Source organism: Genypterus blacodes, unplaced genomic scaffold (assembly GCF_046128005.1).
Source record: "Genypterus blacodes isolate CSIRO-AG114 ecotype Tasmania unplaced genomic scaffold, CSIRO-AGI_Gbla_v1 ptg000045l_1, whole genome shotgun sequence".
Classification (NCBI taxonomy): Eukaryota; Metazoa; Chordata; class Actinopteri; order Ophidiiformes; family Ophidiidae; genus Genypterus; species Genypterus blacodes.
This window is the reverse complement of record NW_027466858.1, coordinates 3135414-3267101: the sequence shown is the minus strand read 5'-3', so window position 1 is coordinate 3267101 and position 131688 is coordinate 3135414. Positions and strand designations below refer to the sequence as shown.

General features: G+C 46.4%; 9 protein-coding genes across 14 annotated transcripts in view; 3 read left to right on the top strand and 6 right to left on the bottom strand.

The window, feature by feature from the left end:
• Positions 1 to 20016: 20016 nt before the first annotated feature.
• pi4kab (phosphatidylinositol 4-kinase, catalytic, alpha b) lies at positions 20017 to 44288 on the bottom strand. Of its 3 annotated transcripts, XM_076149571.1 has the most exons (54): positions 43365 to 43516; positions 41991 to 42107; positions 41379 to 41472; positions 41043 to 41131; positions 40883 to 40955; positions 40544 to 40806; positions 40334 to 40400; positions 39981 to 40129; positions 39729 to 39794; positions 39513 to 39609; positions 39100 to 39291; positions 38874 to 38974; positions 38292 to 38421; positions 37749 to 37872; positions 37565 to 37660; positions 37294 to 37477; positions 36906 to 37009; positions 36627 to 36795; positions 36497 to 36547; positions 32842 to 32950; positions 32565 to 32701; positions 32328 to 32461; positions 32154 to 32236; positions 31995 to 32065; positions 31747 to 31871; positions 31584 to 31665; positions 31233 to 31316; positions 30934 to 31023; positions 30620 to 30739; positions 29525 to 29617; positions 29254 to 29410; positions 29046 to 29173; positions 28789 to 28947; positions 28505 to 28656; positions 28296 to 28403; positions 28040 to 28167; positions 27839 to 27943; positions 27670 to 27749; positions 27385 to 27584; positions 26602 to 26692; positions 25810 to 25977; positions 25481 to 25534; positions 25264 to 25384; positions 25044 to 25173; positions 23171 to 23314; positions 22996 to 23066; positions 22795 to 22901; positions 22544 to 22648; positions 22298 to 22423; positions 22051 to 22171; positions 21604 to 21763; positions 21429 to 21518; positions 21185 to 21268; positions 20017 to 21092 (listed from the first exon to the last, which is right to left on the bottom strand). In XM_076149571.1, the coding sequence occupies exons 1-54, from the start codon at positions 43461 to 43463 to the stop codon at positions 21041 to 21043; spliced, it is 6234 nt and encodes a 2077-aa protein (XP_076005686.1). In that variant the 5' UTR covers positions 43464 to 43516; the 3' UTR covers positions 20017 to 21040. The 3 variants fall into 3 exon arrangements, with proteins under 3 accessions (XP_076005686.1, XP_076005687.1, XP_076005685.1); XM_076149572.1 differs by lacking the exon at positions 43365 to 43516 and adding an exon at positions 44197 to 44288 and having other exon boundaries at positions 27839 to 28167; XM_076149570.1 differs by having other exon boundaries at positions 27839 to 28167; positions 43365 to 43517.
• Positions 33247 to 36249, top strand: serpind1 (serpin peptidase inhibitor, clade D (heparin cofactor), member 1). The gene is made up of 7 exons (XM_076149574.1): positions 33247 to 33354; positions 33609 to 33869; positions 34056 to 34699; positions 34804 to 34952; positions 35101 to 35225; positions 35353 to 35497; positions 35643 to 36249. Exons 2-7 carry the CDS (start codon positions 33610 to 33612, stop codon positions 35832 to 35834), a joined length of 1515 nt encoding a protein of 504 aa, XP_076005689.1. The 5' UTR covers positions 33247 to 33354; position 33609; the 3' UTR covers positions 35835 to 36249.
• On the top strand, positions 43776 to 47186 carry snap29 (synaptosome associated protein 29). The gene is made up of 6 exons (XM_076149577.1): positions 43776 to 43852; positions 44639 to 44863; positions 44961 to 45160; positions 45266 to 45351; positions 45503 to 45607; positions 45688 to 47186. The coding sequence occupies exons 2-6, from the start codon at positions 44639 to 44641 to the stop codon at positions 45846 to 45848; spliced, it is 777 nt and encodes a 258-aa protein (XP_076005692.1). The 5' UTR covers positions 43776 to 43852; the 3' UTR covers positions 45849 to 47186.
• A 2823-nt stretch (positions 47187 to 50009) lies between these two features.
• On the bottom strand, positions 50010 to 62459 carry LOC143000128 (somatomedin-B and thrombospondin type-1 domain-containing protein). Of its 2 annotated transcripts, XM_076149335.1 has the most exons (6): positions 62376 to 62450; positions 61908 to 62280; positions 53939 to 54124; positions 53373 to 53463; positions 51324 to 51482; positions 50010 to 51037 (listed from the first exon to the last, which is right to left on the bottom strand). In XM_076149335.1, the coding sequence occupies exons 2-6, from the start codon at positions 62134 to 62136 to the stop codon at positions 50932 to 50934; spliced, it is 771 nt and encodes a 256-aa protein (XP_076005450.1). In that variant the 5' UTR covers positions 62137 to 62280; positions 62376 to 62450; the 3' UTR covers positions 50010 to 50931. The 2 variants fall into 2 exon arrangements, with proteins under 2 accessions (XP_076005450.1, XP_076005451.1); XM_076149336.1 differs by having other exon boundaries at positions 50011 to 51037; positions 53939 to 54121; positions 61908 to 62459.
• A 1702-nt stretch (positions 62460 to 64161) lies between these two features.
• On the bottom strand, positions 64162 to 78191 carry LOC143000272 (tricarboxylate transport protein B, mitochondrial). The gene is made up of 9 exons (XM_076149528.1): positions 77697 to 78191; positions 70855 to 70962; positions 69414 to 69513; positions 67214 to 67352; positions 67032 to 67116; positions 66808 to 66912; positions 66197 to 66312; positions 66039 to 66112; positions 64162 to 65692 (listed from the first exon to the last, which is right to left on the bottom strand). The coding sequence occupies exons 1-9, from the start codon at positions 77806 to 77808 to the stop codon at positions 65578 to 65580; spliced, it is 954 nt and encodes a 317-aa protein (XP_076005643.1). The 5' UTR covers positions 77809 to 78191; the 3' UTR covers positions 64162 to 65577.
• A 1205-nt stretch (positions 78192 to 79396) lies between these two features.
• Positions 79397 to 99248, bottom strand: cltcl1 (clathrin, heavy chain-like 1). The gene is made up of 31 exons (XM_076149475.1): positions 98804 to 99248; positions 93961 to 94168; positions 92222 to 92490; positions 91884 to 92045; positions 91583 to 91696; positions 91317 to 91490; positions 91019 to 91216; positions 90667 to 90867; positions 90382 to 90534; positions 89832 to 89954; positions 89212 to 89349; positions 88844 to 89008; positions 88541 to 88721; positions 88261 to 88424; positions 88043 to 88168; positions 87809 to 87951; positions 87246 to 87480; positions 87039 to 87161; positions 86789 to 86934; positions 86511 to 86694; positions 85843 to 86035; positions 85593 to 85750; positions 85055 to 85219; positions 84670 to 84945; positions 84338 to 84487; positions 84117 to 84248; positions 83902 to 84012; positions 83592 to 83762; positions 83250 to 83471; positions 80906 to 80978; positions 79397 to 80683 (listed from the first exon to the last, which is right to left on the bottom strand). The coding sequence occupies exons 1-31, from the start codon at positions 98843 to 98845 to the stop codon at positions 80559 to 80561; spliced, it is 5025 nt and encodes a 1674-aa protein (XP_076005590.1). The 5' UTR covers positions 98846 to 99248; the 3' UTR covers positions 79397 to 80558.
• A 1163-nt stretch (positions 99249 to 100411) lies between these two features.
• On the bottom strand, positions 100412 to 108310 carry LOC143000277 (B-cell linker protein). The gene is made up of 19 exons (XM_076149534.1): positions 107968 to 108310; positions 105984 to 106009; positions 105839 to 105873; positions 105702 to 105745; positions 105288 to 105381; positions 105020 to 105108; positions 104827 to 104884; positions 104640 to 104732; positions 104079 to 104101; positions 103949 to 103985; positions 103783 to 103855; positions 103670 to 103700; positions 103516 to 103552; positions 103350 to 103431; positions 103140 to 103174; positions 102883 to 102926; positions 102722 to 102790; positions 102151 to 102309; positions 100412 to 102000 (listed from the first exon to the last, which is right to left on the bottom strand). The coding sequence occupies exons 1-19, from the start codon at positions 108073 to 108075 to the stop codon at positions 101890 to 101892; spliced, it is 1248 nt and encodes a 415-aa protein (XP_076005649.1). The 5' UTR covers positions 108076 to 108310; the 3' UTR covers positions 100412 to 101889.
• Positions 108311 to 108539: 229 nt separating this feature from the next.
• plat (plasminogen activator, tissue) lies at positions 108540 to 119592 on the bottom strand. Of its 3 annotated transcripts, none has more exons than XM_076149558.1 (15): positions 119437 to 119592; positions 114683 to 114770; positions 114416 to 114539; positions 114072 to 114206; positions 113224 to 113334; positions 112350 to 112524; positions 112002 to 112093; positions 111727 to 111901; positions 111548 to 111633; positions 111381 to 111443; positions 111052 to 111256; positions 110828 to 110964; positions 110574 to 110714; positions 109926 to 110074; positions 108540 to 109795 (listed from the first exon to the last, which is right to left on the bottom strand). In XM_076149558.1, exons 2-15 carry the CDS (start codon positions 114743 to 114745, stop codon positions 109625 to 109627), a joined length of 1827 nt encoding a protein of 608 aa, XP_076005673.1. In that variant the 5' UTR covers positions 114746 to 114770; positions 119437 to 119592; the 3' UTR covers positions 108540 to 109624. The 3 variants fall into 3 exon arrangements, with proteins under 3 accessions (XP_076005673.1, XP_076005674.1, XP_076005675.1); XM_076149559.1 differs by having other exon boundaries at positions 114497 to 114539; positions 119437 to 119590; XM_076149560.1 differs by lacking the exon at positions 114072 to 114206 and having other exon boundaries at positions 114497 to 114539; positions 119437 to 119591.
• A 3530-nt stretch (positions 119593 to 123122) lies between these two features.
• Positions 123123 to 131688, top strand: part of ikbkb (inhibitor of nuclear factor kappa B kinase subunit beta) — a 13606-nt gene continuing 5040 nt past the window's right edge. Inside the window, exons 1-7 of the mRNA XM_076149573.1 lie at positions 123123 to 123285; positions 123810 to 123932; positions 126402 to 126496; positions 128893 to 129013; positions 129914 to 129983; positions 130854 to 130942; positions 131679 to 131688. The exon at positions 131679 to 131688 is cut by the window's right edge and continues 80 nt beyond it. Of these exons, the coding sequence (XP_076005688.1) occupies positions 123828 to 123932; positions 126402 to 126496; positions 128893 to 129013; positions 129914 to 129983; positions 130854 to 130942; positions 131679 to 131688 (490 nt within the window). The 5' untranslated portion in view covers positions 123123 to 123285; positions 123810 to 123827. The remainder of the gene's footprint in view (positions 123286 to 123809; positions 123933 to 126401; positions 126497 to 128892; positions 129014 to 129913; positions 129984 to 130853; positions 130943 to 131678) is intronic.

Sequence of the window (131688 nt, the reverse complement as noted above, 5' to 3'; positions counted from 1 at the left end):
TCTCCTCATCCTCGGCTTGCGGTGATTGGTCGGGGGAAGGAGGAGAGGATGTTATAGCGTATGAATAATTGAAGAGTCAGAGAAAGAGAGCGAGAGAGGGAGAGATGTGTAAACTGACCCTGAGCCGTCCTCACCCTGCATCTCTGCTCAGGAATCCATTCAGCACCGCTCCCAAAATATCCCACAGCTCGGCCTTCTGATCGCCGCTATAGGTGCAGGGCTGGATCTACCTTTAGAAAGCGTGGCACTTCAGGCCTTCCTTACTGTGTGTGTTGCACGTGTGTGTGTGTGTGCCTTCACTCAAGCAAGGGGTCAGTCTAAGGTTGTATTGCACTTACTCGTCCTTTCCCATGAGACCACCATGTTCTGCTGCTTTATGTGTCTGAGGAAGAAATAGAAAGACTGTGTGTGCCTCTGTGTGTGTGTGTGTGTGCGTGTGCGTGTGTGTGTGCAACTGAGTGGGTGAGTCGATGAATGAGTTTTATGCCCTCCTGGTTTCTTTTAAGGATTCCAGGGAGCCACAAAGGAAGAGGAGATTGTTGCCATGCAGGCTTGACCCTATTCAGCTCCTGAAAGATGTGGAGTGGTTGCAGAGAGGGCCTGTGCAGTCAGACTGTGTGGCTGATGGGCACTGGAGACCCTTAAAGGCAAGTAAACACACACACACACACACATACACGCACGCACACGCACACAATCCCTCTCTCTCGCTATACCTTGCTAGGTTGCCATGGTTTCTAGGGAATGTGGTTAGGCAAGTTGAAGCACATCTCTGGTAATTCCACCCTGCCTGGCAGCAATATTGTGTGTGTGTCTGTGTGCCTGTGTGCGTGTGTGTGTCTCAGTGGGTCTGTGAGCAGCATGGTAGGTAGGGAGATAAATATGCTGCGGCTTGCAACCTGTGAGTGGATTTGAGAAAGACGAGGAGCTTATCTGTTTGGTGTTAATATGTGCTTCCGCAGCAATATCAATTTTCCCCCGATGAGCACAAAAGAGGCACAGATGATATATCTATAAAAGAATTAGCACAGTGAGTCATAGCGAGGGCCCGGCTCAATCGATTAGCACAAAAACATCTCAGCTTATCCTTTGTGTGACTCAGTGAGGTGCTTTCAGAACCTAATGTATGTGATTACCATGACAGAGCCGCAGCAGTAATGATTATTGATTTGGCGTGGCAGTGAGGCTGCCGGTCACGAGACGGCCACGCTCACGCTGCTGCAGCATTCCGTCGCGTCATGGTGACCTCGCTGTCCACGGCTCCTCTCCGCTGTTGTTCCCTCTCTTGCTTTTTTGACGGTGACCTTTTTCGCTCGGCTCATCACTTCGCGATGATCTGATAATGCGATTTTCCAGAGAGATGAGGCCGGTTCAGAGCTTTAGAGGCTTCAGATGGCTGAGTGTACGTGTGGAGCTCTGCCTGCCAGCCTGTAAACTTACTTCAGATAATAAATATAAGAAAGGGAAAGATGTGTCTCTCTCCCACACCTACACACACACCTATAGACACACACACACACCCACGCATACGTATTTACAAATGCTGTGTCCTGAAGCAGGGAAGTGGCCTCTTGACTTTGACTGTTAAACCAATAAAAGGCAACTTCATTATGGTCTCACCCCCAGCAATTGGAACGGCTACACTGTGGCAATAAGTCGACGAGCAATAAAATCATGAGCTACCCAAGGGGGACAGACGAACACGCACCCACAGCACACACACACACACACACACACAGTACTCAAATACATTCAATAATCATCACTGTAATTCAAGTCTCTGCACACACATGCAGCTTGGATTAAAGGTAAACTCAGCATTTTCCAGTGTTTCCTCTACGAAAGCACTTTTTTTTTTTTTTTTACGCGTCTCGGCGAGTCTGAGGAGCCGCCTCCCCTGAAGGCCAGACTCCATGACCCCCACACGTGTGCTCACTCCTCTTCCTCCAATGTTTTAAAGGGGTCAAACACCTGACTGACACTGTTAATGCCGACTGTGTGTGTGTGTGTGTGTGTGTGTGTGTGTGTGTGTGTGTGTGTGTATTCCAGAGTCATAATACTTCTGCAGGATTTTGGGATGCAGTTAAGCGGAGGTAGGAGATGTTTCTGCTGGTGATGGCTCCACCTCAGCTGTTCTTTCTCCTGGTGGGGTCTCTCTCTCTCTCTCCCTGTCTCCTGCTGAGACCCCGTCCCCTCCTTCGCTCTCCCACCCACATCTTCCCCCAACCTCCTCTTAATCATAGTGACCCAGCCCACCTTGAGCCTATGTTCTTTAGCATACTCAGCAGTCCTGTGGTAATCAGTAATCAGCCTATGGGTCTAAGCCGGCCTCTCCCCACACCAACATCCTGGTCTCATCCCAGTCAGAGGGCTGATGTGGGCTCGAGCATCATCACCGCACCCGCTGCTCACTCACACACACACACACACACACACACACACACACACACACACACACACACACACACACATTTATCTCTGGATCTGTGATGGTGTTCAGTCATGTCATGTTAAGATGGCGGTGAAAGTGAAGCCCACCTCTCTGGTCCTCTGGTGTCTCTGTGTAGGCAGAACACACACATGCAAACAGCCAGACAGAGTTTGCACATTGGCAGGAGGATGACTCTGTGCTTTAGTCAGCTGACACATCTGCACATTCATGCATACGTATGTACACACACACACACACACACGTTCAGCGAAAACAAGGAACAAACACAAAGGACCTGAAGCAATCCTACGTAGTGCAAACACGCCTGTGTGTGTGTGTGTGTGTGTGTGTGTGTGTGTGTGTGTGTGTGTGTTTGTGTGTCATATGTAAACGTTACAGTTTCAGTTCCGCTGGTTTATTTACTTAATGTCTTGTGCTTGATGACATGATCAGTGTGAGCTTCTGTGAGGCTTTGGACCACACACACACACACACACACACACACACACACACACACACACACACACACACACACACACACACACACACACACACACACACACACACGCACACACACACACACACACATACACACACTCAGCAGAAGAAAACATATAAGTGGTTTGCTTGACTTAATAATTCCATACTATCTTGGCTCATTGTGTTTCCTGACGAACAGGTTTTGTGAAAGCTTCACAAACATCAAATCCTCCATCTCTGCAGGCTCACCTCAAGCTTTTAGCACAGACATGTTCACCATCACAAATCTTTAACTGTCAGGAGAAAGAAAAGTGAACTGCATGGGCGGAAATATTCTTATAAGAGGCCAGACACACACACACACACACACACACACACACACACACACACACATCTCAGGTTAAATCGAAGCCTTTTTCTCCCTCTAAGCATTTGCACTATACCCATCTCAGCAGCAGATGCAATTACATACTATCTTGAGGAAACGGCCAACACATATAGACTGAGGGGGTGGGTGTCATGAGCGTTGCCACAGCAACCTCCACCCCCTGCTTCCCCCCCCCAACCCTTACCTACCTACCCCAACCCACCCCCCTCATTTTTTATGAATTTCCCCAGCTAATCTCGTCCAGATACCAAGCAGGACGTGGCAGAAAATGATTTATTAACAAGCTGATGGAATTATTCCTGATTATCATTCATGAGCATTGAGTCTTAGCAAATGCTCAAATACGGCCTCGTACATGCATTCATTCATTTACTGCAGCAGTACTGGGTTAGGGGTCATCGCTGTGATCATATTGTCCTGGGTCATCTTCAATTTAACACAGAATACAAGATCACAACACGTCCAGTGATGTGAGATCCACTGATCCTGCCTCACTGTGTCGCTCATGAGGGAGACTCAAGTGTGTGCTGATGGAAACGGCCAGAGGAGGAAATAATGATAAAAAGGCATTGACTGAATTTCCTTTGCAGTAAGACTCCATCACACTCTCACAGGACACACACGCTTGATTTGTTTCATTAAGATTCCTGTGTTACTTTTGAGGAAATGGACAAACAGATGTAAAATGTTCTTCCCTTGAGTCGTCATTCTGTCTTTATGAGCACCGGGGCTCCAAAGCGAATGGGGAAACTGAAGCTCAGCGCAGATTTCTTCTTTTATTTCTACATTTAAGGATGAAACAATGTTATAATTCATAAAAAAATCAGCGATTCTAATGGATGTTGTCGCTCTGTACGGTGGAGGCTCGGAGCTGCAGTGTGTGTGCGTGTGTGTGTGTGTGTGTGTTGTGCGGGGTGCTGCGTCTTGTGCTGTGCTGCGTGTGCCGTCACCTCTCACCCCTCTGACGTGTGTGTCGTGCCCTCTCCATACAGTGTGTGGGTTTGTTCCCCCCTGCTGTCTCAGAAAAACACGCTCGCAACAAGATCTGATGGCCGACTGCACAACCTGACATCCCCTCTGATGGCTCCTTTCTTCTGCAGCCTCCTCTCTCTCTCCGTCCCCTCTCACTTCATTTCCTCATTAATTTCCCGTCTCTATCTCGCCATCGCCGCCTTCTCACTTTGCCTCTCTCACAACGGCCCCCTCTCTCTCTTTCTCCCGCGCTTTTCTTCCTCTGTGTTTTCTGCCGTGTTCATTAGCCTGACAGGACGGCGTTGTTAATCGTGCCGGGGCCGAGGAGGAGGGAGGTGAGAGAGCCTGATGTCCATAATGGGAACCAGCATGGTGCAGATGGAACATAAACACATCTGTGCTGCAACCACAGACACCCTGCACCACCAGAATGAAGGACAGTGTGTGTGTGTGTGTGTGTGTGTGTCTGTGTGTGTGTGTGTGTGTGTGTGTGTGTGAGCATCATTATCACAACTTGAACAGGTACAAATTCATACGGGAACAACAACAAAACAATACACACATCCCTACACTGTACATGGCTGTTACACTCAGGTTTACTCTCCTGTACCTCCAGCTGCTCCTCGCTCCAGTGTTGTACTTCTCCTGCTTGCTAATCAGCATAAACGCTGGCTGTGGCCACCCAAGGGTGCTTTTATGATTCTCCATCTCCCTTTTGTCCCTCAGGCTACAAATATAAACATTTCATGGATCCTTTAAAACTGAAGGTCCGATGTGGCAATCCTGTAACGGCTCAACCGTCAAAACACACCTCCACACACACACACACACACACACACACACACACACACACACACACACACACACACACACAGATACTGTAGCTGGTGTGGTTTAGTTTAGTTTTAGTGCAGTAAGTATAAAATAAGCAAATATATATAATTATAAATTCATAATATAAGATCCATGAATAGCTCAGTTTGGATCACATGTTGAGGGTTTGGACACACACACACACACGCTGGTTCATCCCTGTGTTGTTTATGATGACCATGAATGAGCGCACCAGCTCATTCTATCTTTAATCAGACCCTGAGCCTAAAAAGGCCTAAGGCTGATCCGGCACTGGTGTGTGTGTGTGTGTGTGTGTGTGTGTGTGTGTGTGTGTGTGTGTGTGTGTGTTTGTGTGTGTGTGTGTGTGTGTGTGAGAGAGAGAAATCACAAGTGACCCTTCTTACGGTCCTTGATTAGAATCTGTCAGGCTGTTTGATTATCATTAATGGGACCAGTTCCCTTTTCTCAAGCCTTCCTCCTCTCCTCTCCTCCCAGTCTTCCCCTTTTGTCCGTGTGCACCTTAGGCCTCCTCTTCTCTCCTTGGCTCTGTTTTTTCCTTGCTCTTCTCTGTGTTCGCCATCCTCTTACTTTCTTCATCTCCTTCATCCCCATGCCCAGTGCCTGCGTGTGTGTGTCCCCCCCCCCTCCTGGCACAGCCTGTCCCAGCCCATTACCTGCAGCCCCCCCACACACCCCTCTCTCCTGCAATCTTTCCTCTGCTGTGTCCTCACCTACGTGTTCTCCATTTCCCCTCTCTTTCCCTTTTTATGCAGATAAGTCCCTCTGCTAGAAGCTAGAAGCTCTCTGGACCCCTCATTGCTCAAACCGTGTGGTCCAGCTCCATTCATCTCTGTCAGACTGCATTAGTGCCACGAGGAGCACATACACACACATTCATATACACACTCGTACATGAGTGCCGCGGTCTGCTCTGCCATGGGGGGTGGGGAGGCCATGACAGCAGGCCTCTCCAAAGCTGGCCAATGAATATAGATCACCTAGCTATTCTCAACCACGGGGGCCCTGAGACCCTTGCTGGCCCTCTGGGACTCCAAACCCTTAGACTGGGTCAGACCTGCTGTATCTGGACACACAGATAGAGCTTTCACAGGTACAGCGCCAGCAAGCTATGTGTGTGTGTGTGTGTGTGTGCGCGTGTGTGTGTGTGTGTGTACGTGACGTGTGAATGTTTTGCAATCAATAAGTGGCGGGTTGTTGTGAAATACACATGTGGTGTAACTCAACAGCAGCCCCTCCTCCCTTTTTAATAGGAAATTGTAGCGTTATAAGTGTGTCAGGAAACAACAGTCTTGGGAATAATGGAGGGAAACACGGCCAACAGCTCTGGGTTCACTTTTCCCTCAGCAGGGCAGAGAGATGGATCACATGACAACATTGCAGTGGCCGGTGTTTACCGCTCTATTCCATATAGTTCACAACAATGCTCCCTTTTGTGTTATAGATTGAGGTCAGATGAAAATCTCATGTTACTCTTTGTTGTTAGCATTAATTGCAGGTGTGTGCCTGTTATTATCAAGTGTCTGTTTGGCTGTTTGTACATATAAAACAGAAGAAATTATGAAAATGAAGCTTCTTTAGGGTTCTGTTATTGTTGAATGACAACGTTTCAAATTTTACTGTGCTATTTTATTTTATTTTTATTTTTATTTTTATTTTTATTTTTATTTTTATTTTTATTTTTATTTTTATTTTTATTTCTATTTTTATTTTCATTTCCTTTATTTTCCTGATCAAGGCTTAGGACAACATATACATACAGTCCATCCAGTTAATACAGATGATGCCTGCTCTTTATATATGATATATTCATATGTATAAATATATATATATATATATATATATATGTACACTGACATGTCATTAGTGTAACTAATGCCATTCCAGGCCTGCATGCTACACCCACACACTTATTCCGGCTCTCAGGGTTGTGTGTGGATGTACTGCAGAGTATCCTTGATTGATACCTCTTTATGATTTTGAAATAGAATTTGATGACCTCAGCATGTTCCTACCATAACCCCGCCCACCTTCAGCCTGAACAGAGGTCTGATGTGCTAGAATAACTAAAAACACCTAAATGGATGTGCAGGTTGTTTATTAATGGCTCTGTTCCATTTAGCTGAGCAAGTGAGCACAGACGCAGGACCCTGGCACTAACACGCCTAATAGCTGCCATTATTAATGTTAGAGTAGAGTAAAGAGTCACAGTGTGAGATTGTGATGTGTCCTCTGTTTCTGGTCACATGTATTTTTGGGGTAGTTACAATACGACCCAGTGGAACAGGATGCGATGTCCTCTGTTACTCTGATGGTTCATTTTGCTTCAGCTGGAAATAGTCTCACGCTTGTGCTTTTACTATTGCTCACCCTCTCTCCTCCCACACGTAGTGTAGTGCTCTGCTCAGTACAAATGTGGAGAAATACAGCAGGCGCGTTAGAGAGCCTGTTTGTGCCAAAACTTTACTCTAATCAAGAATAACTTGTGAAATGTACTTTTTTTTTCACATTAATAATACATCCAGCATGCACACACACCAGCAGAATTCTTCAATTAATAAATAATGTATGAATAAATGCATTAAAAAAATATCTATTATCGTAACTCCAGCATGTGGTATTTTTACGTTCTTCTTCTTTTTCTTAGTTGTGTTATACATAATGTAATACACATTTCTCTAATAATAATCCTGACAAATTTGGTATCATTACAAACTTTACAATCTGCATTACAATTTCAAATGAAGTTATGTGATTTGAAACAGGGTTTGGCGTTATGGAGGCACTGTCGGAGCCTTAGAGCTTTAATTTAGTGTCCCGTAAAACAATCCCTGTGCGCATGTAGATAATAATACATCTTGTTATGAAAGTATGAATGTAAAATGACCTCTGTACATACAGAAGAGATCAACACCAGATGATCAGGCTCAAGTGCTTGGCCCCTGGTGTGTGTGCGTGCAGAATGTGTGTGTGTTTCTGTGGGCATGTGTTGCAGTGTGTACTGTGTGTTTTAATGTGTGTTTGTGTACATGTGCTGCATATCTTATAAGAGTTACATCATGGGGTTTTCATTTCTGCACATGTGTGTGTACTGTATGTAAGGAATGTAAAGAGTTGCCTGTAGCTGTGGTTAGCCGTGTGCCACTGTGCGTTGGTAATCTGTCTTGCTGTGTTGTTGGACTCTGTGCTTGTGTGCCCAATCCCCTGCAAGCATGCAGTAGGCATCCTAATCTGCTTGGAGAATTAGAAAACCAGCTCTAAGCTCAACGCCGCCGTTTCCTTGAAAACACAGGAAGAACAACGGGTTTCAAACTAAAAACCTCCGGCTCACTATCTGCTGGCTGTTTGTCCAAAGCAAACATTGAGTCTTTTTGTGAGTCCACTCTGCCCTCACAGTAATATTACATAAATTAAACAAATGAATGATGAGAAAGGACATAATATAAGGAAATGAAAGATGTATTTGTATTTAAATATATAAGAAAAGGGATGAAACAGTGCTGTTGGTGATCTCCAGCCCACAGGATTGGATCGCTGACCCCTGATCTTGTTTCCTCATTAGTTACAGTTGGTGACCCAGTTGGTATAAGCTGATTGCTGATGAGTGGGAACCTGTGAGGGTTAAATGCCATCAGTGTGATAAGATGTGAGCTACAGGAGGATTTAGGCAGATTATATGAGGAATTACACAATCATAAATATAACTGAACCAACATCTACACAACTACAACACATTTAGAAAGACACAGCCAGCAGCTCCTTTGGTAACACAGCTTACTGACCTGAGTTCACCTGATAGACCAAATGTCTCCAACCTATACAGAAAGAAAATGAGCAACTCTTAATGCGTAAATCAAATCTGAACAAAAAAAAAGCAAATCCTTTTCCATAATCACTTTTATTCCTCTGCAGCATTCAATTTACAATCTCTCCTATTTATTCCTCCTATTCACCACACCTCCACTTTCCTCCGTCTCTCCCCCTGCTCTGGGACATCCTACTCCTTATCATGCAAGGCTGCTGGCTAGTTGCCATGGCAATCTGGTGGAGTAAAACATACTGGTGTAATAGGGCCTGTGCACGAGGAGGGGCCACCTTTATGCTGCCCTGTGCCTACACAACGCTGTCTGTTTCTATTTATACCTGCAACACCGGGCCTCTCCATTCCTTTTTTTTTCTCTTTCTATTTCTAACATGTACACAGACACACTTGCAACCAGCCACACACAAACACGCTGCTACAGTACAGTAGATGTGCCAATAGAGAACATGAAACTATAGTCAGTTGCAGGATGATGAATATTGAAGTGGTAGAATGTTAATTGTGTTTGGACAGCCCCAAAGGCCTCACAGTTGAAGCTATCTCATCATTTTTGTTGTCCAAGAGGCAGGATGGCGATGCACTGATGGCTGGTGTATCCCTGGGCTATTTGAGATTCAAACAGACAGTTCAACTGCTCACACACCCACTGCTAACATGCAAATATAAAGGGAATGGCCCCTGGGCCCTGAGGGAGCGGTGCAGAGGGTAGCTATTAGAGAGGGGAAAAAGCATAACAGATTACAGAGAGGTAAAGAAAACAGACAGAAGGAACGAAAGAGAGAACGAGCCGCATTCCTCTGTGCCAGGGGAATCTTTACTGCGCTGAATCAACCCCCTACAAACGCTGCTGACGTGAGCGGAGCAAACCTGCAGCACAGGTCACCCGCCTGCATCCTGCTAGTCTACATGTCTCATTACAACACTCTGGCACCGTCGCTTTATTGAGCTCCCTGCTAAAGTTTCCATCTTATGAAGGATTTATTGTTGAGCTGAGAGTTGAAAGTTGGATCATCTGACAGAGAGACAGGGGGAAAATAAGCTCCAGAAAAGGGACATCGTTCAGAGAATGACTGTGTAAGACTGAACACAGATTAAAGTAAATACTTAGGGTTTGTTTGATTCATGATAATAATGTTCTCCATATAAATGTTTGGGCTCTTACAGAAATGAGGAACAGTTTGTTTTCACTCAAAAACATTTTGTCTATTAATAACATAAACTTGTTGTATACTGCTAATTTCTTGCTGCTAAACACCTTGACCTCTGTGTGTGTGTGTGTGTGTGTGTGTGTGTGTGTGTGTGTGCATGGGCGTGTGTGTGCGCGTGTGTGTTGTGTGTGTGCATGCGTGTGTGTGTATGTGTGTGTGAGCGTGTGTGTGTGTGTGAGTGTGTGTGTGTGTGTGTGTGTGTGTGTGTGTGTGCGTGCATGCGTGCGTGTGTCTGATGTTTGAAGGAGTGAAAGAGGGAGAGTTGTTGCCTGCTCCCTGACCCCTCTCGTGTAAACACGGACACACTCTGGCGAGGTGCTGAATGGCAGTGATTATGAGAGAGCTCTGTGCCCCACACAAACAAACACACACTCACACACAGTGACACACACACTGGGAGCTCTGCCAAGGAGGGAAGACCTACCAAGCAAGGCTTCCCTTGGCTCACTGCCAACACTCCATTAGACTGCAGAGGAGAGGCGGGATGAGGGAGGGGAAGGAAACAGGGAAACCAGGAGGAGGAGGAAGAGGAGGAGGAGGAGGAGGAGGAGGAGGAGATCTGCTACAGAACTATGTTTTGATTCCCTCCCAAATTTTCCAGAGAGGCCAAATACATCAGAAATAAGTGTATGAAAGGACATTTGAACTCATTTAAACCTGCTTTTAAGAAGAAATCCCTCTTGTTGTAAATATCTTGTACAAAGTTTTTGGACTTTTGCCTCACATTTATCCAGAACTTTTGGAAAATCTCATAGAATTTTGTTGCTAGAGGTGAAATGTCTCAGCACAGCAGTGACACTACTACTAGGTTACTAGGTGAGTCAACGTCTGAGGCAGTGAGGAAGAGTTCAACGAATTCAGAAGGACGTTCCATTGTTAGAACACCAAAGAGCTGTTTTCTGTTTCTACTTGGAGATTTTTAGAGAAGCACTTGGACTCTCTAACGTCTCTAATCAATGATTGAGTCTGAAAGCTCATAACAGAGGTCATGTGATGGATGTAAAACACTTTGAAGGTGGGTGGCATGTGGAGGGCCTGAGAGGAAACAGTGACTAACAAGGACACACACAGGCAGAGATCCTTGGAGAGGTCACGTGTTTGTTTGTCAGGTCACGCTTCTCCTGTCCTTTGCCCGTCTGCCTCCTTATCAATTGTTGGGCCGGGGCTGTCAGCTGACCACAGACGGCCGCGTGTTGACCCCTTTGACATCCAGCCGGATCATGTGATGGCTCCATTTACCCGTCAGCCAGGCACCCTCACCTCCAACACCACAGGGATCTCCTAAAAAACAGCTGAGAGCCTGAATCACAGCGTCTGATCAGCAGGCGCATCAGGTCATCTGCTTATCAACGCACGGTGAATAATTGACAGAGAATGCGAGCGTTGTTGAGTTTTTACACTCATCTCTATCTTGGTTCAGCTACTTCAGAGCCGCGTTAAAACTGTTGTAAATGCAAACACTGCAGCAGGGGATACACACTCCAAACACTCAGCCTGTGATGGCATCATATTAGGTTTCACACTCCTGATGTCTCATTGACTGGAGTCGTGTTCAGTCTGAAGTCATCTTCTGTCAATAATAGCAGCCGAGCCATGTCTATACTATTCTTAGACGTGGTTCATTACTCTACATACTGAGAGTAATGCAGCTCATTTACTAAACAAACGCTCTGCAGACGGTCATCACAACACAAACACATCAACCTGGCTGTATTTTCATGTAAACACGCCTGTATTTTAGGTTCAGATCCACAACAGTGAAGCGACACACACACACACCATGGAGACGGCGGGGACTCTCTGCTCACAGCAAGCTGCCAAATTCGATCTTAATCTTCAGGTTTGTATTGAGTATCCACAGCGCGCTCAGCAAGGCACTTCATCAGGCTGCTGTGTGGAGAAAGAAAGATGAAACAAAGATCTGCCTTGTGTTCAGAGACAAAGACACACACACCTCCACCTCTAACCCTGCTTCTGATCACGTTTGTCTAAGTGATTTGATAGTTGTAGCTTGTTGTGTGTCCCCATTTGAGGACATCCAGCTTAGTAAAGTCCAGGTAACAGGGCGCAATGTTCAGAACGTGAGCTACCACATCACATCCAGGCTGGGTCCATTGTGTTCCACCTTTAGGTTCTCAAAGTCGACCCACTTTAAACTTTGATTGTAGCCTGAGCTGAAGATTTGTTCATCTGCTGTCTCCCCTAAACTGCAGGGTCTTTATTTGCCACTTGAGACAAAGACAAGCAAGATTGACCTCATTTCTCTTTTCCGAAACTAGAGAAACGATCGGCCACTCGCGGGTCCACTGCACTTCTCCTCCCTCCGTGCGTGTGTGAATGGACTCACAGCTCCATTTTCTGTGATGCTGAGCTGCACATGCAGAGTGTAAAATTGAGTTTGACCTCTATAATGGCCTTTTTAATCAGAGGTTGAGGACACAGACTGCCTCTGCCCTTTTTGTAATCGTGCTGGGAGCCCTGCAGTGATCCTCCCACACGGGTTAAATGCATTTCTACCATCCAAAGCTGCGGCGCCACCGTTACTAAAGAATTGCATTTCTCACAAAATAGCTCACATTTCTGATATGACTTCCAGAGAAGGAACACCGTCTCTGTCTGACATGATATCAACTCTATAACACCACCACCCAATTAAACCTCTGTAGCTCCACTGCCTTGATTTGCTCATTTAAAAGGCTCCTTCCTCCTCCTCTTCCTTCTCCTCCCCCCCTCCCCCTTCCTGTTTGCCTTGCACAGTTATGCCAGAACTTTGTGGCACTGGACAGGGTTCAATTAATATACAGTAACCGATTTCTCTAACACTCTATTCTCCTCCCTCCCCTGCTGAGGGGAAAATGTGTCTCATTCCAATTTAATGCATGGCCAATTCCCACCTCGACGGAGCAGTAATTAAAATCCACATGCAAAGGCCCATTCATCAGAGGAGATGACAGAGGAGGAGGAGCAGGGGAACGCGTGCTCGCCCTGCGTACGCTTCAACTTAGGAATCCAAAGTCCACCCAATGAGGCTGATTCCTGCAGACGGACGCAGACGCACGTGCTTATTAAACCGGGTTTGGTTTGTGCAAATCAGGAGTTGGAGTGTTGTGGTGTCATTAATTAAGCCTGAGCTCCTGCTGCACTCAGCGGCACCTGCAGAGCTCCAGCTCATCAGCATAACGCCCCCTCCGCTTCAGGCCCCGCCCTTCATATTAGTCATTTCCCCCTCCCTTATTACAGATCCCCCACCTTTAGCACCCCATGGCAGATTTTCTGTTTTGACAGCAGTCCCGCTGTGCTCACTTGGCTTTATACACACACACGCACACACACGTTGCATGACCATGACCCTCAGAGAGCCCTGTGCACATCCACAATGTCCTTCAGGGGCACAGCCACACCAGAGGGGTCCTGGGGGGCTGTGGGGTGTGTGTTCCATTGTTTGCGGTCTGTGATTACCCGTGTTGCCACCCGGCAGCTGTTTGCATGTTTTATCCCGCTGTCCGTCTACACACGCATGGGGCCAGATCTGGCGCCGTGGTGACAACACATCGCTCTCCATCTCAGTCGCTCCTCTCACTTAAAGACACAAAAAGAAGACATCAAAACAAAATGGATGTGCTGCCATTCACAGGGGGGACAGGAGGGCCGCTAAGAACACAAGACACACACGTTAGACTCTCAAGTATTGATAATCAAAGTATTGTCTTTTCTTCACTCAGCTCATTCTAGGATCTAAACCTTTGGAACAAGACTGCACACGTTGGATGTAAACAACAAACCATGCCTTTGACGTTGCTCCACTGTTCAGCATTATTTGTTGCTTACTGAGCGTGAGGGTTGAGAATGGAGGGTCAGTTTCTGGATTGTAGTGCAGTGATCTGTCTTGATTAATGGTTTTTTCGTTTACGTTTTCAAACTCCAAATGCTAAATAGGCTGAATACTTTTCTACGACAAACCATGGCTGTTTGTTTACTACTGTACTTAAAAAGAACTCAAGATGGTTATGGATGGTGCTCAATAAGAAGAAAAGCCTCCCTGGATTCGTACATGTGCACACACACACACACACACACACACACACGCATCTGTGTCACGTTTTACCTGCAAAAGTACAAAAGAGAGATTTTCAAAGACGGCAGCACAGAGATGTCTTTCATACTGCAGCCTCCTCCTCGGCCCCAGTGGTGGTGGCATATGTCCAAGGCCACTTATCCCACTCTCTCTCTCTCTCTCTCTCTCTCTCTCTCTCTCTCTCTCTCTGCACTTGAGCTTGAATGGCTGGAGCAGGACAGGCAGCTGCCCAGGCGCTGTGTGGGGGGAGAGAGAGGGGGCGAGAGAGGAGGAGGGAGGGGGGCAGAGCACAGATTTTTAATGAGATGCACAGTGTCAATGGCCACTCTCTCTGAAGAGGGCAAGAAGAAAAGGGTGCTCCCTCTCTCTCTCTCTCTCTCTTTTTCTTCGCTCCCCTCTCCTCTCCTCTGTGCCCCTCTCTCTCTCTCTCCCTCTCTTGCCCTCCTCCCCAGCTGGCGAGGGGCTTTGTTAGGCGCCAGATGATACCCCAGATGCCCCGGCCTAGCCGCCCCTTTCAGCTACATTCACCAGCCTCCCCTCGGGTCATAGGTCACCACCGGGCATCTGAATGGGTCTCCGTGGCAACAGCGGTGATGGCGGTTAAGAGAGTGGCAGAGGTTTTTTTCTTCTTCTTCTTCGTCGTTGTTGTTGTTTGGTTGCCATGGATAAGTGCTTCATTAGTTTGATTCAGCTGAGGAGAGGACAGGAGTGGGATTTAGAAGAAGAACATTTCTAGGCTTTTTTCCACCTTTTCTTGGTTTAGTTTAGTTTAAAAGCAAAAATTGAATGAAAACGAGAGCGAGTGAGCCTGAAGAAAATGTTTTGGAGAAGGTCTGACCGTTTCATATGGAGCTTTTTGAATTTGGGGTTTGTGCGCTGATGTTTCTGTAGTTTGCTGCTGCTTCAGACCCCTACTGGAAAAATACGGTACTGCACGCCATCAGCCCAACTCCTTACAGGGAGCGATGAGAGAACTACACTCCTACAGCTGTGTGTTCATAGTTGTGTGTTAGATTGGCCGATTGATCTATTAAATTCTGCCCACATCGTTCTTGTTTTGGGATCAAATTAAATATTTATTGTGAAATTGCGATGATGATATATAAAGAAAACACAAAATTCATAAAACTCAACTTTACACATAACAGCGATTAAAGGGGGAAAACTCAAGAAAAGGTGAAAGGTCATAGTTAGTGTATGATTAGATAAATTAGCAAACAAACAACAAAAATGGGCTTTCAAGTGATCTAATCTCTAACTAACTGGGATTGACAGATTATTTGAAAATCCCTTATCTCACCGGCCATCACTGTAAAATCCAATATGATCCGCACAATAAATGATATGAACACAGTGAGGCAGCATAAGTGGTTATAAAGTTTATCTAGAAATCCATTATCTATTAGATTCCCTTTGTAGGAAGCAGTAATAGTGGACTGGTAGGTGAGCAGGGTGCAGAGTGGTGATGGATTTATAGGACACCTGTGAACCATGTGGGTCAGTTAGGCAGGTAAGCAGCACAGTGGCACAGTAATGGAGCATCAGGAGACAGGAAGCTGCCTCCCTCCCTCAATCTGAGAGTTAGAAGTCAGTTTTTGTTCTTCCAGTTGAGTAATATTGCCAGATTATTGCGTTGTTGCGTTGTGTATGTTTAATGGGCTGATAGTTCACACCACGCTATAATGTGTGTGTCCTATAAGACGTTTCCCTTCAGTCTGCAGACTGTAAAAGAGATTTACGACGTCATTCACAATCCTGCTTAGGGCCACAAATGTATTTTTTTTGTGTATTTCCGTGTTGTTCTGTCTTGACTTGTGTGTGTGTGTGTGTGTGTGTGTGTGCGCGTGTGCGTGTGTGTGTGTGTCTCCTTGCCCTCTTCTGCCTGCAGACTTTGCCGGTCACGCTGTCCAAACAGATCAAAGGTCACACGATAAGGAGAGGGCGAACACAGGGGCCCATTCAGCCGCCCAGACCAATAGTGTATAACACGTGGGCACAAAGAGAGAGAGAGAGGGAGGGAGAGAGAGAGAGAGAGAGAGAGAGAGAGAGAGAGAGAGAGAGAGAGAGAGAGAGAGGGAGAAGGAGAGAGAGAGAGAGAGAGAGAGAGAGAGAGAGAGAGAGAGAGAGAGGGACTCCTATATGTACCCTGACGAGCCCTTGGAGTGTTGGAGTGTGTGTTTTGCCCATAATGGAGCTTTGGAACAGATTTGTGATGCTAATACAGCATATTGTCTTGCATACAGTGAGATTCCCCTATTGAAAGCTTTTAGTGTGGCTGTCAGGAGAGGAAGACTGTGTGTGTGCGAGTCCTGTGTGTGTTCACCTGCACTTGTGCGTGTATTTGTGTTTGTTACCCGGTGGCCTTTAGCTGGCAGGTAAACAGTGTGTGTGTGTGTCTGTTAGTTGAGCCTGTGACACCCGCCCCTCCCTTAAGTCATCAGGGCGTCAGATAGCACAACAGATCAACAGTGGAGAGGAAAGGTTGAGCCACTGCTGCCCAACCAAATGTCATCATTTAAAGGGACAGTTACACACTTTATCCAGCGCTCAGCAACCAATAAGATGGTTCATAAACACACTGTGGGCTTTTATCACTTACAAACACTTACAGTTATAAAAGGCATTCAGGCAGTAATAACAGATTATTATCTTATAAAGATCAGATTCCTTCATTCATGATTGATCCTTCCACTGCGTTAATACTGGTACATAAATATCATAGATCTATAGATTTCCCCCAGATGTTCTGCAGATGTTATTTATAGTGACAGTCATGACTTTACATGCACACAAATCACTGTGGCTGTTAAACATGCATGCAGGGATGGAGAGGGGCAGGCAGACACACACACACACACACACACACACACAGAGAGAGAGAGAGAGAGAGTCTGAAACAGCTGATGTATGTCTCTATACTCTGAGTGACACTATTAGTTGTGGCTCCATTACAAACGTCAGCGCAGCTCTGAAGTAGGAAACCTCACACAGCTCAGCCCCAGAGTGCAGCGCTGCAAAGCCACTGCTCAGATTTATTCCATGTGAAAATAAACCGCTCTAACTATGGCAGCGGTGACCAAGGGGGGGGGGGGACACAGCCGGACGTTTGTGTGCCACTGCTTCCCCCCCCCCCCCCCCCCCCCCCACTCCGTCTGCCACAAAAAAACACATCAACGCTGCTATTCAGGGCACAGCAGCCTCTATTCCTGATTAGCTCCAGCGTCTCATCAATAGGCCTGACTGTCTGCACAAGCCCATGGACAAATAAGCCTTTCTCCACGACTTCACTGCTCACAGCTTTAATGGCTAGAACGGCCCGGAGAGGAGTTAATTATTGCGCAGCACATGGCTGGCACAGTGCGCCGCCGCCGCTCCAGTTCACAAGCAAGAATGTGTCACAAGACGCACAGCAATTGCAACGCATGTGATGAGAAAAGGAGCTATGGAGACGCAGTGTGTGTTGGGTTATGCACAGAGAGGGGTTTCACTTCATAGATAAGGTGGATTCACCCAATTAAAGGACTCATACACGAGCTAATGCAAAGAGAAACACTTCAGTGGGTGATCGCTCACATGCGCTGACAATGCAGCAATAATAGCTCAACTTTGTCAGCCGCCATTTCCAGCAGCCACATGTGAGCACTTTCATGTTTCAATCCCAAACCACCACCCGCACTCAAGCAAACACCACCCAACAGCAGCCACACACACCTCCCCACATCAGCCCACACGGCACTACACACAGGCTGGTTATTTTACTACGATATCCATGACAACAACCAGGCTTTAGCATCGCTGTCGCATTGTTTTATTACGTTGCATATTAATTCAAATCTGTCATCTGTTATCAAATCGTAAAGCACACTGTTGGGTACGCTCACAGGTTTCTGCCTTATTCTGTCTGTGCCACACACACACACAAGATAGTCACTTGCATTATGTCACCATGGTCTTCACCCACATGATTATGATGTGCGTTGTTGTTGTTTGTGTTCAGAGACCTCGTCCAGATAAAGCTGCTGCACCTGAGCACTGACCGAGTTTGTGATGGATCAACCAACAGACACAGGAGCCGATCAGAGCTTTGAAGTTGGATTTGTCACTTCATTCACAAAGTAGAGCCGGAGCTGCTTTTCTATCTGTACGGACACATTTCTACATTTGAAACTGTGCGTGGGCCTATCGGGGATCTGATCAGAAGCCCTGCTGGACCACGGGGAGTAGCCATGACTGAGTGATCTGGTCTCATCAAAAATAGATCAAGGTGTTTCCCCCTCTGGACATCTGTATGCAATGAAATATTCACCAAATGTAGCATTGTGAATCCATGTATTAACAGCTACCCACTTCATCTTTTTTAAAAGACCAAATCTGTACAATTATATAACCAGAGCCACGGGTGTGCGTGTGAGTGTGTGTGCAAAGCGAAGGCGTGCTATCATGAGACTTGTGTGTGTGTTTCTCGCTCCTCTTCATACTCACAGGTTTAGGCCTCCAGCGTGTTGACTCCAGCCGTCTTTAGCTCTTTCCCTGTGTCCTCGGGGCTTTGGCCTGCTGATCCACCCAACAGTCCATCTCACATAAACACACACATGGATACTGCATTAAAGTTACTCATTCTACAGCTGAATAAATAATTTATCCATGTAAGGGAAATCTGAGAGGATTGAATTTAATAGAAGGGGGGGGAAATGAAACAATATAGAATGCCTACAAATCTAATTTTACAGTGTTGAACTATTTTCTAGTAGATGACTTACAAGTCTGGGTCCACTGCCTCAGTTTATCTGTCTGTAATCTTAGTTAAACAGGCATAAAGGCTTCAAGGAGTTACATCACTGCAAGAGCTAATAATGTTCAGTTGAGGTTGTATAAATGTGTGTGAGCTGTTGTTGTATTTGAGGCTGTTGTTGGTTGTTAGTTAAGTATCTGATTGCAAGAGGCATTCTAAAGCCACGGTGTATGTAAACACATTTTAATATAATGCAGATTCATGACAGTGAATCATTGTATATACTCATGAATCATCTTGACCGAATGAGTCAGAAGTTGTAGATCCATGTAATCTGCCTCTGTGCTGCCCTCTGGTGGACATACACTATGTGGACGCTTCTTCGTTGCTGCTTGTCAATAACCCAACGTTTCCTTTAATTCTCAACATTAAACTACATTTACCCACTTTACATTCACAAACAAATGCATCTTGATTTCAAGTCCACTATTTATGGACTATACTAATTACCATTGCAGTGGTTCTAATACATAAAGTATTCCACCGGTGGAGAATTAAATCTATGGTTCAGTCGTGTTATTTTGCTCATTTCATCTCAGATGTTTTTGAGTGTAACCCCCTTTCGTTTTTTGAAACCTTTGACCAAGGTTTAAACTTGCTCCAAACTCACACTTCATGCCCAAAGGAGGCTGTGTGCGAAATTTAAGCTGTCTAGCGGCTTCTTTTCCGTGTCTTCAAAAACAATTTAAATTTGGTCAAAATTGTCCAACCGGCTCCAAACCCACACCAATGGACACTAGTGCCATGTGGATGTTGTGTAAGACTTTTTTTTTATATTTTATGTCTTTCTGAGGCCAAGATATGAGTCGTCCAAAAAAAGTGTAAAATTTGATAAGGGTTTTTTAAAAATTTCAACAAAATTTAAATATACTCCTTACTCACAACAACAGATCCTCCTGCCCTCTGGAGGCTGTGTGAGAAAGTTTAGAACTCTCGCTCTTTCCTTATCCAACACACACCCCTCGTCAATAAAAAACGAGGCGCACCATGACTCATTTATTTACGTAATATATCTTTATTTGATTTCATAGACTGTGCATTCTCATTCAAAAGGCGTGAAGATAGAAAAAGAGACAGAAAATGGATTATGGGTATAAATGTACAAAGAGGCAAATTCTTTACAATCAGTAACGTTACATAAAGGCAAACCGTACGGACGCGGGCACAGTACTTTGGAATACTCCAGTAACTTTCACTACAAGCTACATTGCACACAGACTACACGGTAGTTAACACTTGACGTCATGCCCCTGCTTGTCACTCAAATCTGTGCCTTATACGTATCCATGGTTGCTAGGCGCCTTACACCCCCCCACCCTCCCTTTGCCAATGCAAAATATAGAAAACTCAGCCCGAGCGTCTCTCGGTTTGTGAGCACCGGATCGCCCGTGGTAACTGCAAATATGAAGGCAGAAAACAGCGCAGCCTGTGTCTGTACAGTGAGAAATACAGGCGGAGAAGGACCAGGCCGCCTGTCAATCAACTCTGACTGGTCCATTAGAAAGAGAAGCACAGATGTACAGTACAAGAAGACAGCATAGGCCACCCTGGTCAAACTGGAACCACGTCACAGCACATCTGCTACTTCAAGTTTCCAAATCAAAGTTTTTAAAACACACGGTACATTTTCCAAACCCAGATAAAGTTACAGCTTTTTGAAATCCACATTCACAAAAAGGACAAATCATTTCTCATTGGCACAAAGTAGAATGACGGAACGTGCAGATTTTTTTAAGAGTGCACAGAAGTCGAGATGCGAGTGCAATAGAACAGTAACATGAACAAGAATAAAAACATTGATTTCAACAGAATAAATATAGGAATAGTAAATCAATACCCGGAGAGAAATAAGACTGAAAGTGAAACGCGAGGCGAAAGCAAACACAAGAGACAACAGCCAACAATCAGCAGTAATAATGCGCCACAATGTCCAACGCTGAACACCCACACACACACACACACACACGCACGCACGCACAGTGTACCAGCCAATAGAAAGGCATGCTTCGGCACAGATGCTCAGTACGGGATCTGGTTTTGGTAATACTGGAGGATGTCATAGGTTCTACTCCTGTAAATCAAGAAGAGAGACACAGGAAGTGAGAAGGTGAAGTTAGACGCAATCTGTTTGACTCTGAGTGTGACTCTGACTCTGAGTCTTACCTGTTGCTGAGGAAGCAGTTCTGGATCACTTTGATGATGAAGGCGGCTGCCTCCTTCTCACTCATGCTCGGGTTGAATCGTTGCCTAGAGAGGAGTGAGAATGAGCAATCTGGAAACACACACACACACACACACACACACACACACACACACACACACACACACACACACACACACACACACACACACACACACACACACACACACACACACACACACACACACACACACACACGTGACTCACTTGAGCAGTTTGATGGTCTGTCCTCTGAAGCAGGGCAGGCCAGTGTCCAGCATGAGGTTCACCAAGGAGACCACTCCGTCCATGTACGGCCTAAATCAGAGGAACACGTCTAAATAAAGACGTCCTAACTGCGGCGTGAACACTGACAGATCATTTCCGTGTGTGTGTGACTCACCTGACAGCCAGGTAACCCCTCACACACATTTCCATGAACCACTTGAAAGGCGTCGCCTCCATCTTGCCCCCCATGATCATCACCATCTCATCAGACAGCTTGATGTCCGGCTCCCAGCCCAGGTTCCTCCCAGGGGAACTCTCAAACATGAACCCAAAGTCTGGTGGCACACACACACACACACACACACACACACACACACACACAGACAGTCTTGAAATCACCATTTGATGCATTGAAAGAAATTATAAAAACTAATAATGTAGTTTACAAACTGAAACACACACACACACACACACACACACACACACACACACACACACACACACACACACACACACACACACACACACACACACACACACACACACACACACACACACACACACACACACACACACACACACACACACACACACACACACACACACACACACACACACACACCGATGTGGATGATGTGGCCCTGGCTGTCCAGCATGATGTTTCCGTTGTGTCGATCTTTAATCTGCAGCAGGAAGAGCAGCAGGCTGTATGCTGCCATGCTGCGGATGAAGTTGTACCGCGCCTGCCAGGAGGAGAGCCAGTCAGCGATGAGACACACACACCAGCTAATCACCAGTATCACACACATTTGTCTCAAAATGATGAACGATGAAACGGCCTGACGATGAAGAGGGATTGAGGCCTTTACCTTCTGGAAGGCTAAAGTGGATTCATCTCCATACTGGTTCCTGAAGTAGTCGTACATGCCGAAGTCCGTCTGCCTCCCCAGCTGGTCACGTGACTTACAGTCTGGGATGCACTCGATCACGCCGCACTGTGGAGGGACATGATGAAGAGGGGAGGTCATCTTCAGAGGAAAATGTGTTTTGGATGTATGATAGCTTGTATAAGGAAGTAAAGGCAGCAGGTAGGCGTGGCCTCTGTAGGAACGTACTCCTGGAGCTGTGGCCACCACTCTGTAGGGGAAGACGTAGAGGTCCAGGCCCACCAGCTGGAAGATGTTCTTAAACAGGCTGATGATCTGAAGGGCCAGCATGTCCTGGGATCAGAAAGGAGGAAATGGAATAAGTTTATGAAAATATGAAGAACAATAAAGAAGGCCAGAGGAAGAGTCAGGTGGTTTGAGTGAAGATGCAGAGATCAGATTAGACAACAAAAGCTCTGAGACATCTTATGAAGCCACACCTGTCTGCAGTCGTCTCCCACTTTAAAGATGGCCGCCTGCCAGCAGATCCTCTTGGCCTCCTCTTCGCTTTTTGCCTCGTCCAGAGAATCGGAGCGGCACCGCATACCTGAGAGGAAGAATCACATCACACCGTTAGCAGGCATGCAGTTGTAAGAGCTCGGTCAGTGTGTGTGTGTGTGTGCCTTCATCGTGGCTGTTACCTTCTTTTTCCAGCTCCATGACTCCACACCTCTTCACCTTGAACTTGGCCAGGTACGGAGCTTTAGCAGCACTGAACAGAGACACAGACGGATTCAAACCTTCAGAGAGATCACTCTTATTATTATTATTATTATTATTATTATCTGTGATTTGTGGGAACAGAAGAGTGCTGACCTCTGCATGGGGGTTCCAGATTTGTAGTCTATATCCAGAACTACGGCCTCAGGGTTACTGGGCAGATAGCATCCCGGCTGGACTTTGATCTCTGACATGGCTTGCAGGCAGGCCCTCTTCCTCTCCTCACCTTTGGGATACGGCCTGATGAAGAAGAACAAACAGATTGATAACAGAAAGGTTTCACCCTCGCTTCTCTTCTCTCCCTGTTTCCCCAGCGCGGCCTGCATGGGTATGTCACCCAATGATTCCAGACCACAAGTGACAGTTGGGCTCTGTTGTTATTCACAGAGGGGAGTCGCTGGGGGGGAGAGAGAGAGAGAGAGAGAGAGAGAGAGAGGGGGGAGAAGGGACGGGAGCTTTGTTTAAGGACGCGTGTCCTCTGATAGTTGCAATTAGTATCCTAATGAGGCAGGAGGGGAATTTCCTCCCCCTTAACCGGCTGACTGAACTCCCTGTAAGGCCCCGACACACACCGGACCTGTCACAGGCTCGCTCATCAGCAGCACAGCAAACACACACAGGTGGACGGGCACTCAGGGAGAGGAGACGCAACAGGACGTCTCATGTCTCCCAGACTAATCGGAGCGACGTGAGAGAAACCAAACGGCCAAATAAATGAACAACAAAGGGATTCGGGGACTAAACCACTGGAGATGTGAGTCAGAGGAAGAAAGTAAATATCCTGACTCAGGGGGGGGAGGATTATCACTTCATAAACACCTTGATGACCTGTGAGGCCTCTGTTATTCATTATGTTTGCTTGCTTAGTCACAGAAAAAGTTGTTCTGTTCTGCTACTTTCAGGCCTCTGACCAGGATCCACATCTGAGTTTAGGGCTTCTTGTTCTCTTTCTGTTTGTCCCTTTATAATTCTATGAAATTGTGACTTGGCAGGACAATCAGAAGGGAACAAAGATGTGGTTTTGCATGGATTTCAGGAATGCAAGTCTAAATACAGAACGAATCCCCATCTTTCACACATTTCCTCTCCTTTCTTTTCCCAGACGGGCGTGCGATGAAACCTGGCTCGTGATCCTTTTGTTCTCCATCACACTGAACATTTACCCGCCTTTGTTTATTGTGCGCTTGGTTTGCGAGCAGAGACTCTTCTTTAACGGCACATTAACACAATCTCTCTACCAGATCTGTGACTGGAGTCGTCTTCTGAGGATGGTTTAATGAGCTTATGTGCGCGGAGAATCACAAGCCGATACAAAGAAGAGGCCAGAGTGGAGATCACAAGACTCTCCACACGCAGGGAAAGCATTGTTTCAGCCGTCAGTCACGGGAATCTGAGTTTCACCAGAATAGAGCAGCACATTACTGACATTATCACTGGAGTTATTATTGCCTAAGACAGTGGCCTGAGCCTGATAAGCCAGGAACTTTCTGCTGGGAATGGAAGCAAATGACAGCATGGAGCATTTTGTGGCAATTGGGTCAAATTTTAATTCTCCTTTTTGTTGGACGCACGCACACACACACACACACACACACACACACACACACACACACACACACACACACACACACACACACACACACACACACACACACACACACACACACACACACACACACACACACACACACACACACACACACACACACACACACACACTTTGTGCTTTCATTCTATGTGGGTTGTCAGAAACCTTTGATGCCGGTCATGTAAACCTTTTGAATCAGCATTACAGAGCACACACACACACGACTTCTTAGAAATGCTGACTTGCTGCTAAATAGATACTCTTTAGAGGTTTAGAGGTTTTAGTTTACTCAAAGGTTGCACTTGTTTCAAAGGGAAATGATGGCCTAAAGGTGCTAAGCTAACTGGCAGTATGGTTGCTTTATGTGAAGTGTGTTCATACTTGATGAGGGCAGACACGTTGGTGATCTTGTTGAAGAAGTCGAACTCTCTCTGGTAGAAGTCCTTAGCTGGTCCAGACAGCGAGCCGGTGATCTCCTCCACCATCTGCTCCAACAGCTCACCGATGTCAGCTGAGAGAGAGAGAAAGAAGATGCTGTATCCACCTGTGTGTGTGTGTGTGTGATAGTTGCATGAGGATACCAAGCATGGGCCAAACTCACGGTCTTTCTGGTTTCCCTCCTCATCCAGGAATATGTTGGTCTTCATGTTCCAGATGAACTGGTGAGCCAGGAGCTGAGACTTCTGAGCGGCCCACAGGATGTACTCTCTCACGTAGCCCATCTACAGCAACACACACAACACCACACAATCACACATGCTTCATCTGAGGACATCTGACCTTTCAAACGCTCTGCGCCCGACTGTGATCACAGTTACCTTGTCGTAACGGAGTGCTTGGACGATCTGAGGAATGTAAAACAAAATGGCATCCTGGAAAACAGAAGGGGAGGAAGAAAGATGCTTTACTGGGAAGAAGAGGAAGAAGAGCAGAGCACAATCACACACAGTCTAACCCCAGATTGCTGCCATATGAAATCTGCTGTGTTTGGTTCAGATGTGTTAGTGATCACTCGATTGATCACTTTATTAAAATGGAAAGTTTTGTTATGATCTCGCTGTTGCATTCACAAAATGTCCGCTTCTTCCGCCCCCCCCCCCCGCCACGACCCCATAACACTCTTTATACTGTATGTGTGTATACGTACGGGTGGAAAGGAGCGCAGCACTTTGACCCCATACTGTGCTGTGAGGGGGTGAGGAGGGTACATGGAGGAGAAGTAGGAGAGTCCAGTTGGGGGGTCAACAGGGGCCCAGCACAGGATATGACTCAGCTCTGGAGAGTCGGCATCGATGGTGTGCCACGTCACCAAGAACTACAGAAACAACAGAAGAAGAAGAAGAAGAAGAAGAAATCCAGAGAGATATGAGTCATCTTATGAAGCGTTTGGATCTGTGCTCAGCCAGGATCGATTGTGACAGCGACCTCACGCGAGGTTTTGACCCCCCGAGTTAACTAGCTCCCTGAGGAACCCTGTAAGTAAAGTGACGGGGATAAACAACAACGACATGTCAGAGTGGATCACGGGCTGAAGGGCGGCGGCCTTTGGGGAGGAGCATGCTAAGCCTCCCCTGCTTCCTCCTCAGACAGCCTCATTAAGAGTCCTGTCAGGTAGAAGTTAACGAGGAAGACCAAAGAGAGCTGCAGGGAGACAGAGATCTTTATTATTCAAGTCACAATGACAAGGCCTGTTTTCATCTCTTTAGGTTTACTTGTTGAAACACAAACAAGTCAGGAAATTTAGTCAAATCAATGAAACGAGATGAGTTTTGGAGAATTTGGCCCCAACACACACACTGCCTGCACCGTTTCTTTGTTTATGTTTCATTACTTCACTGAATCTGTTATCTGAAAAAGTGTCCAATCGAATTTAACACTTTCACTTCCGGGTGGTCCTCACACACACACACACACACACACACACACACAGGCCTCTCACCTTGACCGCCTCGGGGATGTCGCACACCGCAGCCGGATCCATGCGCACCAGGCGAGTCACCTCCGCCACAATGGCCTCCGTGTTCTTAAATCTGAAAGGTAAATAAAGCCGCGAGGTTACGTAACGATCCACAGACGTATACACATTTACAAAAACACAACATTACGTCTCCATGAGGGCGGTACGGGCTTCATCAACTTGAATAATGGAGCAGATCTTAGAACGTTAAGGCAATAAAGGCAAAGTAAGCGTCTCATTTGTCCGGTTGAGCCTCTACAGTGGAGCGTTCAGTGTGTGTTCCATATTTATTTGGTGTAATATCCCTGCCGACCCCTTCTCTGGCAGCATGTACAGGTTGGGATATTGAACAGTCTCTCACATGTACATCTGTTCAATCACCTGATCCATTTATATCGATGCACCAGATGTTACAGTTCACTCCTCAGTAATGTCTTTCCAATATGTCTGCACCTTCAGCTAAGACTGTGTGATTATCTCCTTCTGTTCTGGAGTTTAAAGGGTTTAAACCGTAATCGATGACTGATCTTAAACTGAGTAGAGTCGTGTTTGCTGTGTTTTGTTTGTGTTCTATCTATTTCTGTGGAATCATCAATCTCTACTTCCTGTTCCCAGGCCTGCTTCATGGATTGAGAGGACATGGATGGGTTTGAAATATGAGCGTTATAAAAACAATAATTGCTTTCTTGGACAACTTAGAAGAAATGACTTTTTCTCCTGGGGTGTGTTATGTGTTTGACTCGACTTAAAACACAAACCCTGTACCTGGTGGTCAGCTGCAGGGCGAGGTAAGGCGCTATGCTCCACGCCAGGTTGACGTTGTCCTTCCACTGTTTCTCCGTCAGACTGATGTATTTGGACCTCCAGTTGGCGATGCTGGTTTCCACCGACTGCTCTGTGGAGATGGCGAGCTCCTGGGTGGATAACGGGTTGTACCACGTTGTCAGCCGCTCGATTTCACTCGCCTGCAGAGGGGGATGATGAAACATGAAACAACAGAACAGCAATACTACAGCAGAAATATAGAAAGTGTTGCGTAAGGTAAAATACCAGAAGGGCGAGTAAGAGCGTCCTGCGTTTCATGTAGTACTTGTGCAGCTGAGAGCCTCTGTTGCTTTTCTTCGACAGTCCTGAAACAACACAACATTAATGCATCAGCCAAAATGGTTCCTTCTGGAATGATGTACTTAGAAGTGTTGGCAGCGGGTTTATGTTCAACCTGATTTCTTGGATATGGTGGACATCCCAGAGGACCAGGGGCCGGTGTTCATCCACCCCTGAGCCACAACCACTGACAGACTGTTCACAGACATGTCCTGAGGATCTACACACACACACACACACACAACAAGACGCCCGTGTTTACCGAAATAATAAGTCTGACTGGGCTGAAATACTGAATGTTGGTTCCTTGCTGTACCTGGGGGAACCAGCTGGCTGGCAGCCAAATACTTCTTATCCGACAGCAGGCTGGCATAGAACTTGATCATTATGCTGATGTCTTCTCTCAGACTCTTCTCCGTCTGAGTGGGAAATTTGGGATTGATGCTACAGAAGGAGAGAGGAGAGAGGAGAGAGGCATCAACAGAGAGCTGAAAGAGCAGAGAAAGCTTTGATTCAGAAAGATATAGAGAGATTTCTTCTCTGGTAAGAAGATGGGAGATGAACTGAATTACCTGAAGTAATCAAAAGCTGTGGAATAGATCTTTTCTCGCAGCACATTTCTGATGGTGGCGTTTGTCACGACATCAGCATGCAGGAGAGTCAGACCCAGAGTCAGCAGTCTGTAAGAAGGCAGGAAGTGGACAGATTGGTTTACATAGAGACATTCCCCCCCCCCCCCCCCCGTTAGTCTCACTCCGGTGGAGATAAGCAGATGCTGTACCTGAATCTTGGTCCTATGGCAGCGACGTGCCTGTTCAGGCTACTTTTGGCTCCTCCCACACTCAGGGACAGAGACCTCTGCAGAATGGCGGTGAAGATCTCCACCTGGTCAGCACTGCTGTACTTAGCGATCTCAAACCTCTGCACCAGAAACTGTGGAAAAGTGGACAAAAGGCCTTAACTTATCTCGCCTTAACTTAATTAGGCACATCTAACTGACTGAAGTACACTTTTAAACCAAGACAGTAAATTAGCAGTAGAAAGGAGAAGCAGCAGTTTCCTGACCTCTATCCAGAGGAAGTGAGGCGTGACATCAGGAGGACAGGGTGCAGGCTGGCTCTCCTCTGACACCGCCAACGGGCCGGCGTCTACTTTGTCTTCTGAGAACAAGCCCATCTTCAGCTCCACCGCCATTTGCCAAGCCCCGGCCATCTCACGCATGAACTAGACAAGAGAGGCAGAATACGCATTTAGCCAGCAAGACGCAAACTCTCCTCACTACTAGATCAGGTGATTCTATCAGAAGTGGTAAAACTACACACCGGCACTTCCACGCCATTGTGTGCGGCGAGGAGCCACTCCCAGCAGGCGATGGCCGTCTCCATGCCGTGCTCTGTGAACATCTTCAGCACAGACCAGCACAGGTGGTGCAGCAGCAGAGGATCACAGTCTGCAGGGAGAGACAGACAGAGATAAGGACCACAATGCCTTTTTACTTCAATCCGTGCTCAAAAAGGCAAGCGTACTCACTTTTAGTGTTTATAAGGAGGGCGGCCATCTTGAACATGATCTGGGTGAAGGCCTCTGGGTCTTTTTTGTCTAAAGCCTCCGTCATCTGCAGGATCATGAGCTTGTTGAGATCTGATTGGCTGTGGGTCGCCTCTGCAAACTGGATCATGCCGGCCACCTACACGTCACACAGACATATACAGTGATGTCACAGATGCGACACACACATGTGACGGTACTGAATCCATGTTCCTTCCCGCCATTCTGAATGAAATCCAAAAACAGACTTCACCTCTCCGGTGTAGCGATTGCGCAAGTTGAGGGATGCCATGAAGTTGGAGTAGTCCTTCTTCACACACGCTGGTCTCTCTGTCAGCTGGGTGGACTAAAGAAGAACACAGGTTAGAGGCTTCTTAGGGTTACGGAGTCACAAGCTGGGGTAGCAACATACGAGAGTGAACAGAGGGAGGAATCATGTCTGAGGCCTGTCTCGCTGTATTCATTGATCAGACCAACCTGAGGGAAAGCGGCCTAGGGTGGAGGACAGCACCATCATAACCAGTTAGCCAAATGGGCAACCAGCCAAACAAACCACCCGTCCATTGCAAGTCGGTTACCGGGTAACCAGCACATCCACAAACGCGCCAAGCAACCGGGCAGGTAGTTCGTTGCAGTTAAATGAAGACAAAATGCAACAAATGAAGCAAATGAAAAGACGGATACTGCAGGAGGCAAAGCACAGATCACAGAATCAAAGCATAGCAAGCAAAACAACGTCACACAGAGCAGAATGCATGCACACACACACACACACACACACACAGGGACACACACACACAGGGACATACAGAGCTGTAAGCAACTAGAGGACTGGACTCCTGGTGTTTACCAAGGATACGAGGTAAACCACTAAATGGCTCATTTGTTGTTGTGTTAAAAACCTTTTAATGTTGGACAAACGTGAATGTGGACAGATGTTAATAGGGACGTCCTGGATGCAACTAGGAAACAGACAAACTACTAAAACTATTGATCTTAAATCTTTGGTGCAACAATGGATACTGTGATTGATTTCAAAAACAACTAACCAAAGATTTTATAATTCATTATTTAGTGGTATTAAGTGCATGTTCATACTGTCAAATCTTTAAATCATTTTCCTTCAGGTTAATAATATTGGTAGTTAGGATTGCGGTGATTTGGTCTCAGGGTTTTAATCTGGGCGCTGTCGTTTCATTCTTCTTCCATCTAACTGCGGCCCTACTCTTACCTTAATCTGGTGTTGGATAGTCTCTGCAATCTAGGTGACAACAACGCTGTGGTGGTCAGAAAGAGTTTGTGTGCAGAGAGGTATGAAGTGTGCGGCTGTGTGGCCGTGCCAACTCACGCCCAGTGTGGTGCTCTGCCTGTTGTAGCCGGCAAAGTGCAGTATGCTCTCTGTGGCCATGGCCAGGCCCGTGTGCTGGGACAGCCCGGACACCCAGTTCTGATGCTTGTTCAGGTACTCCTGACATGAGAGAGGGCCCGGAAGAGAGAGGGAGAGAGGAAGAGAGAGGGATTACTATTATTGATGCACATTATAATTTAGAATTTCATCACAGCTCACTCTACAGTTGTGTTTCCCCAGGTTGGTCTTCTCCCACACCGCTGCAGTTCCATTCACTCTAATGTTAAGTTGATCATCAGGTTTCCCTCACTGACCTGTAGGTGGGACTTTGTAACAGACGGCGCCCATTTCATCGCTTCTTTGAGGATCTCACCACAGCGAGCAGCAAAGTCCTTCACTATGCTCTGAGGGGAGAGGAGAACATGTCTGACACATCTTTAAGGAGTTAAACATGAAATCTATCCTTGTACCAATGGGTCACATGAAGTCAAATCTTTCCTGGACTCTTTCTTGTTTTCTATGAATATGGCTTTCTTCTTACGAGTTCTGTTTGTGAAAATAAATACTGTGGCTCCCTCTGGTGGTCATGTATGTAATCACAGCCCAGACTCACCTCTCGGGCCTCGTACGTGTCGGGGACAGTGATCCTGTACGGAGTGTCTGGGATGTCATAATAAGGCTGGTCCTTGTGGATGTCCTGGGAGGAATTTGTAGACAGATTACAGTTTAGACTAGAATAAATTACACATGCTCATAAGCCTGTCTCACTTTATCTAATATAAAGATAAACAAGATACAGCAGGCAGTGTGGTCGCTGCAGCTTCCAAAACATTCCCCATCGCTCCAAATCTCCTTACAGGGATTTAAACCAGCACCCTCCTCTCTACAATTCATGTACAAATTCTAGAAAGACAGTGATCTTCAACTGCAGAGCAGTTAGCACCTCCATTTATCAGGCACTTACAGCACTCAGTGACAGAGAGAGCGTCTGCAGGATGTCCAGCATGGTCTTCAACACGCGACCACTCCACAGCAGGTGAGGGAAGCTGGTGGAGATGTAGGAAGATGAAAAATAGAACATACATGTGTAAAGAAGACAGGATCAAGGCTGTATAATTCATACTCACGTCTCAGCCAAACTGGACAGGTATTTATCTGCAACCCTGCGAATCCTCTTGTGGGTGTGATTGAAGTTGATCAATAAGAATTGGGCATGTCGCTCCAACTCCTCCTCGTGCTCTTTGGTCTTTGGCTAAAAAGACAACAAACATGTTTAGATTTTTAGTCGCCTAATAAGAAGAATAAAAGCCAAAGTCAACCAGCTGAGCAAACATCTGTACAACCAAACCAGGCCATAGCAGGGACACCTACGTACCTTCTCAGCCATCATTTGGAGGAAGACATCAAACACCTTATCGCCAACACAAATAATGCACTGTATCATGCCTGAGAAGATAGAATAAAGGATGATTAAACACACGTTTTAAAAACAAAGACAAACTGACAGGTGACCATTTCAGAGTAAAGCTCTCACCTGATTTGTCTTTCTGGATGGCTTTGTCCTCAAAGTATCGAAACATGACCTGGAACCTGTCAGGGTCATTGGATCGCAGCATCCTAGAACATCACAGAGGAGGAAGCAACATGAAGCTTTAAGGGGGATTGTTTAATTAATCACTGATGATGTAATGAGTGGTGTGCAGCCAACCTCATGTATTCTAATCTGTAGACTGAGAGCAGATACGTCGACATGGCGAAGTCCAGTTTGTTAATGACGGCAGCGACTTCGGTGGCCACGTTGAGAAGATTGATGATGGTTGACCGCAGCTCGCCCAACTCCCCCTGCAGGGCAGAGAGTGAAAACATGTGTGAGTGTTTGAATGGAGCTTTCTGAGAACATCCAGAGTCAGAATGTGAGAAAAACAAAGATGGCAGGGTTGTGTACCGGTGTGACTGTGTCATTTTTCAGGGCAGAGTTGTACTGAAGCTCGGAACGAAGAGGTTCTCCACTGGGGAAGGTGAGGAGAGGAGAGGTGGTGGCGATCTCACACACACCTTCATACCACTCCTTTGGCCAAAGCCCTGAGCAGGAGAGAGACAGAAAGCATCGTCAATTCTCTTATTTGACTTTAAAATCGGGGACTACACCTTTAAATCTCCACTTCCTGTCATTTCTAACCTGTTGCATACTAGAAAATGGCCAAGAAAAAGAGACTGTTTACCTGATCCTTCCACCGCAAACCCCATGACCACCGAGTACAACCAGAAGTCACGGAACAGCTTCTGGAGGCGGGGCTTAGCCTCTTTGATTGGCGGAAGCCGTCTAGTCAACTGTGGAGAAAACACAAGACGAGAAGGCGAACAATGTAAACAACACAAGCTTACATGAAACAAAGGAGCAGATCCTGTCTCATTTGATTCTAAAGGGATCTAAAGGTTAAATGGAATTCTTTTAAAGGTCATTATAGCTGCTCGGTGTGAAATAAAGATCAGAATACTGTTTGATAAAGAATTTTGGGATTACAGCAACTTTTTAAAGATAGATCCCATTGAATATTGTTGACAGATAGCTGAATTGTGAAGAGTTAAAGATTTCAGTGTCACAGCACTTTTTGTTCTGTTTGATCTGGTCTATTTGTTCAGGAGGAGCCTGCATCAAAGTTCACTTTTGCAATTTAACTCCTCGCTCTGAGTCCCAAACACAGAGGCAACACAGCACAGAGTGACCAGCAAAGGTAAGACAGCTCTCACACACACACACACACACACACACACACACACACACACACACACACACACACACACACACACACACACACTAGGGAAGAGAAACAGAAAAGATTTGAAATCGGAACCAGAACCAATCTATGTACTTAATTCTACAAAACATTACAGTACAAATCAATCTAATCTAGTCAGTGTTGCTGAGATGGATGATTGAGCTCAGCGGCTCCACTGTGTCTCTGATTCCACCCCGCTCTCCCGTCAGGATGTTGCTCGTCACAGTGATCGCTGCAGCGTGTCTGCTCCTCGGCCCGGCCCAGGCTGGGATCAAAGAGCTGGACTCTCACTTTGAGGCGACCCCAGAGCCCACAGGGTCGAGCCGGGGCGGGGCGGCCGACATGGAGGAGATCCCTCTGGACTTCCACAAAGAAAACACCGTCACCAACGACCTGATCTTTGATGGCCATGAAGATGAAGATTACATTGATTTTGACAAGATCCTGTCCGAGGGAAGTGACGACTACAAGTGAGTCTCAGCTTTGATAATAATACTTTTGGGGAAATGCCTCTGTAGTTTAGGTTGGAGTCTAAAAATAATAAAGACTCTATAACAAATGCTGAGTTCTGATCCAACTGCAGGTCTGTGAAGCCACTCCACACCAAAACAAACTGAATGATTGACAGCTTTGTGACGCGCTTGTGATGTTTTCAGTGAAGGCGATGAGATCGACGAGATCGCCACACCGGCGCCGGACATCGACATCTTCGCCGAGCCCTCCGACCCAAAGATCCGCCGGGCCAGACTCCTGCGACTGTTCCACGGTCGGTCTCGCCTCAGACGTCTCAACATTGTTAACGCCCACTTTGGCTTTAACCTCTACCGGAGCCTTCGCAACGACGTCAACCAGAGCGACAACATCCTGCTGGCACCTGCTGGGATCTCCATCGCCATGGGGATGATGGCATTAGGAGCTGGGCCTGGAACCCATGACCAGATCTACAATGCTCTGGGATTCGCCGAGTTTGTCAACGCTAGCCATCACTATGACAACACAACAGTGCACAAGCTCTTCAGGAAGCTGACCCACAGGCTCTTCAGGAGGAACTTCGGCTACACGCTTCGCTCTGTGAACGATCTGTTCGTGAAGAAGAACGTCTCTGTGAACGACGACTTTCGTAAAAAGTCAAAGGCGTTTTATTTTGCAGAGCCTCAGTCGGTGGATTTCAGGGATCCGGCCTTTCGGGCCAAGGCCAACCGCCGCATAATGAAGCTGACCAAAGGACTGATCAGAGAGCCGCTGAAGAGTGTGGACCCCAACATGGTCCTGATGCTGCTGAACTACCTGTACTTCAAAGGTAAAAGCGCACACACACACAATCTGTTCTCTACCTTTCCAGTGCCATGACACCAGGTGAGTTAAAGTCTCAGTCACTTTAACCTTATGTGTGAACACAAACAGGAACGTGGGAGCAGAAATTCCCCAAAGAGACGACTCACTACCGCAACTTTCGCATTAACGAAAAAACAAATGTCCGCGTGCCGATGATGTCCAACAAAGGGAACTTCCTGGCTGCTGCCGACCATGAACTGGACTGTGACATCCTGCAGGTGGGCGACCTCACACTGAGGCTCAACCAAACACCACGCAAGCTGAATCTAAATCAATGACACACAGATAGGCAGTATTACAGACACACTGACAGATAAAGAGAGCAGCTGAGCTTCATAATGAGGATGTAAACTTTCCCATGTGCAGCTGCCGTACACAGGAGACATCAGCATGCTCATCGCCCTGCCGAGGAAGATCTCTGGCATGAGGACTTTGGAGCAGGAGATCTCTCCCACTGTTGTCAACAAGTGGCTGAAAAACATGACTAACAGGTCAGCAGTGTTCTCCCAAACGATCTGGTGAACTGCTGAGAAGGCAAATGCTGGATACACTCAGTAAACTTTATGAGCCAGGGAACCTTCAGAGTTACAGTCCTCATCTTTGCTTTCTTCCTCCCAGGACTCGTGAGGTGGTGTTGCCTCGGTTTAAACTGGAGCAGAACTATGACCTCATAGTCAATATGAAGGAGATGGGCCTCACCGACCTGTTCCAGGCGGATGGAGACTTCTCTGGGATGACCTCTGAAAAGATCGGCCTGAACTGGGTGAGTGCCTGACTGATCCTAAAAGCCAAACACAGCTATGGGGTCACTGGGCCACCTGATACGTGATCTATATCTCCTTTCTGCACAATCAATAGTGCTCACAGAGTATTTGAGTGCGGAGCTTCCTGTGATCTCCCTCCCACAGCTGAAGCACCAAGGAACCATCACAGTGAACGAGGAGGGGACAGAGGCGGCCGCTCTCACCCAGGTGGGCTTCATGCCCCTCTCCTCTCAGATCCGCTTCACCGTGGACCATCCCTTCCTCTTCCTCATCTACGAGCACCGCACAGACTGCCTCGTGTTCATGGGCCGGGTGGTCAATCCGTCACAGAGCTAAACTTGAGTTCATGTCCTGCTAAACAGCATGAAATGTTCCATCTGGGTGTTAATGAACCCCGGGAGCATGACTGATTACTTCTGTTATGTTTTTGTTTGTATCATATCTGCATGTATCCTCAGTAAGGTGATCCCATGTGTGAGTGGTCTCAAACTGTGTGTGAGTGTGTGGGAGTGAGTCAGTAAACGTTTGTTATTTGCTGTCTGTTAATGTTTCATCTTCTCCTGTGAGGACAGAGGAGCAGCGTTCAACAAAGACTGAACAGTGAAGAAGAGTGAGAAAGAAATCTAAATAATAGAGGAGACAAGATAGCACAGAATACTACTGCACAACAAACACACACATCTAAACAAATGAGGCAAAATGATTGATATTGTTTCATAATATGGCTGAATTAAAAACTATTCTTGTCTGATTGCTTTGTGTTTGTATAGAATATGTAGGATGACTGAGCCTGACACATCTGTTTGTGCCCAGTTGTTCTTGAACATTGAGTGGCGCCTCACTAACACTGCTGTTTGGACTGCAGTAGATAAATATTTGTTCCCAGTTAAATACTAACTAACAGCTTGATTCTCATGTAAATGACTGAACTCTGCTCCATGTTGCAACATAAACTCATACTAACTGACTAGAAACAGTTAAGATGCACACACACGTACCACAGCTATGACGGGGATCAGGACTCCAAGGTTCCCTGCACTGCTGGAAGCCTGGTGGAGAAAACAAGTCATTACACACACACACACACATGTTCTCCTGTGTTAGATGATTGTGCGTGTGAGCTCAGACCTTCAGCGCCGGCCCTTTGTCCGAGGCCCTCTCACTGGCTCTCTTCCCTTCCAGGCCCAGCTGGACAAACAGCTCCAGGAGGTTGACCATCAGCTCGTCCACCAGCTGCTCCCCCTGCAGGTTGGCTGCGATGTTTGCCAGAGCGTTTATCACTGCCAGGGAGCAGTGCCTGAGGTAGAGCCACAGAAAAGCACTCAGCATAACCAAACAGAACCAGAGGCCTGACTTACACACTAACACACCAACGACACTGTGACTCTGTCAGAAGCAGATCCTGACCTGTAGCCGTGATCTCTGTCGTCTTTGGTAGCCGAGTAGACCACTGAGCTGGCCTTCACGCTGATCTGCTGGAAGAGGTTCCACACCTCCTGGTAGATGTATTGCTGCAGGCAGAGAAGCAGAAACACACAACAACATGAAAGCTCTTCTATTTATAGCAACATCTCAGTGCTGGAGCAGTTATTTGGGCTGAGAGAGACATTATTTACTCATAGTGTGCAAAGAGTCAGAATCACTTCACTCAGCGGGAAGAAGTAAACACACAGCAGCTTCAGTTTAAGACGCTGACATCATTCTGCTCTGGATTCAAAGCTTTCGGGTCCTTACACACTTCCCCAACACACATTTCAAACTAGAATCACATCAATTGTTGCCCCTTCACACTTACATTCCCTGTAATGACCATACAGCCCAGCTGGTCTATGATGAGGACGTCCAGCTGGGAGGGAGGCTGGCAGAACTTTTGCTGAAGGATTTGCAGGATGTGCTCCATGACTTTGGGAGTATCTCTGAGCGCCACCGCGATGTGGCCCAGGGAACGGATGGTGTGGTCTGGGATGAGATGAGCGTCCCTGACAAGAGGAACAAAGAGTGTGTGAGACTGGAGCCTCATCAGTGCCGTACTCGTTAAGATCGAGATCACACAACATGTTGCTCACTTGTCGTTCTCCTGTGAAATGTACAGGCGGTTGGACAAGCTGGCGAGAAAGGCCTCCACGATCACAGGGTCCATGGTCAGACCGGCCTTCAGACATCTGAGACAGAAACACAGGATGTCTTAGAAGAAGGGTTTGTAAGAATAAGAGGTTCTGACTTGAAGCTGAAGGTGTGTTTGTGTCTGACCTGCAGATGTTGTCGATGGAGATGTCTCTGAGCTGCTCGTACATGGAGGGCTGGTCCTTCCTGTTTGACAGCATAGTGGACTGGGAATGCTCGTTGGTAATGCTGATGCCAATTTCTCGAGCGTCTTCAGAGAAAATGTGCAGTACAAAGGGAAAGTGTGGTCGTTAAACGTCGCTCTGAATGAGAACGCGCAGAGAAACAAATGGTTTGCGTGTAATGCATGAACAAAATGGAGGAAGAGTCTTTATCTTTTGCAACTGAGCAGATTAGATCAGCAGTTAATTGGATTTCAGGTTGTTTATGTGTGTTTGCTGCTGGGCAACACCGCAGATCAATAGTGGATGTGCCAGATGCTCCGATGACTCAATGACAATGGCCGTGTTATTGGTATTGACTTGACACTCTATAGTCAGCAACAATAATAACTGAGCTCTAGTTTCACTATACTATATTCTACTGGTGGCAATTAAAACAATAGAGATCAGCCATTTATGTCTACATCCATACACACACACACACAGACACACACAGAGACACACACACCTGCACTGTACTGGCTGTGGTACTTGTAAAGCTTTATGAGGACGGGGGAGGGAACCGCCAGGAAGTCCCTGAGGGAGGTGGAGGCCGAATGCGCAACGACTGGAAACCTCTCACACAGACGACCCAGACCCTGAGACAGAGGGAGGGGGACAAGCAGAGACATTCAGAGACATTCAGAGACATTCAGAGACATTCAGAGACATTCAGAGACATCTTGTCCAGACTGTTGTTGGACGACTGACAGGAACAGGAAATGATATAAGAACCATCAGACACTCATTTCACTGTGTGGGCATCTGGTGGCTCTATGCTTCATGGTTCTGATGTGGATACTGCGTTGGTGATGGCGACATCACCAGTTGGGTTGTGGGTGGAAGCATTAGTCCCATGCTGTTCCCTTCCCTCTATGCAATGTTTCCCTCTCTGTCTCTGAGTGAACACCTGAGCACAGCTATTCCCCACTAAACCAGAAACTCTAGCCTCTCAAACGACACCCAATAAAAGTCTGGGATCCGATCAGAAAACCCTCGGTCCATGGAGCCACCAGGATGCGGACACACTGAGGATCTGTGTGTGGTTTACCTGCAGGCAGCAGATGAGCAGGGGCATGTGGGCGATGATGACTTTACTGGAGGTTTTGGACTGCAGCTTCTCTGAGAGTTTGGTGCAGAGATTTTCAGCTCCTATAAGCAAACAAGGAGGGAAGAAAGTGGTGAGGGGAAGAAGTGAAGCCAGCGGCAGAGATGGAACTCATCCCGCATCCCACTCATTACGATGTCAGCACACGCACAATGCAACCGTCCATTACCTTGCTCATCTTTTACAGCCCACACCATGAGATCCACGCAGGCAGCGTTGGCTTGGCAACGGAGCTTGAGGGGGCTCTGTTCCCCTGGCAACCCCCCCGTGTCGTGGAGCACCCGCTGCAGCTCCGACTGACTGCTGCTGAACTGCTCCAGCACAAAGTCGTGGACCTCCCGCACAAACGCCGACTGAGAGGCTAGAAGACAGGAAGAGAGAGACTCACACACTTTCACACACTCGGTCACATTCTGCTGTCGTTTTTGAATTGGAGTCTATGGGAGCAGCCTGAAGGAAGTGAGATAAAGAGTCCAAACCAACTCAGCTCACATTCTGGGGGCCAGTAACGGCACTGTGCCAACTTTCAGACCTCTGGCCCTTTTTAAATCCCTAATAAATAAAGACTGTGGCGTGTTGTACCTTTCATGTAGTACAGTGTGTCCCGCAGCATTTTGAAGACACACACATAGAGAGGATCACTGAAGGTTTTGTAGTGTAGATTGATTAGGGGATTGGACTTCAGGGTGTAAAGAAGAGAGAAGAGAGAAAATCAGAACTTAGCAGAACAGATAAAAGCATCCAACTAACTTTAGAAACACACACACACACTCATTGGTTTCACAGTTTGGAACGCACCTCAGTCACTTCAGTCATGGCGGCGTCCAGCGTTTTCAAAAATGAGTCGGTTACAAACTCCTTCACCTGTACGTGGACACACACACACACAGAGTCGGCGGTAAAGACACAGCCTACGTCACACACACCCACACACACACACACACACACACACACACACACACCCATCCACACACACACACACACACACAAACACACACACACACACACACACACACACACAGTAAACAGGGGGCGGAGGAGTGCTGTTACCAGGGCGAGGAGCTGGCGCAGCAGGTCGGCTGGCACCTCCACCTCGCTGTCACTGGACCCCAAGAAGAGCGGAGACACGGAGAAGCTGGAGCTGACCGTGGAGAAGTAGTAGTTGGGGTCGAGTGCGCTGCTGTCTGGGAGGTAAGCGCCTGGAAGGACAACGAGCGGGGACCATCATTACTCAAGATCAGTCAGGCTTGCTGTACAAAACTTTATATTTGGTCCAAAGATCACATAACTGCTTCAGTCAGCAGCTTCCTTGGTTCCTACGCTCACTTTTGGCAAAACGCAGTCTAGGATGACGTTGAAATACGACCCGGATACAAAGAACGTGTGTGCTTGTTGTGTTTTACCTTCAAAGTAATGCAGGCCGGGGGCGGTGGGGGAGCAGGGGGAGGGGCCTCCTGGATCACCGCACACCTGCAAGACGCCAGATTTAACTTCAGTAAGGACTCGCTACAGCAAAATAAAGTCAGCACTCAGCAGTTGAGAGAGAACATTCGGTTCTTCATTTAGAACCAACACACACACACACACACACACACACACACACACACACACACCTGCACGGAAGAGTCGGCGTTGGTCCCCGTGCGTCTGCGCAGAGAGTCGCTCTGGCACACCGTCAGCAGAGACGACGGCATGATGGAGCGGAAGTCGTTGAAGGACCTGCGCCTCACTCCCTCCGTTTCCTCGGCGACGCAGGTGGCCTGGGGTGCATCCTTGGGAAACAGCTTGGACAGCAGAGCCTCGTCTGTGTTGCTGTAGCGACCAAAGGCGCGAGTCATCCCCAGTAAGGAGGGGACGATGTACCTGCACAAGAAGACTGGAGGAGAGAGAGAGTGTGAGACGGACTGAGGGGAAGCAGTTCAGTGCTTGTCGGAGCCCTTGTGTGTGTGTACCTTTGTCGTGGTTATCAGGTGTTTGGCACATCTCCTTTAACCCCTGCATGACCTCCATCAGAGTATTCAGTATCTGAGAGGGAAACAACAGAGGAGAGATGAGCCCTCGCTGCTCTCAGTGAAGGAAGAGTCCAACATGAGCGTCGCCTCTCAGACTGACCTGATGTCTGTAGTCTGGGTCCCTCTGCGCCACATCGGCCAGAAGAGTCACCAAGCAGAAGCTGAAGTTCTCTGCAACAGGAAGAGACTCTAAAGGAGAGAGAAAGAACAACAAACGCAATAATTTATCAAAAAATGGCAACGAAACAGCAAAAACAAAGTGGGATTAATAATTGGAAATGGAAAACTATGGTTTCACTTGAACTTGGACTTGGCAAATAAAGATTAAAGACTCTGAACATGACTCAGACTGCACTTGAGGTGAGACATTCTTTGTCCCCACCCATGCAGGGCACCTCGGGGTCGCAAGGCTCCATTATAAGAGGATTGTCCTCACCGCTTCCTTTCTTTCCCGAGCTCTCCTCGATCCATTGGACCCGGGGTAAACCTCTCAACAGGCTCAGCAAGTAGGGAACAATGATGTCTTTGTGCTGCCGGAGCGAAGACAACATGAGAGACGTTAACACAAAGAAGGGCAGGAGACGGCACAGGGCGACACTTTAGTTTAAACAACCGGCACAGATAAAACAAGAAGAGGAGCTGTTTCTGTTTTGTCATCACTGAATCAAAGCTTGGTGAAGGGAAGTAAATATAAGACTTCTGCATTTCACTGTGATGTTACTATGACAACCCAGTGTTATCCATGATGAAATGACAGGCAGGCTTTCCACACCGTGTCTCAGTGGGATGATGGGATGAGTTTACAGGCTTACAGGTGAAGTCTTGCATCTCTTAATCAAATTAGGGGAATGAGCTAAGAGCTGTGGGCAACAGAGGGTTAATTATACAGTGAAGGAATTCATCTGGATCCATGCTTTAATTGAAAGAGATGAAACTGATTGAACAGATAGGAGGTTCTGAAAATGCTGCCCTCTTCAGCCCAAATTGTGATCCATTAACCACAACCAGATAGAATGTCTCTCTCTCTCTCACACACACACACACACACCTGTAAGTCAGACTCCACCAGAAACACAGCCAGGGCGATGACAGCATCTCTGCGCCGCACGTCCAGAGTGAAGACACCACGGACCTCCACTGGACACATGCATTGTAGCTTCTGGACCTGAAACAGCAAAGGGAGGAGATTTAGGAGGAAGATCAGGCACCGACGTCTTCAATCTGAGACAGAGAACAGAGAGACCACCTGCAGATCAAACGGCTCGTACAGCGATGAAGGCAACACAGAGAGACGACCAGAGAGGAAGCTGTGTTTGGATGTTTGGCACTGAGCTGATCATTATGTGCTGCCACTCTCAGGTGTTAAACTCTAACTGTTAAATGTAAACATGAATTGTTGACACACACTTTATCCTCCACAAGCTGTTTGATAACATATGATCTCTTTTCAATAGAAGGAGCTACTACTACTGTGCTGGGGCTTTAACCCTGATAGCAGTGGAAATCACAGAGCAGCGCTTTTCCCTTTGAACCAAGTTACAAACACAGCTGCACCATCACACCACTGAGCCTCCAACCACAAACCACAGAGAGACCTGCTGCTCTGAGCCTGAGCGGCTGCACTGAGCCTGAGCGGCTGCACTGAGCCTGAGCGGCAGTACTGAGAGCTTCATGGTACCAGAGTGAAAGCTTACTGACAGATAAGAACAACAAACTTAAATACACATAGACGTGGGGGAAAAACAAATGAGAACATGACTCAAACGGATAAACTGAACTAATTAAGCTTAAATAAGCATTTAATGACATTTACATAGATTTACATGTTTTGACTCGCCTCTCCTAACACAGTTTGAGAACCGCAGGCTTAAGGTATTATGTACAAGAAGAATGTATATGATACCTGGGTTTCCCAACCTAAGGTGCCTGTACAACGATTACATCACTGTTTCTCAGGCCAAATAAATCAATATAAACACAGGTAAACACAAACCACTGACACGCTGTGACTGCTTAATGAATGATGCATGTTACTCTGCACAGCTTCACACTGAGCAGCCTCAGATTAGACGTCGTGGCCATCAGCTGCAGTGTGCGTGTGCGTGTGTGTGTGTGTGTGATCAGGCTCGCTGCCTGTTTGATGCAGTAACATCACTTTTCTTTCTCTCTCTCACACTCACACACACTCACACACACACACACACACACACACACACACACACACACACACACACACACACACACACACACACACACACACACACACACACACACACCTGTCATATGAACCTTAGCCGCGCTGTCACGTCACACATGAAAATAAGCCGCCGCCTGTGCGGAAGCAGAGTTCCACCCTGTTGCTTTGTAACGCTTCTATCTTTTACGCCTGATTGTCTGTTAAAGCGGCGCCCTCCTTCCTCACCTTTTCCACCGGTGCGGGACGATGTGCAGCTAAAGAGCGGGCCAGCGACAGCACTGTGTTGAAGTAAAAACCTCTGGTTCCCCCTCCCATTACAGACATGTTTACTCCTCCATTAAAACCGACTGAATTGTCGGCAGAGGAAACAAGAGCGCAGCGGTGACTGGCGCTGGCAAAGTCGCAGTACGGCAGCCTCACAGGGACAAACCGAACTAGGGACGCCAGTTACAATAATGGCTCTATATTTGAACCCCTTTTGTTATAAATTACTACGAGACTGAAATGACATATAACACGATATTGTGTGGTATGTTATAATCGTTTTAAGAATTTTTAAAACAAATATTTACAAATAGGCATTATGCGTTTTTGTTGCGCAGCGTTGTCTTTCAGGACTACAATCTGTAGCGTCACCAAACGTGACCGGAAGTATTTGTCAATGTTCTATCAGCGGATACAGCGATATCATTGGCGAACTGCTCTGGTCAAAGGTTTGTCTGTTAAATTTATATAGACTACGTTTTCCACAACTTGATTTTTTACATTTGCCATTTTACAAGACGAGCTGCTAATTTCTGACCCGTTATTGTCTTTGGTCTGTCATCTGGGTGTGGCTGTAAAATTCGATTACAACTCTTATACCTGCTAGCTAAGATCGAAATCTCGGTACATTTACATTAGAATGATCGCCAATCCTATTATCTAATGCTATTCGATGATCACAGAGAATTATTTTCGTTAATTTCATGTAATGTGTTTACAAGCAACAATTGTTTAACTATCAGTTTTGTAATCAGTAAGCGTTACTGTGTATTTTTCTTTCTTCTTCTCTTACCTAAGCGAAGAACGAAAACAAAATACTTTCTAGCTCCATTCGGTGTCTGTTCGCAATGCAGAGACACACAGATCCATGTCGCTGAAGCGAGGCTGACGCTATAGAGAGCCTATGACGTCATATAATAGCTTTAATGCCACAGCGTTACTCCCAGCTCTGAGCGCTTTCTGATGTTTGAGGCGCTTAGACGCAGATCTGAGTTTCCCGCTGCTGCGTTTATGTTCTCTATCGTTTCCTGTGCACTGCCTTTATTGTCCGACTGTTAGTAAACATATCTGACGTCATATAAAAGAAGGACACGCCCCTTTCAGAGGGTTTCCAGCTGGTTTCTGAGGTTTGAAATGATGTTAGATACGTACATAAGTGTTAAGTGTCACTTAAAAGTGTTATTGTGGGAGCCTTTAACCCCGCCCCCTTTCCTGTGTGTGTGTCCGCTCCACAGATGGCATACCCAACATCCCACAACCCGTTTGCAGATGACGATGAGGAAGAGTGTGTGTCGAGTGGCAGAGGCTTCGATGATGACAGCGGGCTGAGCGAAGCAGAGAGGAAGCAGCGGTACCTCCAACAGGAAGTGATGCGTACGGCTCAGTCAGCGGTGGACAGCAGTCACCGATCGCTGGGCCTCATCTATGAGTCAGAGAAAGTGGGCGTGGAAACAGCTGAGGTTAGAACGGATCAGCTGATGGTTACCTGTTTACTAGAAGTGTGAGCCAACCAACACAAACCTGTCTGTCTGCCTGTCTGTCTCTCTGGTTCTCTAGGAGTTGATGCGTCAGGGCGAGGCTCTAAAGAGGACAAACAAGATGCTGGACAACATGGACCAGGACCTGAAGACCAGCCAGAAACACATCAACAGCATCAAGAGTGTGTGGGGCGGCCTCGTCGGTTACTTCAAGGGCAAACCAGAGACCAAGCCCGCCGCCCCGGAAGAGGAGCCCAGCGGCTACCAGGCCAGCGACAAGTAAGACGCATTCACCCCTCCTCTGAGGTCATCACAGAGCTTCAGGTTGGCGTTGGTGTTCCTTCACTGAATGTCTAAACGTTTCTTATCTGACTTGGGTTTCAGATTACAGAACGCTATGTCCAACAGCAGAGAGCATGAAGATAAGTACGCAGCCAGCCACCCCAACCTCAGGAAGCTGAACACAGGCGGTAAGAGTTCACACACACACACACACACACACACACACACACACACACACACACACACACACACACACACACACACACACACACACACACACACACACAGCACAGCCTGAACCTGTGGAGCAGCGGTCATAATTTCTGTTCTGTGCTGCAGGATTCGGAGCTGCAGGGTCAGGAGATGAAGGTGCGTCCAATCAGAATGGATATCCACGAAACACACACCTCAGAGCGGCTCACCAGACACTGGACAACAACTTAGGTATGTAAACGTCTGGATGTTTCTGGTACTTGTGTTGTTGTACGAGCCTCGTCTCAGCTGATCTCTGTGTTCGGTCCCAGATGACATGAGTGCGGGCCTGAGCAGGCTGAAGAGCCTCGGCTTGGGCCTCCAGACGGAGATCGACGACCAGGACGACTCAGTTGACGCTTTGCTCAACAAAGTGGACAAGATGGACGTCAAGATTTGCAACACAAATCAGCAAATGAAGAAGCTGAAGTAGAACAGAAAGGTTTGGACTTCAGGGAGCCAAAGACAGAAGTACAAACACACACCCAGCCCGTCTCACTCCAGTCTGCAGACTCTGCACCGCCGCCGCCAAACAAAATGCCTTTTGATTTTTTTTGGAATTAGAACAGAAAGTGAACTTGTTTTGTTTTTACTCATATTTTTTAATTTTGACTGAATCAATGTTTTGTCCCTAAAGTCTTTATACTGAGATATCAGAGTGAACAGCGTCCTGCAGGTTTCCACGTCTGCTAATGAGCTCCCATACAGATACAGACACAGGGAGGGATGAAGAGGAGGAGGATGAGTGAGCACAGTCTGAATGAAGATGGTGAATCTGTAAATCTGTTTTAATATGTGAGTCTTGACATTTTCAAACTTAAGCTCAAGTCACCTTTGCCTTACTTGTGTGTGTGTGTGTGTGTGTGTGTGTGTGTGTGTGTGTGTGTGTGTGTGTGTGTGTGTGTGTGTGTGTGTGTGTGTGTGTGTGTGTGTGTGTGTGTGTGTGTGTGTGTGTGTGTGTGTGTGTGTGTGTGTGTGTGTGTGTGTGTGTGTGTGTGTGTGTGTGTGTGTGTGTGTGTGTGTGTGTGTGTGTGTGTGTGTGTGTGTGTGTGTGTGGACCAACTTTGGCCTCATGATGAAAGTGTGTCGGCTGGAACATCTTGTTTTCATAAAATGCTTCCGTGTCTTTCCTTCTTTTGAGACATTTAAGATCTTAATAAGTCTCCTTATGTTCTTCAATGCTTTCTTTACTCTTTTGCAAAGTGTTAATGAATATACATTTCTAAATGATTGCTGTATGATGTAAAAATGATCAGCACAAATAATGTGAAGCAGTTTAATGTGGATATAGAAACTGGACAATGATGTAATATGACCACATCACTCTATAATATGTAATCAACCATCAGCTCGTGTGTTTTCCCGAAGGAGACGAACTTTTGTTACATTACACGTATTTAGCTCCATCTCACAGGTAAAAGCTTCGGTGTATGAGTTATCTTACTGTTCACGTTGATGCCAGGCGTTCAAAGCACCACAAGGGGGCGTCACAGTGTAAGATGCGACCCTGCTGCACCTCTGTATGTCTTTCATGAGCTCATTAAGCCAATAAATACGATATCGGAGTGGTTTGGTTTGATCCGCGTTCTAATACACACTGCTTCACTTTAAATGTCTGTCTTTCTCACAAACTAATGAGACAATGTTAAGGAATATGTACATAATGAAGGATCACTTATTATTTTTTGTAGGCCAGTTGTTTTCCTGGAACTAACAAACACCAAAGTCCTTTAAATGTGTTGTTGTCCAGATGCAGCAGCTTGGACATTGATGAACGTTTCCTCCATTATTGGTGGTGTGTGTGTGTTTACTGGCCGTGCTGTGTGTACCAGCTGTGTCGCTGCGTGGCGTCCAGCTCCTCGTGCTGAGGCGTCCATTCATTATCATTCCTCCAGGTCGGACCAGATGCTGCAAGCCGTCATTAGAACCTCCTGATAATTACAGTAGAGATTTTTACAAACGCACATATACAGTAAAAACTATACTTTCCCTGAGGAGGTGCAGGGGAGGAAATATGGGCTTAGAGTACCTGGGGCCCCAAACCGGAGGAGGCCCTTGGAGGTGTCGGTGCTAGAATGCCTTTCTGACCTCAGGCACATACAGCAAATGGAAAGAACATCACAGCATAGATGATAACACATGATAACACTACCTGCAGGTTTCAAGTAAGTGTTGCAACCATAAGACAGGAGAAAATCAAGGAGTTTTGTATCAAGGGAAGCAATAAATGATTCATATAAACCAATCCCATGATGCTGAGGCCAAACAAAGACAGGAACCCAAAGTTTGCTTACTAATCTGTTTGCCATCTCTGTTAGGGGTCAATGAGAGGAGGCAGTCTTTGTTTTCCTGTATAGTCCAAGGATTTCTGTGATCAAACAATGGGAATAACAGATTAAGGATAATGGATGTGTGTTTAAGCTGCAGCGTTCTCAGATGTAGAGTGGAGGGGGAAGACACTGAGGCTACAGGTAGATGAGCTCAGGTTAGGTTGGCACATCTACCAATGGACGGCCAATGGACGGAAGTCACCGGCGGGTTCTCTGCCTCCGCGCCATCCGGAGGGGCTGGGAGGAAAAGCAAACAGTGTCCACGCTGTGACAAAAGCCACTGGGGATGGAATGCCCCCCTTTTCAGCTGGTGTAATCCCAGAAATCACTGCTGTCAGAGCCCATCAGGTGGCGGGCCGGGGACGGACCTTCCTGCCTTTTGGAAAGTGTGTAAGCAGTGGAGTCGCAGCAGCTAAGGGGTGGGGGGTAAATGCCTGATTCAGAGGGGACGCATCCACGGGCTGACAACACTCTATTGCCACTGTTGTAGTGGAAGTTGTGCTGACAAAGGGGAGTTTGGAGAGAAGCTGGAGGGAGACGGGGCGGACACATGGAGCGGCCATCTGCCTTAAAGGAGAGGTGGGGAAGTGTAATTACTGAACCTTTGAGCAGACGGATCATCTCAAACACAAGTTGACCAAACTATAGAGACCTGGGCCTGCTGAGTCTCTTTAAGGCTCCGGTTACACTCCACAATTAAAAGCTTACATGTATTGACTCATGAAGCTATATACCATGTATGATGAACTTTGTGAGGCTCCTTTGTTCAATAAACAAGAAGATATATCAACATGATGGCCTTCAAAAACACCTTGTTAGTCTCAGTTTCAGTCAAACAGTTGAAGACGTATTTAGAGACGATGTAATCTGTGTTTAGTCTGTCCTCTCCCCCGCTTACATCACAAAAACAGACCCGAGTTGTAGGAGAACACACACAAACACATGATTACATACATTAGCTGTCATTTAGCTTGTCGTCACCACACATGCGCCACAGGGAGAACATGCCAAGAATGCAGCAGAAATATGTCCATGGCTCCATGTTGGCATTACGTTACGTACGTTCAAGAGCACTGTGCTTTAAAGTGTTCTGTTCTGTATGTAAACACCGGGGGAAGGTGAAGGATATACTTAGAGGTGCTGTGTGTAACAGCCGTAATAACACAGGAGAGGAGCCAGCGACGCCCCGCTGGCCTGGGGAGAGGAAAACAACAAGCCAACGTATCTGTCAATCATGATTCAATATACACACATCAGCTGTATACACACAGCCTCCACCAAGCCCGAACGAGCACATCATAATCCAGCACCAGGGGACCAACTCCAAGACTACAGCCGGGTGCCTTGCTCAAGGGCAAAGGCAGAGTCGTTGAGATTGATGTTACCAAAGTATTCAGAGTATCTAAAGCCAAGTTTCATCAACACGGTCCTTAATGTTTGGAGTGATCCTGTAGATAAATATGACAGGAGAGGGAGAAATAAGAGGGGGGTGGTTTTTATTCACTAATGGAACAGAATACATGGTGCTGCACTAATAAAATTATCATTTATTTTGAAATAAATAAACACACAAACACAGAAAAGGAGAAAAGGAGGAAAAGTCTCAGATTTCCAGAGAGATGAAGAATGAAGCTGAAACCAGACTGAACCTGCTGTGTCAGGGACGTCAACATGCAGCAATGAGTCTGTGATGTTAGACTGATGAGGAGAGAGGAGGAGAAGAGGAGAGAGGAGGAGAAGAGGGAGTGCAGGGAGAGAGACAGAGAGAGAGAGAGAGAGAGAGAGAGAGAGAGAGAGAGAGATAATGGGGAGGAGGTTGTGTTAATTAATAAGAGAGGGAGTGAAGCGGCTCTGTGTCTCTCTGTCTCTCTCTCTCTCTCTCTCTCTCTCTATCTTTGGCTCTCTGTCTCTCTGGCTCTCTGTCTCTCTGTTGCTCTCTCTCTGTCTCTCTGTCTCTGTCTCTCTCTCTCTCTGTCTCTCTGTCTCTCTGTCTCTCTCTCTCTCTCTCTCTGTCTCTCTCTGTCTCTCTGTCTCTCTGTCTCTCTCTCTCTCTCTCTCTCTCTCTCTGTCTCTCTGTCTCTCTGTCTCTCTCTCTCTCTCTCTGTCTCTCTGTCTCTCTGTCTCTCTGTCTCTCTCTGTCTCTCTGTCTCTCTCTCTCTATCTGTCTCTCTCTGTCTCTCTGTCTCTCTGTCTCTCTGTCTCTCTCTGTCTCTCTGGCTCTCTGTTGCTCTCTCTCTGTCTCTCTGTCTGTCTCTCTGTCTGTCTCTCTCTCTCTCTCTCTCTCTCTGTCTCTCTGTCTCTCTGTCTCTCTCTGTCTCTCTGTCTCTCTCTGTCTCTCTGTCTCTCTCTCTCTCTCTGTCTCTCTGTCTCTCTGTCTCTCTCTGTCTCTCTGGCTCTCTGTTGCTCTCTCTCTGTCTCTCTGTCTGTCTCTCTGTCTGTCTCTCTCTCTCTCTCTCTCTCTCTCTGTCTCTCTGTCTCTCTGTCTCTCTCTGTCTCTCTGTCTCTCTCTGTCTCTCTGTCTCTCTGTCTCTCTGTCTCAGCGCGGGGTTATATTGGATGGTGCGGTGCTGATTGTAAGATGGGAGGAAAGGAAAACAGGTTTAGAAAACAGTGGCATGTCTGAGAGAAGCAGGGTGGAATTTGATGTAGATGGCTGTTTCCCTCTCTTACGTGATGCTGATAAAGCCTGGATCACAGCACCGGGTCATTTTAAACTTAAAAGACTCAATGGGAGACGAGACGACAGCAGAACGGACAAAACTTTGGGTGCAGCCACTGTGGGATACAGATGTGTGTGGCTCCAGTATATGGGCCATAAACATTACATATAAACAATCAAAAGTAGAAAATGTATAAAGCTAAATCATATATTTCTATACATTATGCATTGTCACATACACTTGCATTGGTGGAGGTAGATAGCAAAGACTCAAGGGTTAAAAGGCCGAGAAGAAGCCGCTGTGCTTTGGAGAGGAAGCAGTACGCGACGTGGCTGTCAGATATGAAGTTAAATGCAAGATATTCTTTACAGTATACAGAGTACAGTACAGAGTATGAGGTGAAAGGTTAACGTGGCAGGATGCTGCTGATCTCCTTGAGTTATAGGATCCAGTGAGCTGGTTTCTGGCTTGGCTGGCAGGGATCCCGGCAGTTTGGCGCGGAGAGACCGGGTCCCCATGCCACGGCTCATACAAACAGCACAGAGTAGGGAGGACACCGACAACCCTCAGAGGAAGACTCCCGCATCCAGGAGCCGTGGCAACCCGGGACTGAAGCTGCGGCCCAGAACGTTCTAGAGAACAAAGGGATGGGATCAGACTGTGATAGTGCAGAGAAAGTATACTTGTGTGTTCTGTCCATAGATTGTAAATGGGCGTCCATTTTACTGCCTTGCTCAAAGGCAGCTCATAGTTTTTACAGCTATTTTTGGAAACGCAAAGCTGCCTTGTTCCACTGCTGTAAATATAAACTTGATCCCTAAACGCCATAAGTGTAAGTGAAGTAAACACTTGTGTGAGGTGTGTGTGTGTGTGTGTGTGTGTGTGTGTGTGTGTGTGTGTGTGTGTGTGTGTGTGTACCTGATGCTCTCCAGCCCCTCGCCTCCACAGCGGTCTGTCTTTGACATGGCGTCACTCTGGCACTCGGCACACACCAGCCGCTCCCTCACCAGCTGAGCGCTCCACAGTTTGAGTTTACATGCGGCGCTGGCCTGCTTCACCCGCAGGTACACACAGTAACTACACACAGGCAGGGAGAGAGGAGAACACGTATGTTTGAGATGTGACAGATTCATCAGTGCTACAACTTACATGAGACAGATTTGAAGCTGGTCAGTGTGTTTGGACTCTGTTGAGACATAATTCTGTTCCCGACCTCGTCTCATATCGCTGCCCCCAGATGAAGAGACAGAGGCTGTAAACTGAAGAATAAAAGCATTCTTCCTCCTTCCTCCCTGCCCTTGATGTCATTGAAGTGACTGAAGCTGAACTCAAAGCAATCCAACCTAACGAGCTCCATCGGCGACTGAAGCCACACAAAAGATGATAAGAGATTTGTTACATTTGCTCCGGTGCGGTCACGGTCATCTGCCTGGCTGAAAACAATAATAACCTCTTGTTTAGTCGCTCACTCTGCTCACTCTGTTCCTTCTGGCAGGAAACTTTGAACATTTGCAGCATTTATTTGGGCGGCCAAGCACAAAAAAAAAACTAAAAGAAAATATAAACCTTGATCCAAAAACCTCTGACACAACATGACGTATCAAAGGTTCATACCAGGACACAAAGAGAGAGAGAGAGAGAGAGAGAGAGAGAGAGAGAGAGAGAGTGAGAGAGAGAGACAGAGAGACAGAGAGAGAGACAGACAGACAGACAGACAGACAGACAGAGAGACATAGACAGAGAGATAGAAAGAGAGAGAGTGAGAGAGAGGGGGGAGAGCGAGACACAGAGACACAGAGAGATAGAGAGATAGAAAGAGAGAGAGTGAGAGAGTGAAAGAGAAAGAGAGAGGGAAAGACATAGAGAGAGAGAGAGAGAGAGAGAGAGAGAGAGAGAGGTCTCCATTATCAAGGCCAAAGAAAATAATTGAATAAAAGCAGTAAATAAATGAAACAGGAGATGGAAAAATGACTGAAATGTGTTTGTTACCATGACGATTCATATTATAGATTTCTACTATGATTTCTACAGCCTCCTGGTCATCTACACATCTCCCCAGTCTTCTCTGTGTGTGAGTCATGCAGCTGACGGTCGCTCCCTTCATGTCACCTTAACGCCTCCATGTTTCCTGGCTCACCTCCCAAGGCAACACCAGGGTCGCCTCAGAGCGCCAGATGTCTGTGTGAAATCAGCCCGGCTCCGTGTCGCGGTTATGAATCATGCGTGTGCTTCCAAATCCCTCCCTGATGCGCCGCGTCTCAGCCAAAACAAAAGTATCTGGTGTCCATTTTAATCAGCGTGAAAGGAAACCAGCCACGGCTTTCCTTCCCCTCGGTCGAGTTCATCAGCAATCAGCTCCAGATCAAAGATGTCTGTGCTCCAGGCAGGGACGGTTCACCTTCTAACATGGATTACTGCGGCCTTATCAGTAAAGGTCAGTTCCTCACACAAATACTCAGTGACAGCTCCCTCGTCTTCCCTAATCAAAGCCGTTTCGGGCCTCTGTGTTGTGGCGACCTCCGCCCGTCTGCTCTCATCTCTTAGAGCGCAACGTTTACGTTAAAACGACCGCTGAAGTAAAGTTCAGCTGAGGAAGAACTGATAGCAGGTGCAGAACAGAGCTGAAATGACTGAACTCAAAGGAAAACGTGATTGCTGGAATGAAAATGAATAGAAATCATAGTCAGAATAAAAACGCATTCTTCTAAGGAGAGTTTGGGGCAAAGATTTTCAAAATAAAAGAACAAAACATAATAAGGTTTTTGTCGATTGAATGCAAACATAAACAAATGAGATTGCAGAGCTTTTATAGCGAGACTCCGCCCACAGTCGCCCTGCTCTCTAAACGTTCAGCTCTACTTCCTTCCTGTCTGCATACAGGAGAGCCACAAAGAAAACAAAGGTGAGCCGGCGAGGCGTCAACAGTGGTTTGTTTTGTTTGCAGTCCGTTAATAATAGAGGCCCTACCTGGCCTTCTCCTCCTTCATCAGCATGTGTGGTCGTCTCCAGGGGTCCTTGAAGTTCCTCTTGAAAGAATCAGGCAGGATCTTTGCCACCTCTGCAAGTGAAGCGTGAGGATGAAAGGTTGAGCACGGAGAAACCAACAATTTAAACCTGCTTACGTACGTCTCAGCTTACAAAGATAGAGCTTAAAAACACTCTGGGTCTCATGTCATCATCCTCCTGTGTGGGTGTGTGTGTCTGTGTGTGTGTGTGTGTGCGTGTGCGTGTGCGTGTGTGTGTTTGTGTGTCACAGTTATCCAGCCTTGTAAAGACTCACGTTGCTTTCATTTCTCAGAGGAAATCTTTTCTCAGAGACTTATCTTGTGTTTTTTTGGAGTGATTTTCCTTTGCAGAGCTTAACTGAGGTATTCCTGACGACGTGCAGCTGGATAAAGCTTCAGAGCAGATGTGTGTGAAATGTAACGCTTACTGTAAAGCTGTCAGCGTGAGTGAGCCCCAGGGAATCACAGAATGAATATGTGACAGAGCTGAGCAGGTCTGTGTTGGCGCTGTAAGTGGACGCCTCTCACCTTTGGCGGTGCTGCAGACGGCGTTGTTGCCAAAGCATCCTCGCCGCTGTTTGAGGTCAGGGCAGGGCGTGCCGCCGTTTCTAGGGGGGACGGAAACTTGGCGACTCCTCTCTGTGCTTCCGACCCCGCACGCCGACGTGCACGGCGACCAGGGACCCCATGAGCCCACCACACAGTCGATGGCTGCTAGGGGAACAGGGAGGGGTGGAGATCAGGAAAGTTCAAAGTTAAATAAGTGTAAATAAGAATGGAGAACAAGCATCTGAAGCCTCCTGCAGCTCTGAGGACACTTTTGATTTTGCCCTAGATATCTTCTAAATTTACAGGTTACAATTGAACCAATCAATTACTCAATCAATCTATCAAGCAATGGAAATAAAATGGCCACGAGTAATATCACATCCTCCCCCTGTTGTGATACTGACTCTATAGTGTGTGTGTGTGTGTGCGTGCGTGCGTGCGTGTGTGTGTGTGTCTGTGCGTGCGTGCGTGCGTGTGTGTGTGTGTGTGTGTGTGTGTGTGTGTGTGTTGTGTGGGTGGGTGGCATTTTTTTGTTCAGCAGCTGCAATATGAGGATTTTGTAAGTTGTAGTGTTAATTTAATTCAAATGTCTTCTAAATTAGAATTTTGGAAAAATGACACATATTACTTAACACACAAACTCCTCACCAAGTCCTGTCCAGCCCTTTAGATGCATTCTGTTTTGGCTTTGTGCCCTCCTTGGCTCCTAATCTGAGCTGCTCTAACTGCATGACTGAATGTGCAGCAGCTACACACACTCCCTCTAATGATGCACTAAGCACTTCAGACTCAGGTAGAGGAGGAAAAGGAGTGACTGGCTCATTACCATCTGCTGACTCCAGACTCAGGAAGTCTGCGACCCAGGTCACATGTAAGGGGCCATTTAAATAAGAGGCTCATTGGCATCCTGTTCTCTCTGTTTGCCCTAAAAGCCCACATCAACACACACACACATGCACGCAGACACACACACACACACACAACAAATAAATACACAGCAGCAATCAAGCGTCCCACTCAGCAGGCTGGTTGAGCTAATTTACATCAGGGCCAGGAGGAAGCTGTGTTAGTGGGAGGCTCGTTCTGATCAAAGCAGAGAGTTTGCAGCAGCAGTGTAACGCAGACATGTAATGGCTGCTAACAGACGTCATTATGGAGGGAAACACAGTACACTGCATACTAAAGCTCGGTACGCAGCATATAGAAACACAAGCACACACAAACGCAAAAAGCAGGACAAACAGGATTGATGTTTGGATCTGATATCAGAGCTACGGAGCTTCAGAGGTTTGGGACAAAGGCAGCAGGTGCATGCAGAGAGTGAGAGGATAAATACACCATAACTCAATCTAAGCCTCTGTGGTCATCTAATCTCACTCGCTCTGTCTTTATTATACTCGCTCGCCCCACGTAGTACAATGCCTCAAGTGAATGTGTGTGTGTGTGAGTGAGTGTGTGTGAGAACAAGAGAAAAAGAGAGAGTAAGAAAGAGAGAGAGAGCTTTCAAGGTGCCGCTTGTTCTGTTCATTCCCATGGTCCTGTCGGGATTTGGGGGTCGGGGTGGGTGGGTGTGTGTGTGTGGGGGGGAGAGGGGAGGGGGGAGGGGGAGGGGGGGCTGTCTCGGTGACACAGCCGATCCACAAAGCCACTGTGGAATCTCTGCATTCCTGCACATTAGTGCGGCCCACCTGACACTCGCTTTTCCCACATCAACACATACACGCGCGCACACACACACACACACACACGCAGTGAGACAACCCCCCCCCCCCCCCCCTCGCCGCCGCCCTCCCACTTGGGCTTCACACACACATGGACATACTGTACAGATTTCCCTCTCAAAGACATGAGTCATATCAACTTTCTGTAGTAGAGACCAAAGAGTGCGATCGGACGCCACAATACCATCAACTTCCTGCACTCTCTTCCCCCTCCTCCTCTTCCTCCTCCTCCTCCTCCTTTCCTTCCTCCTGTCCCCTTGCCTTTCCTTCCTGACGTTTATCCCAGTCATACATAACCACACATAACTATAACTATGACGACTCAAGGGGCCGATGAGCGTTGAAACGGTTAAACTGAGTCATTCTGTGACTGTTTTGGTTCTAACCCAGTGGAGGGATTTATGGGCAGGGCAGTTGGTGCCTGAGGTAACTGCTGCACACAAACAGGATGGGTGAAACTGGAAGGGTCGGCTGGTTCCCGCATGGAGGAAACACAGGACTTCTACCCCCTCTCACTCTCTCTCTCTCCCCCCCCCCCACACACACACAGAGATCTAATGCTGTGTCTGGAGGTCTCAGCCTGTTGGCCCTGTGCCACCAGAGGTCAGAAGGCAATTACTAAACTCTGGTGGTCCCTCTCCCCCCCCGTCCCCTCCCTGCTCCCTTTCTGGTACCGCCGCTGCGACGGCCCCGCCACCCACATGATAACCCTGCTGAGATCCTGACACAGCCTGACCCACAGGGCTTAGAGTCACTGTTGTCCCCCCGTCCCCATTGTTTGGCGAGAAAGTCCCCAGTTGAGAAAGCACGCCGCCACCGCTGACCCCCGACCCCAATACAGGAAACAAATGGCGCTGTGCTGTCAGCATGTTCGGCTTTTGTCTCTATCACCAGCTTATATGTTACTGTGAGTGTTCTCAAGTACGGCTACAAAGCTTCTCCTCAAACATCTCTAGGTCTATAAATAAGAGAATAAGAGGGAGAGAGAGAGAGAGAGAGAGAGAGAGAGAGAAGGAGAGAGAGAGAGAGAGAGAGAGAGAGACGGCCCAGTGTTTTTATCAGCGGTTGACTTTTAGACAGAACATTCACAGCACTTTGGCCCATTTTTGCTGCTTGGCGCCGTTCAGACAAAACACCATGGAGTAAGCCGATGTGAGAGCGTCACACCCTCTCTCGCTCTCTCTCTCTCTGTCTCTCTCTCTTTTATCTCTCCACCTGTCACCCAGTCTCCAGTCACACTTGCAGTGTGATAATAGCTTATTATCTTTTAAATGAAACGGGGCGCACTAACCCTTTAACGCCGCCGCTCCTTTGCTTTTTCCTCTCATTCCGCCTCAATTCTGCTTCCATTTTAGGGGTTTGGTGACAAAGAGTTGAGGACCTGCAATCACCCGGCTGGCTTTATCTGCCTCTCCCTTTATCACCCTGTGCTGCACTCGCCCCCCCATCTGTCTCTTTTTTTTTGATCCCACTTTTCACTCTCCCACTCCCTCTCCTCCTCCCCCCACCTCCTCACTGATGGGACCCAGATGTCCAGCTGTTCTGGAGGACCGCTGCACCTTCAGTCCCGCCATCCCCCCCGACAACCCCCCCACCCCCCCAGCCCGTGTAAGGATCTGTGGCCTCGTGCCTTCAGACAAGCCTCACAATGTTCTGCAACACAGGGGACGAACCCTAATCCTGCTAATAGGGGTGAAGGCCACGGGACTGAACCATAATAACTGGTTGGCACATAAATGTTTCCTGCAGACACCTTTGGAACGAGCAGCAAAAACAAACCAACTCATTAAAAGATTTCGTGACAAACCCGGCCGAGGCGGCTGGCCAACGCGGCTCGGAAGTCATGTGTCCTGTGTAACACTTTATTAAAATATAATTAAAAGAAGAAACACACACACAGGGGAAAGAGTGGAGCGCAGCTGTGAAACACAACGGGAGGCAGAGCAGAGATGTCGCAACATCTGAGGAATGGAAGCAACAACAGGGATGTGACTCTGCACAGTCAGCCAGGAACTTTATAAAACCAAACAAACACACACATGATGTGGTTGTTGTTTAAGGAAAAGGGGCCGTATACATTTAACATCTGAAGATTTAGAGGGTTGTTGGTTCTGTTTCAGAGAAAAATCCCAATTGCAAGAAATTTCATATCAAAGTGAAAAAGAAGGAAGAAATAAAAAGGAGGGATCTGATATTGAGTTTTACATTTTTTATATATATATTTGAATTTTCTAAATCAGATTTGAAAGTTTAAAGTTTAAAGTTCTTATTCATGTTAATCAAAGTTTCTTGAATGTTGTTGTTTTTTGAGAAGTTTTAAATTTTTAGTTTTAAATCTTGTCCAGAAAATGTACAGTCAAAAACAACAACAACAACAACAATAATGAATCTGCATCATGGAGATATCATATTATATGAAATATTCTTGGTCAGGATCATTTATTTTAATGTATAATGACTAACACTAAGAATGTTGAATTCATGAAAAATAGGCAACAAAAGTACAAAGGCAGACTTTGGAATGAGAATCACGTCCTCTACACTTTGTGTCTAATGAAGCAGGCCGACTGTCAGGCTGCTTTAGATGACAGAAACACACAATAACACACAGCAACACACCGTACTGGACCCCATTGTGAAATAAGCAGTGACTCATTGAACTCATTTTGAACAGAAGGGCTATTTAAAGTTTTCAAGCATCTGTGTTCGATAATATCCACTCCATCTCTCCGGCTCTGATCATCTACAGTGAGCGCCTGGACCAACTGGATGCCGGTTGTTTGTCTCAAAACCTAAACCAGCTGCTCTGTTTCATCCCCGGTTGGGTTAGAATATTCACCACTCGGCCAGCCAGCGGTCACAAGTGGGGAGCCGGAACAAGAGGGAGCGGAGAGAAGCAAACATAACCTGCAAAGCCCCAGAGGAGAGGAAGCCAGGGAGAGGTGCCTGGAGGAGAGCAGCATGGACGCACCAAAGATGAGCAATCGCTCCTCTATCTGCTGCTTAAATATGTCTGCTTGTTGAAGTGAGAAGTACCAGCTGCTCCAGACGGGAGAGGAGCGAGCACATCCACCTCCCTGTGGAGCGGTTTGAGCTCTACGGTCTGTTAAGAGGAAGGAGTCATTATCTTAACGTGACACTTCCTGTCATGGACCAAATGTGCTGGAATCAACACAAGACTGAAGATACAGCAGAACTCCAATCCAATTAAATCCTCCTGTTTGTGAACTCTCCCTCATATAACATAATAAGACCTGATATGAGCCTCAGGGGAGGACACTCAGGTCAACAGGATCAGTGGGGATAATGCTGAACTTCTGATATCTCAGATTTGGCCTAAGGAATTTTGGAAGTGCCAACAAACCTTCAAATTTCAACCTTCAACTAAGATCAGTTCGCTCTGTTCCTGCAGATCCATGAGTGTGCATGGTTTCAGAAGCACAGCAGCAACATCATTCACACCCTTCTCTCAATGGGACGTGTTCCCCGTATTTCCAATTCTGCTATAGAGCTTGAATGCAGCATCATACTGGACGCTTGACCTTTAGAAACAGCAAGAAACTGTAAATGCTGCTCCGGGCCCTCACTGACTTGTAATGGTTGAATTCTGTGGTAATTGGTGCTTATAGAAAATGTGCTTACTGTTTGATTCTGACTGACACTAAAGATGGATGATCAACATTAGCTAGCTTATTGCATTTGAGCCGAAAAACCTTATTATGAGACTCTCCTGTACTTTCTGCCTGTAGTTAACCAGGCTGATGAGGCTGTCGGGATCAGTTTACACGGCAACAACACACTGAGCTGTACCTGATTGCGAAATAAGCACTGACTCATTGTTTTTCACCAGAAGGGGTATTAAAGTTAAAGTTGTAAATCTAGAATGAAGGACGATTGCGCAACTCTTTGTTCTGCTTGGAGTCTAAACTTTATGTAGAAACTGATTGAGTTAGAGAAGTGACATCACATCTTTCTGGTTTTGATAGCTGATTCTGAGATCCTCCAAACCTTTTTTACGTTCCTGTCTAACCTTATATATCTCTGAGAGCTCGAATCCCTCTGGAGAGCTTTAAGTGTTGGGGTCCAGGTGGTGATGAGAGTCTGCCAGGCTCTCTGTCTCCCCTCTGATGTCACCCACTCCAAACCCTTTGCTCGCCCACAGCTGACTGGAGTTAATTACAGCCTGTGACAGACGGTACACAGACGGACGCCGAGATGCGTTACAGAGCTGCAGGATCAGATAAAACCTGGGCGGGAACGTAGAGGAGCTTTGATGAAACACACACTGCCTGGTTTTACACTAGAAAGAGGCTCAAGGTGCAAAGGGAGGAAGTCAGGGCTGTGGTTGAACTTACTGATCCACACAGGGGTTCAAAGGTCATTGCCAAGTTGACAAAAATGGATAGTTAACACCTGAACAGGCCCAGCAGAGTCACGGTCACACTCATCAGTCCACACATGATGATAATTAAGACTTCTCTCAGATAGTTTGGATGGAGTTTCTTCTTTTGTATTGGACTCATTCCAGCTCGTGACACCTGCTCTCTCGTGTTCGTGTGAAAGATCATCTTCTGTATGACATCAAGGCTGAGGCATCACAGATAAACACAAAAGTTACACAACCTGTGAGCCGACGCACATGGCTGTGGTTAGTTAACCTCTTAAGGGAGCGGCTGCTGTTAAACAGTGCAGCCGTGACTCCGGGCTGACCTGAGGCTCTCTCACATGGGATGGATCAAGCATTACAGCCAGTCCGTGCAGCTGACTGATGATGATACAGGCAGTGTGTGTGCCCGGCTTTTGACCCATCGGTGGATAAGGGATCACAAATTCAGTCTCGAGTCTGCAGCGTTTTTCATTTGTACTGGACACTAAGTTGGATTTCCCAGTCGCAGCACCTCATCTGTTGATAAATGCACCAGAGTTCATTTATGGATTTCTTGCAGGAGCTTGAAACCCCATTTTCCCCTTCTGATAGCTTCAAATGAATACTTTTACCTCCTGGCACCACCAGATCATTACAACATTTCAACATTCTGACATAAATCAAAGTCTCTGCCAGCTCATTTGTGCACAGCAGGGAACAGAAAGAAAACTAGTAAGCTGTAAAATGTCTCTTAAGCTAATGTACTGTATGCTTTGGAAAACGTCTGGCAGTAATGTAAAGCATAGATGATTTGTAGTAAATAAAAGAGGCAAACAACTTCGGATGACTGCATGTTATAGTAACACAGAGATTAACAGGTGCTTCGGCTAGTTTCCCTAAACAATGGAGTGTTATAAATGGACTTACAGCTGCTGTCACACACACACATCTGTGCAGACTTTAAGTGAGCGGCTGGAGCCTGGGTGGCTGCTGCAGCCTGTTCACGTCTCTGCACAAAGGCTGCCCTCACACACAGGTCAGCGTGTGTGTATACACTGAATGTACCTAAATAAAGGGACGGCTGCTCTCGTCCTCACACACAGGTGCTTGTTAGTGAGCACTTAGGGACGGAGGACTGAGTGTGTATCTGTCCACAGATAATGACTCCACGTGAACTTGAGATGGTCCAACATTAGAGCGTCTTCCCTCACAGGTTGGAGTGTTTCCTGTCTGTCACATCTCAGGCACAGCTCCACTGTAACCCTGACCATCTTTGGCAGTCTGTCCCCATGCTGTCCATTCCTCTGTTTGTCCATATATAGCATCAACCAGGATGAAAGGATTACAACCCAGGAGCTAAGGACCCAAACGTTTCCATTGATAAATCTCTTGAATGGAATCCTCCTGTGTGTTATGTTGTTGTTTCTAACTGCTCACTCAAACCTCAGGCCGCTGCTGCCCACCAGACTGCTCCTGTCCATAAAAGTCAATTTGAAGCTTTGATGCGAAGGTCAAGGGTCAACCCTGCAAACTTTAAAAACACATACACACACAAGCCGGACATGGAGCAGCCTCCTCTCTTGGTCACATCTAGCTGGACCCTGAAAGCAAACAGCCATAATGGGCGCCATATAGAGGCAGCTATGTGTAGTATGTCTCACTGTCTCTGTCACCTCTGTGCCAGGACAGGGAGGAAGAGGAGGAAGAGGAGGAGGAGGAGGAGGAGGAGGAGGAGGAGGAGGAGGAGGCCATCTCTGACTCCAACTGGGAAACAATAAACAACAGGCACCACTGGACAGGATTTGGTTAAAGATGTAATAAAGCTCCACAGATCTCCACAGCTGGAGTGTGTGTGACTCACCTGATATCTGACACACACGCTGGTAGTCCTCGCAGCAGTCTCCGGTCTTGTGACAGTAGGTGTCACAGTAGCAGACGGTTTTCCTCTTGGTGAACTCAAAACACTCGTTATTCCGGCCCGTGCAGCAGTTCGGACTCTCTCTCTCTCTGCAGCCCGCCTCCGCCTGCGGAACCAGCAACCCGCAGAAAAACGCCAAACATCCGCACACGATCCATCCATGCGCTCCCATGACGGAAACTTCACCGCTCCTCTGCCTCTCTCCCTCTCTCTCTCTCCCTCTCTCTCTCTGTCACACACACACGCACACACACTGCTCCTGGTGTATCCTCACTGCTGGTGGCGCTTTAACTGAAGGGGTCACTGGTTCTGTTGTCTATTTACAGTCCGGGGGCAACATAGTGACGAGGAGAAAGAGATGATCAGAGTTTGGAAAACAAGAAGAAAAAGAAGAAGAAGAATCTCTCTTACGCGCGGACACCGACGAGACGCGCTGATGCGTAAAAGTGGCGCCGGAGTGGAGCGTGTGTGCGCACTGCCTCTCCACCACACGAGCCCCGGACACCGCCCCTCAGGGCTGATCAGTAGGAAACACACACACACACACACACACACACACACACACACACACACACACACACACACACACACACACACACACACACACACACACACCCTCTCTCTCTCTCCCCCTCCTCTCTCTCTTACACAATGTCGTCGTTTTCTGTGCTATTACATCACTGCCGATCTTCTTTTTACTTTTCAGACAACAAACATAAACAAAACAAAATTAATCTAACGTTCATAAAAATGACGTCACGGTGATTTCACAGAAGTTTGAATCCCAATAAATCCAAATAGGATCAAATTATCCTCAAGCGCTTCCGAACCCTTGACGAGACTCAAACCATCTTCTGCATCCGTCGATCTACAAATCAGACAATCAACATTCAGCACCACGGACAGCGGTGCGGCCCCTTCATATTCAATAAGTCAACAAAATCCATTTTGGGGGTTGAACTTCTCTCACAGGTTCTCGTTGCTCCTCTGAGCTTCAGCCGCAGCTTCGCTAATGTCGCCGCATGAAGCGCCTCCGCCCCGCCGAGGCCGAGAGAGGCGGCAGAACAATAACATCACTCTCACTTCACTGCACCTGAAAGAAGCGGCGTAATGGAGGACACGGCAAAAGAGCATCAAACGCTTTGAGCTCCTACAGAGAAGGAGGGACACCAGAGGAGAACATGTGAACGGGACATGTGCTGTGATTAAAGTGCATTTAAGAGTAGTAAAGTGTAGTAAAGTGTAGTAAAGTGTGGTAAAGTGTGTCATGCAACTACACAATCAAGTCAACAACAGGAAGATTATCTTGCAGAAGGTATATGAACTTTCTTCTCCAAGGTAACCAGTAGCAACAAGCATGAGGTCAGTGAGCAGAAACAAAAATATGTGCAGACGGAAACAGTACTTCAGTAAAAGAGTTATACCACTGAGGCAGAGCAGGGAGGAGGAGGAGGAGGAGGAGGAGGAGGAGGAGGAGGAGGAGGAGGGAGTGATGATGGTAGGATGAGGGGAGGTTGGAGGCGACTTTGACCCTTTTTCATAAAGCGCTATTGTACAGTCATGATGAGCGAGGAGGCCTCTGTCATCATCCCTATCACTGCATGTGTGTGTGTTGGGAGGGCAGAGAGAGGGGGGGGGGGGGGGGTAGGAGACAGAGAGCGAGAGCATTTGCAGCATTTACTGTAATACTGTGTCAGTGAGTTCACACTCACGTGTCAGTCCCAATTAATACTTGATTACTTACATCATTAATAGTTATGAGTTAACTGATCTGCTTTTCCATTTACTGTCCACTGTCTACCACACACACACACACGTCCCAAAATGGCCCACAACATACTCCCTCACCCAAAGTACAGTACATCAGAGTGCATTCCATTTCGCAAGTGTGTGTGTGAGTGTGTGAGAGAGAGAGAGAGAGAGAGAGAGAGAGAGAGAGAGAGAGAGAGAGAGAGAGAGAGAGAGAGAGAGAGAGAGAGAGAGAGAGAGAGAGAGGTGGACAGTTCAATCACCCTACATGAGCATCAGCCAAAACTCTTAACAATGGGTTCCCTGTTCCAATTCCTCTCCTACCTCCTACCTGCCCCTCCATGTTTCTCTCCATCTGCAAGGGAGGGAGGATGAGGAGAAGAACAACCAGCCTGCAGAGAAGAACAACGAGCCTGCGGAGAAGAACAACAACCACACACACACGCTCTCAAGTTTTCAGATGCTTCTTTTACTGAGCTTTAACTTCCCCATACAACAGACCAACTTCACATTAAGCAAAGACAAAAGAGAGGAGTGTTGTTTAATTCTCTACAGCTTCCATGAAGACAAACCATAGAATCTCTCTCCCTCTCTCTCTCACACACACACGTCATGGCTTAAATCATCTTTTATAACGTTTGTCTTAAGATCTTGTTTTAGCTACAACTGGTCACATAAAATCCAATATTATTTGTATGCAACTATTACAGCAACATAACACACACACACACACACACAGACAAGCATCGACTCATTAAACTGTGACTAACAACGCAGAGGCCCACATGAAGATAAGCAAAGACTTTCAGTCAGCAAAGAAAATATGAGAGCATTTTTCTGGCAGTTACAAACAAATGGAACTTCAAAAGGCACGTGTGAGGTAACGCCAAATCCACACACACACAGACACACAACATGGCACTGACACAGGGCAGCTTCATTATGACGGGCGGAGCCTCTGATTTGTGTGGAATGTGTTGGAAAGTTGAGACGGAAAAGTGACACGACACACGCAGAAACACAGAGGTGGGGACTTTGTCGAGGTCGGAGGTCAGAGGTCGTGCTGCCGGCATGACTCAGCATCCGCTGGTCATTTCGGCTCACAGTGAAGGGCAGAAATACGTCTTTTCTAATACATCACACAAACCTCATGTTAAAACAATAACACAGCACACGGTCTGTCAATCATCAAGATGTTCAACCGTCACTTTATACATTTAAGTGTTTTGATATAATATGTTCTATTTTCTTCACAGGGCTCCTCTTGTGCACAGTTTCATCGTTAAAACATATTTGGCATTTGGCACAAAGTTTAAATATATCTTACTTTACAATAAAACTATTATGTTGGTAACGGAATAAACTCTTTACTATTTCTTTTTAAACTAATTACAACTTATGAATGATTGTTTGAGAGGCTTGCTTGTGAGAGTGGACACAGCTTATATGACTGTAAAGTGATGCAGTCTGACACCAGCGGCTCTGAAACCAGGGAAACACCTGCACAGCTGCAGTAAAGAGCAGGGAAACAGCTGCAGAAGAAGAGCAGAATCATCGTATTCTTCACCTAAAGGGGGTATTAGTCAAAGCAGGTTTAGCCAAGGAAACAAATACCTTCCAAAGATTGAGAAATATTTCACCAATAATAGTGTTTGTGACCCTAAAACCATAACCAGAACATAAATAATCATACCGTAAACCCACTGCATACATAGTCAATAACCAGAAGGGGGCGACACTGAGCTACAGTACATCAGACTTCACATTCTTATTCCAGCACCGTGAGATGTTTGACTTCCTGGCTAGTGTGTGAGCATGAACACTGATTCAAGCTCAGCTACATCTGAATATGTGAACGAAGCACTCAGTCCGTCTTCCAGACCGTGTTGAGAACCTTCACCACCTCCTCGTAGATGATGAAGACGATGGCCACGTCCAGACACACGCGGCCCAGCCGGGGAACCGTACCTTTATAGAAACTACAGAGAGAGAGAGAGGGGGAGAGAGACAGAGAGAGAGAGAGAGAGACAGAGAGAGGGAGGGAGAGAGAGAATGATAGAGAGAGGGTGGAGAGAGAGAGAGAAACGGGGTAGACAGAGAGAGGGAGGGAGGGAGGGAGGAAAAGAGGGAGAGAGAGAAGGAGAGAGAGCGACAGAAAGGGAGAGCGAGAGAGACAGCGAGAGAGGGAGAGCGGTAGGGAAAGAGTACAGAACATAAGACACCATCCTTCAGCATTTTCTAATGAATTGACTGATGAATTCTTGACCTCAGTGACACTCTAAGAACACATTGCATCACTTCTCCACAGTGTGGCGCTGCACTCACGCTGCCAGGCCCTCGTGTCTCAGGATCTTAGCGGCACAGTCCAGCGTGCTTTTATATTTATGTGCTTCCAGACCCTGTGGAGAGAAATGAAGAGAGAGTGTTACTAACAGGCAGGAGTGTGTGAGTGTCTGTGACTGCGAGCCTGTGTGTGTGTGTACCTGCATCCTTGTCTTGATGACGTCTAGAGGAGTGTTTCCAAACACACTGGCTGCTCCAGCTATGGCTCCAAATGTTCCAGTCAGCAGAGGGTTAATGGATTTGTTGGGGTTATCACCTTAGAATGGAAAGAACCAAATATAGGATGATAATATGATCTTAAAATCAGTCCAGATGAAACTCCACAAGTAGTTGTTCCCTCATTTGTTGGATCAATGAAAGCTATTCTTAAAAGTCACCAGTAGAGGTCAGCGTTACCTCATGAATGTAAAGGTACAGACACACATTTAGCTTTCAGAAACTAAAAAACGGAGCAAACAGTGTGTATTTGATCCCATTAACCCATTAAGGAGTCAATAAAAATCAATTATCCACTTAGCTCTGACCTCATCAGCACAGTGTGTGTCTGTACCTTCACACCTCTATGCTGAATGAAACCAATGAAGTCTGGATTTACAATTTACAAGGTTAGTCAACAGAAATGAAACTAAATTCAATTCAGTTCAATTTCAAATTCATAGCACAGGACTTCACCTTATGTTCCCCTTCACCCTGACCTGCAAATGTCAATCAAACAAGCACACATTCCATGTTCACACTCGTGCGCTCTGACCTTTGTACCAGTTCTTCAGCGAGGTCATCACATAGAAGCGGATGGCCTGGTTGGATCCTTGTTTGAGGACGGTGGCAGTGAGACCCTGGTATGTTCCTCTCAGTCCTGCTCAGGCCGAATGAGACAGAGACAAACACAATTACTGCTCCATCACGCAACAAACTGTAGCAGAGGGATTTCAGCTGCATTCCCCTCTCTGGACAGTAGGGGTCAGGCTTACTCACCTTGTGCCTTGATGATCTCTCTGACTCCATGGTAGAAGCCTTTGTACTTAGGGTTGGCTGATGATTGGTCATGAATGAATTTAACCTTGAAAGATTTAAAAAAGGAACACAATGCTCATCACTCAGTCATTTCTCATTTATTTAGCTTTTTAGATCAAAACAAATCAGAGCAGTTGTGTTACCTTGATAGTTTCCATGGGGCAGACCACGAACACAGCCTCCATCACTCCAGCTCCAAGCCCACACAGAAGGCCTCTGCTGCTGTCCAGACGGCCGTTCTCATCCTTTGCGCGGTTACTTAGGAACTCAAAAACCCCAAACCTGAAGAGGAGGAGGAGGAGGAGGAGGAGAGATCCAGGGAGGAATTATGAGGAAAACTTAACACTTCAGGACATTCAAACCTCCACAACCTTCTCGGAGCAGATTTAGTTGTTGATGCTCAAAAATGCCCACAAATCAATACTTTGCTTTTGCCCATGAGCTGACACACACACACACACACACACACTTATCCTGAGATTGATGCCTGAAGCTGAAGTCAACAAGAAAATACCAAAGTGATGATTTAGAAGATATTGCAGAAAGGTTCAGATTGTACAGGGAGATAAACTGCAGAAAGAGCAGAATTCACCTTATTGCTTTTATTTCATTGTCCTGCATGCATCCTCATTTCAATTCAGAGAGAGAAGAGTGACGGACAACAGCTGCCACGGAAACCAGTCAATGGACAAAGAGGCTGGAGGAGGGAGGGGGCGGGGAGGGGGGGCGGGGGGGAGGGGGGGAGGGGGGTTACGTACCATCAGAAAATGTTGTGCCTGCGAGTCCTTTACAAGAAAGGTTATTTATAGACGGAATTGAATTGCGAGGGGAAGGCGGGACGAAGCACGGCACACTGAGCAGAATGGGAGGAGGAGGAGGAGGAAGAGGAGGAGGAGGAGGAGGAGGAGGAGGGGAGAGATGTGAAGATGAAGAATTCTTTGTTGCTCTCTGGCTAACTTGCATCTTTCGTCTGGGCCTCATTAACCCCTCGTTAGCCTCGCCGCTCACAAGCTTTGGAAGATTTTTATTTACTTTATTATGACTTATTATTCATGTGGTATCCTTTAACGCAGGGAGATGCCAGTGCTCTTCATCACCGACCTTGTTGAACAAATGCAGCTCATTAAAAGCCGGTGCAGAGAAACGAGCCGCTCCCTCGCCACGTTTTTTTCCCCCCGAAACCAATTTCAGGGGTCGACAAAACTTAACAATATGAGTCTGACACGACCTGCTTGGGCTGACAGCCAGAGATGCAGAGTAATGGCCAATCTTCATTAGTGGCCGTTCCTACAAGGGCTGGGTGCTGATGAGGAAGGAGGAGGTGAAGGAGAGAGGGAAGGAGGACTAAAGGAGGCTTGAAAGAGGCTGTGGAGATGAAGATGGGGGGGTTGGGGGAAAGGTCAGCGCCGTCCTTTTCTGTCCCTGTCCTTCCTCTGTGACGGCAGAATGAACGAGGGCACCATGGTGCACAGGCAATCAGCTAATGGGATGGGAGAGAGGGAGAGAGAGAAGGAGAGAGAGAGAGAGTGGTGCTGGGGTGGGGGAGCGATGGTGAGGAGGAGGAGGAGGAGGAGGAAGATGGAGGCAGGGAGAACGGAACGGATCGAACAAGTGATTTAAGGAAAGTGGTGGTGAATGGACGAGCGCCAAGATATTCTTCCATTTCAGTGTTTACTTCGCCTGTCCATCATCAATATGGCCGACACCTCAATGCCCCTCTTTACACAAGCACACACACGCGGGCACACACACACACGCACACACAATGACAGTATAGTGACACTAGTCTCCCTCTCTGCAGCCCTATTGAGACCCTGCATGAGTTTGAGTGGCGTCTTTGCTCCGCTTGGCTGGGCCTGTCTCTCCAGCACACAGACAGGCTTTACCCTCCAGCACACACACACACACACACACACACACACACACACACACACACACACACACACACACACACACACACACACACACACACACACACACACACACAGCATTTTGTTCGGTGTGTGTGTCTTGCAGGGAGAGCGAGAGTGAGCGCTGCAAACGTGCAGACTTGTCTGGAGATAAATGTCATTGCTGTGAAATAATAACATAATTACATAGCGGTTCAGTGTGACATCTATGCATTGCATTGTGGGTAATGGACCGGAATAACTGGAGTGTGTGAGCTCATTAGTTTATGTTTGTGTTATTGTTTTCAGTCTATTACACACGACTGGCAATTATAAAGAGCTGCATCTGCTGTCTGAGTATATATACTGTATATGCATTTCTGTGTGTGTGTGTGTGTGTGTGTGTTTGTATGGAAGTCTACACACCACTTATTAAGCGAGTGAGTTTACATACCTGACTGCTGACTTGGGTATGGAGCCGTAGAGCAGCGAGCTGAGACCCCTGTAGAGCCCTCGGACACCGTGACCCTGCACTGTCTGCTTCACACAGTCACCTGGACGATACCACACACACACACACACACACACACGCACGCACACACACACGCACAAAACCATAGTATTAATCACAAATATAGCTGAGTCATTGGGGAGGACAGGCACGTGAACTGTGTGTGTGTGTGTGTGTGTGTGTGTGTGTGTGTGTGTGTGTGTGTGTGTGTGTGTGTGTGTGTTGTGTGTGTGTGTGTGTGTGATCATATTCTATTCTATTATCCAATCATATTCTCCTCATTTGCTCATGTACTTCTGGTCTACATGAGGTGGCACTTCCTGTCACGGTTCCCTGTTCTGTGTTCCTGTAGGAGAGCGGCTGATTGTTCTTCTTCTCTTTATGACAGAATAACAATCAGCTGCTTTCCCTTAATGACCATCAAACACAAAACAGACACCGGCGGTTGAACCATAGCATAAAAGAAGACAGAAGTATATTTCAGTAATCTGCCCGACTGGTTTCTTATCATCACTTCACTCGTGCACACCCTTCCTCCCTCATCACTTCACACACACTCACACGCTTCACACACTCTCTCACCCTGGCTGTGCCACATTCAGAGGGAAATGTTAATGGCAGGTTATAAATAGCCCCGATGGTAAACATATACGTTCAGATAATGAAGTTTCTGTGTCGGCCGCCGTTCCTCCGGCTCTGCTGCCCCGCGTACGCAACACAAAATGGCCTTTGACCGTGTTGTTCCTATGGAAACGGCAACGCACAAAGGGAATGGGACCATTTTGACTTTGTGAGGACCTACAGCTCCACGCAACGTATGGCCGCCCTTATTGCTCACACGACATCAACCTTATGAGCTCTGTGTGTGTGTGTGTGTGTGTGTGTGTGTGTGTGTGTGTGTGTGTGTGTACCTGTTTAAACTGACAAAATAACAACAGCACGTATTTATTTTATGTATTTTATTTAAGTTCACTTCTGACTGTTGAACAAACCGAGCGAGCAGGAAAGGCAACAGCTGTCTCAGGCTCTCATTAAGACTCTGATCCTCTGAGCGCCTGCCAACACAAACAGATCCTGTGTGTGTGTGTGTGTGTGGGTGTGTGTGTGCGTGTGTGCGTGTGTGTGCGCGTGTGTGTGTGTGTGTGTGTGTCTGCGCGTGCGTGTGTGCATTGGTCTGTTCTCAGTCATATAAGCAAGCCTGGTGACAGCCTGCCAGAATCGGTAATGCACCTGGGGGATGATGGGTAATTTGATAACGAGCTCCTCAGAGAGGCCGAGAGACGGGATGGAGAACGGATGGAGAGGGAGAGAGATAGAGAGAGACACCGACAGAGAGATAGAGAGAGAGAGAGAGAGAGAGAGAGAGACAAGCAGACAGACTCACCTATCCCCCTGTATTTGGGTGGGTTGGCCCTCTCGTCCAGCTGTAGTTGGGTCTTGACGTACTCTGTGGGGAAGGTGATGCAGATCTCGATGCCGCCTGCGATCCCGCCTGCACACAACACAGATAAGCAGAGCACATGTTTACTCAGATGAAGGACGTTTGTTTTCTCTCTGGTCAGGCAGCACCGTCGATGCGTCGTCTAAACTTAGCACGGCCACTTGATTCAGTGCCGTGTGAATTACAAGGAGCTGCCATTGCATCATGGATCATTACTGTGACTCCAACACAAATGGCTTTCCCCTCCATAAACAGCGGGGAGGGCACGGCCAGTTAGAGCACGGAGAAGACAGAGGGACGTCTCGTGAGGAACAAACGTCTGTGTGTCTTTTACCGGGCGCACAGTGAAGGGAACGGACAAAGTGAAAGCACGGATGGATGTGAATGGATGAGTGAGTGCGGGAGGATGCAGGCTGGCACACAAGCGGCCGCGCTCAGCCAGCAGGGCTGACGAGGACAAGTGTCCAGAGCAAGGCTGACGCACAATGCTGATGAGTCATGAGGGAGGGAGGGAGGACAAAGAGAGCGAGAGAGAGAGAGAGAGGGAGAGGGAGAGAGGAGGGGGGACATTAATTAAATTATCCACGGTGCCAGCAGGGAGGAGCTCCATTACGCAGGCCAAGACCCTCCATTAACTCAATCACACACACACACACAGAGGGTGAGAGAGAGAGAGAGAGAGAGAGATAAAGAGGTAGAGGTAGAGGTAGAGAGAGAGAGAGAGAGACAGAGAGAGCAGGTACTGATGCAAGCAGACATGAAGCTCAGTGACCAATAGTTACATCAGAACAGACTGATGAAGAGGATGAATTATTATATTAACATTACAATAGGAGTGTTATTCCATGATGCGGTGCTCAGATGAAACATTCTGTCAGCATTGACGCGTTTCTAAAACCTACTTCTACCTCCGTTAAGGACACAAGCTCCTTTTCTTCAGTTATAAAACATGCAAACGTCATCGGGCTGCTGCCGGCACGACCTTACAGTAAGAGGAGCTTTACTGCTGCTGCAACTGGAAACAGGAAACAGCCACTTGAGATAAGGTCCGTATATACCCCCCCATGGCACAGGAGCAGTGTCAGAGGCTGGATCCTGCATCGTGCAACTGTCCATCAAACACAAACATGTTCACCTCCTTTATGAGATGAGATTGTCAGGCTAAGCGGTGAACATGAAGGTTTCCTGTCTGTGACGGCTCTCAAACATCAAGGTCACTGGAAATCTAGAGGTGGTATTTGGGAAGCAAATGGACCAACGCCAGTGCTGGGGAGTAAATGAGTCTGATTTATACTCCAGCTCACACCCTGGGTCCCATGGGAGTCATGTGAGGGTCGTCAGACGGACAAAGCAGCTGATCTGAGTCAGCTTCTTCTTCTACTTCTTCCAGACCCTTGCAGAACCTAGAATCAGTCAATTAGCACATTTCCTTCAAGAAATCTGTCAATTCCGTCCAATTGACAGATTGGCTGAGATTAATTGAGGCTGCGGCCTGTCGGGTCTGACTCACACAATCACACACTTCATGTCATCACAAGGCAGAGTCATGTCATGCTTCCAATCCTGGTGGAGAATTAAGGGAATATGACATTTTTCACTTTGAAAGGAAAAGAAGAAGACGAAGATGACATTTCTCACTTTGCTCCATTGCAGCCTGGTATGTGTGTGTGTGTGTGTGTGTGTGTGTGTGTGTGTGTGTGTGTCGTTCGTCTCAGTCTAACTGCGAGGCAGCGACACAGCACATGGAATCAATCCTCATCACACACACACACACACAGGAGAGGCAGCCTGTTTGTCTTCTTGGACATTTTGTGAGTGTGACACTTGAGCACACACTCGCTCTCCCTCACACATACACACACATACGCAGGTTAAAAATGAAAGCCTAACTGACTCGGGTGCAGGCTGCCAAACAGCAGTAGATACCGCAGCAAAATGGCCATTAATCTTTATCTCCACAGCCCTGCTCTCCAGTCTCCTCCCCCCTCTCCCTCCCTCGTCTCCCCCTCATCCCCCAAACACTCATCTCCACCGTGTGTCGTTAAATCAATGCGTCCACATCGATCCTTGACCTTTACAATTACAGGAAACAAACAAGACGCGGGGTTTGGACTGATGTTAGTTTGATCCGATGTAAAGGTGCCGGACCGTTCTTACACAGACCAAACCTGAAGGAGGAGAGTGTTCTCACGTCCCATTGCTGTAAATCTGTAAATCAGCAGTTTGATCAAACGTTGTTAAGCAAAGCGATGATGTCGACACGCTGAGTGAACAAACCTCTGGCTCGCTCGCTTACTGTTTGCCACATTTAACCAGACGAGAGAGATTTATAGTTTAATCAGCGTCCCTCAGACTTCACAGCTGGGCCCTGCTCGCACTGTCGCCACTGACGGTCACCACTGGAGCCCATTCACACACACACACACACACACACACACATTCACGCTTAAATGCATAGCCGCTCTCTCTTCCGGTGGGGAAGCCAGGTGAGCAGGCAGACAGCCAGATGAGACAGATTCTGAGATTATAATGAGCGTCTGAGACATCTGGTCCATGAAGAAACGCCTCCTGACGACCAAGCAGAGGAGAAGAAGAAGAAGAAGCCAGAGACTCAGAGTGTAGCAGATTTTAAGCCTCATTATCTTTAAAATATCAACAGTGTGTCTAGTGAGGCAGGCGAACACTGCAGCCTCCCGTCTGCTTCAGGGGCTGGGAAGATTCTACAAGCTCCACAAACACACACACACAGATTTATCAACCAGAATGTAACAAATCTGTAAAGAATCGTGTGTCTGTGAGTGTGTGTGTGTGTGTGTGTGTGTGTGTGTGTGTGTGTGTGTGTGTCACGAACATGGAAAAAGATTAATTAACATTTTTACCGCAGGATTGATCAATTATTTATCAATCAAGCAAACAGGAACACAGGAAACACGCCGTTACGTCTCGGTGCGGTCCAACGTGAGGACACTGCCAGGGGACACCAGGCGGACTATTAATGGAAGCATAATATTTCATGATCGAGATGAAAAGAATTATTCATCTTACGTCTCTCTCTCTCGCTCTGATTGATTCTTTTGACTCCCTCCAGTATGCAGACTGTTTACAAACGGACATGAAGGCGGCGGTTTGTGCAAAACTGGAAGGAGCAGAAGGACCAGACTGAGTGACTGCATGTGTATTCTCTTTGTTTTGCAGTATATGGACAATATTTGCTGCCTAGAGCTGTGAATAAACAGAAAGACGACTAAATGTTCACTGTCAGAGATCCTTTAAGTCTCTTCAAGCTGATTTTATGCCTTAATGACGAAAAAGAACTAAATGTAAATACAAAGTGCTTTAGAAAACATTCATTAAGTCAGTCAGAAGCATTTTAACCCTCCACTGACCCTCTAACACACGTATGGGATGAGTCAGAGGTTTACATGAGGGGTTCTCAAACTGTAGTACCTGCATCATCACGGTACCTGAGCTGCCTTCTGATCCTGAGCTGGATCATTTTGCTAATTTGGCCAATAGAGAATTGTATGCAGTCCATTTAAACGATTTAGCTGAGACAGATAAAGATATTCTTCAAGGTTTATTGCTCTTTTTTTAATTAACAACTAAATCTCTGAGTGTTAAATGTTTGGCGGACTCGGTGGCTTGTTGTTGTTGTTTGTGTTACTTGGACCTTTTTGTTCGTACGTGATTGAAACACTTTGAGAGCTACAGGTGTAACTGAACACACTGACTAATGAAAGCAGCTCACAAGGTGTGTGTGTGTGTGTGTGTGTGTGTGTGTGTGTGTGTGTGTGTGTGTGTGTGAATGGAGGCAAGGAGTGGAGTATTGTGATTTATGATCTCACATCTAGGTATTCACAGAGGAGCGTGTGTGTGTGTGTGTGTGTGCGTGTGTGCGTGTGTGTGTGTGTGTGTGTGTGTGTGCGTGCGTGCCGCGAGGTAACAGGGAGTAAGAGAACACTTTGACGAGCCCTCTGAGCCTGAGAGGAGACAACCACTCAGAAACGCTAACTGACTGCCTGAGGCCAAGAGAGGGGGGGGGGGGGAGAGAGAGAGAGAGAGAGAGAGAGAGAGAGAGAGAGAGAGAGAGAGAGAGAGAGAGAGAGAGAGAGAGAGAGAGAGAGAGTGAGCATGAGAGAGAGTGAGCATGAGAGAGAGTGAGAGTGACAGTGAGAGAGAAAGAGAGAGGGAGAGGGAGCAGGAGAGAGTGAGAGAGAGAGAGAGTGGGAGAGTGAGCAGGAGAGAGAGTGAGCAGGAGAGAGAGAGAGAGAGAGAGAGAGAGAGAGAGTAAAGAGAACAGGACAGCCTTTGTGTAGAGATCTTATCTATGCTGAAGTCAAACTTTGACACTGAATAACGCTTTTATTATCACTATATTAATGAAAGCCACAACAATGTAGGAACACCAAGCACCAAGACCAGAGAACTATTTAAAACCACCACCTCACACACACACACACACACACACACACACACCCTACCCAAGGCCTCACACTGATAAGACTGTCCCTCCCTAAATGTCGTCTCAGCTTTGGTCATGACTAGTCTCTCTCTCTCTCACACACACACAAACATGCCACACACACACAGGCACAATTGCTACAGTAGTATTGACATGTCACAGCAAGAAGTGTCAGTCGTATTTATGAGCTGCCACATTTTGTGCAGTGAGGCTTTGGTGTCCCGGTGTAAATTACTGTCAACTGTGGTTTCTGACGGACAGTTTCTCAGGTCAGACACGCAGAAAAAGCTTCACCACCACCGCCGGCTCATTTAAACAAATCTCTGCTGCTGTACTGTTAACCAAATACACACACACACACACACACACACACACACACACTCAGCTACTGCAGGCAGGCAGGGGGAGTCACCGTGACGGAGAATGAAATCATGCTGCTCTTGCAAAACTGGACAGACAGGCTCCAGTCCAGCACCGGGTCTGGATCAGGTCCATCAGGATACCAGGAGCCACGGGGGAGCGGAAGGGGGAGGGGGAGGGGAAGCTGATTCTACAGAATATCACAATAAAAGGTCACATCTACTCAATAACAATAAATGCAAAGATACATTGGAACATTCTGGACCTCTCATCTAGATGCCAGTAGCTGTGTGTGTGTATGTGTGTGTGTGTGTGTGTGTGTGTGTGTGACTAAACTAAAATTGCAAACAGAGTATTTAGGTCATTACCAAACTCCCAGCATCTGTGATCAAATCAATTCAGCCCCACCATGTTGAGAACTGATCGTGCTGTACTCAGACAGAAACATCGTCTTCCTCAGCTCATAACTGACAGATGTAGCACACGCACGCACGGACGCACTGTAAGTAAACTGCTCATTTGTGAAAAGCAAAATGGAACTTGGTCCAAATAAAATATTCAGCCAAACTGTTGCCAGAACAGGAGGCAGAAATCAGCAGAGAGGAGTGAAGTCCCATGGAGTCCAAACACGGGAGCCCCTCTGACAGCCTCTTCATCAACCAGAGCTGCCTGCTGCACCCTCAGCAGCGTGGAGGGGGTTGATTGTTTTGGTGGAGGGGTTTTCATTTTGTACTGCCTGAGCCTCAGCAGGGTAAAACACTGAATACCAAACATGTTCTATTTACAGTACGGCTTCATGATGAACGCTGAGATCGGCTCCTTTTCTATCAAATGAATAACATTACACTAACACTAACCAATAAATGGTTAAATTAATCTTTGTGCTCTGATTTTTGGCATTTCAGAGCTTAAATTGTTCATTATAATTAATCAAAAACTAATTAACCACTTGTGAAAATGATCATTAATTACAGTCTTATAACGAAGCAGTGTAACAGCGTGGATCATTATTCTGCAGGAAGCCGTCACAGTGTCAAACTAAACAAATACTGCAGATGATCACAAAACAACATCATGGTGTGTCTCTCCTGATGGGACTGGACCCCCTCACATCCCTGAGTCTGGATGCATAGAGCTGCAGCAGCGTGTTGCCTACAGAGCCAGCCTGCAATGTCGAGTCACTCCGCTCTAATAGCTTTATCTAAAGTGCACTAACATGATCTAATCGCCTAAGTGCAGTCAAGATTGAATAATGGCTGGAAACTGGAAAGAAAGAAGAAGAAGAAGAAGGTGCTACGGCTTCCAGGGTCACAGGGTCAGCGTGGTGGAAATGCTGCTTGACCTGTACGTGTGCAGTTTACCTGTTAAACTGGACGACCATGTAACCAGCAAGACAGCCAAGTAAACATCCAGCTCCTGTCTGTGTGAAACTATATTCTCTGTCTGCTGCTGAAGCTTAAAGGAAGCTGCCACACAGGAAACACCCCGATGATTACTGCTCTCATCAAAGCCAAGGCTAAACAGAAATCATCAGTATAACACTGCCACATACACACACACACACACTTGTTAGACAGACTTGAGGGCCATCACACAATTTATACAGCTGCCAAAAACAAAACATGAATAGAATTAAATAGAAAATTAAACAGAAAATGCGTTTTAATTGTTTTTCCATTGAGATCGCTGCACTTACGTCATAGTTTACGTGTTTGCAAACGTTTGATAGTTCAGTAACGGCTCAGTCATATATTACATCATAAACACTTATTCTGCGGTTCTGCATGATGAAATTACGACGTTGGACTGAAATCGGAGTACGTTGTTTTTTTTCTTACTGCATTTAAAGTTTTTCTATTTTATACTTTTATAAAGTATAGATTACAGCGATAATGAGCCTCGGTTCTTTCTTTGGCACTCTAACTGACATGTTCTCAAACTCTACACTTAATAACAAACTTACCGGCCAGGATCGCCTTTCCAGGGTGAGTTAGTTTCGCTTTCCCCGCCGGCGCGGCTGCAGCCAGACACGGCGGCCTGGGGAACGGGCTGACGGACGGGCTTCTCCGCTGCATGGCTCCCCTCAAACACACCGAGCAAACCTACGGAGGAGCGTCAAGTGTCCAGGTACGGAGCGCGTAACTGAATCTCCCCTCCCGAGTCTGATGTCAACACATGGACGCACGGCCACAGTCTGGTGCGCTCCTTCTCCTCCTTCTCCTCCGGATGGGACCACTGACGCGTCACTGACACGGCTGGACACTGTGGACGCCACTGGGACCTGCGGAGAAGTTGGGCTCTCCTATAGCCATGGGGTGTAATTTGTAACCATAGTGACACGTTGGCACGACGGTAGTACGTAAAAGCAACCCGGAAGACAGGGGCGGATAAATAAAGAGTCCGTATCCTGTTCCTCCTCCTGTAATGAAGATATGAACCCTCCCTCCCTCCCTCTTTGCGAGACAAAGTCAACAAGCAAGCAAACCGGGCGCGTTAGATACCGGTGGGTGCGTCAATGTTAACCGGTGTGTTAATAAGGGCGCAGGGAGGAAGGAGCCTGGGCAGTTTGGCTCCAAAACAAAAGAAGAAGAAGGGCGGGGCGCAGACTGCCCGTGTCCCTCTCTCGCTTTATTACCATATAAAAGCGCCGAAAGACAGAAAATTATTTAAACTGATTGCACTGTTGTGAATTTATTCGACCTGTACGCAGTGTTTATGTCCAGATCCTCCCTGGCTCCCACATCAACACAAACAGGAACCATCAATCAGGTCTCCAACCAAATGTCAGTGTGGGGGCCAGCATCCTGTCAACAAGGGGGGGAGGGGGGGGCACCAACCTACACACCTGCCTTTCAACTCTCCCTGCACCATCACAATAACACACAGTCACAGTGACACACAGTCTCTTTGCCAGATCTGCATCCAAATCCACCTGAGTCCAAATCCATCACAGAGTCTCTTTAGGACAGTTTGTTGGGGGGAAATGAGCTTTGTACTGATACAACAGGGTCTCTGAGGTGGCGGTAAAAAGATTCAATAAGAGTTGTGGGACACTTGTTTTACCAACTTGGAACCAAATGCAAACATAAATCCACACACACACACCACAAACCCGGGCCTAAACTCTAAACCAAAGCAGTTGAACTGTGCAGAGACAAAGACTGCGTACTTTATTCCTCTGCGTTATGCATGAGCTGGGTCCATAGGGGGCGCTTTGTGTGCAGATAAGGGTTTGACTCTTTGTTTTGCAGAAAAGAAAACAATCCACCACCTTCTCCTCCGTCAGCAGCCTCGCTTCAGAGGACGCCATTTTATTTGACCTGCTGTTTTTGCATTTTGTCCTTTTCTTACAAAAATCATTATGCTTTTTAAGACTACAACAATACACTATAGACAATACATACGGTACGGCATCCCCGTAACATTTGACTTCTTCTTCGATTAGTTAGGTATTTCAATATATCTTAAATTATACACGGCTTTCAGTACAATAATGATCTCTTTTTTTTTAAACCACTGGCACCAGGATGAGAGCATGTCAGCCATGTGTTCCTCTCCTCAGTCTGTCTGCTGGGGGAGCTTCTGTTAGTCAGGTGAGACAAGTGAACGTTTCGTCGTACATCACTTAGTTGTAGTTTCTTCTTTTTTTTTTTTGACACAATATTAGTAATATTTTATATACTTGAGTGTAAGATGAAAGTTTGTGCTCCTGGTTGCAGCATCATAGTTTGGCAGCACATGCACAGACAACAGCATATAGCATTTTATTTAGTTTCACCTCCTCATCCTCTTCTTCCTCCTCCTCCTCTTCTTCTTCTTCTTGTGTCCTTTTGTCAAAGTCGTCCTGAGAGACTTTCATACGGAAAGACGGACTGCTTTCACTGCACGTGCTGAGATCTCCATGAGTGTCTCTTGGTTTAGCATATTCCTCAAAGGCTTTAGAGGCTACATACACACAAACACACACACTCTCTCACACACACTCTCTCTCTCACACACAGACGCGCACACACACACACACACGCACACACACACACACACACACACACACACACACACACAAACACACGCACACACGCACACACGCACACACGCACGCACACACACGCACGCACAGACAGTACCTCCGCAACAAGTGTTCTTAGTCCGTATACAGCGTCATTTTGTTCCAAACAATATGTACCTGTTGTGAAAGGACAAACAAAACTATTGCACAGTAACAATTGTTCTAATCAGAGCATGAGACACGCTGGAACTCAAAGGGAAACAAATGAACCAGTTTCTCGCAGTAAATAAGGTTGTAGCAGTCAGTGCTTTGTGAGGGGGGGGGGGTTTGGGGAGTGGGGGGGTGGGGGGGGGGGGCTCCTCCGCAGTAACAAAGTCTCTTCCTCATCAGTGCTGAATCTTTAGGGGAATAAACACTCAAGATAAAAACAAAGATCACCAAAGCTGTTCTATGGTTAATAGAGTCTAGAAGGAACAGCAGCAATGGGACAAACGGATACTGAGAGTGGTATGATATCTAGGAGCTCAGAGGTCATGCTGTGTTGTTCCATTTGCAGTTAGTATATCTGGGTTGAGGTGGGGGGAGGGAGGCGGGGGGAGAGAGGCGGGGGGGCAAGAGCCTTGATGGCGTGGAGGACGGGCGGAGGGAGGAGGAGAGGAGAGGAGTGACAGCCAAGGATCTTTCCTTTTGTAAGGATGGCCGGCTGAGACCCAGAGCAGCGCAGATCAGTGTAGTTCTGGTTCAAGTGTGTGTGTGTGTGTGAGAGTGTGTATGTGTGTGAGTGAGTGTGTGTCTGGGCCTAAGGTCAGGAGCCAGGGCCTAAATGTTGAAGCCATAAGCAGGCTGTGCAGGGAAGCCCGTCGGCGGAGGAGGATAAGCGTAACCTGGGTACCCTGGCTGTGGAGCGACTGCGGCAGGACTGGCAGTCAACATCAGCTGTTGGCCTACATACACACGCACACACACACATAGGGGCACACAGACAAACACACAGAGACAACAACTTAGTAATCATAACAATAATATGACATCATTTTGCAGGTGTGGATTGTGGCTCTAAATAGCAGCTGGAACTCATGTTGTAACCATGGATACCACATGTGACCACAGCAGATAAGAAAACCAGAATCATCCACCTTTTCCATGTTTGCTGTCAGTAAACTCACCAAACACTATGGGCTGCTCCGTCACCTCCTCCTCTGTCGTCCTTTGGCCATCTGCTTCCTCCAGTTTGTCCACCTGAGGGCAACAAAGAGCAGAAGGTCGCTCAGGCTCAGCTCGCTCCACGCCGTGACGCAACACAGTAGTTTATTGTAGGTATCCTACAGAAACCACGTAGGTCCACGTACTCAATCTGTCAGGTTTGATGGGGAGATGTTGACTTATTTGACAGCCCAGAGAAGGATTCTATATTTCTAACACAACGTCCGCTGTCAGAACGAGTCTGAGGTTAACTTTCATTTAGCGAGTTTAAATCAGAGGTGATAGGAAAATATCCCTCAACTAATTCTCCATTGATGGACCCGTTTAAAATTGAATAACAATGAAAAATCAAACTAAACTCATCAGACAGCTGGAAAGTGGAATAAATATTTGGAGATCAAAGCTTTTGCTGGATTCCTACAATAAAGTTATGTGAGCGCAGTGACATTCCTCTAAGGTTTCATTTAAAAAGCTAGATATACTTCACTACACCATAAACTCTAACTCTAACTCGGCAGCTTTAAGCCTAAACTCTGATGAACGCTCACACAGTGGAGTTATCACACTATACAAGTCCACTTCTGTACTGTGAGGAGAGAAGATGCCATGCAGGTTTGAGGGGGAAGTTTAATGGTGCTTCAGCAACACCACTCAACTGTCTACGCACAATTAAAGGGGTTGAAGAGTTAAAGGAAACACTGAGGACCTCCACATGCCGGGACGATGCTGATGCTACACCTTCAGCCATACAGCCACAGTTCCATATCAAACTAGTGACGCAGCTTGAACATGCTTCCTTTCCATTGGCTGTGACTGTAAGCAGGAGCCTGCTGACAGCGTGTGTGTGTGTGTGTGCTGCTGAAGTCAAAGCCGGCTACAAATCATCACTTAAGCTCGTCCTTGCCAGGCAGGTTTGTGCAGCAAGTCGGCTGTGGAGTCGTTTCTCTTCTCGGTCGCGGTTCGGAGAAATGAGGCGTTGAAGACAGCGGCAATACAAAACAGCTAAAGAAGGTTTCTGATGTAAGATCCCATCTATCAATGTGGAAATGGCAAATTTAGAGAGAGAATTTGAGCTCCGAGTCATCATTTCAATAAAGAAAGAAGATGGAATTACAACGATAAACGTGTTGAAAGCGGGAATTCATGACTTACGATGACACAGCTGCTGTCTCTTGTTGTGTTTAACGACTAAAGTAGTCGTTAAAGTACAAGTAGTCAAAGTACAAGGAAGTGAGTGAGTAAACACCTAACCAGTGATTTATGGTCTGTAGAGAAATGTGAACGTCAGTAAAGACAGAAAGACGAGGGACCTTAGAGTCAGTGACATTAGTGTAGCTGGTAAACATCCACCACACAAAACAACTTAACACTGTGCCATGGAGGACCGACTGCACACACACACACACACACACACACACACACCGGCTGACCTGCCCTCTCAGCAGGGGTTCATCAGTGCGTTCACCCTCCATGGCACAGTGTTTGACACATCTAATCTAGATTGGTTAACCTGGAGTTAGCAACATGGGGATGCATCTAACAAGTCTTCTCTTCCTCTGTGGTCAAAACGCCTTTAGATGCAGCCCCAAGAGAGAAGAGTTAGAGAGAGGAAGGGTGTCTGTTAGGTCCGGGACAGGCTGATCCTGCTCCTTCCTGAGGAGCTGTGTGCTGCACAGGCTTTGGATTCCACTGTTTCAACTACAGGGAGCTTCAACTGGCTGGTGAGCACTTCAACCCTCCTGGATACAGAGAAGATAGTCCATGTTCCTTTCTAACTTCTTTGTTTTTAAGCTATCCCAGTTATTTAAGTCCCAAATACCCTTAGACACCGAATTATGCCATAAATTCAAAAAGGAAACTTGTCCCAGGAAGGTAATTTAGAAAACGATCACACAAACTCAAAGACCTGCACACACACACAGTAGCTCTCCAGGACTCGAGCTGGTTAGGCCACAACTCAGGCTACAGTCCATGCTAGGTTCCTAAATCAGAAACCTAAGAGATCAGTTACAACAACAACAACAACAACAACAACAGACGGGACACATGAAGAAGTAAAGAGAGGGTCAGAGACCGTCACCTTCGCCGCACACTCATCAACCTGGAAAAGAACCCAGAGAGACGACCTCACATGACCTCAGGTGTCTACAGGTCAACATTATAGGAAATCAAGACGTTCATGTGTTGAAGAGAGTTCAATATCAAAGGAAAAGGTCCTGAATAACTACCAAGACTTTAGAAAGCAGAATATGGCTTAGACCCTATGTGACCCATGTTTCAATAGAGTGTTTTGGGTGGAGCTCTGACCTTGGCGAGGTATTCTCTCATAACCTGGATGAAGTACGGCATGGCAAAGTCCACGATGTTGTGCCTCCATGCCAGCTCCAGCACCACGTCAGGGTGCAGCAGGTCGTAGGAGGCAAACAGGCAGGCAGCAAAGCATTCCTTCTTCCCCTCCTCCAGGAACCACTGGAGCAGAGTCTCTGCCAGCTCCGCATCCTTCGACTCAGCAGCGTACAGCATGGCATCCTGGGAAAGCCAAGCCAAACAAGTCTGGTGAAACAGTGCCATCTACAGGAGGATGGAGGTACTCTGCATATCTCTGTGACAGACTTTGCCTGTGTTTGTTTGTTGTGTTTGTTTCCTCACCTTGTAGAGTTTGTCCTTCTTGCAGAGCTCTACACTCTGTCTCCAGCGGTTGTTACCCTTGTACAAGTAGGCGGCGATACGTCTGAACTCGATCAGTTCGTGTTTCTCTAACCTCTGTGCCAGGCTGATGGTGTCAAAGCTGTCGTATGCATCGATGGACGCTCTCAGGCCCTGCGGACATTACACAGGGAAGAACTACATCTCAGACCTAAAACTGGGAGGAGACGGAACTTTCAAACATTCCCAAGCAGGTAAACAAGGTGGAATAAACCATCTAGAAACTAAGAACACAACTCAAAGACAGACAGACCTGGTAGTCTTCCTCCTCTGTCAGGAGGTTGTTGAGAGCTTCGTTGACCGACTTGTTGTTGTGGCTCTGCACAGACCTCAGGTACGGCTTGACCAGCTTCAGATGGTGCATCTGCTCAAAGCAATCAGCGGCCATGAGACATTAACCTTTCGCACATTCTACCAGCTGAGAACAAACGTATCTAAGGGCCCGAGTGACAGCATGGACCTGGTTACCTTGCTGAAGAAGGTGACTGCACGGCTGTGGTCTAACCGCGGCGACAGGATGGTCAACAGGTCGTTCAGCAGGAGAGGTTTAAAATCCAGGTAGAAAGAGAGAGATTTATAGTATAACTCCACATTGGCAACCTGAGAAGAAACACACACAGATCAGCAGTTAGATTCAAGGTTTTGTTTGTTTTCTACAAATTCACAGGTTAATCACAGAAATATTGGACCTTAGCGATGATGTCTTTGAACATTCCTTCCTTCCACGCGTCTGTGGGATGTGACATCATGGTTATGACGGCGTTGTCAAACTCCTCATATTTGTCGTAAAGGAAAACTAGCTCCGCCCACAGGTGAGACTGTTCAGCTGCACGGAGCACCTGAAGAGCGCAAACACGGCAGATATTACACATTAGACCCAAGAGATACATAACTCCTGTTTAAAGGTCACAGAGGAATGGAAACATTTAGAATGATGTCATCTTCACAAGAAACCCGTGAGCAACAAATCACAAGGAAGTCAATAAACTCATTGTGAGGAGTCGACAGAGATCTAACGCACCTTTGGGATGTTGACTCTGGACCAGAAGAGCTCCAGGTGCTCCTTCATCTTCTGAGGTTTGAACTTGGAGTAGAGGATGGCCAGCTCAGTGAACATGCCCATGTGTGCGCGCTCCAAACCCAGAGCGGCCTCCAGCAGAGCGATGAGCTCCTCAAAGTAGCCGCGGTCCTGGTAGTAGCTGATCAGCTCCTCCAGCTCGTCTGCGTGGATCACTATGTGAAGGCCGCAGATTTGTGCCAGACGAAACTCCTCCCCCTCCACGCACGCAAAACACACCTGAGGGCCGGAGAGGAAGAGAGTCGGTAAAGCGATCCTCTCAGAGCTCACAGATGACAATATGGATGCTCTAATCAGGTAGTATGAGTCGACTTTGTGTTCCAGTTACCTCCTTCCATGTCCGTGTGCTGTTGGCTTTCCTGGCGCTGTCCACAGCAGCCTGATACTCTCCCAGGTGGACTAATGTGGACGCCAGGCGAGCAAAGTTGGACACATTGTTGTATAAGAGCTTGGCTGCGTCGTACATCCCCTCCTCATAACATCTATCACCCACCTGAAGAGGGACACACACATACATTGATACAGGCTGGAAGACCAATCCTGAAACACTTTAAATTCGTAAGTGCATCACCGTGGGTCCAGTCCACAACAACCACATGTTCACCCCCCCCCAAGTTTAACAACAACAACAACATTAATACAACCTTCTTTCTTTTCTCTCTTTCTCTCTCCTTTTCCCCCTCTTTCTGTATAAAAAACAATCTCCAAAATGTCCTATAACTGTAAGCGCACTGTCAATACATGTTCAATACATAGTGATGGAATACATTGACAAAGATACAGTTACAGTTGACATGGACATGATCTTCTGTGGTGTGTGTGTGTGTGTGTGTGTGTGTGTGTGTGTGTGTAGTGCGTGTTCTCACCTGCTGTATGTGAGCATTGTTGGGCCCGCTGACAAACTCCTCCAGCTCAGCCAGACGGTTGGTTTTAGCCAAAGCAAAGATCAGCTCCGTCTCCACGTACGACTCCCTGGCTTTCTTTCTGGCCATTTGGAGGAATTTCACCAAGTCTTCCCAGTTATCTAGAAAATCCCAGTAACAGTTTTAACACCAACAAAACTCACTCGATAAGAAAGCGATGTGACCCGCTGGTGCACAGCAAACAAACCCTTACTGTTCTTGCTGGCGGCGTTGACCACCTCCATGTAGGCTGAGGGGTCCACGGCTTTGATGTAGGAGTCGATGGCCTCCTTGACCAGGTCTCTCTGCAGCTGAGCTCTGGCCAGCTGGCTCCACACCGCAGGCTCGTTACAGTGCTCCGCAAATTCATAGGCCCGGTCTAAGTTGCTTATGTGCTCTATCAATACCTAGAGAATGGAGGAGAAGGAAGACAGAGCAGGATTATAAAGCCTCATCTGGTGTGTGAGTGATTAATGGCAGGAATAAATGGCAGTTATGTCAAAAACTAATGAACAGTTTCTCTGCAGCACTTAGGGAGGACAGATTTCAGCCATTTCCTCTGCAGTCATTATGTGAGCTCATATAAAGCATTAGTCACCAATACACTGCCTTAATAGATATAAAGCAGCAGCAAAAAGCCTCATCTTTCAGGACTAATATCTGTGCTGGAGACATTGTTTACAATATGAAACACTGATCAAATGCAGACTGCAGTTGCTGCCAGACTGAGTGATCGTCCACATCCATCAGTGCAGCCCTTCACTGAAACTGACGTTATTGTCTAACTGATTAAGAACTCGCCATCAGCCAGCCGTGTTTGGTAATCAGATGATTGCTGGAACACGATGTAGTGTGTGTGCGGCTGTAGCAGTGACACGTTACCTGTATGGCTGATGTGTTCACGTCAAACTTCTTGAAGATGGCGAAAGCCTCCTCAAAGAGCTCGTTGCTGATAGCGATGTTGGCGATATCAGGAGCGTCGTAGTTATCCAGCCTGTTGATGTATTCCATCACGCGGGTGCGGTCGGCCTTGATGGCGGTCAGAATCAGCAGGTTCTGGAGGTTTCTGGGGACGACGCAAAAGGACAGACGGATCATTGAAAGGCAGCTGAAGGGTTAATACAGCAGCTGAGACGAGACGAGGCATGAAGCTGCTCTACCTGTGCTCACTGAAGACAGAGTTATCAAGAACAATCTTCTCCAACAGTTCAATCAGCTCGTTGGGCAGGTCTGCGGTCATGAAGGCCTTGACTGTGACCGACACCTCCTCTGGGTCCTGCGTCTCCGACAGAGCTGTCTGCACAACCTGGGATCAAACACGGCACAGAGAAAACATGTGAAAGTTAAAAAGTTGTTTCCGACATGCATCACTTGAGAATGAGTGGAGAGGCGAGCGGCAGAGACGCTGACCTGGTCGATGAGTTGCCTTCTGAAGGGGTTGTTCTCTTCTAACACGTTGGCCCATAACTCCGGATCTTTCCGTCGCACCAGATACCGAGCCTCACTCTTGAATAAGGAGTTCTCGTTGCACACCTGGTAAATCGGAAAACAACGACTCAACATGTATGTCAGTGAGAATGATGTCAATGCTGTGATGATGTAATGTCAGCTACACACTTTGATGAGGTCCAGGTCACACTGGCCCCTCTCGTAGGCCACACAGGCCAGGTGGGGGTCTCTCTTCTCACAGTAGCGCCCCACCACCGCGCTGTCGTAGAACGGGTTCTCCTTCAGGAAACGCTCAGGTGTGTTGTTGCTGTCGATGTAGATCTTGGCCAGGGCGTTGTGAGTGGCAGGCTCCTCGCAGCCCTCATGGATACGGGACTCCAGCCACGGCAACAAGAGTTTTAACCTGAAGGGAAATTGTAAAAATGCTTTAATTCAATATAACTTACAGTACAATGAAGCTTGTCGTCTTTTTCTGATCCTTCTAGTGCTGTCAAACGGTGTAAGGGAGGTTATTTACCTTTACCTTTATTTATCTTGTTGTAGCAAAGCTATAACACTAGGTGGCAGTGTTTTACAGTCAGACATTTTAAGTAAACAGTCTGACACATTCCCTCTCTGTATAAAAAGGCTTTGCAGTGAAAACAGCTGCACTAGATGAGAACGCATGACGGGCAAAGACGAGGCTAACGCTAATGTTGCTATTTACTGGGAGTATCGCCCAATAGTCTCACCTGTTCCTCTTTTCCACCTCTTCAACCAGCTCATCCGTGGAAAACTGCCCTCTGACCACCATGATGAGATTCTTAATGACGTCCTCAGCACAGTCCACGTCCAGCAGACCGCCTATCACCACCGGTAAGCGGCTAGGGTTCACCTGGAAACAAGAGCAGCACAGTCCAGATGAAGATGGAGAGACCTAGCCCACATCAGGAGAGGAAGACGCCAGACGCAGCCTTCATCTTTACCTTCTGTACGTAGATTTCGATGTATTTCTGTAGACTGTTGCGGTAGAGGTAGAGCACCAGGTCGTGGACGAAGTCAAAGCGGTCGCACACGATGATGAGAGGGAGCTGATCTGTTAGCTTGGCTTCCTGAGGAGAGAAGAATCAGGAGGTGGCAGTGCTGCTCGGGGACTTTCCTCATTACTGTGAGTGTTTGTGACTGAAAATGATGAAATGTGCACCTTCAGGAAGTTCTTCACTCTCTCTGGGTCATAACAGTTGCTCTCCCTGCAGATTCTCTCCACTTCTTTGATCTGTCCTGTTTTACAAGCAGCCTGGATGTATTTAAAGTGAACATCGGGCTCCTGGCTGAAATTCACAATCGACCCAAGGAAGTAAAACAAGCCTGAAGACAAGAGAAGGAAAGGAGGGAACAAACTGAGCAGAAGTCATCCCCGTCACTCATTTGTTTTGATCTGCAGACACTCCCTCGCCAACTTGTGAACCAGGTGTGATTCTTACCCTCGTAGCTCTTGAATGATTCAAAGAGTTCCACTAAGGACTGAGTCCCCAGCTGCTCGTGATACTTGGATGCTACCTGGACACACAGCTGCAGGTTCTGTCTGATGTTGGCTGACAGCATCGCCCGGAGACACTCCAGAGAGTCTTCAACCGACAGAGAGCCAAAGAAGTTCACAAGCCACTGACGAGAGGAGAGGAGAGACAAAAGGAAGGAAGACAGTCAGTGCAGGGAGGGAGGAAGGGAGGAGGAAGGGAGGAGGGCGTGGACTTGCACTCTTCAGTAGTCAAAGAGCAGATACACACCTCAGGGTTGAGCAGGTGTGTGTGCACCACGGCTCGTTTGATGTCGTACAGGTCAGTGTAGTGTTCCAGAGCTCTCTGCAGCAGACCGGCCTTCTCACACAACTGGGCCACATGAGGACGGTCATAGTGGGTGAACATCTGGTTCCCCAGGATGGCATCTGCTACCTAACAAAATGAGAACACACACACACACACACACACACACACACACACACACACACACACACACACACACACACACACACACACACACACACACACACACACACACACACACACACACACACACACACAAAATAAGAATGAGCAGAATAAGCGCTGGTAGCTGTAATCAGAACAGTCAGATTGGTTCTGAAGGTGTAATCCACCTGAGGAGCGTGGATGAGGTTCATCTCAAGCAGCCGTGTCTGTAAGTGTCCCTCAGCTGGCCGGTTGTTCTTTAAAGCGTCCAGTAGAAAGGAGGTGCACTGCTGGATCAGACTGCCCTCCATGAACACGTCCACAATCTGATCAGCAGACACACACACACACACACACACAAACACACACACAGGAGAGGAAGCATTAAGTCTTCAATTCTTTCAGCAGTGAACAGTTATTGATTGAGCATGCACAGCACTCCTGCTGGCTCTCATGACACAACATGAGGAGTCATCAGCATGGCAGCCAGATGTTTCCGCTTGTGGTTTTTCTATCGACACGTGCAGACGCCACAGCTGAATGGAGCCGGGGCGCCTTCACTCCAGGAGTCATGGAGTGGAGCTCTGTGGTTTGCAAGAAGAAGGGGCAGAGCTGTGCTGCAGTGGGGGAGGGAGGAGGGAGGGGGGAGGGGCACTGACTCAGTACATTCCTGCCACATCTGGAATAACACAGACACAGGCTCCCACACTGAGCACCTGTGTCCCTAACGGGGGGGGGGGGGGGGGGGGGGGGGGGGGGGGGGGTGAGTGAGTGAGCGAGTGCCATGTTGTGTCTGTGTTTCCTTTGCCTGGTTGATGTTGGCCAGCGGCTCCTCATCCTGGACCAGCATCTGTGCAAACTGCAGCCCCTGGTCTGGGTTGACCCGCATCACGTTCCTCAGCAGAAACACCCAGTCTGGGGTGTAGCCCACCTACAAGACACACACATGTGGGTCAAAGAGTGTTCCTCCTGTATACAGAGCAAGATAAGAACCCCACATACCAGCACAATAGGTGTGTGAGCTCACGTTTCCTCAGATCCATTTATGCTCCTTTCCTGGTGAGAGCTACAGACTGATGATGTCACAGCACATTGTGTTGCTGTTTCCCCCCCCCCCCAATATGCAATGATTTTTTCTGCCCGTCGACACAAAAGCAGCTTTGTTTTGCTACAATCTTAGAGTCTTACAGCAAATCTAAGGGCGGACATCATTCTTTAATGATTTGTATAAAAACACACACAGATGGAAACTCACCTCATTGTCCTCGTTTATGCTTAAATATGAAGTTAATGTGGGTCTTTGTTTCATTTGTGGCAAATAAGGAAACAGGAAATGGAACCCTGCACTGTCTGTTTACCTTCTTGGCATAGAGCACGATCTTCTGGAACTGGCCGGTCTCAGCAAAGCACTGGATGACCTTGTTGGGCACGTTAGCTCTGAGATACACACTGAGGGCCAGCGTGGGGTCAGAAGCTTTGACCAGGTCTCCAAGCTCCTCTGAGCACTCCAGCTACAACACACACACACACACACACACCACAACATTCTACAGTTAAAACCAAACCATTAAAACCAATAGCCGTAGTGTGTCAGCCTGATCAGATAACACTCTGCACCGATGAGCCCAGGCCTCCGGTCCTACCTTGTCCTCCTTCAGCCACTTCTCCAGTAGCTGCTTGCGGCCCTGCTGGAGGACGGGCCGGCACAACTCCAGAGATTCAAACTTGTTTAGCTGGCCCAGGTCCAGCAGAATGCCAAAGTACTGTAACAAGGGAGAGGCCTGGCCTGGCTGGGCCGGGACACTCTGGAACTTACGAATGGTCTCGGCGGTCCGTAGGATACCCTGAGGCGTGGAGGAGGACGGGGAGAAGGAGGAATTAAGAGAGGGAGAAGTACATTTGAACCAACTACACCTACTACAACACAAATGCTGAAGAATAGGCGTTGATATTTACCAAAGCAGGGATTTGTTCATGTTGTGGATACAAACATACCTTGGGTGCGGAGGAAGCGACCTTTGCAGCCTCTGAGTAGCTTCCCTGGGCAAAGAGAGTGTTAAACTTCCTGCCAAAGAGCTCCTCAGCCCCGGCTAAGTTTGACCTCACAGCCATCCTCAACGCCAAGTCTGGATTTTGCAGGACGTTGGTCGCATAATTGACGATGTTCTCCTCTTCCACACACACTGACAACACCTACAAAGAGAAGACACACACACAAACACAGGTTTTATACTGAGAGCTTTGAAGAGCTCACCATCTCGCCCCAGTTGAGTTTTGCAGGCTACTGTCTCACCTGTCCCTTCTTGTTGACGCCAATAATCCCAGACGTGGCTTCATGAGGCGACGTCACAAAGATGGTCTCTGCACTGATCCGGTTCATGTAGATGCAGACTCCAGACTCCAGGTCATACAGGTGGATGTAGCCGTACTTTGTGATCAAGTATATCACGCCGTGTTTACTGCCGATCTGGGGAGAGTAGATAGAAATGTTTATCCATCACGGTTGGACTTCCCACAGATGATGGGAGCCAGGAGTCTTCACCTTCACCTTCACCTCACCTGCATGGCCACAGGAAAGTCCGTCTGGGCCTCCGGAGGGAAAAACACATCCACCGCTTTCTTAGTGAACGGCTGGTTTCCTGTAGCTGGCTGGCCGACTTCAATGATGTGCAGCTGGAAGGGAGAAAGCTGTGGTGAGCACTCGGGAGGAAATAAAATCGGGCAGGAAGACAAATGAAAGGGAAGATCAGCAGAGGAAAGCCTGAACAAGCTGCTGCTCCTCGTGGAAACATTTTAAATCATTAAGTGATGTATGAAGTGTTTGTGGTGGAATCGCTCCATTTTGTCAGGGCGCCCTCACCTTTCCTCCAGCCTGCGAGCGCACAGCGAAGCAGAACAGGGTGGAGGGTTTGGCATTTCCCTCCACTTTGAAGTCCCCAAAGGCTGCAGCGTGGCCTTCAATGGGCTGGGAGACCTTCCTGTCAACAGAGTACAGCTGCATCGCCCCGACAACACGGTTTTGCTGCAGGAAAGAAAAAGAGAAGTGAAATGAGATAAAAGACAGAGCCGTCAACGTTTGGGTCGGCCAATAAAAAGGTTACAGGTCAGAGATGATCCAGTTTAAAGACCTGAAATAGATCGTCAAGGTGTGCAGGATTGATTTCACTTAGACAGGAATCCTGATCTGTGTCTTCATACCTGTGCAGAGATCCCGATCAGCAGCAACCACTTCTGTTGGTCGTCAGTTCTATAGTTGATGATCTGACATCCTGCCAGACTGGTGTGCCGATCGAACACTTTGGCGGGTTGGGAGTCGCCCTCCATGCTCCAGTGATACACGGCCGAGTCCGTCACCAACGCCACCGTGTTCACAGAGATCCACTTCCAGAACATGACCTCCTCCGTCATGGTGTGCGCCTTCATCTTACTCTTCATCTCGATGTTGAAGATCTGCAGGGTCTTGGCGGCTAATGGATTGGAAGGTGAACGATATGAGCACAGCACATGTAGTAAACTACACACTTTGTGTCTCAGCCCTGATTAAAGGCTTTTACACAAACTAAAGATATTATACTTCAAACTTACTGAGCCACGACAATATTCCTGTGCTGTGGAATATTGTGTCAGTAAACATATGAGCAGTAACTAACTACATTAAACAATGATGTGTGGTAGGGGGGCCTGATGATTAATGAGCTCACACACACACACACACACGTCATGATCCATGTGAGGCATACCTTAGATGTACATATGGGTGCCTGACACGCGCTCACACAGGCGTGCAAACACAGACACACACACATACTGCCCCAACTGTCTCACTGTAGATCTGATGATGCATACCGCACACACACTCTACCAGCAAACAGCTTCTCATGCCAACACATGTATACAGTAGTTCTCATAAAAGTATACTGTGTGTGGCAGCAGATTAGTGTAAAGCTGTGTGTGTGTGGGGGGGGGGGGGAGAGGGGAGGGGTTCATACGGAGAGTGTGAATGTCAAATGTGATTGATTAGTGGTGAAAATGGCTGAACGTAGTTGAGAGAGGACTGTGGGGCACTTTTATGAGAGAAACATGGCTACTGTATCATCACAACAGAGTGCCAGACGGGCAAGACAGACAGAGAGCAACTCACCGTCTGAGAAATGACAGAAAGCACGGGAGGAAAAGCAAAGAGTCAATCGGGGGAGAGAGAGAAGACAAAGATAGACCATAGGGAGAGAGAGCGCAAACAGGGACATTATTATCCTCAGAAGGGAGGGAGGGAGAGAGAGAGAGAGAGAGAGGGAGGGAGGGGGGAGAGGAATAGAGACAGAGAGAGAAGAGAGAGAGAGTGACAGAGAGAGAGAGAAGAGACAGAGAGAGAGGGAGAGGGAGAGAGAGAGAGGAATAGAGACAGAGAGAGAAGAGAGAGGGAGTGACAGAGAGAGAGGGAGAGAAAGGGAGAGAGAGAAAGAGGAACATAGAGAGAAAGAGGGAGAAAGAGGGAGAGAGAGGGAGAGAGAGAGAGAGGCATTTTTTGGTAAATCATCCTCACTGCTTGTGTTTGTGCTCTTCGGGCGACTCAGTGGCAGAAAATCAATTTGTGCGATCAGTTTATTGCATTGTGGCGACGCAGCTGAATTGACTCGACATAGAGACGTTGACGAGCGGAGCCTGAGTCATCTGATGAGCACGGCATTCCCGCAGAAATACTCGACGGCTTAATCAGTGGAAATTAAAAACAAATAAACATCTGTGTGAAAGCAAACGACCCTCCATCAGGGTCCTAGTGCTGGAACTCAAACAACAACAATGGAAATCTGGGTCTCCGTGTAAAGCAAATAATAATTCCGACAAACTTTTTTCTCACAACAACGCAGTATTTGCCATGTCACAGCCAGCGGCGTGGCTCCGGGGCACGTAGGCAGGCGTCTCCCTCCATACTCTACCTTTAAGGGCGATGACCTTGCTGGCCGGGTTCATGATGGCGCTGTCGGCGGAGATGGGCCTCCTGATGGGGTTGGTGGGGTCAGACATGTCCACGATCACCACCTGGTTCTGCTCGCCCACCTTCTCTCGGATGCAGATGAACTTGTCCGACTCCATGGTCAGGTAGCTGAACCCGATGTTGGCCGGGTTCACGCCCAGGTTCTGCAGCTACAGACACAGATCAGACATAACGGTTAGGATTGTGATGCCAGGTTAGGTTCAACATAATTGCCTTCAACACAGCTTCATTTCCATTTAGACTCCGGTCCGTCTTTAGAACTCTGGAGGGAGAGACGCCTCCATCACAGCCCTGCAATGGAAACACAAGCATTGCAGCGGCTTGACATTTGCCTTGTAGGGGGAGAAGCGTAAGTAGGCAACAGTGTTTTCATTCAAATAGCAGTAGTGTTTGTGTGTGTGCCAGTTTTCCGGGGATATTCCTAAAGGTTGTTTTCCAGACAGGAGGCCTGCTGGGACACGGGGGGACGTGTGGGTGCAGTGCAGGGTGGACAATGGGAGACAATGACTCCAGAGGGCTTCATTTAAACCTCTAATTATAGCTGGAATAACATCTGGTATTAAAGGAAGCGCTCTGATATCTGTCCCTCTGGTGTGTGGACACTTTTTTAATGAGAGGTCCCTGAAACAGAGTTGATGATGTCGCCCCTTTTTTTGGGTCAAATCTTGGCAGTTTGAACACCTAAGCTTTATAAAGACTGAATAGAGGAATTGTGTGACGACTCCAAACACGTACTCTCCCTTTAACGACTGAGCCGACCGTATTATGCAGTCTGAGGCAAGAGGAAAGGAATCCTTGCCCTCATCACAAGGACTGTAGTATCTAGAAAAGGGAATCAACAGTGTGTGCCGAGCCGTTTACATCATGTCGTGTACAAAGTGTCAGCAGCAGCCACGCTCTGCTCCGTTACGTTAAAGCTTATTAGTAAATCAAACATGTACTGTTAGATGCAGCATGTCAACCATAATCACAGGTCAGGGCTGAGACCTACATCTTGTGTGTGTGTGTGTGTGTGATGATGGTTTAGTGTGATCTATGGTTGAAGAGGAGGCAGAGAGATGTCCAGCAGCAGGATTAGAACCATATGCTTCATCCCCTCAGGAGCGCTTCTTCCCGTCAAAGACTGTCAAAACTATCTTTACGGAGAGAGGGAGGGAGAGGACAATAAAGATAACTGAGGGAGAGACAGGCAGAAGGTGGAGGAAGACAGGAAAGAGGAGGAGGAGGAGGGAACAAGGGCTCGTAAATACGGCCACACTGAGTGAGGAGGAGAGGCAGGAGTGGTTGATTTACCTTAAAGGAAATATGAAAAGATGGAGGAATGAGTGAATTTCCAGTAACGGAGGCCTTCGGCGATCTGTGGGTCAGGGTGGAGCGAGTGACTCACCGGAAGAATGCCACCCTCTCTTTCTCCTTAGAGGAACATTCCAGACTCAAATCTCACTTCATCTCCAACCTTCTGTCTCCAGTGACCAAACTAACTACTTCTAGCAGTTGATCCTCTCACAAACACACACACACACAATAAGACCTAATGTTACCCTAAGTATGATGCAGCGTTGAGGCTATTTAGTGAGTCATGGTTGGGTGGACACATTACTGAGGCACTGACACGTCGGACTATTTTACAGTCGGGCTTAGAGTCCATGGGGAGATGTGTGTGTGTGTGTGTGTGGATAACACAAACACATTTCAAACGGAGGAATGCAGCACAACACCCTCCAAATTCAGAGCTCAACATGCTAACGCTAAAACGCAACATGCTAACACACAGACTACAGGCCACATTTTCAGCCATATTTATATTTAAAGTAAACCATAATATAACATTCACTTAGTCATCATAACCTGGAACAGTTTGTGCGTTACTTCATGCTAAATGCACAGTGATGCTTTACTTGTGTGCCTGTCTTTGTGTATTGTGTGTGTGTCTGTATATGTACATGAATGACTCCTCTATCCACGCAGGCCACATTCATGATTGCAGTTTGGTGACCTAACACAGATGCTCATCAGTCCCCCAGCAGCCACGGTAGCAGTCACAGTTGTGTTCTGTTAGGGCTGAGAGGGATGAAATCACCTCTACATCCTGCTTCCTCTCCTGATTTGATTTGCCAGGCTTAAACGGGCCTGCTTACCTCATCTGTCTTCCATCTGTTGGCCTGACAAAATGACATCAATAATGACGCAGCACAACACTGACCGTAAAGCTGTAAATATCCAAACAGAGAAGGTTGGAGTCTCTAACTTGACAGGCTAATGTTCATCTGCTTAGGGAGCTGCAGGACTTTTAAACTTCCACAAGCCACGACAGAACGCAGGCCGCAGCCCAGCCGGCCAGGAGAGATACGCCAGCTGCAATATGATCACTTACATAATTCAACAGACCATCCGCCATTATTGTCTCTCTTTATCTTGCCACCAACATCATCCAGAGATCATGGAGACCACAGTGCTGTATCCTAAACTCCCAAGAACCAACGAGGGCACTCAGCACTGATCCACTTCTTAATGACACACTTGGCATGTTCACACAGCCTTGACTCGGCTTATAAATCACACCGGTATAAACAACCAAGGGAAAGAAAGACTAATGATGGAGAGTAAGCTTGCACACAGCGTTAATGACAGTGCAGAGTGGGCAGGAACAGCAGAGCTACTGGTGAGAAAATGAGCAGTACTGGTTCTCCCACAGCTAGAATAATAGAGTTCATCCATCCTGACTTAAACACTGTAGTAGTGTTAGGGATTGTTTTGATGTGGAACAGCTAGGGATCCTTCTCTCACACAGGGGGGATAGTTTATGGAACTGACCCACATTCTAAGCCTGATCCTGGGTCTGCATTACCATGATGTTACAGCCCCTGAACCCTGAACAGCAGAGAGAGAGAGAGAAAGAGAGGGAGCTGTAAATACCAGGCCACGAAAAAAGCTAAACAACTTGAGGCCCAAAGTCTTGGGTTTGCAAATTCCAAGCATTTTTCCCTCTGCTGGAGCCACCTAGATTCACAGGGGGATGTCTGGGGCAGAGCTGCGATTTCACGGTAGAGGTGCAGTCTGTTGCTTATCAGGCTTCTCTTTGCAGATGCATAAGGCCAAGGTATGCACTGTTGAAAGCAGTTTGAACTGTTGAACCAATACACACAGACGTCGTCAAACACTGCACTGGCCTTCATCAGCGAGCGGCAGTGCCCCAGTCCTCCTGTCAGGGAGGAGAAAAGCCTGCTCGCCTCAAAGTTCTCTTGAACTGGCACAGTTTGATGGAGAGAGGATGTCTGGCAGAGGGAAGTGGGGCTACTGGCCAGAGGAAGGGAGCAGAGAGGGGGGTAGGGGCTCGCTGCCTTTTCTAGTGAAAGGCCATTTCACTGCCTGCTGTTACCATAACGACAGGCTTACATAGGAGGGGTGGGGGTGGACCAAAAATGTCACAAAGTTTGTGTTGGGCTGCAAGACACCAAAACCACAAACTGCTGTGGGACCATGATAAGGCTATCGACTCAAAACCATAGAAGAAGAGGAGCATGGTGGAATCTCTGCCACAGCATCAAAGGTCTAAGTGAAGCGTTGGGCCACCTGGTCAGCCTCAAAACGCTTTGTCATAGAATGTTACAAAGTGTCTGAAACTGTATCAGAGGATGTAACCGTGTTGTACTGAAACATGAGGCCTCAGTCGGTGTTTTGATGATGGTAATGGAGAGAAACATCACAATCTCCCACAAGAGTTCAGATGGATTTGGTGACTGCAAAGGCCATGAAGGCTCTAAAGGCCATAGAGGCTATAAAGTGGTGTGATTTACACTCAGGCTCATCCCACCATTCAGTGACCCTTCATGCCCTTTGAACTGGGGCGCCGCCATCGTCGCCTCAGATTTGATCTGGTTCCTAACACACGTTGGGTTTTGCTTTAAAATTCCAGGTTTTTTGTCAGATATCAAAGATAATTCAGGTTTGTTGTTCTTCCTTCTTACTATGTCTGAGGAGACTCAACAGAATCAGATGCTCCGATGAATATAAACACCAACAAGGGCAGGAAGGAGGTAAAGTTCATGTCCTGGATGTTGATGGATATTCATCAATCACATATATTGGCGTTATAAACTCACACACTGACTTCTCCTGCATCTGCACCGCTTCTCTGAACTTATGACACCATCTAAGCTCAGCAACATGAAGGATCCATGTTGCTGCATCCTGTGTGTCACAACAGCAACATGATGATACAAACACGGATCCGATCGTGATGTAACATCCGAACCGGTCATTGGTGCAGAATGCGACCGCAGGCAGGACCCGGCCGGCCGGCGTGTTTACGTGTGTGTTCGGAACATGACAGCAACATGGTAGCCGCACCACTACGCACAGTTCCAAGTGGCTGCTTAGAGGCTCCGTGATCTCGGGAACAGCTGAGCTCAATTGAGTCTCGCAAGTGTCAAAACACCGCAGTTCCCTCCGGCGTGGACACGAAGAAGACTGAACCAAATGACAGCGACAGACAGAAGACTGCAGCGTGTCCACACACACTAACACACACACACACCGCAATGTAGCTGAGCACTGTTCAATTTCTACAAGTCATCATCAGCCCAGCAGGAGAGAACTAGGCCTGAAGCTATATTGAGCACCACCCTGCACCTATTTGTGAATCCCTTTAAATGCGACATGTGCCCTGTGTGTGTGTATGCGCGTGTGTATGTGTATGTGTGTGTGTGGAGCTACAAGGACGAGGAGCTGCGTAAAATGAAAACCCACTGAAAATCATTTGAGGGCTTTTCGTGTTTCCTTACCTGCAGATGTTCCTGAAATCGTATCGGCAGTATCTGAGCCATGTCTGCGCCGATTTCTCTGCCTGAAGAAGTCGTCTGGAAGGAAAGGGGAAGGGGACACACGGAGGAATGGAGGGGGTCTTGTGTTGTGCGTGTCCTAAACGTCCCCAAAAGTCAAATCTGATGGGCGGTAGTAGTTATCTGGGTGGTCTTGCGGCCGCAATCACACGAATTCACTGGCTGCTCCCATTCAGTGCCCCCCTACAACAAGCGCTGAATCCAAAACTCCGCACCTCCGCCGCGAAAACTAGTCCCGCTGCTCCCGCTGCCTCGCTGAGCCCACGGAGCAGAGCAGAGCGCTTTTCCACGGCGGCGCTTTGCGAGGATGCGGGGCTGAACTCGACAAATCCCTCCTGCTTTGTCGGGAAGTGCTGCCTCTCCGTGACGAGTCTGCGCCGAGGGTCGGATCAGTCTCAGCGGTGTGACTGCAAGGATCAGACGTGCTGCGTGTAGCCCTCCGCCGCACGCAGCCCCTCCCCCTCCCCCTTCCTCTCACACTAACTTCGAAATCAGCGCCCCACCTTCCCGTGATTTCTACTAAATCAGCACCCACACACACACACACCACCAAATGTGTTGCATAGGATGACGCATCTGTACCAGAGAGGATTGCTGATGTTTCACATTTACGTTCCAAGCTGCTGAAACTACTTCCATCGTTCTGCTCGGCCAACATCTCGTCCCTGGTCCTCTGCCCATTATAGTCTTCATCACATCACCCCAACAGCAGCATCATCATTATTTTATTGGTGATCATTAGGATCAAGAGAGCTTTAAGCTGCTAGTCTTCTGTTTTGTGTTTTTCTTCTTTCACTTCATGTGTTGTGTGTTTATCAATGCAGAAACTATAACCTAGTTTCTTTTCTAACTGTGCGTTGAAAAAGGATTGAATGAATTTCAATTTATTACATTATCATCTCCTAATACCATAAGAAAGCAGATATTGTGTAAACGGAGTAGCCTGTTATGGATAATGTGAGACAAGTACTAAGCAAGTCAAAGTTGAGTGATTGATCTATTAAATGGTCAAAAACACTAAACACACACAAAAAAAACTATGACGTTGGTTCTAACAGATGATTCCACCTAAAAGCAACATAAGCACATCCAGCACTGAGTCAGTGTTACACACACAGGATGTGGACAGAACAAAAAACAAATCAAATCAAAAAAACACTTCCAAGGAACACACACACACTTACACAATCCAACTGTACTGTCAGTGACCAACATGATGAGAGCAGTGAAGAAGTGGAGGGAAAGCTGAGTGATGCAACGGAAAAGAACTGTTGGACTTAACCAGGACAAAAAGTTGCTTCATATGAATGAATATCTGATTATAAGACTGATGAATAAAGAGGTTTTAATTTATATATATTATTATAATATACCTGCAGACTGAGTTTTAGTTCTTCATGACATTAGATTGTTTTTTAACAATTTATAACAAAAGGTTGCAAGTTAAGATCATTCAGTAATATTTTTAAAGCTATATCTTTGTTCATCATAATTGACAATGAAAATAAGTTTTGTTGTGGCGTAGATATTATCAAACTCAATTGAGTCAAAAGTCAAAGGTCAAAAGTCTTTATTTCTTCTCGCTCTTACTTGATACATAAGTGATGTTATCCAACCACCATGAGTGATGTCATTTTTGGCAAAACAAAGTAAGTGATGTCCTTCAACTAATAAAATGACATCATCGTATTCAACCATTCAGGTGAATGATGTCAGATGGCCTCAACCAGCTGTGTCTGCACTACATGACATTATGACAAACATGATCTGTTTACACATAAGAGTAACAACAGGAGACTTCTCTGATTAAGTTGTCTGTACAGTTCTGGACGGAGCATCAGTTCAGCTTCAGAACATAACAGAGCTCCAACAATGCCACCACACTACCTCCAGGAAGTTCTAGATTCATTTACAGGTAAAGCCGAGGCAAGCCGAGGAATACAACCTCTCCACACAGACACACGAGGCTCTTCACTGTTTCCAGCCACCATATAAGAGATGGAACCCTGCATACGTGTTCCAGTGAACACATCACACCATGTCCCTCCTCAGTGTGCTGCATGTCAGTAGACTCTTAACTGATTTCCATGATTTGCATAAAAGATTCCACCATTGATTCTTGAATATGAGGTGACAGTTTGATAGATAGAGCTGATATTACTGTGCTAATCACATTTTTAGGGGATGTGGATAAAGTAAATATTGACTCTTTCACACAGAGGATGTAGCTGTGTGGTGCTGGCAGGCGTATGGTTTATGAGCTGGACACGGAGATGGAACAGGATGCAGAGGCAACCAACCGTGTCTGGTCAGCAGCCTTTGGACTGCCACTCGCTCAACCCACAAACCAGCTCAAGCTTGCCACACTGACCCTGACAAGAATCCATCTCATGTGGAGTTTGACAACATGCACTGTATTAGGTGTGTGTTTACTGAAACAGCTTCATCAAACAGGAGCGGAATACACTGAATGCTTTAAATGAACACAATACACCACAAAAACCCAGCATTAGGGTCTGAGCTCATGATAAGGTCAAGGTCATCTGAACCACAGGACCAGAACAGAACACATGACCAGCTAAACTATTACAATACATACATGTTTGCCACAACTACATGAAACTTATATATGTCAACAGATGAAGCAAGAATGTTTTAATTTAGGTAGTGTTTTACATAATCTGTACAATATGACCTCACTCTAGATAAACTGATCCGTTAGATATAGAAAATCAACGACTACAACAACAGTAAACATGAATCTTAACAACAAAGCCCCTATCTTGATGGAACGAACACCATTCAGATAAACGACTCTTACAGTAACATAGTGACACATTTCCCTTTGCACAAGAGAACAGTTAACCTAGATAATAACGTTGTGCAATTACTGCTGAAATGATGAAGAGGCAAAAAAGCTCAATGAGTAATGCATGAGGATGATGAAGATGATGAGGCACAGTAGACCTGCAGTTCATCCCGAGGTGCTAATTAAGTTAAATACAACACCAGAGGCTGATGGAGTTGATTTAAGGTACTACAGTTAAGTATGTAGTATGCTTAGCCTGACTCTTGCTGTCAATCAGAAGCAGCTGGTTATGCCTGTGGTGATGAATAATGTCCTCCAGACACCTGAAAATCTGAGAGAGAGAGAGAGAGAGAGAGAGAGAGAGACCAGCACTGTCCATCAATTTCGATACTGCATAGGATTGTGAGGCAGTAATAAAGAGTTCTCTCCCATTCCTGTCTGTCTTGTACATTCCACATCTAAATCCTGCCTTCATCCTCACCTCCTCATTGGTCTTCCCCTCCTTTCCAAGGGCATAGCCTTTGGCGTCCTCCAGGAATCGTATGGGAATGTTGTAGACTTTCTGCTGAAACAGCACAGCCAGGGTGTACGGCTGACGTGAGTTCTGGGCTGAGCTGTGTCGGACGAGGAAGGCGCCGTCCTGCAGCGGAGCAGATAACATAGATTGACACAGGGCAAATTGTAAATATAAGGGGGTAAAGAAAAGCTGACAAGAGGGGAGGAAGATAGAGGCCAAAAATTAGAAGGCGAGACAAGATTGAGACAGAACACACCATGTACATATGGAATGTCTGTGTAATTTAAATCTTGATAGTAAGAATATCACCAATGCTTCTTCAGTAATCACCACCCACAAAGATACATATGCCAATCAAATGAATCGTACCCTTGAAATTAAAATCAAACTGATTAAACTGACTCTCTCATCATTAGCTGAGCGTTTTAGTGTGAAATGAAGCAGAATCTCTGTGTAAACGAGGACAGCAGGACAGTGAATGTGTCGTTACGCCACATTAAACTGTTTCATTGTTTCACTGTTAAGCTGTCTTTACCTTGTTGACTCTATGTAACAGATCCTCAGCAGTCTTCCTCTTGCAATCTCTCGCAAACCATTCGTTGTCCTGTGATGTGGCGTGATAAACACATGTCAGTGAAACACTCACAGCGCTCACTATCTCGTGTTAAAGTCGTCTCCGCTGTTACAGAGCCGTACCTCAGACGACGTCTGTCTGGCTGCTCTCATGCCTCCAGCAGAGGCTTTAAACAGACAGAAACCATACATTACATTACATTACATCTGAGGTATGAGTGAGAAATCCATGTTTGGCTACATTCACATCCACTCAGGTAGATATTCATCCTTCAATAGCCTTTTTCGGACTTTATTAGCTGCCTTAATTAGGGCTGGCTTTAGTTTGTGAAGTCTTACGGCTCAGCTGGTGGAATCTCCCTTTGTAAGGTTTCTCTTACCTGCAGGCCTGGTGTCTACCACAGGATGTGGATGGCTGGAATAAAGACAAACACTGCACATTGAGCTGTATTCTAGTACATGCACGCACTTTTACAACAGTGATGAGGTCAAACGCCAAAGCAAGTGTCAGCACGCTCCAACTTCCCTTTATTACACTCACACTCATCTCTTTGTGTCTCTGCATGCTAGATACCTGGGCTTTCACTTACTTCAGGTTTGGCAGAGGAGGTTTGACACTGGTAGCTGGTGGAGGGGCAGGAAACATGTGGCGTCTGGCGTCTGAGGGAGAAGCTACAGAGGCAGGATATGCAGATCTTCATCGTCAAACAATGGCAAAGAAGTTCTGTCAGTCAGAGAATGAAGGAGGTGACTTACCTGATTTGACCTCAATCAGGGAAGGAAAGAGGGAACTCTGAAAGAAAGCAAGTTAAGAGTGTCAGGTTGAGCTCTTTTCCTTTTATACAAGAATGGAGACATGAGTGATGAAGATGTGATGATGAAATGAGAGGAAGTGAACCGACACACTCACAGACAGGGCTCTGGGAACTGTAGGATTCATCCTGGAGAGAGAAAGATCATTGAAGCTAAACAGACACGTTAAAGACTGTGACTGCCAAGTTTGTCAAGCTGAGGTTCACCTACATGGGCATGGGTTTGGCTCCTGGCATAGGAGGAAAAGAAGTCCTCTTGGGCTCACGGGGGGAAGGGGAACACGCTGGTGAGTAAGGAAGAAGGAAATGAGAAGGGTTTGAAGATTCCACATCACCTGGAAACAATTCAGATTGTAGTCAGATTGCTTCCAGCCTACCTGCAGTCGGCTCCACATACAGCTCATCATTATCGTCCTGCAACCACAAAAGACAAACACATCCTGACTGATACAAGGGAGCGTGTGGAGTTATCAAGCATATTTTCATAGATAACAAACGTGAGCTCACCTGATTTGGATCCAGGTACACAGCTGAAAGACAGAAATTAATCAGTTGACTGCTTTGCCCTTTTTGTGGTGTTTCACAGTCCTCTACTGGTGACCAGACCAACAACACACAAGTGACTGCAGGACGGGAGGGTCAGTCAGTCAGTCAGTCAGTCAGTCAGTCAGTCAGTCAGGCGGTTAATTAGCTCATGTTTAAAAAGCCAGATCTCCATTAGTTACTCATCATTTGGTTTCTAAGGCTTCTAGCTGATGATGTCGACTTTCCTTCACACCCAAAATGACTCTAGATGGCGCTGTTTGTCTAATCATGATGGCAATACGTGCCCCTTGTTTTTGTATTGATTCTCACGAACTACTGACCTACAAGACACCTCAGCAAATGAACTGGCTGTGAGATCCTGTGTCTCATTATATGGCACCAGAGCAGAGAAACACTTCTGTGTGTTTATTTAGAAGGAAAACTCTCAGGTGCAGACTTGTGATTTGTCCCCTCCTGTCTCTTTATGTCTCATTAGGTCTCATTAGTTCTCATTTGCAGGTTTGTGTTGATAGGAGTCATTACCTTCGTCTATAACGGAGTCAGGAGGTGGACCTGAGCTGGGAGGAAGAGGAACTATCATCCTCCCAGGTTCTTCATTTCTGTCTATCTCAGGTGCTTTGAGAGAAACAAACAGATAAGCAAAGTCATCCGTTTGTTCATGTTCAGCCCTGACACAAGCTGATGAGTGTGTGAGAGGATGATGTCTCACGTTTCTTGCTGTTGGGCTCAATGTAGAACTGTTTAGCTCCGTTTTGAGACGACTGAGTCTGGATTACAGAGGGAAAAGAACTGAGTGTAAAACTATCAAACAACAAGCTTCATAATGTATAAAGCAGCTTATAACTCGTATTAAAACAGGTAAGCCTCTAACACTGAGAGAACAGACGCTGAGCTGCAGTTACCAGGGCTTTGGCTGTGTTGCTCTGCCACAAGGGCGGTCTGGGTGGAGGAGCAGCCTGTCTGTGTGGAGCAGGAGCGCTGGGGGTCGTTTCTACAAAGACAAATATCAACTAATGATTTAACAGTATAGTCACAGTGGCTTTGATGCTGCAATGTTGTGATTCCTCTGTGCTGTTAGTGTGATAGTGACAGTGTGTGTGTGTGTGTGTGTGTGTGTGTGTGTGTGTGTGTGTGTGTGTGTGTGTGTGTGTGTGTGTGTGTATGTGTTACCCAGATAAACGTTCTCCTCTACTGGTCTCGGCGGCACTTTGACTGTGGGAGGCTCACAGGGAGGAACTTCATACATGTCACCTTCCTCTTCATCCTGCCATCAGCAAATATGATTTATGATTATAAATGTGGCTAATCTCACTGTAACAACAAATAGTTATCTTCCGTCAAATGTTTGAGTCACATTCAGGACCACAGCTGAGGACTGTTGGACTCATCTGGCCTCTGCAGTGTGAAGTGAAGAGGAAACATTTAGCTCCAGATAGGCAGGATTGGTATTTGTGGTGATTCATTGCATAAACAGAGCTTTGGCAGATACTGTAAGGCCTTGTTGATGATTAACTGTGATAAAAAGAAAATTCTAAATAGAGTAAATCATCAGCAAATCAAATTTTAGAGAACTTGTGAACTTACATACTCAAACTCATCCTGCGGCCACCCAAAGTCTGCATTGTTATCTGAAACATAGGTAAGAGGTAAGTATGTACGTAGACAGACAGACAGACAGACAGACAGATAGGCAAGCAGACAGACACATTAATTGATCTCACCTGTCCTTCTGGGCGGTGCAGGACGTCCATTGGGTCTGAGAGTTGGGAAAAAGAGAGGTTGAATAATTTACTGTGGTGCTTCTTTCTCTACTAAGACATGAAGGGTTAAAGTATCTAAAGCTTTTAACGATCACACTTTACTCACAGGTTCTTTCGTTTTCCAAAGAGGCTCTGAAACATAACTGAAAGCTCAGATTAGTGCTCCAGGCAGAGATGAGTAAAGACAGATTAGAGCAGCAGCATGTGTGAGTTTATAATCATTGAGTTAAACATTAGTAACAGACTCCATCATGAAGCCTGGATCAGGAGCTGCACACACACACACACACACACACACACACACACACACACACACACACACACACGTCATCCAGCTTCATCATGAAGACAAGACAGCGCTTCACTTACTCACCTGAGTCACTTCAGTCTTTACTCTTAAGTGTTAAGTGTTGGCTTAAGTGTTACTTGTTCCCTTATTGTTTTAAGGTGAAGCAGTAATGAACGTACAGGCAAACACAGACGTGACAGCAGGAGTAGATGTGTATTTATTTTGAATTTCAGTGTCGCCCATTCATTACCAAACTAAAGCCTCTGCTATAAGAAATCAATCACTGATCAATCATTCTCACTATGACTTATATTGTCCTTGTGAATTCTTTCCTCACGCCCCCGTTGCTTTGGATTAGAGTCTCTATCTGTAAAATAACAGAGCCCTTCTTGTATAAGGACGTGAGTCAGGTTGCCACGGTGAGACAAACACGCATGTGGAATCAGGAAGTGGGCAACGCTATCTCTGCTTTCCCACAGGGCTCAGTGTGGAGGAAGTACTCATGTAAATCATCAGGCTGACACACAGTATATGTGACTCACAGGCTCATGTTGGCACACACACACACACACACACACATCACACATTACATATCATTTCCTTTAATGTATTTGATGAAGGATTAGCAGTTTAGAGGTGAGGTTTAGGTAAAGCTGACGGATTCATTTTTACTGTTCTGTTGCTATCTTTGCATTTCCTCCAGCAAGACGTTTAGCATTTTAAGTTGTTATTGTAAAGTTTGCATGCAGTGCCGTTGCTGGTCCACTCAGACATCATGAGGAGGAAAAGGACAAAGTTATGCAGCCATGAAGTTTGATGCAAAGCAGAGCAAAACAAAGCAAACAGTAGAAATCACACATAATGGAACAGGAGAGAGGAACATAAGAAACTATTTCATTTAGGCTTTGTGATACTTGACACAATACGACAACAAAAAGACTCTGACAGGAAATCCTCTGATGTCTATTTGAAGTCCCATCTCACACATGTACCAAGCTGAGCTCAGTCCAAACAAAGACATCATTCAATCAGCAGCAGCTCAGAGCTTTAATTCCACTTTTTCCCCCTATGTGGAAGTAAACTGTTGTAGGAAGGAGGGTAGAGTTTGTTTTATGTCAATCAACGTGATAAACATTCAGGGAGAATAACGAGGCACCAGTAAGAACACACACACACACACACACACACACACACACACACACACACACACACACACACACACACTATCTTCACCTCCACTCACTTTATAGTATTTGCTTCCAAAAACATGTGGTCAAGTCAACTTTACAGTAGGATATAACATGGGAGACAGAGACAAGAGAGAGAGAGGGGGGGAGAGAGAGAGAGAGAGAGAGAGAGAGAGAGAGAGAGAGTGAGAGAGAGAGAGAGAGAGAGAGAGAGGGGGAGAGAAGCAGAATACAATGTCATCCTAACAGTGATACTTAATTGAACTTACACCTACAAAATATTCTAGCGGATGATGTTAAACTTCTCTATATTCGACTATAGGCCCGACTAGATGCAGTAACACTCCCTAATGATTCTTCCTCTCCTCCTCCTCTTCCTCTGATGTATTCTTGTGCTGAAATGATTCTTAATATTGATTTTGTTGGGGACTGCTACTTTACTACTTTAACATTCCTGCAGCAGGTGTCAGAGTTATAAACTCACCACAGTCACAACATATAAAGTAAAGAGTTTAGAGTGGAGGAGGTGTGGAGTTACAGCTCACTTCCTGCTCCTGCCTGCCACTGTGTTAGCGACAAGTACAAAAAGAGAATTAAATGAAACTGTACATTACCGTTGTCATGATTTGGGGTCGAGTCTCACGTGAGGAGAAGTGAGGAGGAAACACCTTTGTTTCTGTCCTAGGGTTCAAATGATGAAGAGGTGAAAGCACACAGCACATGAAGTCCAACAGCCAGACGGTGAGGCCGAGCTCTAACTGATCTCATTTGCATTTCCTACCTGACAGAGGCAGACAGACAGACTCACCTGTCTATCTGACTACTAGCTACTGTGTATATGCATCACACACACACACACACAAAGAACACACACACTGTCTGCTCTGCTGATCATATAACCCTAACTGACCCTACAATTATAAAATGTAAACTGAGGTGAAACCCCGTCCTGTCTGCTTCATCTCACATGAAAATAGCCAATTAATTATTAACCTTTGATACACAAGCAATCAGAGGAGGCGTCACCTATTTCTCCTCCTCCTCGCCCTCCTCTTCCTGGGCAGGGGTAGACGCTTCAAAACCTCATTAGTAACATCAATAATCTGTATATTAATCAAGAGAGTCGGTCATCTTATAGTGAATGTGATGAAGAGTGTGAGACTGCGAAAGAGATGAAACATCAAAGTGATTTATTCCAAATATTTATTGACATTTGACTGCGTTTGCTTGATACTGTACGCTAAAGACGGCAGTGACAATAAATTATAAAAGTACATTTATCAAAGTCGCTACAAAACAAATAAGAGAATCCACATAAATATTAACTTAGTACAAAACAGAGAAGTTACTCACATTGCAAACCTTACAAAAAATAACAGAACAACACACTGAATTTGGTAATAAGTCAATATAAAATGATATAAAAACATTCAAACGTATAAACTGTACTGTACATGCTAAATACTGAGCTCAACCCAGAGGCCTGCAGGGGGCGGACAGGTGTGTGTCATGGTTTCCTGCTTCCCTTCACATCTACCAGGAGACAAAGGGCCCGCAGGTGATTGAGGATAATGCATGAACCAGTGGAATCTGAACCAGCAGATGTGTGTGTGTTGCTGTTTGGTCCTATTGTCAAAAACATTCAGCGTTAAAAATTATTAGAACACGCAATCCTTTGGGAGTGATCGGGCAAAGTGAACGCCTCTGTTGGGCGACTTGTGTGTGTGTGTGTGTGTGTGTGTGTGTGTGTGTGTGTGTTGTGGATTCAATGTGTCACCATGTGACTTCAGTCCATCAATCGACATGAAGTCAACTGGAATGAAGAAAGGTAAATTGGGACGCTTCCCTTCTTTCCTGCAGCGTCTTGGCTCATCTGTGGCCCGAGCCTCCAGCTGGGTGTCTCTACAGAGGACACCTGTAAAAATGTGGACGCATGAAACGATTAAAGCAAATAACGGAAACCAAGAACGGCTCAGATGGAGGAGAACGATGGAAGCGAATGTCCTGCTGACGGTTCAGTCCAGACTCAGTGCCTGGTCTGTGTTCATTAGCTCAGTAAAGGACAGGAAGCAGACGAGAGGACATGGAGGATTCTTGCTGGCCTCATTTCAAACTTCCATCAGTTTGGTCGACAGGTAAGCAGGTTCTAAACAGAATCAAAGTCTCTGGGATCTCTGAGGTCTGCTGCTCCTCACTGAGCTCGTCTCTGTCTCTGTCCTTCTGTGGACATGATCGTCCAGCAGCGTCTTCATTGCGGTCCCACTCCGGACCTTAAACTCCCCCGCTCGCCTTCATTATGCCGTCGATCCAGTCGATGTAATGGATGACACGCGTGTAAACACCAGGCTTGTCTTTCTGACCGCAGCCATCGCCCCAGCTGATCACGCCCATCAGAGTCATCCTGCCATTGTTCTTACAGACCAGCGGCCCACCGGAGTCTCCCTGTGAGCGAGCGTGAGACAAGGAAGGAGACAAGAAGACCAGAGCATGAGTCACGTGTGTAAGCAAACAGCACGGCCATCAGGGCAGGGACTCAGCCGTGTGCCACAGCGGAGGACGGAAGTGCGCTCACCTTGCAGGCGTCATCCAGGCCGCGGGTGTCGCCGGCACACAGCATGTTGGAAGTGATTGGGCGTCCAGATAGCACTTCTGGGACGCAGCGGTCATCGGGCCACAGGCGGACGTAACCTCGCTTCACACGCTCAGAGAACTCTGCAGAAACTGAGGAGAGAGAGAGAGAGAGAGTGAGAGAAAGTGAGAGCAGGAAGCTGACTGAGTTACTCCTGCACTGTACTGCTTTGTACCGCATCTGCACAGCTTTGAAGTACAAATTTTCAAACTTACACCCCTACATTCTTAAAGTAATATTGTGCTGTTCCACTCCATCTTTCTGAAGGTTGTTGTTACCAGTTTTCAAATTCACATCTCCTTTTCTTCATGCCCTCTCCCTTTCTTCCTTTCCTTCTTTGCTTTCTGATAACAGTCTTCATGTGGCTTTTATTTACTTATTTTCTTCTTCAGTAAAAGGATTTCAGTCAGCTTCTAACATGTTCTATCTATTGTCTCCTCTTGGAAAAGCTTACTTATGCTGCCCTCTGCTGGCCAGTGTAGGAACACGCTTGTGTGATACCCAACTCCCTCATCCTAACCTCACGAACGCAACACTCTCAGCCATGCAGTGAGTGAAAGGGGCTGCTTTCATTTCTTAAACTTCACTTACACTCTGAGTCTTTTCCGTATCCAGAGATCTCACACTCCGTCCAGTCGGGCAGCACCAGCCCGTGCTCAGGCAAACACACGGGGAAAACCTCGGGGGAGTTTATGGCACAGATACCGATGTCTGTCTTCAGCTTCAACAGAGCTGCGAGAGGAATGAGAGCGATGGAAAGTCAGAGTCACACACAGGGAGGCTTGGATCGTGACTGTGCTGCTCAGGGAAAGTTCCATTAACCAAACATTCTGTGATTCACGCACCGATGTCGTTGTCAAAGGTTTCCATGTCAAATCTTTCATGAATCCAGAACTTCTCCACCTCAAAGATCTGCTCGCTGCTGGAGTTCTGCTTCCTAAACGTTCGGCCCAGAACCGCCTGCAGCCTCTCCGCTTTATCACTGCAACATGTACATTAGAAACATGTAAGAATGTTCTGTGTGGGGAGGACGAGGCATGTGTGTATGCGTGTGTGTGAGCGGACCTACCTGGCCTCAAAGCAGTGTGCAGCAGACAGGACCCAGCAGGAGTTGATGAGGATTCCTCCGCAGCGGTGGAAGTGATTCCTGAGGCGTGAGTGGTAAGCGTTGATGGCGACCTGCCAGGGCTGATCTGTGATGTCGCTGTCCCGGCCCCCAAACATGCGTCGGGCGGGGCGATTTAAGGTGTTGTCTGTACGCTGGCCGCATGTTGCTACGGAGACGGACAGGTTACAGGTTGAGGGTTAAATGAAAGAGATCAACAGGAAACAGGGAGGCACAATATAGACTGAAACAGGGATCTGGGTTGTTTGTTGATATGAACGTCTTCTTCCTACCTTTGTTGTTGTTGGTGGTTGGAGCTCGAGGCCCCAGAGTGGTGATGATAGCTGGACGTCTCACTGTAAACCAGAGAGTAAGTTACTTTAAAAGACTGACAGAGGTGTTTTGTTATGTCTCAAGCACAAGTCAACCGTGTCGCTGCCATGGAAACACAAGTACTCACAGCATTTAGGAACGCCACAGAGCTCCCAGGTCAGCTGAAGGTTCTTGTAGGTGTAACACCATGGACCCACGTCACCGTCTGGGTTCCTGAGGGAGAGAAGACAGAGGGAAGGTTTGGCTGAAGGATGGAAGGCATTACCACCTGTGGGTGTTGATCAGTGTGTTTGCTTGTCTCTGTACCTGCAGTAGCTGTGGCTGCCCAGGCCAATCTGCAGAGCATCAGATCTCCATGCATGGTAGAGTTTGTGCTTGATAGCAGGAGAGTCCCATGGGAGACAGCGAGAGCCGCTCTTAGTGGAGTCTTTTGTTCCTCTGTAAAACTGACCAGAGGCCAGCACACACTCCTGGTACTTATCTGCTCCAACAGCAAGGAGAAACACACACGTCTTAACACCACACACACACATACAACTTGCTCAAGCTTATCGGATATCTGTGTGTTTGTTCAGCTGTACCTTCAGGACACTTGGGCACGGAACAAAACTCCCAGGCGATCTGAGTGCCTTTGTAGATGAAACACCAGGGAACGTTATCGTTGTCAGGATTACTGAGAGGGAGAGAGAGAGGGGGAGAGAGAGAGAGAGAGAGAAGCAAGGACTATAAGTTAATATATTGTGCTGAGCAGGAACAAGATGCAACAAAATATGAACTCGAGAACCCCGATCACATCAATCTGTGATTTCTTTTTTTTACATTCCTTCCACTTCCAGATCTATTTAAGCTACTTCCAACAATTAAATGATCTGAATGCCTGAGAGTCTTGAGTCTGAGGAAGCTGTTGAACACCAAACGTTCCAACGTACCGACAGAAGTTGTGGTTCCCCAGGCCCAGGCTGACGGCCTCCGGTCTCCTGGCTGTAAACCTCTTTCCCCTCAGACTGGTGGAGTTCCAGTTGATGCACTCTGCTCCTGTGTGGCTGATGCTCCACGTGCCGCGGTAACCTCCACCCTGCCCGGTCACACACTTCTCATTGGTGTCTGTGGTGGAAAGAAAAGAGGTGACAATTCAGCCATCGGTTTATGTGAGAAACCAAAATATCACAGCAACAACACATTTAATGATTCCAGCAAAATAAAAACATGGAAAAACAAACGCAGCTGAACAATTTCAGGCAAATTATGAGGCAGAACAATGAAATGAGAGCTGGTTTAGTCCTAATAAGAAGCTATGTGGTGTTTTTCTCAATTTGTGGTTGAACATAATGGATAAACAGAAACTCCGATGATCATAAATGAGATCACATTTATTGAGTCTGCCTCAGCTCATTAATCTTTAACAGAAATCACTTGGCCTGTGTGTGTGTGTGTGTGTGTGTGTGTGTGTGTGTGTGTGTGTCTGTGTGTGTGTGTGTGTGTGTGTGTGTGTGTATGTGTGTGCCTGTGAGTGGGTGTGGCGACCCAAAGCCTCCACCGGCCTCAGAACGACGCCCACAGAAACAAAACATTCATAACACACGCACAATTTCTTTCCATGGTTTCAGAACCTTTTCCCCCCCCCAGAACCACAGACTCCTGTCACCCATGAGTCACACACACCGGCAGGCTGTGACCCCGCTCAGACTCCAGAAGATTGTAGGTCATTTGAATCGGGCTTGTGTCTCCATTTAACTCACGATGGAGTGGAAGAGACACATTTTGTGATTACATAATGCAGTAAATCCTTAGCGTAGTACTCACTGATCTCACACTGGGTCCCACTGAAGCCGGGTGGACACTTGCAGATGAAGTCTGAGGAGTAGACGGCCTCCTTACAGGTCCCTCCGTTATAGCACTGTGACGTAAAGCAGTCTGGAGGGGAAACACAGGCGGTCATTTAGAGACTCAGAGCATAAACAATCAAGTAACAAAGCATGAGAAGAGGACTATAAGAAGGATATAACAATCACAATCTAAGAGTGAAGTATCTGGATGATTGCAGTATGTGTCTTCCAGCATTCTAGCAGATGTCTTCATTATCCCGTATGTTTTATCGCCCGTAACCTTTAAGTGACTTCCTGCCAGGCCCAGGGTTTCTTTCCTCACTGAAGTTGGTTTCATGCTGTCACCGCTCTAATGTTTCATTTATTATTCTAACATTTCCTCAAAGCAAATATTCAGAATAGCAGCGTTCCGCTCACTCCCAGTGGTATGAGCTCATGGCCCGGGCAGCCCTGGCCAGACTTAAATGTGGTTGCAATTTGTCTCAGGGAGGAACATTTAGGCCTGGCAAGCGTTCGTCAATAGGGATGAATCTGCGTACGACGGCCGGGTCTGGCAGGAGTCGCTCAAACAATCTCAGTCTAAACTACACCCACTGAAACACACAGGAAGCCAACAGCTCTGGGTTTGGGGTGAAACTGGAATAACACAGATTTGGACACATGATGGAGACAGAGTGACATAATCATCAGAGGGTGTAAAGTAAGGTTCAGATTAACTCCAGTTAGAGACAAAAAGGGAAGAAGGTCAGAAAAGACAAATCAACAATCAGAAGGTCAGTTTGATTGGCGTGTGTGTGTGTATTGTTGTGTTCATGTCACACTCACTGATCACAGGCACAACATGACAACGCTCTTGTCCTTTAGAAGCACAACGACAATACTCCACACGCTGTCCCCTCCATCGCAGCCAATTGGCCCCGATACTACGCACTGCTGACGTCTCACTTTCCACACATTGTGCTGCAAGAACACACACACACACACACACATACACACATAGTAAATACATAGTACGCCAAACGTGCATTGTAACATGTAAGAGAAATGAAAGTAATGAGCATGCAAACATGAAGGGAAAAACACATAAAAAGACACAAACAGACATTTAACACAATTTAAGATGATGATGATGATGTGAAATTAGTAATGACAAAGAAAGGATGGCTCACAGGAGGTGTCAAAAGAAGGTGAGGACTTGTGGATACGAATAATCAATAAGGTCCGTCTAGGTGGCTGCCAGACCGGCTCACCTCTGTAAAAACGACCTCCTCTCTTAGTGCGGAGCAGCTTCACCTGAGAGGAAGAAGAAGATCCTTTATTAGTGTCATATCTACTGGCCAGATCGCGACGCTCAGGTGTATGAACTTGGTGGTCGAATGGCTTTAAACCAAACAACAGAAAGTAAAGGCCTTAGATCAAACGGGTGCAGTACTCACATTGTCCGCTAGGCTGCAGCACAGAGCGCACACGAACAGTAAGAATCCGAGTGTTTGGGTCATGGTTGCCACGCTGGTCTTCAGTGTGCTGGAAATTGAATAAGAAGTAAATAAGTCATGATTGTAAGACGTTTCACACACGTAGGCTTCTTATGAGAGCGAGCTGAGAGCAGAAACACAACACTCCAGCTGTGAATCTGTCATCAACGACAAGTCAACAATGGCTGAACAATATGATCCCTATGAGACCCTCTACTCATTCCTACAGGGGTCTACTTCCTTGTCCACCTTCCTTCCTCCATCCCCACGCCTGTATTGTCCTCTGGCTGAGGGGGACGACTGGGGAGGAAAGGGTGGGAGAGGGAGCGAGCATATAGGAAGCAGGTGTCATTCCTAGTTCCTCAAATTTATGTTCATTTCCTCCCTGAGACAAGAAGTCATAACATCATGAAGTGAGTTCCATATTTGTGTGCGTGTGGGTCGTCACTGTCTTCATCAAACCCACTTCCCTAATGTGTGTATATGTAATGCTTTTCACATGTAGATAAAAGGATGTCACACGCTCTTCAGACGGATACATATATATAGCGTGTATGTGTGTGTGTGTGTGTGTGTGTCATATGATGATGCCCACTTCCGTATTTAAAGTTAGACCGCTCAGTTTACGTGCCATCACTTATTGTGCAAGTGCAAACACACAATCTTATAGGAAATGTACATATAAGGCAATGTGGCTGTTTATTATGGTCTGTACATAGAAGGCCTTACATGCTATATGAACACACGTGTCATGTATGAAGCTAGACTTACATGTCCATCTCTCTGGTATAGTGGATTTTATGTGTATGGGCGTCTACTTATTTCCTCCTACAGTATAAACAGAGTATTTATCATAACTCCTCTTTATCTTCCCGGCTCTTCCTCACACAGGAAGCAGATAGTTTTTTCTTTTGCTCTGTTAGAACTCTGCATCAAACGACACAAACTCAACAACCCTGCAAGTTTCTGCACAATCTTGACAGCATTCCACTCTTTAACACAGCAAAACAGCAGATGTATGAGGACAAAGTGACTCAGCGCTTTAAAAGCCTGAGACGGGAAAGCGTCGGAGTGTAATTACATTCATCTTTCCTGCTGGAAATTTGAGTGAAAACACGTTTGATGTGAGACTCTCTGCTTAAAAAAGAGCCACGTTATGGAGAAGAAAAGCTCAGAGGATAGAGCCTGTTGCTCCTCAGTCAAGTGTGAGTAAACATGAGTCACAAAAGGAGGAGTGGGGCTGAATGGAGGAAGTAACACGGGAAGAGTTGGGAAGATCTAAAAAGGAGAATGGGAAAGAGGAAAAAAGGAAAGTTTAACACAAAGAAGGAGCTGAACGGCTGGAAGTCCTCAGCAGCCGGATGCTTCATGAGGTTAAAGAGCTTATAGGAACATCTGCATCGTGCAGAGAGGCAAAAACAGAAGATCAAGCACACGGCTGAGCCCACGGCACAGTGTTTTCATATAGCTATCATTGAAGCGCACACACACACACACACACACACACACACACACACACACACAATATGCTCAGGAATGTAGGGATAATCAGCTCTCCTACACAAAACGATTTACTGTTCCCTCCGCCCATTGTTGAAGGAACAAAGACTGTCTGCAATACATTTGAAACAAGCACACACCCACACGCACACACACACACCCACATGCACGTGCACACACACTGACCGTTAAAAGGACATCTTTGGTAGAAAAAGAGCCCAAAACCCCTGTTGCCTTGTGCTTTTACCCCACAGACTTCTATTGGTGGAGCAGCAATAACATCCACACCCCTTCACACACACACACATACATTTCCTTTTTGTTTCCTTTGTGCAGCTGTTCCATTCTGTTCCCTGGCCTCGCCCCTGTCCCCCCCTCTGTACCTCTCCAGGCCCTGTCAGCTGTCTCACATATTAGCCCCTGCCATTCGGAAACATGCCTACATATCAACGCACACACACACACACACACACACACACACACACACACACACACACACAAACCATGCACACACATCAGACCCTCGCACATGTGTATCCCCACCCATTTTTAAGTCTGTGGTATCTGCATGAGGCCCCTCTCTCTCTCGCTCCCTCGCTGGGCTGAACTCCCTCTGTAGGATTAACAGCTGCTTCTGGATCGTCACCAAGTCGGTCTGAGTTTGGCTCGTCTCTGTGCTCTTCCTCACAGCGTTTTAATGTGTATGCACCGATATAAACACCGCAAATGGAGAATGTAGAAAAGTCCATTCTGGCAGTTGGAGAGGATTAAGGCGTTTGTTTTTGGCGCCCAGTGGGTTAACGGCTGCTTTTAAACGTGTGATAAAAAATGAAGAAGCACGCAGAGAGGCTGAGGTCTCTGAACGCTGCACACTTCTCCTTGTAGGTCAAGTGAGGAAATAAAAACAGGAACAAATGACCCAGAGCCAGACTTTTAGTCATCGTCAGCTCGATCACCGCAATTTTCACTGCAAACACATGCAGCGGATGATGAGACACGCAGGTGGAGTCTGAAGTAGGTCAAACTAAAGAGCTGATCAGGAACAGGCCCTCGCTCTTCGTCTCCTCTCAGCAGGAGGTCGTGTAGCTACGCCGCGTTTAAGGGAATCGGTGATAATTTAACTGCTGACCGCACGCTTTGGTCTCCAGCGGTGAGCTCACCAGACTATTAGCAAAGATGTGTGATGAGGACGGTGTGCTGAGGTTGTCACGGTGGGAGGTGAGACATTCCTGTCTTCCCGTAACGAGACGAAGACACCAGATCAGGGACCAGAGACCAGAACCCCCCCCCCCCAGCACCGGACTACATGGAGACATGGAGAAAACAAAAACACTGAAGTAAAACACGGCATCGCTCACCAAGATCATCAAAGGACGTCTGTGCTTATTTGAAAGTTCTGGTTGACAATAGACTGGCAGCTCGGAGAGGAAACACATTCACACAGGGCAGCACTCCATTTTTTACTATCGCATTGTTCTTGGCAATGAAGTTCGTGTGTGAACAATAATTCTTAGAAAGCAAAAACATTGTTAAACATGGAGCCATTCTGAACCTGTCTGACCCACTGGGACGCTTCCAAGCTGCATTTTTGCTCCTTTTCGGGCCCTGAGCCTTATGTTGAAAGCTTTGCATGCATGTAAGATGACTGGCAATGGTTGAGTGACACGTGTGGTCTTGGTAAGCTACTTAGCAGTCATTATGCATTCCTTACCAGGGGGTTTTTCATTCAAGCCTCAACAATCATGTGATGATCTTCCTCTATAGACTCCTGCAGAACACAGAGGTGCATTGTGACCTCACAGACGGAATCCTTCATCAGAGAGGATGAGGGGGAAAGTGTATATGAGTCAAATAAGCTGAGGAGATGATGGAGAGTGGCATAGTTACAAGGAAGGGGATAGAGGGGAGATACAAGGGAGAGAAAGGAGGGAAAGGAGAGAGAGGAGAGGGAAGAAATCAAAGCTCAGAAGTCAGCAGAAAGAGAATGAGTCGTTCCTGAATCATCCCAACTTCCAGGACTAGAGAGAGAGGAGAGAGGAATACAGATGGGAAGTTTAACCGCTAATGTGGCCCTTAGATTAATATGCAATCCTAGAGTTCTGTCAGACGGAGCAGCGAGCAGCGAAGACAAAGAGAGGGAGTTTATACAGATGCTCGTGTGAAAAGCAGACCGCAAGTGATTCACTCCCCAAAATTCCTTTTCCCCATTAACTGATGCAGCGCTGCAGAATCCCGTCTGACCCAGATTCAGATCCAGTTTACAGAGACCTGACCCACTGAGCCTGTGAGTCACAGATGTCAGATTGAGCCACAGACTCAGATTCAAACCCTAAACTGACCACATCATCTGTGTGTGTGTGATGGAGAATCTGAGCGCTGAAGGATGCTGGGGAGTAGAAGTGGAACGCGGCCAGCTCAGACGCAATCCAGGCTCACTAGTGGAAGAAGCTGATAAGAGCCGGCGTCAACTTTCACTGGGGTTTGGGCTCAGGGTGGTACAGAGATACACACACACACACACACTGGGAAGTTCCTAGATAACACACCAGAGCACAATGTCTCCATGTTCTTTATCTCTGCTTCTCCATATTTCTAAAGGAATCAGACACAGAACGCTTTGTCATGAGTTTGGGCAGTCACCGTGACGACCACGATTACTGATTACTTCCTGGGGGAGCAATTTAGGAGGAATGACCGAGGGATAATAAAGCCAAAGAGGCGCATTCCCAGCAGATGAGACAGGTGGAGGTGTGTCCAGGGACAAACAGAGACCCAGAGTGAGAGGTGAGAGTGTGTGAGCAAGTTTACACACTTAACCCTTTACATGCAACTACAGAGAAACCAGAAGAATTTCTTTTCTCAGAATGACTTTAGTACATATAACATGCAAACTCACATATAAAGGCTCAATATAGTTTGTTTTGCATAGATTTACAAATTAATTGAAAGAATAATCACGTTTTTTTAATACTGCCTAATTGTGTGTGATGGTATGTGTGTGTGGTATTTAATTAGTATTTACTTTTAACATTAATTAAGTGAAGCAAAATTATTATTTCTATTCAATAAAATTCAACAAAAACAAGATATGCAGTTTGTCTTCAATCGAAAATAGACAAAATATTCTCTTAAATTGATCAAAAGGAACAAACTTCATGTTCAAAGTTGAGTTTGTTGCTCCTTCATTGTGAAACAATGCAAGTACGAGTTCTTACCAGGTACAGACGCGGTGCCTCTGTGGTGCTCTGTGGTGCTCTGTCTCGATCCGTGGGTGCTCTGTGGGTGCTCTCTCTTTCGCTCTGTGCTCTGTTATCTCTGAGCTCTCTGGTTTTTATCGCAGCGCTCCGTGCGGCCGGTGCGTGGAGGGGGGAGGGCGCTTAGTGTGTGTGTGTGTGTGTGTGTGTGTGTGTGTGTGTGTGTTTGTGTGACTTCAGCGGGGAAGCGATGATGGCGATCCGGATGGTGATGATGCAGCCAACTGGGCGGTGCCGAGCCAAGACGGGACTGTCCCGTGCTGTGTGTGTGTGTGTGTGTGTGTGTGTGTGTGTGTGTGCGTGTGTGTGTGTGTCAGTGATTTTTGTCCATTTTAGTCTGTCAGGCGTCATTAACCTCTTTAGTTCTCTTTAACGTGGGGATAAAAACAACCCAGTCAACACTTATTTCAATAATTAATTCGTTTTCAGATTTATTTTTCTTTCTGTAACTGTCTTTTCTGGGTGTCATAGCGTCCTTTGGTTCTGCTTACAATGGTTCATCCTTTGGTTCTGCTTAGGACGCTAATGTACGAATGTAAGAAGATGTAAGCCTTACATCTTCTTACATTCTTACATTGTCACAACAACAGAGCGCTGTAACGTCTCTGTTGTGTTCGACCTCTAGGTGTCCCTCCTCAAACAAGGGCAGGTAGGAACCAATAATCACCTGAGGGGACCCGAAGAGCGACACAAACCTTCAACCCGTACATTTATGAAAATAAGAAAACTTAAGTCATAGAAACTATGATTAAAATATATAATTACCAACAGAATGTGAGAATATAAGTATCAATTAACTATGGTTGAATTTCTTTCTTAATTGTTAATTAATGTTTTACTGTTTACTAAAAAAGAAAATAGTATAATAAGTCATTTTCAGCTCAGGTTTCTATAATCTAAAGATCAACCAATCTTTCAAAGAAGAATCTTAGCTGCACTACATTGTACATTTGCACATACATACAAAAATGCTCATTTGCAGTCTGGTCTCTATGGTTACGTCCCTCTGAGACTAAACTGTGCACTAAAGCCCCAAATATCCCTAAAAGCAAATGTAGTTCCACACAAATGCCACTGATTAAATTGAGTCCAGTTAAAATGTTACGACAAGAACATTCCTCTTTGTGGTTTATAGACATTTTGATGTATATTGTGATTATCCTATATCATCTTGCGTTCTTGTTCATAACATTGGCTTGGAGGTTGTAAGTGTTGATTGGTTTGTTGTGTAAAGCCAATTAACGATAGGATTTGGACCTATGAGAGATGTTCAGTAGACATTGACATGTGTGAACTGATGAATACTGAATCCTGGCACGCGTTGATGCGTTCCACACTGTCAGCGGGCTCGGAGCTGTGGGCGACTTGGCACCAGGACTTATTTGTCATGACCACAACCCGTCCCTTCCTCAGGAAATCAGTCACTTAGCTTTCCAGAATAGCTCCATTCTTTTATTAGACCAACAGTGATTTTATTTGTATTGTATAATTTCATTTCATTGCTTCAACTGTATTTTGTTTCTCCATATTAAATAGCCGAGAACTTGACTTTTAAGGATGCAATGGGTGGGGGGCAGTTAGTGTGGCGTCTGTGCTCTCTGAGTCAATCTGTGTTAGATTAGTGCTCACTCCCATTTCTTGATGAAGAAAATCACACACAGGCAGCCATATTGGGCTAACTTGAAAAAAGTAATCAACTTCATAGCACAGATGACTCATTATTATCTGGGAGTTGTGCAATACTAGCAGATAACTCCAACGCAACAACATTCTATGGAAGTAAACCAGAGAGAGTTACAGAAATGGGACTTAACACCTTTTTACTGCTTTGATGCAATTTCAAAAGAGAAAAAAGTAGGGCTGTTATGATGTCATTTATACAGGGACATAAAATTCACAGTACCACATTTAAGCACAACAGAGCCTCACATGCAATGAACCGGATACAGTACACACACACACGGCAATATGCATCATTATATGGAAGTTGATAGATAAGTTTAATGATTGACGCAGTGAATCACGTATAAGGAAGTGAGCACTGACTCAAATATTCTTATGACCTTTACGTCTGTATACATGTTATGTGGCTTTAAACATTTTTGTCACCCACTCTGCTTACCATAATAATCTCCTGCAGGCTTTCACTTCCTCTCGAACAAGGAAGATGATGCCATTACATCCTGCAGCTGTGGAGGATTTGTTTCGAAGGATTTTTGTGAAACTGCGATCAAATCCATAGGCAGAGGGGTTTTGAGCTGAAAGGCCATTGTGTTGTCAAAAAACTCTGTTGAGATCCAAATTGATCAAACATCTCTCAAACTATAGTCAGACATCATGTTATTGAAATGACTAAAGGAGTTCCACTGTACTCCACCTTATTCCTCTGAAACTCTCTCCACTTTAACTTCAGGACAAACACTTACGAAGCAGCACTATATTTGGTAAATCTAAACAGGAAACTTCCTTTTCCAAACATCTCCAATCTGATCTGAGATGGTTCAGGCCAGGCTCCGCGTTTGTAAACAGATGAAGAGAGCGTTTTTGTTGCATCATTGAGCGTTTCAGCGTCAATCTGAGCTCTTTCGTTCTTTACCCCAGAGTAGCAGATGATGAAATAAAAGCCATCACTTTCTTGTGAAAATTCTGAGTGAATCCCCTTCAAATGCAACATCCGCCTGATGACCACAAAACGTCTGTGACGCCACAGACTGACATTTTTACCTTTTATTACCTTTTACAAATAATCTCTACGTCCATAACCTAACCTGATCCTAACCCAGGGAGAGTGTTGTATTTGTTGTCATGGGTTCTCGGGTCATGAAAGCTGATAGGAGCTGACTGTCCTGACTGGTTTGGGAACATGATCCCTTCATATGTGAGAAGTTGTAAACCTGGGCCCACAAACGCATCACTTCCGTCGCCTGAATACACAGCCAACCCTCATTTCCACTGTTGGGTGATTGTCATTTTGCAAGATATCAAGCTATCATATTCACAGCTTTGTTTGGTTTAGATTGCCTTCGATTCCCTTTGTTCCAGTGTCGAATATGTATCTTTTTGTTGTGGGTTAGCTGCAGGTGTGTGTGTGTGTGTGTGTGTATGTGTGTGTGTGTGTGTGTGTGTGTGTGTGTGTGTGTGTGTGTGTGTGTGTGTCTAAAATGGAATGTAGCCTTTACTTAGGTTATTTACAGGGCACACATTCTGATTGTAGCAGTAACGGCTCAGGTGTAACTAACTGACTCATAATGTTGATGACGGACTGCATTTGGGTAAACCAGCGATCCGTATCATATCAGAGTACAGCGGCCCTGACACTAGCACATGGAAATGGAATGCGTCCATGAGTAGTTAGTAGTTATTTGCAGTAATGTCCACAAGTACACACTTCAAAGCTTTCTCAAATGATTCCAATCAAGATTTACGATTATTTTAGTCAATTCAACAAAAAAGTGTTTAAAATGTTGCATACTGTTGCTTTAATTGACGCATGTGAGATATTTAATGACGTTGAAAGAACCAAACTCTCCTCATCCAGGTCTATTATCTGTAATAAAAGAGGAATAAGTGAGCAGGAGTCGTCCATGTTTGTAGGCAGCAGCCGCAGCAGCACAGACTCGCCTCCCTGTCTGTGGGCGGGTTCCTCCGCCGTGAGCAGCTTTACAGGAACTATGACAATCAGGAAGTAGGAACATTGAGAGATTTGTTAGGTCGCTAAAGTTAAAAAATGTCGTGTTAAAGTCTTAATCAAACCCGATCAAAGCGTAAATCAGGTGTGAATCCGTGTAAACAGAGCGGGCGACTCCTAAGGTAGGGCTCTAATGTTCAGATGAAGCGTTTACGGGCATGCCAGTAACACCGGAAAACTAACAGCTTCAATATAAGAATGAAAGGACTTATGTTTTGTAAAATGGCATTGACAGATTTAGTTTCAACTGAACACAAGTGAGGTTTAAAGTTTTTCACGCCAGCACACAAAGACAAAAACGAGTCTCTGATAAGTAAAAGTGTAAGACTACACTTTACTCCATTACAGGTTATTATTCAGTACAGCAGCAACTATCACAACTGATTGTATTCATCACGTTATTACAGTGGAGTTGATTTGAATAGTTGTTAATAATACATCGTTGTTATTAATTGTTAGTTGTTAGTAATACAGAAGTCTGTGTATGGTGTGTAATCAGCAAATAGCAAAATTGTAAATGTAAATGTCACCTCTGTGTTTGTGTTTCTACACTATCAGTCCACACACATGATCTCTCCTTGCTTTGGAGGGTTTCATAGCTGTGGTAAGAGTGGGACTTGTTCCTCACGTGTGTTATTTGGTGCAGGAGCAGCAGCAGGAGGTCATGAATCGTGTCCCCCTGCAGCAGCCACAGAACTGTGGGGCCTGGGAGCTGAAGGAGCGTTTAGGTACCGGAGGATTTGGAAATGTGACAAAATGGCAAAATAAGGTAACAATGCGTTTGTGTCACAAACACAAGCGATGAAAGCAAACAAAATGTTGACCATAAAGGACACTACATGCTCAAAGCACAATTAATGATGAAACACTCCTAGTGCAATAATTACAAAATCTCGAAAGTTGCACAGTTTAATACAAGAAGCACATCAACCTTAAAGTCTTCCTTAAGTTAAGAGCTAAGCTGTTGCTGCATGCTGATTAAGACACTGCTATGATGTGGTCAGTGGTTTCTTGGTATCAAGTAGATGCTGCACGGTTGAGACAGAGCCTGTGTGTGTGTGTGTGTGTGTGTGTGTGTGTGTCTGTGTGTGTGTGTGTGTGTGTGCGGTGTGTGTCTGTGACAGTAAACGATTGCAGTCACAATCGGGGAAACTAGTTCAACCTGATAAGAAGAACCCATTTATATATGAATGCAGGAGCTCTTAAAGGGAACATGTTCAGATATTCCATGTTCGTATTATTATTCGCAATGCTTTAATATCCCAAAACAATTATACTATACTACTACTACTACTATATTACTTTTTTATTCCCATGCTGTCACACATGGAAGACAACATCAGCCCGTGTTCTCTCAATGGGCACAACAGCCGACTGAGAGAACACGGGCTGATGTTGTCTTCCATTAAAATTTGATCTTACAATATCTGCATAGTGACATCCAATGGCAGAAGGCGTTCACACTATCTGGATGGATCTAATGTCATAATAGTCCATCACTGACTTAAAACACACAGACATTCAAATGAGGTTTTGCATATAATTGTGAAACCTCATGACATCAGAGCAGGAAGCAGACATCTTATTGCACCTGGTGCGACACTAATGACTCCTTTTGTGATGATTTCACACCAAGTCACAGGATGAGCGCTTTGTATGGTTCGTAATTACCAAGAGGCCTGAATGGGAAGCTGAACACGCCCTCTTAGTGGACCTTCCTCTTCCTCTCTTCCTACCACTGTACACTAGTGGCATTACTCAGCCTCTCATCTACAAAACCACCATAAATCTGGCGTTCATCCAGGGAGCAGGGTGATGAGAATACAGTGAAACAGAATAAATCCATGGAATTACATTACATTACATTACCACCCTACGCAGAGGGGGGAGCAACTAACATCTCCCTAACATCATCATCTGTTCTCAGGAAACAAGATTGCTCATCACTTGGATCTTTTCAGGAATATATATAAGAAATAACAAAATGAACACTTCATGTTAGAGCAACCTTACCTCCCTAATCATTTCCTCAAAACTGGAATTTCTTACAGGATATGTCATAGAGACTGTATAACTTCACAAATTATAGGAACAAAATACAAAAACTATTTTAACGAAAGTATTTGTTTGTCGGAAAAGAACCAGGAACGAATCAAAGACTGCAACTGAAAGGATTTATTTTTGGAAGGCGCTGCAAAAACCTGAAGGAACTGACAGACATCCATTTAGTTGATATGGAAATTTAATGAGTTTATTAATTATTTATTTCCATATTTGATTGGCTGTATGTTTACGTCTAATATACAGTCATGCTTTGTGTTGTCATTTACAATAGAAATCCTTCAGTCTGCACTTTTCCTACTTATAGAGCCTATTTGTGTAATCCTTTCCGGCAAGTCATCGGTACACATCAATTACTAGTAGAACATTAGTGAGAAACAAAGAGACCTGTAGAGAGTTTTACCAAATTTAGATGAGCCATTTCACTTCACAAGTGTTCTGTACTACAGAAAAACGGAAATACGGAGCCAGACATTTGCTATTGTTTAATACTTAACATATAGTGAAGCATGGCTGGTCACACTGGGAGTTTTGGTGGAAATGACACAAGCGGAAATGATTTAACCGAGGGTACTACAGTGTTTTAAAGAGGGCGATGCTTCTGCTGGCACCGCTGAGAGTTCAGTGATGAGTAAACATCCGCTTAGGGAAATTTCCAGTCTTCCTGGATCAATTGTAACCCTACAGGTTATTATTAGCTCTGATATAAAGTTATGGGAAGGAGGATGGGCTGCTTTTACCTGAGGACTCCATGAGAACAGCCTCTCTTTCTGTTCCTGTACAAGTGCGGATTGATAAGTTCTGAGCCTGACACAAAAGGAAATGTACACTTAAAAATAACATGCAATATAAACAATAAAACAATACACTGGCACACACACACCACCCTCAGACTTCCAGCTCTTGCCAAACAATGGCTTTAGAGGGAACCTGGATTGGCTATAATGTGAAGGTGGGGAGAAAACTATTCTGACAGCATTGCAGACAAGAGTGTGTGAAATTGAAGGGAGGTTATGTTGAAAAATGAATAACCTCAACACCTCTGAGGTAGATCTCCTAATTTTTCGGCTGAGAACTTATCAATCAACCCGTGTAAAGCCAGTTAAAAGGAACCATTGTGTTTCACTTCACTTCAAAATTCCCAAATGTGTGTGCGTGTGTGTTTTAATGCCTTCAGGAGACAGAGGAGGAGATTGCCATAAAGCAGTGCCGTCAGGACCTGTGTGAAAGAAACAAAGAGCGATGGTGTCTGGAGATCCTGATTATGAAGAGGTCAGTTACACTCTGCCACCTCAGCAAACACACATTTCATATACATTCACACATACAAGTGGATTTAAAAGTCAAAACCTTTGCCCTATCTTAGCTGATCAAGTCTGCCTACAATGTGATCAGATCTCAGAAGGCAAAAAGTGTAAATGGGGCGTAAAGATCATCACCGTCGGTCCTTTGTTAGCATGAGATGAGTCGGTCTATGCTCTACATGGAATGATGAAGATCTAATTTCAGAAGTGTTTTGCTTTTTGCTCTTGCCTGAACTCGTCTCAGTATTCAGTCTTTCCACACTCGACACGTCTCACAGTGTGACAGCGTGTCTTCGGTTCGCTGAAGAAACCTTCGGTTTCTCCCTCTTCCAAAAAACCCCCAGTGCAGGCATTTCCCCATGTGTTTATGTAGATTCACTCTGACTTCTCCAGGTGCCACAGTGTCAGACTCCAAACTATCCACCCCACTGTTAACCCACTCATCCACAAAGCGTCACCATCCGTCCAAAACAATCCCGCCGAGTTCCACCTTCCCATGTAAACCCTTTGATCCTCTGGCTGAATCCTCTTTTGGGCCGAGGAGGCGAGCTTTACTTTGACACATTCCATGACAAAGCTGCGAGCGTATGACTTTGACATTTGAGTTTTATGTACCCATATGTTTTACTAGTTTGTTGAAATTACAGAAAGGACTACATTTGTTTCCTGAAATAGTAAAAATCACACAAGACATCAAAACATTATGAGAATATGGAAGTTTGGTCTATTTTAGTCTAGTGGTGGTTGATTCTGAGTGGGCAGTTTGTCACCTCGCCATTAAGTTCTGCTTTGGTGTGTGTGTGTGTGTGTGTGTGTGTGTGTGTGTGTATGTCACAGTTTCACACATGCCTGTATTGTCTGTTATGAGTTTCAGTTTGAATTTTGGGTCAGTGGAGGGGGGGCTGGCAGCTCAGGAGGGTTTGTGTATGTGTGTGTGTGTGTGTTTGGTCATTTGTTGGTGCAAACACGGGCATAAAAAGCCATCTCTCTCTTTTTTTCAAGTGGCAGTTTAACAAGTGTGTTGTTTTCAGACAGACATGGTCACAACCGCAGCCCCTCCATGCACCCACGCTCCATCGAGTGGAACAACCACAGGGCTGCATGGCAACCCGGCCATTATGTTATTACACACACTTAACACACAGATGTACACATGCACTATAGTCAAAGAAACACTTTGTTGTGTTTTTCACTTCAGATGAATGTGTGTCAACTGCTTTTCACGTGCATGACCCCAAAGACGAGTTTAAAGGAGGCGCAGCGTGTCGTATAAGAGAGTGTCATGTTTCACTTCTCGTGTTTGCTCCGTTAGTTTCATCTTCACTCATTTGGACCAAAGTCCTACAGGTGTGCAGGGAGATGACACAACAGTGACTGATGATAACTTGACAGCAGCTTATTATTGCACTGATGACCGTCATCCATCAGCTGTTATTGTAGCTATTACCACACGATGATGATTACACGTTGTACAGTGTTTGGTTTACGGCGTTTAAACATTTTCCCGAGTGGATCTGGTACCAATCTGACTTTGTTATCTTTAAGTTGTTTGCAAAAGAGAAAACCTGAACCTGTGACAATGAGAAACACGTGTTTTCAATAAGGGAGAGAAAGAGAGAAAGTACAGGAGGTGAAGGAGCGGAGAGAGTGCAGGGATCAGAGGAGCTTTATATACGGCTGCAGTAATGAAAAGATAAAAGGATTGGATTTGTTGCAGTTAACAGGATAGGAAGATTTCTACATTAAGCACTCAAGCAGTTCATATCAAACAGTGGAAGACCCCAAAGAATTAGAGCTGTGTGTGGAGAGCGTCACACTGCGCCTCTGCCTCTGTCTCTGTCTCTGTCTCTGTCCTCTGTGCCCCCAAGGCCAACTTTGTCTCTGGTGTTTTCAAACCTCGCCCTGTGCTGTAATTGCTCCTCATGTGACACGGCTGCTTACGCCACGAGTGAGGGGCCGAGTGGGCTGGGCTCTACTTTTGTTTTGAATCGTTCCCTCAGTCGTTCAGTGCAGAAACACGTCTGGACCGGATACAAACAGACGATTCTCAATCTTTCTTTGTGAGCTCATTAGGAGGAGGAAACTAGTCATCTTCTCTGTCCTCTCCGCTTTCATTCTAAAGTGAATCTTACACATAAACTCATATTTGCTTCCATCTTGCCAGTGTAATAGATCCTCGCTAAGTTTGACTCATCCTCTCCATCCCTGTCATGAAAGCTGAGCCCCCGGGAGTGAGCGGCTCCAAACACATCCACCATGTCACAACAAACATACACACATTTTTGCCATTTCCACCTGTCTGAATCTGAATTTTGAATACAGGAAGTAGTGATTGCTGCGTTGCTTGTGTGTGTGCCCCTTCAGATTGGATCACGTGAATGTGGTGGCAGCACGTGAAGTTCCAAAGGGAATGCAGGAAATGGTGGCCATCAACGACCTGCCACTGCTGGCCCTGGAGTACTGCCACGGAGGAGACCTGAGAAAGGTGTGTGTGTGTGTGTGTGTGTGTGTGTGTGTGTGAGAGTGTGAGTGTGAGTGTGAGTGTGAGTGTGAGTGTGTGTGTGTGTTTGTGTACTATATGAATGTAACGGTGAGGGTGAACTGTCAGAGAAAACCAGGACAGGAGGTTTTTGATATGAAAATAATTGAGCTTTGTTGCCTTAAATTGGAAAAATGATCGGCACCAGGCCGCCAGGAGGAGGAAAATGTTCAGCAACACCGACCGCAATCTCATAAAACTCACAAAAACAGAGCAAGTGGGCAAAATTGAAACCAATCAAGTTAGTGGGAGATAGAAAAACAAAGCATAGAGCCTCATGGTTTCTACAGCCTGACTCAAGTTTCCAGCAGTGGGAGAAAAGAGTGACACGCTGGAAACGGTGTTGCTTAAAAAAGTAGGTCAAGGCGGTGGGTACATGTGGGTACAAGTAAGGATGGTTTATTTGTCAATATGCATGAAACATAAATGTGACAAAAACTGTGTGTGAGAGAGAGAGAGAGACAGAGAGAGAGAGAGAGAGAGAAAATAGGGCTTCAAAATTAAATTAAATGTTCTGTACTTCTGTAGCGCCTTTGTCCAAAGTGCTTTACAATGACCTCACATTCACTCATTCACACACTGATGCATGAGTTCAGTGTTTTGCTCAACAACACGTCAACAGGCTCAAACCAGGGACCTTCAGATCACCTAGACAACCAAAATATTTCCCATCCCTGATAGACGCAATCTACTGAAAGGCTGGAAAAGATCTTTTTATAGAAGAATAAATGAACAGAGACTCCTCATTCATTTGGACTGAACCTCTTGTTAAGGCTCAACCAGTCTCTCTTTCTTCCCATAATTTGTGGTGTGTGAGTCTGGAGTGTCTGTGTTTGTGCTCTGCAGTATCTGAACCTCATGGAGAACTGCAGTGGAATGAGAGAGGGCTCGGTTTTGATTCTGTTACAAGACATTTGTAAGTATCTCATTTCATCCTCAACTGCAAAGTGACTTTTAACAAAGTGTGTTTTTAAGTGTCTTTGTGTGTGTGAGCGAGAGAGCGGATGAGAGAGAGAGAGAGAGAGCGGGCAAGAGACTTGTGTGTGAGCTGGCAGCATGATGACCTTCCTGTTGTATGGAGGATACGGCCTATAGTCATGGTGACCAGTAGTCATGACGTCACCAATGACGCCAAACCGCAACTCTTAGTCAGGGTGACGACTACTCACACTCAGATTGAAGCATACGTCAACAATCGCACTCGCCCACTCAGTCTAAAACATAGTGAGCACGACAACAACGTGCGCTCAGAGAATGATGTCTAAACACGTTTGACTGAGGACGCATATGGTCTGGCGCTCAGATACGTGCAGTGTGTTAATGTGTAACAGCAGCGTGCACACTCACAGTCTCACACACACACATACACACACATACACACACACACACACACACACACAGTGCGTGTACACAGAAAATCACTTTCCTGTTAGCCAACGGCCGACATTTCCTGAAACTGAGTGACATTGTTGCAAAGCACCACCAGTGAGTGTAAAAGCATAGGCATGCACACACACACACACATGCACACACACACACATGCACACACACACACACACACACACACACACACAGAATGAGCCCAAAGGTTATGAGTTCCACCCAATTTAACACGCTTGGACTATACTAGTCACCCCCTGAGTTTCGATGGTAAATGACAACGCCTGTACGTGTGTCTGTCTGTGTCCATCCCTCTGTGCCCGTCTGTCTCTGTCTCTGCTGTTAATGCTGGCTTACTACAAATGAATGAATGCAGTGACATAACAAACTTGAACTTAAATCCCAGCTTCAGCTCTGACCTACCTTCATAACAAGAGGATCATCCACAGAGATCTGAAACCAGAGAACATCGTGCTCCAACAGGGGGAGAAGAGAGTGAGTCAACCAACCTGAGACCTTTCCTTCTCTTTCCTTTTATGAACAACTGCCCAAATAGCCCTAAAAGAAGGTTGTGTATGGACAGAATTCCTGTTTGGATCCCTCACTCACTGACTGAGTGCAGCATTCTGACATTACGTTCCAGTTCATTATATTTACTGTGGAAACTTCTCAGTGCTGCTCTGTGGGCCTACATGTGTTTGGTCACACACACGCACACCCTCCCGCACAGGGATGCAGGGAGATGGAGTTATATAGCCAGGGGCCCAAACATATTAAAGTGTCTGTATATGCATGTTTATGCGTTCACTTCTGTGTTTATAGAACTTCTACCAAACAGATTTTTATCCCTGTCAAATTTAAAGTTTTGCAAGAGCATTTGTGTTGTTTTTTTCCTTAGAAGAAAAACAGAAAATCCATCCTACAGAGTTAAATGCTTGTTTTTGAGGTTAGTAAGAAAAGCAAAGAGGGACAAAAGAGCATCTGTAAGGTTAGATAAGAGTTATTACATCATAAATATAGTCAATATTCAACAATTTCCCTCAGGATAAAGTTCTTTCTTCTCTCCTCTCCTCTCTTCTCCTCTCCTCTCCTCTCCTCTCTTCTCCTCTCCTCTCCTCTCCTCTCCTCTCCTCTCCTCTCCTCTCCTCTCCTCTCCTCTCCTCTCTTCTCCTCTCCTCTCCTCTCCTCTCCTCTTATCTTATCATTAACACTTGTTTTCCCTCAATCTCAGTTGATCCACA

Bases quoted from the DNA above. Each gene is read 5' to 3' on its own strand.
- serpind1 (XM_076149574.1), top strand. From the start codon at position 33,610: ATGTTGCTCGTCACAGTGATCGCTGCAGCGTGTCTGCTCCTCGGCCCG. The intron at 33,870-34,055 runs GTGAGTCTCAGC...TGATGTTTTCAG, and splicing joins GAGGGAAGTGACGACTACAA to TGAAGGCGATGAGATCGACG. The intron at 35,498-35,642 runs GTGAGTGCCTGA...TCCCTCCCACAG, and splicing joins AAAAGATCGGCCTGAACTGG to CTGAAGCACCAAGGAACCAT.
- pi4kab (XM_076149570.1), bottom strand. From the start codon at position 43,463: ATGTCTGTAATGGGAGGGGGAACCAGAGGTTTTTACTTCAACACAGTG. The intron at 36,796-36,905 runs GTCAGGATCTGC...GCTCTACCTCAG, and splicing joins GACAGAGATCACGGCTACAG to GCACTGCTCCCTGGCAGTGA. The intron at 32,951-36,496 runs GTACGTGTGTGT...TTTTCTCCACAG, and splicing joins TGATCCCCGTCATAGCTGTG to TTGACTAGACGGCTTCCGCC.
- snap29 (XM_076149577.1), top strand. From the start codon at position 44,639: ATGGCATACCCAACATCCCACAACCCGTTTGCAGATGACGATGAGGAA. The intron at 45,352-45,502 runs GTAAGAGTTCAC...TCTGTGCTGCAG, and splicing joins CAGGAAGCTGAACACAGGCG to GATTCGGAGCTGCAGGGTCA. The intron at 45,608-45,687 runs GTATGTAAACGT...GTTCGGTCCCAG, and splicing joins GACACTGGACAACAACTTAG to ATGACATGAGTGCGGGCCTG.
- LOC143000128 (XM_076149335.1), bottom strand. From the start codon at position 62,136: ATGGGAGCGCATGGATGGATCGTGTGCGGATGTTTGGCGTTTTTCTGC. The intron at 53,464-53,938 runs GTGAGAGGCGTC...CTTCACTTGCAG, and splicing joins CGTCTGCAGCACCGCCAAAG to AGGTGGCAAAGATCCTGCCT. The intron at 51,483-53,372 runs GTAGGGCCTCTA...GCCTGTGTGTAG, and splicing joins ATGAAGGAGGAGAAGGCCAG to TTACTGTGTGTACCTGCGGG.
- LOC143000272 (XM_076149528.1), bottom strand. From the start codon at position 77,808: ATGCAGCGGAGAAGCCCGTCCGTCAGCCCGTTCCCCAGGCCGCCGTGT. The intron at 66,113-66,196 runs GTACACACACAC...TTCTCTCCACAG, and splicing joins TCATCAAGACAAGGATGCAG to GGTCTGGAAGCACATAAATA. The intron at 65,693-66,038 runs GTGAGTGCAGCG...CTCTCTCTGTAG, and splicing joins AGACACGAGGGCCTGGCAGC to TTTCTATAAAGGTACGGTTC.
- cltcl1 (XM_076149475.1), bottom strand. From the start codon at position 98,845: ATGGCTCAGATACTGCCGATACGATTTCAGGAACATCTGCAG. The intron at 92,491-93,960 runs GTAGAGTATGGA...CCAATCCATTAG, and splicing joins CAAGGTCATCGCCCTTAAAG to CCGCCAAGACCCTGCAGATC. The intron at 90,535-90,666 runs GTAGGACCGGAG...TGTGTGTTGTAG, and splicing joins AGTGGCTGAAGGAGGACAAG to CTGGAGTGCTCAGAGGAGCT.
- LOC143000277 (XM_076149534.1), bottom strand. From the start codon at position 108,075: ATGTGCTGTGTGCTTTCACCTCTTCATCATTTGAACCCTAGGACAGAA. The intron at 103,856-103,948 runs GTAGGCTGGAAG...CTTACTCACCAG, and splicing joins GTATGTGGAGCCGACTGCAG to CGTGTTCCCCTTCCCCCCGT. The intron at 102,310-102,721 runs GTAAAGACAGCT...GCTCCGCTGCAG, and splicing joins TGTTACATAGAGTCAACAAG to GACGGCGCCTTCCTCGTCCG.
- plat (XM_076149558.1), bottom strand. From the start codon at position 114,745: ATGACCCAAACACTCGGATTCTTACTGTTCGTGTGCGCTCTGTGCTGC. The intron at 111,902-112,001 runs GTACAGCTGAAC...CTGTTGGAGCAG, and splicing joins CGTGCCCAAGTGTCCTGAAG to ATAAGTACCAGGAGTGTGTG. The intron at 111,634-111,726 runs GTACAGAGACAA...TCTCTCCCTCAG, and splicing joins GGCAGCCACAGCTACTGCAG to GAACCCAGACGGTGACGTGG.